Genomic DNA, 141,885 nt, shown 5'->3' on the forward strand with positions numbered 1-141,885 from the left:
ATTTTAGGATGCCTGAGGGGTGCTGTGAGGCTGCGGTGGCCCTTCTCTCTGTGGGTTATGTGGCAGGATCCTCTAAGGATGTTGTGTAGAGGGTGGGGTGACCCCTTGGTGCTGTGGGGTTCCATGAGGGGCCTCCATGAGGCTGAGGTGCTCCCTGTTCCCATGGGGGGTTGTGGCAGGATTTTGAAGTCCCCTAAGGATGCTTTGAGGCCCTGGTGACCCCTCGGTGCTGTGTGATATGGGGCAGGCTTGTAGGGCCTCCTCTGCCTTGTGGGCACCAGCCAAACACCATGTTGTGATATGGGTCTGGATTGCCTTGTGCAATGGTTTTATTCCGTATTTATTTAAAAAATGAAAGAATCCTTTATTGATGATTGCTTACATAACATCAGCAAGTGGCCAGAAAGGCCTTAAAATGTGAAGGAACAGTTTTGTCTGTCAAATCACTCCATGTACTGCCCTGCATATCCCCTTTGTTTTCAGGTGTCTGTCTGCCAGTGCTGCAAGGTGCAGTTAAGGTTGCTCTCCTTGCAGTATGCTCAGGAACGCTTTACTGCTATCAGCTTGGGCAAGTCACACATTTGTTTAATGCCTGCTTCAGGCTGATACCCGCTGTCTTGGCCAAACAGTTCGGTGATTGAGGTCTTGAGGGAATAGGTTTTCTTATTGGTTTCCTTTCTGTTATAGTTTGCCTGGTGGACACAAGGACAGATGGTGCAGTGGTGTGGTGCAGAGCAGTGGGGAGAAATTTGGTGTCACAGATGAGCAGGTCTACTAGAGACTCGCCTCCAAAATGCTGATTAATTGAGAAAAAAAACCCATGTTTTGAGGTCTGGCTCTTGGGCAGAGCTTTTCTTCTGTCCTGTGTCAGATGTGTAGTCTGCTTTCTTCCTTGCACCTTTTCTCTTCATCTCACCCTTTGCAGTTAACCCAGGAGAAATCTGTGGGTTTTTAATAGCTTTGGTTTGGGATGCTGTCAATGTCAATTAACAGCTGAACTGCCTGTTCCCTCCAGCTTGCATGTGGGATAGCAACAGCTCTCACAAGGGTGAGCAGGCAGCAGCATCTGCTTTGCGTGTGACATTGAAGCTATTGTGATCCTTGTCTGTATAAACAAGGACTAGTAGGTAGGAGAGTGGAGGTGTGTGATATCTCTAGGTATAACAAGTGAATCTAATAGTGGGACATGGATGCTGTTCTGTTGTCAGCATTTTTAAAAGGTGCTTGAACCTGAGAATGGGGAGAGGAAGCTCCTGTGACTACTTCTGGCCTGAAACCATCTCCTGCAGTGTAATTTGGAGCTTAATCTCTTTTATTAGACTCATGTGACTGGATTTGTGTGTGTATGCTTTTACAGAGAAATGAATGGCTTTCCTGAGGTAGGAGAGAGGCAAAATCTTTAATCTTCTAGTAATATTTTAAATAATTTAGACACTTCACAATCCAGCTCTCACCAATTGCTTGCTGCTGTTTCAGGTGGATTCCTCTGCTCCCTTAATTTGCTCAGTGGCAAGGAAGAGACAGTGGGTAATAGTGATTGAAGCTTATAGGAAAAGTAGTTAATGGGGATTAGAAATAATGGTAGTTTCTGTAATAATTTATTCTGTGTCTCTCTCTGCATGGGAATCTTGAGGCATACAGAGCCCTAGGTCTTGCTCAGACATCAGCCAGCATCTGCTCCAGAAGCAGGAATGGGCTGAAGCTGCCTGCCTGTGTCCTGATCCCTTGGACCAAGACTGGCCCTCTGGAAGTTAACTGATGCTGTCTGTAGCTAATTGAGTTGAACATCATTAGGAATTAGTTCTCAAAGAGATGTAGAAAGGCCAGATGATTTCTGTGCCTTGTTCCAGCAGTGTCAAGCTCTTGATCCGGAACAAGCTGTGTCTCTGCTTGTATCATATTGGAGACCTACACAGGGAAATGGTGTAGTAAATAAAGCAGGTCTGTGTGGCTGCAGCTTTACTCTTGCAAGCTACAGGAGGTCTGACTTTCCTCAGAGGACCTCTTGTGTGCTGTTTGTTGGATGTTGATGATTCCCTATCAGAGAGACTGATGTGGTTTTCTTTAAGGAAAATTAGGGTTTTGTAATAGCTGCAACTTGTACAGCAGTTCACGGTGATTAGAAATAATGGCTGTTTTATATGGTACAATATAATTTAAACAAATGGTTTAAAACCTTAATTTTTCTTTATTTGCTCTTTGGGACTTGTGAAGTGGTACTGCCATTAGCCCAGTGATAGGAAATGCTTGCCGGTTTGCTTCTCAGGAAAGATTCCCATCTGTGTTGGGTTGGAAGTGATACTGGTTTCACTCAGGTACTTACGTTGTTTGCCTTGGGGAACTGTGCTGCATCTCCTCCAGAAGAGCCTGTGTCTTGAGCAGAAGATGTACTGTAACATCTGTTGAAATCAACTGTAAAAATTGAGAGTGTAGCAGTAGTGGGAAGGGTAGCGGAGGACAGACTGTACCCCTCGATGTTCCCATGGTGCTTAAGACATCGCTGGACTAACGTGTGCTCTCTTGTACTCCTTGCAGTCAATCCCAGGACAGTTTTAGGTTGGATGGTTTGGTACAAACTTGGAATAATAAGAATTGGATTTTATGGTTGTGGGTTAAGTCTGATTCTGCTGACATACGGAATCAGCCTTCATAGACACAGGCGTCATCAGGCAACCAAAGAAACGTGTGTGAATCAGCTTAGCTTCACAAGCATCACTTGTCTTTTTTTGGTGTTTCCTAATATGTAATATGAAGAAATGGGTGTTCAGCAGCGTTTTAGGGAAATGGGAGAAAACTAAATCCAAATCTCTGTTCCTGAGATCACTTCTGCAAATGTGTATGTGTCTTGTGAAATCATCACGAACAGACTTGTATCCTTGGTCACGGCAGCATTATTTGGAAGGATGGGTTTCAGAGTGTAGTCTCTACCTGATGCAGTCATTCACAAACCTGTCAGGATGCTGGCTCAAATTTGGGAAGTTCTGTGGCAAAGAGCAGATTTTTATTACTAAGTTTCCAGATTGGCTGTCTTCAGGAGGGTTTTTGACCTCCAGGAGAAGATCTGTGAGCATTAAAAATCAGACAAGGAGCACAGTCACTACAGTTAACAGAAATCTTTCAACACAGTATCACATTATGCTGCATTTGAGCCAACTGGTAATAACTGCTGCTTGTTAAACCAAGGCTGAATATATAGTTCTTGAGGCACTCTTGCCCCACTGCTGCCCTGGTCTGCTCTTTCCTGTGTAAGCATGTCAGATACTCAGTTCAGGAAGGTCTGATGTTTGCAGCATAAAAAGATTTAACACATTTCTCTGATCTCCTGGGATGCAATAAAGCAATGACCTTCTATCAAAAAATCTGGAGTAATTTATGCCCTAGAGTTGTGTCAAGTCACATGCTTTTCCTGTAGAAAATACAGAAATACTTGCAAGGTATTGTGTCTTAAACACAAACTGCTTATAACTGTGAAGTGTTTGATACGTTGGTCAGTGTCCTGGAGAGGTTGCAGCCCAGCAGTGGTGGGGTGAGCTGCAAATCTGCAGGGAAAGCAGCATCTCAGGCTTTCACAAGGCAAATTTCAGGTTTAAGGGGATATTTTTAACCTTGCTCTTGTTGCCATTGGGTAATTTTCTAAATAAATGGGAAGAAATTTGCATCTATTAGGTGTTCTCACAGTGAATGTGTCAAAATCCTGCGACTTCCATCCTAGGCTAACGCCTTGGATGTGTCTGTGTGATGTTTCGTTCCTTTTCAGCATTTTAAAAAGAGGTTTAGATGAAACACAACAAGTAGCAATTCCCTGTAATTAAATGGTGGATCATCTTGGCTCATGGCAGAAATGTGAGGCAACAGACGCTCCAAAACTGGATGTGTTCATTACAAACACACATATTCTGGGTCATTAATGCTTAATTGGAAGGTGGAGTTGATGTTCTTGCTAAACTGTCAGGAAACAGCTTCCTGGTTATATGGCACAGCAGCACAGGTACAGATATATCTTCTGAAATCACTTTACTTGATCCTATTATAAAGAACCTGTCTGGAGGATGATGTCTTTGGAGAGAACAACCTGTTTAGATTATAGATGCTATATGATATCAGTAGCTTATAGAAATTCTCCTTCAACACCCTTGTTTCTTCTGCTCTTTTGGATCAGGCAAAACCTTCTGTCTTGGAACTAAACTGTGGTTCTGCTAACATTGCAGAACACTGGCAATAATACAGCCAAATTCCCAAAGCTGTGAGTGTCGTCCTGACTGCACTGGGTAAAACAGTGTTGGAGTTGGGAAGCTGCTGTTGGAAGAGCTGAATTGATTTGGCTGTAAACTTGGGTTGCAGCCAAAGGGTAAGCAGCAGTCACCACCCTAAAAAGCAATACCCTGTAGTTGCTAAGATAATAAAATCCCAGACTGGTTTATGTTGGAAAGGACCTAAAAACTCATCCAGTTCCAACCCCTGCCACGGGCAGGGACACCCCCCACTAGAGCAGCTTGCTCCAAGCCCCTGTGTCCAATCTGGCCTTGAACACTGCCAGGGATGGGGCAGCCACAGCTTCCTTGGAATTTTCACGTGATTTTGGCTGCTGTGTCACTGGCAGCCGGTGTGGTTGTGATGCAGGTGTGTTCATGTGGGGCCCCCTCAGCTGCCTGAACGAGCACAGGGAGGTGATTCATCCCCATGGGAGCATCATGTGTGGGGGGCGTGGGAAGGAGGGTGGCATCTCATCCATGCTTCTTGTCTGGGCTCTGTGTTGAGGCTGTCTCGGCGTCGGCTTGCGTAAAAGCTTTTCCAAAAATCTGAATGTGATCTCTGAGATTTTAGCTTTCCCAATATGTTCCTCTTTCAGGAGAAGGAGAAAATTGGTATTTAGGAGCTTGCTATTGAGAGAGAATGCAGCTCCTTCCTGATGAGAATAAAAGATTCCAGCAGTAAGCTAGAGACCAAATGGAGCTGGTGAAAGGCTGATTCTGAGCAGCCACCCAGGGCTGTTTGTCCCAGGGCTCAGTGGGCGCAGCAGGGTACTCTGTGCGTCTGGAAAGGAGGCCTGTCTTCCCAAGCCTAACGTTATTGTAAGTGTTTGATTTCTTATAGCTGCAGAGCTCTGGAAGTTTTATTTAAGTATTTTTCTGAGATGTCCAGAAAAATCTTCAGCGAACTGGTAACAATTTTAGAAACACAGCATTTAGGCCATCTTGGGTTGCTGAGTCTGGTCCCTGGTATGGGCATCACGTTGTCAGTCCTTTCGTAACTATTACTGAATGCTGCCTCTAAAGGAGTTAGGATTTTGTCTTTACTGTAGGCTATTACAGGTTAGGAACCCATTCTTAGCTGCTAGTCAGTGGCTGTGTTAGCCTTCTTGTGGTTTCACATCCGTTTCTACTGTCCTTTAGTATAGACTTGTTTTTCCTCTCTGTTACTCAGTTCCATGGTGCATGTGTGCATGTAGAAAGTCATCGTAATCCTCCGGCTTTCCTATGCTAGGAGAGATTGATTTGTTGTGTCCTCTGAGGCTACTGCTAACCCAGCTCTGCTACAGCTCATCTTTCTGCATGCTAGTGCTGCTGTTTATCATCTGTGTGCAGTAGGCTCCTGATGTTTTCATGTTCATCAGGGATTCTGTTGCTGCTTGATCCACTGGATCTTTAGATACAGGCTGTATCGGGCAATGGTTCCATCAGGAGCATAGTCCTGGATAACGTGTGGTCTGCAGATCACCACCTCAGTTCCCTGTTTATCTTCAGGTCTCCTTTAATATCACAATTCTTCCTTTCAGTATTCCAACTTCATTTTATTTGCAGACTTCAGTGGTGAATGAGCGTTTGACTTGGAGCATCTGTGAGTCAGCCACACATCTGCTCGCTCCCTAGTAAACAGGGATTAAGCTTTCTTCCCAAGAAAACTGCACAAGCTCTTCATTGCCCAGCAACTGTTACAGCAAAGCTTGGATGCTTTTTGGAGTGGAAATCCCTATTTCTACACAGCTGGCATTGGGCTCTGCAGAGAAAACTTAAACGTCTAGTACCTGGCCTTGTCATGTTCCTAATGCTTGTCTGCCAACATCTGCATGGTAGAAATCATATATATGTACATGTGCATGTACTAAATGCATGTGTATGTCTATATCTTCTACACAAAAGAAAATCTTAAATATGTAACACTTTGACAATATTTGTCTTACACAGACTCTGTAGGAACAGTGCCCAGAACAAACCTACCTTAGCGTTAGAGCTGTTTTATAATCTCTCTGGTAGCATTAGTACATGAAATGAGTTCAGCTCTTTCAGATGAAGAGCATCTCTGCCTTAGCATTTAATGGTTTAGCTCTTCTGTTCAGTAACAACTGACAGGTAGCAGCGCAGTTCTGTTATCTGCCACCATCTTGCATCCTGTGGAATGAGTAATGGGAAACACATTTTTCTTTAGCTTCCTCCATCATCAGCCTTAACAAGTCACAAATATTAACCATATTTTTGTACTATGTGCTCACCCATGCAGCAATGTAGTATAGTGAGAATGAACAGAATGAATGTGAGTATTCATTCTTTTCCCCTGGCATCTTTTAAATCAGCACTGCCTTGCTGTTGCTTTGGATGCTTGTTTTGAAACTCAGAAGGAGAAAAAGTGTGGTTTATAAAAAGCTTGTATAAAAATATTCAAATAACTTGGCATTGCTTTGTGGACTGAGCTCCCCTGATGTGCCAGAACTGGATTTCCTGTTCTTGTAGAGGAAGACTGGACTCGGAGACTGGAAGTCTCTGAAAGGTCAGACGTTATGGAGATTGTTTCTGTTATGAAGCTGTTTGTTTTTTGAAGCTGTTTACTTTTTTTGAGCAACTTCTACTGCATAAAGGTAAACTACATCAGTGGTAATGTGTTTAAACTAAACCAAGGGAAGTTCAGGATAGATCTAAGGGAAGAAGCTCTTCCCTGTGAGGGTGCTGAGGTGCTGGCACAGGGTGCCCAGAGAAGCTGTGGCTGCCCCATCCCTGGCAGTGTTTAAGGCCAGGTTGGACACAGGGGCTTGGAGCAAGCTGCTCGAGTGGAAGGTGTCCCTGTCTGTGGCAGGGGTTGGAACTGGGTGATCTTAAGATCCCTTCCAGTCCAAGCCATTCCATGGTTCTATGATCACTGAACCTCCTGGTGCTGGATTTGCTCCTGCTCAGTAGCAGAGGATTAGAGGCAACATTACTGTTTTGTCATAAATCCAAAGTGAGGTCCTTCACATTTGTCTTTCTGCATGAGATTTATCAGTTCATCATGTGGTCTCATTTTGTTCTTGATTAAACAGCAGGAATATTGGAGAAGAGCTCTGCTTAGACATGGATTTAATAGAGGATGCCACAGGACCAGTGATGGATGCCTCTGGCTGAGGATGCTTTAGAACAAAGGCACTGTCTCTGATGTGAGGTCACCTCCAGGAGCTGTGCTGTCCTTGGAGTCTTCTTACATAAACCAGGACAATAACTGGAGGGAGGGAAGACTTCTTTTGCTACTTTAAGCCCAATGTTGTGGATCTGGGTATAACTGCAACCTGTGAAGATGTATGTGGGTCACCTTCAAGCTAGTACTGACAGCAGTGTAACTGCAGCAGATGGCATTTGCTCTCAGCTGCAAGATCTGCTTTGTTACAGCAGAGCTTTTTGTTGCCTTGCTTAGTTGCTAGCAGTAACCTACTAGTTAGCTTAAAATTAGCTTGTGTAAATATACTTGGAGGTTCCTTAGAAATACTCCTAAGGATTTGCTTCCTCTGTTCGCTGAGGTGTGGTGTGCGATGGCATGCAGTAAGAGTGCTGGGTGGCAGGGAGGTGACCGGGTGCAGGGAAGCTGGAACCTAAAATGCAAGAGCTTAAATTATTCCTTTGACAGTACTACCAGTGGCACTCGACAGTCCTCTAGGCTCCGGTGGCTTGTGATACAGCTCTAGACTGCTGCATTTATACCAGAAAACCTTACTCCAGAGCAGCCAGTGCCTGTGTCTTTACTGCTACAGCTCAGTTGTTCCACAGACAAGAATCCCTGTGAGCAGGGGATATGACCTTTGGGGTGAGGAGAGGTAAGAGGAAGCGCCTGCAATTCACCAAAACGGTGTGTTCCTCCTTCCTGTCTGCTGCTTTAGTTTAAGGTTCATCTCTTGCATCCAGATTTCCTCAAACGGATGCTCATGAAAGCCTGTGTCCATTGAGTCCTTTGCTTGCATGAGCTGTTTAAAACACTTCTGTATATTGTTAATGTATCAAAGTTCTGCAGAATGTTGGCACCTGAGGAGGGCCTGTACTGGAGAGCTGGGAGCTCAGCACAGGTTATAGATGTGCTCTAAGCAGTTGCTCATTGCCAAGGGAGAAATGGACTTCTGCCAAGCACCCCAGGAGGAGAATGAGCCAGGCCATGGGATGGTTAGTGCAGTCTGTGCTGATACTGTTATTTCACTTCTCTGATACCCAAGGCTGTTTTATGACACTTCTGTCATCTTGTGGAGCTTGCAAACAAAGCTCTTGGTGCTTTATTTGAAATGCATTCCTTTATATTTATGCATTTCCATAAAGCAAATCTTGCACATTCCCAAATGGGGAAAGGAGTAACAAAGGAGAATGGCAATTTTAACGGGCACTTGCTGTTTACATGCAGGAAGCACTCGGTCTGGAAGGATTAAAAATGCAGTTGAGGACTGGTGCTGTAAAAAGGTTTAATCCAGGAGCTCTGTGTTCAGTTTTCTCCAGAAATATCCTACCTAATGCGCTTTATCAGGGCATGCCCTGCCCAAAATGATCCCCTTGCAAATGGAAGGAGAAATGATAAAATAGTGAATGCTTTGTTTTGTGTGAAGTGGCCAAAGACAGGGAGTCTGAAGGGGTAGGTTTCAGAAGCCCACTGATGGACATATATTTTTTTTATTACAAGAATATTTGAGTCTCTTATTACACTTCAGTTTCAGGTAGATAAATCTGTTTCAAGGCTGAAAATGGAATCCTTTCCTGTTGTCACATATGTCAAGGCCATTATTCCATAAAAACAATGAATTAGTCCTTTTCTAAAGAGCAAGTACTCTAGAAGAGTTCCATCCCCATGTAAAATGTTGGTTTTGGGCTGGAGGGCAGCCTGGATTCAGGCCACATGGAGATGAATTTGCTGTCCTGGCCCAGAGAAAGGTTGAGCAGGATGTTAACTCCTGGGAAATGATTTAGATGTGTGTGTTAGGATCAGTGTGTTTCTTTCTCTTGTTGCTAGGATTTAAAGGTGTCATAAGAGAAAATCCCTTCTGAGTTGCTTTTAGCAATAGGTTAACACTGACAAATAGTTTCTGTTGCATTGTCTGCAGATTTGTGTCTGAGAAAGAAAGTAGTTGTGTTTTGATTCTAAAAATTACATCTGGGGCTCAAGTGCAGCTTGTCTCCAAATTCAGCCTTTCAGTCTGTAGCTAACAATGGAAGCGTCTTTCCTTTTCCATCCTTTTCTCTACTTCTAGAGGCATTTTGAGCCCCAAATTCTTGTTTTGTGGAATACTTCTGTAGAAGCAAATGGGGTTCGGGGTGTAGGATGGGCTGAGGTTCCTTTGCCATGTTCTTTCTGTAATGCTACGTGCTGCCTCAGCGTGGGGATGCCGTAGCTTGGGCTAAGAGTGGTAGTGGTTAGTTATTTTAGTGGCTGATTCCTGAGTACTAGTGAAGGGGAAAAAAATGAGCAGATACTCTTGCAATTGGATTGCTGTTTGGGCTTCTGGGGGGAAAAAAAGAGTGGTGGAGAACACCCCATAAAGTTTGTAGTAGTTATTTGAATAGTAATGGACTGGAACTGACTATTGAACTGAATTTTCTCCTGTTTGTTACTGATCTGTGATGTTTTCCTATAGAGTAGGAAATACTATTTTCATCATGATACTTCTTTTGAGAAGGTTTCTAGAGATGCTGTGGGGCTGGATAGCAGCTTGGGGAGAATTACATCTTCCTGTTGGACTCTCAGTGCTGCCATTGTACTGTGCTGTTTGGAGTATGAATATCCAGAGCGGATGTGCTCAAGTTTCACTTTTCTGAGTAAAGTCAGGGAAGAAGAAAGGCAACATCTTTATTCCACGCTCTTTTTCCTAGGTAATTTGAAAGTATTTTCCATAGATATGCTAGGAAATACAAGGTACAGCATCCTCACAAAATGCAGAGCTTTTTAGGTACAAATACCCATAACACATAGAAACATTTGGAGAAACCTTGAAGAGGAGCTTGTCACTGCCACTGGACTGTGCTCTCAGGATATGTCAGCGCTCATGAGACCTGTTTTGTTGATTTACAGAAGCTTTGAGGCTTGGCTTATTAAAGGAAACCAGAATTGTATTTGACAGCTTTTTCTTCTCTTTCTTTCTCGTAGTCTATGCAAGCAGCAAGGTGTCCCACTGATGAACTGTCATTAACCAACTGTGTGGTGGTGAATGAGAAGGACTTCCAGTCTGGGCAGTAAGTGTGCACTGTTGCTCTTTCAGCTTTGAACCAAAAAGGAATTGTTTTCAGACTTTGGGTGGGGGTGGAATGAAATATCAGCTTTGGGAAGGTGAATACAGGAGGTTAATTAACAAAACCTCTGTGTGTTTAGAGACCAAAGCTCTCTATATGCCTCTTTCTCAGAACTGAAGATAGCGAAGTGGTAAATTTTCCTCTGAAGCTTTTCTTCCTTGGGATCTGGATCTGCTCAACTAATTATAATCAGTATTTTAATGAAGGGCTTCAGGTCTTGATGTGTTTTTTTGGTTTGGTTTTAGTTTTGCTGCTGTTCCTGTTACATAGCTAGAATATTTGAAGTATTTCATGTAGACTTTTATCATTTAATTGTGTTACTAGGGGCATCCTCTCACTTTCACATCATGTTGGAGTGCTGAACAGTCAGTAGAAACTCTTGTTTTTTAGGGTTTTCATGCACAAGAACAAAAGGGGAAGGCAGCCAGAGTGTGGGCACAACAGTTTGGATTCTTTAATTACAGTTTTGGGGTGACTGATAGACGCTGACTCTGGGTTTTACTTCTGTGAGAGAAGTAGAAAACACCTCATTTTTTCAGCTCAGCCCACACAGAAGTGCTTTGTATTAAAAGAAGCCAATTCAAATTAGTTTCCTTGCTTCCCTGCAGCTGTACAGTGCCTCTCTTAAAGGTTTCAATATGTGGATTGTAGACAGAATGAACTAATTGCAGGAGGGTTTACAAAGTGCAGAAAACAAGTTCAAAAAGGTACTGAATGATACACTTAGGCCCTTAGCATAAAATACCCGGCCCATGTGAATTCTGCTGAGGTTGGAGACTAGTGGTTCTGAACTGCGGGGATGGGGGGAGAGATGTGCTTAAAGACTTGCCTCTTTTTGTGCTACCAGTCTGCTGTGCTGCTACCCTGGAGAGCTGTCCCAGCCTTTTAGTGATTAACTGTGGATTCACAAGCCCAACTTGAGTATAAAAGGCCAAACAGAAACAAAACCACCTCCCCTAAAAGATCTAAATGAGCACAACTTGTAGAGTCAGTAGCAGGCAAAAGGATGTGCTTGGACAGGTAATGGCCTGGTCTCTTTAAGTGATGGCACTAGGTGGAGTTTTTTTTCCAAAGTAATTGGCTTACAAGAATACCTGCACTGAACATTGTACCTCATGCATTATACAAATGTTAATTTCCTCAACTCTGAACATCCTGGAGCTGCCAGAGCTGCAGCACCCTCCTGCATTCCTTTTGCTTGAAGAGCCCTCATTCATGTTCGTGGAAGCAAGCAGGAAGTAACATCCCAAGGCTTGCCTGGTGAGCAGGCTGGCCATGGTTCAGTCTGTGCTGATTCTCCCTAAAAGAGCTGCCTGTTTCTAGAAATTGGGGCTCATAAAGAAAGCAGCATATGTTTGGTTGTGAGCAGATGCTATAAATTGCTTTGTAAAGCGTAAGCCTGGAGTACAGAGAAACATCACGATATTCAGCTACTACTGAGGAATGTAGTCATTCTGCTGCATTGCAGATACACTGAGCAGGACCATCCCTAGGATCTGCTGCAGTAAGGTGCACACAGTCAGCAGATTTGGTTTGTAGCATCCTAACCATGACTGGCTGCACAGAATGTTTTTTGGTAATGCTTCCATTTGGGGCTCACAGTGTAGACCTGGGAGTTTGACCTTGGATCATCGAGGTGGTTTATCCCCATGATGCCATTGTAGATCTTTTCAGGCTTCATTTTCTGCATCCTCAAAGTTGGCCAAGTGTGAGTCATCACTTTGTGACGTGTGAGTTCATGGCATACAATGCATCAGAGTAGTGCTGTGGTGTTTGATAACTTGCACCATCTGAAGTTCCTGTGACATATTTCTTGAGGACTCCTGGTGTATTTTGGAGAGGGAAGCAAGTGCTGAGAACACCCAGGCAGTGAAGGAAGGCAAGGGCACGTTATCTCAATGACAGTATTTTTAATGTTGAGAACTGATTAATTATTCTTACCTGTTATGCCTGCCTTTTACATGGGAAGACCACCCCTCTTATTTCATGCCAGTTTAGTTACCTGAAGAGCCCTGAGGAGCCTAGCTGAATAATTTACATGGGTTTCCAAACATCCATGAGAGAAATATCTGCCCGTATTGTTCAACTGCTTCCTGGCATCTTTGCATAGATATGGAGGTTGTCCTCTCCCTTACAGAAGCTATGCTCTGTCTTTACTAATACAAAACCTAATGGATGCACAGGGTCGTTTTATTGTTGGTTTGCTCAGCAAACTTACCACCAGTTTCCTGGGTCTGGTTTGAAGTGCTTCTTAAGAACTGACATCACAGCCATGGTTTGGTTCTAATAATTTCAGGCAAGGCTTTACACGTGAATTGGAGCAGCAGTTTCATCTCTTCAAGCTATTGGGAGCTATCTGGCCCTGGTGACTCACTGTTCCTTTTGTTCGTTTTGAAGCAGAGGCAGTTCCTGAGGTTGAAATGTCCCTGCTCCCCAGGCTCTCCACGCTCTTTCCTGGTGAACATCAGCGTAGGAAAATGCATTCACTTTTTCCTGCTATTGCCTTATTTTCAACATTCTTAATACTTAGGTTGCTTACAGCCTGTTGGAAAATGCTTCTGCTGCTTGGAGAAGAACCGTGGTTGTTCTTGTGCCTTTTGCAGAGTTTTCTCTAAAGAACCTGTCAGGATTTGATGAGATTTTCTCACTTGGCTGGAGGTTTTTTTTTTCAGAAAGCTGATATATTTTCGTTTTATTTCTTTTCCTTTTTTTCTTTCCTGGCTTCTCTTTGCCTGCTGTCAGGCTCTGCTGTCTTTCTGGTTCGCTGGAAATGGTTTCAGTGAATAGTATGCTCCAATATAGTTAGATCAGTTTATATCAAATCTTTGTGGCTACCCCAGCCCAGCAGTATTTTCACCAAGTATCCTCATTTTCTTGCATTTTTCTTTTTTGAAGTAAAACCCAGCGATGGTGGAGTTTGTTTCTTCCTGCAGAGATGCTGAATCTATGCACGTTAAACTCACTGTTGTGTTTTGAGCCAAACTCAGTGCGCTGCTCAGGATCCATCCCAGTCTTAAGAAGCTTTAATCCTGGGTCATTTGAACTATCTGATGAGCTGCTTCTAATAGGATGTTATTTGTCATCAGGTGTTATTTCTTGATGAGGTGTTCGAGTAGCATAGCTGGAACTTGTATTTTGCCTACAGGCATGCTTACCAATACTCTGCACCTTGCTTTCCAGGTGCCTACGTATTGATCAGGCTTATACATTCTGTGCTGAAAATCTGATTCCAGTCCTGGCTTCCTGGACAGCTTCTCTATTTTATCTACTACTCAATTGAAAATGAAACAGTCCTTGGAGCAGCAAGGATCATCTTTTGTGCCTTGGTGGCAACACTCTTCTTAATGCAGCCAGAGATGATGTTGGCCATCTTTTCTGCAAGGGTGTGTTGCTGGCTTATGTTCAGCTTGTCCACCAGGATCCCAAGTCTTTGTCTGCAAAGCCACTTCCCAGCCATTTGCCCTACAGCCTGTACTGGTGCCCAGGATTACTGCTCCCCCGATGGAGGACTTTGCGTTTTCCAGTGTTCAACTTGAATGGGATTTGTGTGAGCCCATGTCTCCACCCTGTTAAAGTCCCTCTTCATGGAAGCACAATCGGCAGGTGTGTCATCTGCACTCTGTCCCACCATCCTGGTCATTAGTGGGGAGTTTAAGTAGTTGTGGCTCCTATGGGTGCCTGTAGCTGAGCTTGGTGCCCTCTGAGCGTAGTGGTTCAGGTGGTTTTGAAACCACCACGCTGCCCTCTTAGCCAGTTGTATTTCATCAGTTTATCTGTGAGGATTGTAAAAAGCATTGCAAACATTGAGGTAAACAATACCCACAGCTCTCCCTTCATCCTTAAAGCTCACCATTTCCTCCTAGAAAGCTATCATACTGGTCAGGCCTGGTTTTCCTTCATAAATCTGTGCTGACTACTCCCAGTCACTTTCTTGTTCTTTAATACGTTTGGCTTACAGGAGTAGTTCCACTACTTTCCTAGGCTTGCATCCTCCTTGAAGATAGGAGGGACGCTTGCTTTCTCCCAATCCCCAGTACTTCCCTGATCACCACAAAGCACCAGTAAAGGTCTTGCTCTGCCTCTGTAAGATTTCCAGGGAACCATACTGCTTGTAACAGGTTTCTGGATTTATGCCTAGGACAGGAGGAGATGGAGAAGGAAGGGTGTCCATCCCTGCAGCTCTAACAGGTGATTTAGGGCCACAATGAGTGAAGAATCACTGGTCCACCTGCCAGAGGATGTATGCATTGCTCTGATGTGTTTAAAATGCTTTCTTATCCTGCTGTGCCATTAAGAGCTAGCAGTTCCTGGCAAGGCTTGCAAGCTTCCCTGCCTGTTTGGGCTAAAGCTGGTGTTGTCTAGTGGTTTTAGCTATCCAGGCCACGCATTTCCTCTAGTCTCAAAGAGCCTTATGTTCCTTCCCACCATGTGGCTGAAGCTGTTATGCACACACGATGTAGCCAGTGATCTGCTTTTGGATGGTGCTGGGTTTGCTGTGCATATGCAAATAGGAATGTATGGAGCATATGTGTATGTAATGTATTCACTGCCAACGAGGGGGGATGGCCAGGAGCGTGGGCCTTGCCTGTTGGCATAGTTCATCTGGCCTTTAGTTTCTGACTATGGATAAGAGAGGAACACCACATGAGTTGGTGGCTTCACATATCCTGTGGGTAGACAAAAGTGCAGGCAGATGTGAAGATGAGGTGAAACCTGATTCAACCATCAACCTTGCCACCAGTGCCCACAAATCCCATCTTCCTTTTGGTTTGCTTTCTTATGCCAAAAAGAAGTCTGCCTATCAGATGATAACACCTATCAGGCATAGTCTGAGGATAACTATAAGCAGCTTTTGAGTATCTTTGTTCCTGACAGCTTAGATTCTGAGAGTGAGAGACAGACACATGCAATGGCTGCTGCTCTGTCTGCTCCTGACTGTTTGTATTGTTCTGTTTTTATAACAGCATTCCTGGTCTTCAAATGCTGTCTCAGTCTGAGGTTTGTTGGTCGCTATCAAACAGGAGGAACAGCCTCAGCAGCCATGTGATTTTACTTTTTGTACAGAAATTCCTTCCATTTTTTCTGCAGTCAAACTTCAAACAATATATGAAGATCCTTGAATAGGCTTTGCATCTGTTTACTGTTGAAATCACAGCTGACGAGTACTGCTTGTATTGGGGTAAAATGTTCATAGAATCCTAGAATGATTTGGATTGAAGGGACCTTACAGCTCATCCAGCTCCAACCCCTGCCACGGGCAGGGACCCCTTCCACTAGATCAGCTTGCTCCAAGCCCTGTCCAGCCTGGCCTTGAACACTGCCAGGGATGGGGCACCCACAAACCCATTTTGCTTGTAGGTAGTCCAGAAAGCAACACTAATACAAGTGTTTGTGATACTGTTTTGCTGCTGTTATTTCTGGAGGAGTTTGGCCTGTGAGAGTGTATTTCTCACCTTTCCAAGGCAGTTTATCCCCAGATCACTGCTTTGCCAAGGCACGATGAAATCCCTGGCTGCCTCCTTCCCCTGTGCGTGGAGATCTGTCAGTTTAACACATAGGTGTTTAATTCCAGACTACTGAGTGACCTGATAGTGATACTTTGGTGTTAGATACATGAGATGTGAAACCAGTGTTGATTTTTAGATACATCAGCCTTGGTCTTTGTGGTTATAGCTTGATTCTCTTACATTTGTATGGGACAGTTCCTGAAGTAAAGGGCTACTTGGGGGGGGGGGGGGGAATATAAATAGTAGTTATTAGTACCATGTCTTGCAGTTGGGCTTAGAGATCATGTTATATCACTAAGGGTGATGGACTCCTGTGAAAGACTGCTGTGTAGACCTGCATCATGGTATAGGCCTGAAGCTTTTGTTTTCTCCTTTATAGGACCAGAAATAAGCTGGCTGGTTTCTTTTGAGTTCTCAAAAGAGCTCAATGAATGCAAAGTCTTCCTGGCTGTATAGAACAATAGAATAGTTTTGGTTGGAAAGGACCATATGGTGTATATATAATATACTTCCAATATAGTGAAGTAAAATACTGTTCTCTCTTCTAGACATGTTGTTGTGAAGACTTCTCCCAACCACAAATACATTTTCACACTGAGAACCCACCCCTCGGTTGTTCCTGGCAGCATCGCATTCAGCTTGCCCCAGGTACTATATAGTTTGATTTACCACTTTGCTACAGAACGGATCTCTTTTGAGATTAGGATTGAAGATAACTTGTAATTGGAGGGAGATGTCTGCCTAAATGTGTGCTGCAAATTTGATATCTGACAGCAGGAGTTCAAGAAGACTTTTACTGTAACTGATGAAAACTCGCTTGTATTACATTGATCTACTTTTAGTGCATGGTGGGCTAAAGATACTGGAAAAGGTGTAATTTAACCTTTTAAAAACCCACCAGAAACAAGCTATTTCCAAAAGAAAAGCCTAAACAATAGCTGCTATTCCTTGTGATTTTTTTTATTGTTCTGGTTTCCCCTGACTTTAAGGGATTTCTTTTGTGGTATTGCTCTTTTAAGGATCTGCTGGAAGTTTTTTGGCTATATTCAGTCATTGTTAGTATTTTCAGATGAAAAGTGCAGTGAAATGTGTAAAATAGATTTAACTTGCCTCCTTTCTTAATTAAGTTATCACATGTTAAATGATGGTTAGAGTAAATAATCAATACTATCCACTTCCAAATAGAAAATGAATCTTGTAGCTTGTAACTGGCTCACACAGTGAGTCACATAACACAAAAGTACAGCAATGATGGTCACTGATTTAGTGCTTTCTTAGCAGTCACTGCTAGTAACTGGTTTAGAAGCTGAGTCCATGCTGCAAACACAAGATTTCTTTTCCTCAACATATGTCTTGGCATATGCCCCAAAAGGACTTTCTGTTTTTTGACGTGTTGTTCAAACTCAGATTTGTCCGGATGAGTGGGTGAAGAGGATGTTGTGTTGACCATATGTCTAGCTATGATTTGTGATGCCCAAACTGAAAAGCAGATATCAGTAGAAGATGTTTGTATCACAGGGTTAAAGTAGATGCACTCATGGTCTAGGATTGACTTTTGTAGATTCCAGTCACTGTTGTAGAACCAGGAGAGCTCCTCTGCTAAGGAGTGAGGTAGGTTGGTTACCTCTAAAAAGTGACTATGGTTGTGTTACAGCTACTGGTAGATGAATGTTTTAGTTGGGTACTCCTAATGCTGGGTTTAATTTCCAGTATTTCCTAAAGCCTTGGAACCAGTGTTACACAAAATGTGTGCTTACCTTATGTATTCATGGATGGTCGTGTAGTAGACACAGGCTCTGTGATCTCCAAAAGTCTGTTTGCTGTGCATTCATTATGCACGTAAAGTTCTTAACCACCTTTACTCTATAATAATGTTAATTCCTAGGGTTAAAAACCAAAAGCTGTGAAAAACTTTGTATACTGCAGAGCCCCAGAGATGAAGAGCTGTGCATTTTGCAATTAGCAAGCTGGAACTGTTGGCACAGTAAAGCTTGTAGGCTGTTGTACTACATAATTATCGAACCATTTCCCACCTGACATGCAGTTCTGTACTGCACATATCTTTTACAAGGAATCTGAAGAGACCTAGAGGATTTGAACAGTTCCATTCTTACTAGTTCTCCAAACAAGTGTTTTAGGTAGTATCGTTCCTTAAAGCACATTACAGCCATTTCCTGCAACTAATGTATACAGGTAAGCTTTTAAAATGATCATGGAGCCTGTAACACCTTTCTTGCCTCTTGCACTACTGATTGTGTGAGCAGCACCTGAGCCTTGGTAGGAAATGAGCAGAATGACAAAAGCCCTATCCAGGATGTTATCTTCTGCCTTTGAGACAAGGGGTGACCAATAATATGAAGGAGGTTGAACTGAATAAATTCCTAAGGTCAGAAAATAGAATTATTAATAGAAATGATTCCATGTTTTTGACTTTTCTCTTAAATTGGAGGTTGTTTTTAAGATCCCATTCTGCCCTTTTTTGCTGCTTCTTAAGGCTCTCATGGAGGAGCTGCTTTTCTGAGTAAGGATGCTGTCTCTGAGGGGGTGTTTGTTCTACCCGATGTCAGGATTTGTGAAGTTGTTGTCTTGTTTTGACAGAGAAAATGGGCTGGACTCGCCATCGGGCAAGAGATAGATGGTAAGTCAGTCAGCAGCATGATGGTGACCTACCTTTATAAAAGCTGAATTCTCTGTTTCCATACTGAAGCGAAACTGAATTGGAAACATCTCAGATCTTCAGCCTTTCTTCAGGTAATATGAGGCCTTTGTTAGTGAAAGGGAGTCGCTTTTGTGTTTGCAGGCTTTCTGCCTCTCCATGTTTTCCAGACCTGGAGGGCTGTTTTGACTGATTTTGTCAGACATTTGCCAGTAGGGGAATCTCACTCCTTGGCTATTTTCCCAGCTCCTTTGGGTTCAGTAAGCCCATGAGCATGGATCTTGAACTTAGTCTGATGTCTTTGTCTAGAGTGGATCTCTTTGCCCTTCTACACAATCTTGCCTCACACATCTTGCTTAGAAGCCAATTCTTTTTGCTAGCTGATTTGGTTTGTTTTTTTTATACTGAGGAATAACATATAATGAAGGGGGGAGATCCATAAATGTATTTGTTTTTCACCCTTGTTTGTTTACTGGTCAGTAATGTGCCAGCTGCCTTACAGATAAGTGCTGTCTAGTACTGAAGTTATTTGAGGAAGGAAACACTAGTATTCAGCACCATTAGCTGAATACTAAGAGCATTTTAGTGATTGTACTTGTACCAGATCTTGCTATAAACTTACCAACTGTGTGGGAACATGTATTCAGAAAAATAATGCAGTAATGTTATGCAGTGACTAAATGTCATATGACTCCCTGCTGAGTGTAAAGGATTTGTAAAGTTATTCTACAGGTAGGGAGGAGTATTCATAAAAGTAGTGATTTACCAGGGCTCTTTCTTTGTCTCGTTCCCTTAATAATGGGAAAACTATGTTTTAAATGTCAGTTTTAAGTGGAGTCCAGTGCTTAGTGGTACAGTGAAGCTGAGTCCCCTTGAGCCTCTAATAACATGGTAAAGGTTTTCCAGGTGAGTGGATATTGTTAGTTTGCCTTTGTGGAAAGGTTGAGTGCCTGGAGTGGATGTTGTTGTCTTGCCCTGGGGGTGGTTCAGCTTCATCAGGTCCCGTGTTGCAGTTAGAGATGTGCATCTGGAGAAGGGTGCTGACTGCTTCAGCTGCATTCTCCATGCTGGGAGGTCACTGGTACCTCCTCAGCATGCCCTTCTGTTTCTAGGATGTTACAGGTTTTTGGGGCTGGTGCTGTCTATTGCTTTCTGTTCTGCATCCCCAGTGGTGCATCACTGCTCTCCTCTGTACCAGACACCCTCAGCATTCAGTGCTTGATGTCAGGACTACTCGTATTCAGTTGGCACTTCAGTTCTGTTGATGTGGCCAGATTCAAGCAAGAGACAGGCTCTCCCTGTTCTCTTACTTTGAATGAAACATGTATCATAGCATGGTGGATGCTTGTTTTGACATCACATCTTCCCAGGCATCTGCAGGTTTGTTCTGGAACCATTTTACTGCCAAGAGGCTTGATAGGGAATATTAATTTCCCTTATTCACTTCATACTGCTTACACTTAGCTGCGACTTCTGCATCAGATCAGACTTTAGACTCAAAGCAAATCTCCTATAATGTGCCTTAACCTTCTGGAGAAGCATCCCTGTCTGTCCTTAGCTGCAGCAACAGCCCTAAGTGGCCTCTTGTTTTGACTGATGTAACTGGTCACCTCTGTGGTTTAGGTACAGTTGGCAATGTCTTCCATGCCACTTTGCTTTCTATCCCCTTTCAAGGGCTGTTCAGTTGATTCTGCATTACTGAAGGAAACCTGGGGCACAATAGGATAGGCCCAAGTGCACCTCTGGGCTAGGGGTTGTTTCCTCTGTGTCAGAGACGAGGGGTTAACTGATGCTTTGTTCTGGGCTGTAGAAGCTTGATAGATTATATTACTGCACTCCTCTGGAGAAGAGCTGGTCAGTGTTGTTACAGAAAGCCAGTTATGACCTCTTGTCATTGATTTTTTGACAAGACAACTCTTAACACTTGCTTTTAAGCTTTCTAAAGACAGGTACATACAGCTTAGATGTAGATACTGTAGATACTGTGGTACTACAGCACGTGTGAGTTGGCTTTCATTGTCCTCATCCCCCAAAGCTTGTGTGGTGTTCGAGCTGTTTTAAAGCAAACTATTAGAGTTTTTAAAGAAATGCAGGGATTTTCAGTGGAGATACCTTGCTGTATTTTTGATCTAATAACAGAACATGAATGTAAGAGGAATAAGGGTCAGAAATAATCAGTTTTATTAAGTGCTCATTCTGAGTAGAAAAATGTGTACTGCCCAACTTAAGAGTATATTTAATATATTGTAAGGGGGCTGTCCTGTTCTGAAATGTGCTGTTTCTTCTTTCTTTGACAGTTTCCTTATACACTTTTGACAAGACTAAGCAGTGTATTGGCACAATGACCATTGAGATCGATTTCCTGCAGAAGAAGAACATTGACTCCAACCCCTATGACACAGACAAGATGGCTGCTGAATTCATACAGCAGTTCAACAGCCAGGCCTTCTCTGTAGGGCAGCAGGTAGGGGGTTGCCTTTGCTTTGGAAGTCTGACATGGTCTTCAGTAACATGCACATGCTTTCGTGCTACAGTGATGGAAGATACTGGAGAGTGCCTGGGTACCATCTCTGTGCTGCAGAGGACAGCTCATAGGCAGAGGTGGTTTGTTGTGAGAGTGGTTTCTTTGTAGGAAGTTGAACCAGCATGACTTTCACTGAGAGCTAAAGAAATCCTGTCTTTGTGAGGAAGATTCCCAAGGTTTGAGCCAGCTGGATTCTCTCTGGTGTGGCCTGGTTGGATAGAACCTTGGCAGCTCCTGGAATCTTCCTTGGAAGGAGAATTTTTGTTTGAATTTTTCCTATTGACTTGATCTTCTGCTACTTTTGGTCTGTTACTCTTAAGTATAGGACATGAATAGCACATGTTCAGTACACCAGAGCTTTACAGGGTAAAATCTATATGGAATTTATTGGGTGGTAAACTTAGTCTTTAGGCTTGTTTCTCTTCAAAAATCCTTTATGTTTTTTTCTCTTGTCAAAATCCTTTTTAGCTTTTGAATGAATGAAATTCCCCTTCTGTTTTTTCTTTCCACAGCTTGTGTTCAGCTTTAATGACAAACTGTTTGGCATGGTGGTAAAGGACATGGAAGCTATGGACCCCAGCATTCTCAAAGGAGAGTCTGGAGCAAGCAAAAAGCAAAAGGTAGGCTTACTGGAATTCGTGCTCATTCCCTGGGGACTGCAGAGATCCAAGTACTGATCAGGTGTTGCTACCAGGAGGAATTTGGGTTACTTGCGTTTGGAGAAGTTGCACATCTGTTTCATCTGGCTGTGCCATTTGCCTTAGAGAAGACAAGGAGCTTCCTCTCTCAGTGATGTTATTTTAGAGAAGGTGGTGTTGGTATTTCACATTCTTCCCAGTGGCTTTTGTAGTGGGAGCCTTTGCTGCTGTTTCTTGCCTTCTGAGATGTGCTTGGAGGTATCTAAGGAGCAATCAGAAATTGAGTCTAGTAATTTAATATAATTATTTGTTTCCCCCCCTTTGGCAGATTGAGGTTGGTTTGATTCTTGGGAACAGTCAAGTTGCCTTTGAAAAAGCTGAGAACTCCTCTCTCAATCTGATTGGTAAGTGCCACTCTAAATATTGCTTGTAAAATTGCTTGAAAATTGCTGCTTTTCAGGCCTCAGAGACTTGTATGCCTCAAAGTTTGTTTTTCCAGTTATAGCAGTTGACCAAATCCATTGAAAACTGCATCTCCAAATGTCTCCCAAGTGTCTGTATGAACTAGCAGACCATAAATCATAGAATGGTTAGGAAGATGGCTGGATTTGATCCTGTAGGAACTGGTCACACTTTTAGAAAGCAGTTTGTAGGTGCTCAGGATTCTCTTGAAAGCCACTGCACTGCGGAGACGCCACCCCTGCAGCAGACTCTGATGCTTCGAAACAGGGGCTTGATAAATGTCATTGTCCTCCCAGTACAAAGCTCCACAAGTGACCAACATACTGGAGCAGTTCCACATGTATCACCAGGGGGTATCTAAAATAGAGACAGAGATAGGAGGAGAAATGGTGAGTGTGACTTTAAGAGGTCCCAACAGTACCAAATTGAGTTGAGTGTGTAGAGAAGTTAACCTGCACTCCTAGGCCTAGATTAGAAGGGCACAATGGACCAGTAGGTCCAGCAAAAGACAGCAGCTAGTTGAAATAGTTTAACTCTTTAAACATCTGAGAATGCTGTTTCTCAGGGACACCAACAAACCAGTACTGCTCTCATTGCATTTAATTAAACCAGCAGGGAAACAGGAAATGAAGAACTTGTTTGGATGTGTAGCCCAAATTTCAGAGTGAGTGCAAACCTTCTGCAGTTGCCATCTCTAATGAGATCTCCTCTTCAAGGCAAGGGGCAGCTTCTGAAGAGCTCTTGGCTTTTCTTCACTTCTGAAAGTGCTGCTCTTCAGAAGCTGGTGGCAGCTGCAAAACACGGCGCAGTGGGTTCATGGGGTGTTTAACTGTCCGTGCAGCAGGATTATGGACAAACCTGAACTTGTTCTAAAGAGACAGTTTCTAAAGCCTCAGCAAAGCAAACCATGTACCATTTCAGACTTCACTAGCAAAGAAATGGTGGAATAATTGCTGAGTCCTCCAAACATTCAATTAGAAGCTGGTGTAGGGCTAGGGAGGGATCTGGTTTGTTCCCAGAGTCACCAGCTTTGGTGATGGGGACGTGGGCCACAGAGTGGGCAGTGGGGGCCCCTTCCCTGGAGCTGGCTTTGTGTGTGGCTGGTAGCTGTCCTGAAGGACTGGTGGCTGCCCAGCCAGACTAAATGCTCTGTTAGTCTGGCAGTTCCTATCAGTGTTGAAAAGGAGGCTAGTAACCAAGCCTACAGTTGCAAATACCTCCCTTGCTGGTAATATGGCTTTAGGGATTCTTTTCTGGGTGTGATTCAAGTCCTGTACCTGAATCACACTCTTTTTCTTTTTTATGTTGCTTATTTTCCTTTCCTGTTTTGTTCCCTCTGTCTGTAATCCTTGAGCTAAGAAACTTCTTTTGCTGCTGCTCTTCCACGGATAAGAAGTGGTAGGTGAAGGTTGCTGGGAATAGGGGTTCAGGGAACCTGGTCAGCTCAAGTGAGCACTCAGTTGAGTTTCAATGCTCATTATTTTTGTAGTGAGCTTCAAAGCACAGCTCTGCTAGACTATACTGTGTTGCTAGAAATTAAACATATGAGGGTATCAGCCACTGAGGAAAGCAGAATTCAACTCATCCAGCATTGCAGGAGCTTGTGGCAGAGGCTGAGTTTTGATGCTGCCCTGAGGTCCATAGGTTGCATTGTAGATGACTATAATTAAGCATATTAACTGGCAGGGACACCTTCCACTAGAGCAGCTTGCTCCAAGCCCCTGTGTCCAACCTGGCCTTGAGCACTGCCAGGGATGGGGCAGCCACAGCTTCTCTGGGCACCCTGTGCCAGCGCCTCAGCACCCTCACAGGGAAGAGCTTCTGCCTGAGAGCTCATCTCAGTCTCCCCTCTGGCAGGTTCAAGCCATTCCCCTTGGCCTGTCCCTACAGGCCCTTGTCCCAAGCCCCTCTCCAGGTTTCCTGTAGCCCCCTTAGGAACTGGAGCTGCTCTAAGGTCTCCCCTTCAGGAGCCTTCTCTTGTCCAGGCTGCCCCAGCCCAGCTCTCTCAACCTGGCTCCAGAGCAGAGCTGCTCCAGCCCTTGCAGCATCTCCATGGCCTCCTCTGGACTCACTCCAGCAGCTCCACATATTTTACTTGGTTGATATTCCAAGGCATATAATGACCTGTGATGTTCCTCCTAGCATGTATAGGTGTGAAGAGTGGTCCTGTGGGAGAGCTGAAAGATTGGAAATAGGAATCCTTCTTGGTGATTCAATTTCAATATCTGCAGACAAGACAAGAGTTTCTTATGCCTCAATTTACTTCTGTCAGTTTGGTACTTTATTTAATCTTCTCATTGATCTGAGGCAGGGGCACTTAATGTGCTTTGTTAGTCTCTAGAGAATTGTAAAGCTCTGAATAATTAAATTCTGAGAGAGGAGATAAAAGTCAAGTAAGTGTCATGGAGCACTGCCTTCAATAAAGGGCTTTTCTTTTTTTTTCAGTAGAAACGAATTGTAACAATTAAAAGCAAGCCAATTCTATTTCTCCTACTTAGCATGAAATGATGTGTTCTAAACCCAATGGCAGATGTTTGAATTCAGTCTGCAAGAACTTCATTGTGAACAGATGCAGCCAGAAGGGGGGAGTGTAGGCTAAGCTCCATGGGAAGAGGAACATCCCTGGCCCAGTGGTCTGATCTAAAAGCTGTAGTGGAGCAATGAGGTAATAAATACACAGTAATCAGTGAATTGAATGCTCACTGCTGCCCTGCACAGTGCTGTGTATAGGTGCTGTATGTTATATGTACTACAAAGTTGTCCCTAAGCTGTTAGTAAAAGGCATGTTCTTGTTTGATTTGCTGCACTTGAAATTGAAATACTGGTTCCAGGTGTGTTCAGTCTGAGATTAACAGCAGTGTAATGCAGCTAAACCCAAACTTTGGCTTAGTGTACTTACTGGACTAACTCATGCTAAATCATGATCTGGCTTGACCTGAAGTATTTGTAGATGAGATTATGGAACAAATCAGCAAAATGCACAGTTGTAGTTTGCCCCCACTGGCTTTTTAGGGGAGGTAATGTCCATTTTCAAAGTGGTGGTCACAGAGCTACAGATCTTTGAGCCTGAAATCTGTACTGAAGGAATCAATAGAAACTGTAATAAAGAATTTAACTTGTGAATACCTGTCTGAAGGTGCTACACTGAGAAGGTCAGCCCTGCTTCATGGTCTCACCAGAGTTCATTATGGAAATCAGAAGGCCCGGGCATAAGGGTTGGCATAGGCTGCTTGTTTTGCAAGGCTGTTCCAGCACAGTTCTTTATCAAAGTTTCTTTAAAAAGAATCTGAACAAAGATCTGTAAGAGAGAAGGTCCTGGCATGAGTAGATGAGTGATGAAAGGGTAGAAGTAAATAGCCAGGGCCAGTGGAGTTCAGCATGAATCTGTGCTGGGGCCTTTGCTTTTCCTTATAATTATTGAATAAACTGGAAAAGAGAGTGAGTAATGAGGTGACAAAGCTTGCTCTTATGGATCTTGGTGACTAAGAAATCAGATGGCAGAGGGAATTCAATATAAATAAATATAAAGGGATGTGTGGGAGGAAAAACACTCGTAACCTCGGTCAAAAATGATTGCTGTTTTGGGCCAAGATCCCAGGTCTGATAGTTTCAAGGAGATGCTGGACCCATGCTCAGTAGCAGCCTGAGCCCTGTTGTCAAGAATTATTACTCATGATTAATAAAAGAACATGAACAAAGCAGAATATAGTTTTGTACTTGCATTTAATTTACAATAAGCCCAGTGCATGCAGTTCCTGTCTGTCAAAGAATGTAGTAGAAATAGAGGAGACTGAAAGGGGAGCAAGGGTGTGCAAGTGTGGAGCAGCTGCTGCATAGGGAAGGAAGAACAAGTGAGGACTGCTCTGCCTGCAAAAGGCATGACAGAGGAGGACACAGGACAAAGCTGGTATCATCCCAGGTAGCCTGAAAGAGAGTGGAGGCTGATACTATTTAGAGAAATTGTGGCTGCCCCATCCCTGGCAGTGTTCAAGGCCAGGTTGGACACAGGGGTTTGGAGCAAGCTGATCTGGTGGAAGGTGTCCCTGCCCATGGCAGGGGTTGGGACTGGATGAGCTTTAAGGTCCCTTCAACCCAAACCATTCTAGAATTAGTTACTGCCTTTTCAGATACAGGACTTGGGAGACATGAAATGAATCTGGTAGGAGCTGGTTCAGAAACATGAAAGGAGGTGTTTGGTTATGCAGACAGTGGCAGGCATGGTGAGATGCTGTAAGGCACTCTGGGTTCCAAGTTTACATGGCTCCAAGGGCACCTAGGTGAATTTGTGGCAGAGAAACTTACCATGGATCCTTAAATATAGAGGAGCAACACCTGGCTTGTGAAAGCCCTGAAGTGGACAGTTGGAAGGCTGGGAAAATAGTTGACTGACTAAGCAGGAGTCTCTGGTGTACTGCCCTTGCATCTTTGTCGTAGTGCATCCTCCTGGCTAACATCTGCTAGGACCAGACTTCAAGTTAGCTGGACGTGGGTCCGACCTGGTAGAACTGTTTTTGTGTTTGTACTTCTGTTTGCTTTATTCTGCTGTGCTCTGGGTTTGGACTGATTTCTTGGTTTTGCAGGTAAATCAAAGACCAAGGAGAACCGCCAGTCTATCATCAACCCTGACTGGAACTTTGAGAAAATGGGCATTGGGGGCCTGGACAAAGAATTCTCCGATATTTTCCGGCGAGCTTTTGCTTCTCGAGTTTTTCCACCTGAAATTGTGGAGCAAATGGGTGAGTGTAATCCAGAGAAATATGGCTGGGTTACAGGATACAGCCTACTTCTGGTTTGTAAAGACTGGGTATCAACTAACAGCTTTATGATGCTATAACATAGCAGTTTCTTAGGGATCTAGTAGACTGACAATGCCTGTTCTTCCCCTCTTGCTGCTGAATGTGTTTCTTGTTGCTTGGCTAGAGAAGGGGACAAAGAAACAACATGAATACTCAACACTGAATGAATGAGATACATGGTTTAAGGGAATACTTTCCTGTTGGAACTGAAATTCTTTTGGATGCTGCATTTATTTGTAGCAGTGAGACTGAATGCTCCTATTCCTGACCTACTGAGCTGTCTATATAGGTCAAAGGAGATTCTGTCTTACTGATGCTGCTCTATATATTAAGTATCTGTTGTCCTGGATTATGTGTCCAGTTGCGTTGTAAACCTGTGTCCTTCTCACCCGGGAAATAGAGCATCTTGTGTGACCTATGCTTGGTCAGATTTGAAGTGCTGGAGAGGATGCACAAGCTGTGGCATGCCTTGGGGTTTGTGAAATAAAAGCTCAGGTTCTAAATATAACTTTTTGAGGGGGAGGGCTGGGGGAAGGAAAGGCAGTCCCATGACTTTGTAAACATGTGCTGGCAGGTGCCTAAATGGTGCTGGTTTTGATATGTAGTAAGCAGTATGCAGCTGCAGGTGTCTTATTTTGTCCCATAAAGTGGCTGGGGCTGTTATAGCTGGTCCTTGTTCTCTGAATATAATCTCTGTGGGTTCATATTTAAACTTGGAACCTGTAGCTGTGTAATTCCTGTGTATGTTTATGTTTCTTGATCCCCCTTCCCTCTCCCCACAAATGAAGCAATTGAGCTTTTGATTACAAAGCTGATTTTCATCAGAAGATGGGTCCTGTTTGTGTGTGGCTGTCTCCAGTGCTCGTGGAAGCGATGTTAAACTTCCCTGTGAAGTGAATTAGATCTTTTCTTGGTGATTTGAACACCTGAGGAGAAACCCTGGAGAAACCCTGCAGGCCAAGCCCAACTGGTGCACAATTCTCTCCTGCCTCTTCACTTCACATCCATCTGATAGCAAAGGTTTTCTGGGGTCTGATCTTGGGTTACTGGGTTTTTGCAGCTGTGAGCAAGTCATAACTTCTTTCTGCTTGACAGTATCAAATACTTAAATTTGTTAAATATATATGCAGAGAGAGGAAATGAGAGAAATGGTGTTGGCTGTGGAAAGAAAAGCTTTTACCTAGATATTCTGTTGTGCCCAGTACAGAAATGCTGCTGACAGCTGGCCTTTGGAAAGAGCAGCATCCCTGACTTGAAATATTCTTACCTTTTGAAGCAGTTATCGTGTATATTCATGGCTGCAGTACAGAGTTCTTAGGTGTGACCATATGTTAAGGTAAAAGATGTACACTTTGGTAATTCTCATCAGTGTCAGTGGGCTGTGATGAGGAAATGTGAGTAGATTAGAGACAATTAGAGCTTGTTTTCATTTTCCGTAGCAGGGTTGGAATTAGGTGATCTCTAAGGTCACTTCCAACCCAAACCGTTCGGTGGTTCTCTGATTTGGTGGTAGCTTCTCCTGTTCAGCTTCCCTGGCTGTGTGCAGTCTGGCAGTACAATAAGCAGTCATGTGTCAGACTACGATTGCGTTCCCTTGGTATTATCATTAGCTGAACTAACCTGTCAGCTGGGTGCTCCTTGGGGGTGATGTGCAGCGGCTGCCTTTGCCATGGAGGACCTACATCTCCACCAGGTACCTCTGGAGAAGGTTGGAATCCTTGCTGACTGCAGGTTGTGGAGCTGCTTTGCAGGGTGTGCTGCTCAGATGGTTCCTCCTCTTAATTGGTGTTGCTTAATACAGGAAGACAAAGATTCTCTGAAGGACCACTTGTATTTTGATTACCCTGGGCAATGAATTAAAGGTGTGCCATAGTATTTATATAAATACGCAGACCCTTACGTGTGCGTGTTTACACACATACTCCACAAAGCAGCATTTTTCTGGTAAGAAGGTAGGCTCCCAGCAGAGCTCTCAGCTCTGTGATGAACCCCAGGGCTAAAGAGCTTATCTGAAATGCGAAAAAACAAAGCTTTCTGACATTCATTTGCTTTGCCTTAGTTATAACTTGCTCTCAACTATATTTCAGATCTGAAATGTCAGTGTGACAGCTGTTCACCTTTGTGTGTAATTTATTGGGAAAGGAAAAGAAGGAATTTGCTTGCTATCTGGTGCTCTAGTGCTCACCCAGAGCTGGGTTTTGCCCAGTGCTCACAGACTGCAACTCCCATGCCAAATGCAATAAATATTTCTGTCCCGTAACTACATAGAGGCTCTATAGACCCCTCAGAGATTACTTACAATTTGTGTGTGGTGTATTTGACTTCCAAGGAATGTGCTGGGTTTGGAGCATATAAAGCAACAGTAGTTAACCGTATCATCCAAGGGTGTAAATGCTACTCTGATGCTACAATCTTTGGTTTATCCAAGAAAAGAAGCCTTAGCTCAGCTTCAGCTGGTCATTAAACCTTGCCATAGCTCCCTGCTGCCTAAGGGGCAATTTACTTTTCCATACCCACGCTTTTCCCAGCAAAAATGGAAATAAATAAATCTGGATGAGGATTGAGGAAGGTGTCTTGAAACAAAAGGGGCTCTTCTGTCTTAGTGCCCTCTGAGGCCTCCCCAGCAGTGATACTTTGACGGAAGGAACTTTACACTTGCAGGGCACTTTCAGCTGGGAAGTGATTTTCCTGATTTGTGGCACATTAATTGTTGTAAAGGCCACTGAAAAAGCAGATTCTGGATGTACATGTTGTTACAGTTCATTAACAGGTATAGAAATCTTTGGTGATACAGTCCTCTTAAAAGACTGAAATAGAACCAGAAAGAGCCCAAATTCCCCACCCTCTCCTGTTACCATCGCTAAGTAGGTTAAGTCAGACTTCTCCAAGGTGATTTCTGTTTCCTCATAGCCTTTGTAACATGTCCTCTGACCTCTTGGGATCAGTTGGTTTCAGAGCTCTGTATTTTTGAGTACAGATCACTGTATAAAAATGAAGTATAGACAAAACACAAGATGAGCATTCACATTAGCAGGTAGTCAGGTATTATTTTCTTCCTTGGATTCTGCCTGTGAGGTGGAGGCTTGTCTTTTAAGCTGCCTTAAAAATGGATACATTAATGTTCTTGAAGTACTCGGATATTATAAGAGAGGAATAATAATGGAAAGGATCTCATGCAGCCTGTTCTTAAAATAGGATCATTTTAATGAAAGAATGGGTGTCAGACATGTCTAACCTGTAACTGGGGTGACAGGAATGGCAGAGCGTCCCAAGGAGGCCTATTGCACTGCTTCCAGCATCTTCACCATCAGCAGTTTTCAGGTGCCTGTTCTCAGCCTTGCAGCAGTTCATGCATTGCTTATTTCTGTTATGCTTTTGGAGGAGGCTTTTATGTACTTGCCTGTTGGTGTTTCTCTTCATTATTCTCAAGGCTGAGATCTGAGATTCTTAAACCATTCTCATAACCTCTGGATCACCAGTCGTTGTTGCTTCTGTTCCCTTGGTCATTTCTTCACTGCTTAGAAGTGTGATGACCAAAACAGGGCACAGTAGTTGAAGTGCTCACCAGTTCCAGCTCAGTTGGTGGCTTTTGCCTGTGCCTCAGTATATATGCCTCTTTATAACCCTCAGGAGGGTGATTTTTCAGTTTTGCAACATGCATGTAATTATTCCTACCCCAATTTAGAAACTGGTGCATCAAGTTACATCGGTTTTAAGTGAATTTAATCCTGCCCATCAGTTTATTTGTAGATCTTGGTTTTGTAATGTGCAAATGCAATAAGTGTATTCTCTTCCGTCTTCCAGGCTATTAGTAAAAGCACTGCATACCAGTAAATTTGGGCTGGATCCTTTCTTGTTGTACTTTAAAGTTTGTAGGGTTTTTTTCCGTTAACTTTGTGTTTTTCATTCAGCTTACGTGTTTCCTACATGCTTATGAAGATTTATAAGACCTGTTTATATCTTTATGAAAGTCTAAATCTCCTTCTATTGCTTTGTTTCCTCATAGGATCATAGAATGGTTAGGGTTGGAAAGGACCTGAAGATCATCTAGTTTCAACCCCTCTGTGTGTAACCTCCTACCCTTTCCTAGAGGGAAGTTGTCTCAGGCTGATCTAAGAAATTCCTTTTGGCTGTTTCTTGTATCCTTGTTTTTTTCTACCTGTTTTAAGAGATATTGTGCCAGAATTTTCCAGTAATTAAGGTAGTGATAAGACCAGATCACACAATCAATAAATAGTTCAGACTGAAAGGGATCTCTCAAGATTTAGTCCAAGCCCCTGCCTCCCTTCCTTTTCCCTTTATAACATTATGGATGACATTCACTTTCTTCCCCCCAGTGTTTCCCCCACCCTGTCCAAGTCTCAGTGACTTTGAGATGATTTCACCTACTCTTGAGTGCTCTTGGGTGAAGTTCATGTCCAGGTAATCTGCAGATATCTAATATGCTTGAGGGCTGGGTCTTGTTCTTTTCCTGCTCCTATTTCCTATTCCTGCCCTTTTGTTAGTGATCTTCATAATAGCTGCCGCATAACACATGAAGTCTTCATAGAACCAGAGAATAGTTCGGGTTGGAAAGGACCTTAAGATCATCCAGTTCCATCCCCCCTGCCATGGGCAGGGACACCTCACACTAAACCATGGCACCCAAGGCTCTGTCCAACCTGGCCTTGAACACTGCCAGGGATGGAGCATTCACAACCTCCCTGGGCAACCCATTCCAGTGCCTCACCACCCTCACAGGGAAGAATTTCCTTCTTATATCCAATCTAAACTTCCCCTGTTTCAGTTTTAACCCGTTACCCCTTGTCCTGTCACTACAGTCCCTAATGAAGAGTCCCTTCCCAGCATCCCTGTAGGCCCCCTTCAGACACTGGAAGCTGCTCTGAGGTCTCCACGCAGCTTCTCTTCTCCAGGCTGAACAGCCCCAACTTCCTCAGCCTGTCTTCATACAGGAGCTGCTCCAGCCCCTGATCATCCTCGTGGCCTCCTCTGGACTTGTACAGTTCCATGTCCTCTTTATGTTGAGGACCCCAGAACTGCACACAGTGCTCCAGGTGAGGTCTCACAAGAGCAGGGTAGTCTGAAGTTAGTGTTTTCTTTTGTTAGCTTTTCTTAATTGAGAGGTGTATCAATGCTTCCTCCTGAGGTGGTGATAAAATGAAGTGCTTTACTCACACTGAAGCACATGGTTCCCTGTGGCCAGTGAGGCTGAATCTGGTCACTTAACTCTTCCTCCACGTATCTAAAGACCTCTGTGTGTACTTTCTTTGTGGAGGACTGCTGGGCTCACTGTGTAAATCTGTAATCTGTTCACATACTGAATTGCTGAATGCAGTCTTGGCCTTTGTATCAGAAAGGATGCAGTAAAACTGGAAGCACTTTGGAGGAAGTCATCATGGTGGTTGGACCAGAAAAGCTGTGGATTGGCTTGAAGATCTTCAACCTTGGGAAGAGACCGGTGTGAGAGATAAGAGAGAGAGGACTTCAAAACTGTGCATGGCCAGGAAAGAACAATGTTTGCTCTTTTGACACAGGAAGTTGGAAATGTGGAGGTCTCAGATGGCAGGCTTGGGAGGAAGGGAAGGGGCTTCACACCAAGTGTGCTGCAAGGAATTTCTGTGTTGGTGGCCGTAGTCAGATACTGAGAAGACTTTTGCTCTTACTTCACCTGGCTGCAGTTGTGGTGTTAGTTAGCAGGCAACATCACCACTTGGCAACCACAGTTTTAGTCCAGCTGGAAAACCAGGCTTTGAGACATCCCAGTCACCTTGTTATGTTGATACTTGTTTATGCTGTAATGCTCTGTGGGTAAGTGTTCCATAAGGCATTTACAAATTACACCGTGTGGACTTTCTAAGTAGACAGAAGTGATCCAGCTTTATTCCAAAAAGGAGAAAAGGCTGGTGAGATTTATGGCTATTAACATCCAGGTGGGAAATGCCTGTAAACATCAGCTGCTGTGTTCAGCAATCCATTCAACAGCTCTGCATAATCTTCATCTTAAAGTAGCTGTGTTCTTGTAGCTTCTCTATTAAGAGGCAGAGGCATTTACTCTTCTGCTACAGTGATGGCTTCTTTTAAAGATGATTTTTTTTGGTAGATGCTCTTATCAGAATCCCCTTTTCTGCGAGTCCTGATTTTGTTTGTGTAGCCAAAGGCATTCCGTTGGGAGCTTCTCTAAAGCTGATTTATTTTCATTTTTATCAAATTCCATCAGAAATTGATAAATGTCCTGCCATTGTCATAAATCTAGTTATTATCTCCTTATATATGCGTGCATTAAACTTCTCACAGCTAAACCAAGTATGCTGAGAAAGCTATAGGAAGACCTTCCTGACTTGGTTGTCTTCTCTTTGCAGTGACAAACGATTTGATAGATCAAGAAACTGGCTATTGAGAGTCCTTTTAAAATAAACCCTTCTGGTTTAGGTGTAGCCTTTGCCCTGTCTCAGCTTTGAATTAAAAACACAAACAAGTTACTTGAGTCTTGCTACTTGTCAGTAGTACATAAATCCAACAGGAAGATTAACTGGAGGCTGGAGTAGTTCTGGGTTTACAGGATGAGAGGAGGGGAAAATCCCAATCAGCTATATTTTGGGGGAAATTTTGCCTGTGTGGCAGGTGAAGTCTGGGAACCCTGATCTGACTCAAACCTGCTTGAAGATGAATGTGCAGAGATAAGCATCTCTCCCTGATGTGTGCAGGATCGGTACTTCACATCCCTGCAGTTTCCCCAATAGGTTCATCTCAATGATACAATCACACCAGAATGCTTTGATTTTAATTAAAAGGGGAATTACACTCCCAAGGAGAAAACCCCTGTTACACTAAAACATTCTTCTGATCTCTCCAAAGAAGTGACTAGTGAGAGCTGAACAAATAAACTTGATCTTGTCTTTGGGTAAGTGACGTTCTGGTTCAAAATAGCATTTGACTTCTCTTGGTAACACAAGTAACTTTCCCATTCTTACCAGGTTTTATGATTTTTTCCCTAATGTTTTGTGCAGAATGTTTCCCATGTTGGTGTATTTTAGTTCCTGTTAACATACTTATTCAGCCTCTAACGGTACGTCATTAAATTTCATCATTAAGTATCACATTACAGGAATGACCTTTGATTTGGAGGCCTAAAGGTAAGCTGAAGGAGTTGGAGATGTCTGCACTGCTAATCATTTGTGTTTAGAAGATTCTCATAATAGTATTGACATTTGGGCTGCATTGGTGAAAACAGCAAAAGGGAGATAAACTTAATCAAAATTCCTTTGTGGTGCCCAGGATCCCACTGTGATCTGAGACATCACATTTGTAGTTTGTCATCACCTGCCTATTTTAACAAAGTCCTGCTTGTGTTTAGAACTTACTTAGGCAGGTAAAGGCAGCTCTGCAGGGAAATCTCTGCTGTAGTGCCTAGTGGCAATTTTATTGGAAGAGGAACTAATTGCCTTGGTTTCAGGAATGTTCTGCCACCCGGCTAAGACCCAGCTCTCAGTGTTGCTCATTCAGTGGCAACCAAGTCGTGGAGCAGATGGTCAGTAATGTCCTTGATGTTCAGATGTGGGGGAACTAAAGCCTGCGTGTGAAATACCCAGCATTGGCTGAGCTTATCAGGGTATGATTTGGTACATGTTGAGTTGTCTCTGGGTACCTGCTGGGCCCCAGAGCTGGTATTTGTGCTCTGGAGGGGTGAATAGCAAATGGCATTAGAGTACAGCTGAGGGCTTGGGCAGGCAGCTGAAGCAGAAGCCAGCCTTTGACCAGCTTGCTTTCTTTTTTCTTCCTCCAACAGCTTCTGTCCTTTATTAGGTAAGAGATGATGCTCTCTCATGGTAAGCAAATTTGAATAGGAAGAGGGTAAACATCCTAAGAAGCTTTCTAAGCAAGTTTATCCGAAGGCCAGGGTGCTCCTGCTGGAACTGCTGCTTTGCCTTTTACTTTCTATACGCTCCCAATGTGGGGCACGAGACAGCCATAGCCCTTTGCGAAAGCTATGTTAGCTCAGGTAGAGGAAGGGAATATTGGAGCTTTTCAAGAAGCTCAGGTTTTGGGGGCTGTAAAAGAGAAACTTCTAGTGGCTATAACTAGGTTGTACGTCCTTCTAGAAGAGAGAGTGTGGATTGTAGGAGAACTAGGGAAAAAAAAGTAGAACCAGACTGTGCTTTGTGTTTCTTCTTTGAAAGCATACTAGAGAAAACTAATCCTCTACGGCACAATTTCCCTGCCTCTCTCTGGATGCTCCCAGGCCTGTTTGCATACATGTGCCCTGACTTGCCAGTAGCCTTTTGATAGCCTCTCTGGTTGAGCTCAGCAGAGCTGTCTGAGCATCAGTTTGCTTGGGATTTCCCTTCAAAGCATCACTCATCATCGAAATCCTGCTTTGTGCTGTTTGGCTACAGAGGTGATCATGTTCCCTCACGAAACACGTTAACAATACCTTTCGTGACATTGATTTGACAGGAAGAGCTTTTAATTTATCTACGCCTCAGTCGTTCCTGTGCGAAATTCATCTTTACTGACAGTCCATGGTGTTTATGTACTTGACTCGTAGATGCCTGAACGTTGACTAAGGAATTCTTCTTAGCTGAAGCTCTTGAATTTTATCTTTTGTAGTAAATTTTTTATCTGCAGAGAAGCCCAGAAAAACCCTTCAGCTTTATTCCTGTGCTCATTCAATGCAGCACTAGTGCTCTGTGGGACTTTGCCCTCCTCATAGCAATGTTCTCATGAATCTTCATGCCAGTGTACAGACAGCCTGAAAGAGAAAGCGAGCAGCGCATATGGGTAATAGAAGTTGTTGCGTGTTGAGCAGTTATTTAGATTGAAGTTAATTCTTTATTGCTGTAATATTCAGGAGTAAATGAAATCACAGTTGAGTATTGGTAAGTTAATACAGGATTAAAGTACTTTAAAGGCAAAAGGTTGCTGTGAGGTGTGTGTAGTTGTGAGGATTCTTGTGTGGGGTGAACTTACCACATAGCTGAGACAAGCCAGAAACCAGAAAGGAAGTCGTTCTATGTGGTGACAAATAACTCCCTGTGCCCAAGCTCGCTGAACTTTTGATGATGGTAGAAACTGAACTTGCTTCCTCTAAGGCTGAGCTCTGTGCCTTCACTCTGCTACTTTGTTGGGCTTTGCTTTTAATGTGTGTCTTAAGCACTGCAGGACTCTTGTTGGGTGGTTTGCAACCTTAACAAAGGCTGCAAGAATATGGTGTAAAATGAATGCATTGTGAATGTCATCTACAGCATGAAACAGTTTCTACTGATGAAGGTCTTGCTTTCTACCTCAGACAATTAACACCTCGAGATTTCTAAGGTTTAGGTAAATTTTCTTGAAACAAAATAGGTGGGGTTTTATCTTCAGATAGGTTCCTCTGTTTCCCTAGAGAAGAGAATTTAAATGCCAGTGCTCCTGCACAGTGTTCAAAGTCCTGTTATTTGCATGAATGCTTCAGGTCTTCCCGGTTACAGGTCAGGCTTTTGGGGCTGATGGTTCTAGTGATTCTTAGAAGCCTTTTTGTTTTCTCAGTATTTCTCCTATGAACTTGCAATTATAACTAGGTGTATTGAAGGGAACTCATCAAAGCCCAATACAGGGGTAAGAAGTTAGGCCATTATTAGATGATACTTCTTGTTTTCTCTTTCAAGAGTCAGATTAATGTTTTTGATCCATGTCTACACTGGGAGCTCCCAGTCTGTTGAGTAACTGTGAGGGTCTCATGCTTTGTTTTCCTTATGGATATGAAAATTAAACTCAGTTGAAGCTCTTCTGTGAAGAAAGGCTTCCTTTGTAGGCACTTCTTCCTCTGGAAGAGAGAAACCAACCAGGTGCAGTGTATGCCTTTCCTAAATTGCTGGTACATCTTGGCTTGGTATTCAGGGCATATGGTGATATAAAAGAAGTGTCTGCAGCCCCTCAGCATCCCTAGAGTTGGGTTTTGTTGAACTGAAAAGTTATTCACATGTTTACCAAGTGGTCTTTATTGCTTTGGATTCCTAACCAGAAGTTATAATTCAGGCTTTCAGTCCTTAGCTGTTAACTTTGTGTGCTTAATGCATGCAAGAGCATTTGTGCTCTTCTGCAAGGTATTTTTCCTGGCCCTTGCCACATCATTGGAATGATTCTGACCCAACTTGGCAATTCTGTTTGAATTTCACTGATAAAGGCAGTGAACCTGAGTAGGGTTAAGACTAATGTACGTTGCAGCCTGATCCCTGTAATAGCACTACTGTAAGCAGCAATTCCCTCTTCCCTATACTGCTCTTTCCATCATAAGCCTGCTTTCTAAACATGTTCTCTCTTGTTCTAGGCTGCAAGCATGTGAAAGGCATCCTCTTGTATGGACCTCCAGGCTGTGGTAAAACACTTATGGCGAGACAGATTGGCAAGATGCTGAATGCCAGAGAACCAAAGGTGGTCAATGGTCCAGAAATCCTCAATAAATATGTGGGCGAGTCCGAGGCCAACATCCGCAAGCTGTTTGCTGATGCAGAAGAAGAACAAAGAAGGGTAATGCAAACATAGATAAATGGCATGGTCAGGATGAATGTGCCTAAAGAATGGCCGGAAAAGAGGTTTATAATCAGAAAATTACTGCTTGCATTAAAAGCCTGAGTCACTCCTTAGATTATAGTTATTCCCTGCAAGTCAGGGAATATTAGTGTTCTACAGATGGACACACTGGCTGTTGGAAAAGCAATCTCGGAACCTAACAAGGTAGCTGTGCTGGGGATGGACAGTTAGCTTCAATTCCATGCAGGGTTATTTTCAAGTAATACAGTAGGGCCCATCATGCTGTGCTTTGTATTATGGGGTGTCACCTGCTCAAAAAGTGCTGAAAATTGGGATTGCACAAATTTTGCTCTTTTCTCTTTGTTTTGGTGGAGGAGACATGATTTAGTTGGACTTTTTGCTACTAAATTCAGGTGGCACATATCATAGGCTGAATTTCAAATAAGCTTTCACGGTTCAAGTTTTTGGTTTACAGCCTTATGGGTATATTGTAAGCCTTAAAGTGCTGTATCTGATACGTCGTTACTTTTCCTCAGCAGGGCGCTAATGGATGGGATAGTGTCTCAAAACCAGAGAGGTCTTTTAAATTGGAAGTGGAGATGATTCTGTTTTCCCTAAGCTTGTTTTTTTTCTTATCCATTACTTCAGTCGGCTGTCAAAAGCCCCATCTTTAGTTTAAGGGTGTAAATACTTATTTCATGTGTGCTATAGTAATTTTTCTGCTGTGGATCACTTCATCTTGACAGATCTTTCTGATAAAGAAAGTACAATGTCAGGCAAGCCACAGCTGAATACAGGGAGGGCTTTTCAGAAGACATTAGCAAAGGACATTGTATCCCTTAATTTTATTTGCACCTAAGAAGGCTGCAGGTTTTGACAGTGGCTTGAAATAACTTCATTTTCTTCTGCAGAAGATCTATTAATCAGTAAGTCAGCTTTGCATGGTAACCCATCCAAATGGAAACAGTCTCCTTCTCTCTGCTTATTGCAGTCTAACTGAAAGCTGTGAGCTGCTTTTCCTTTGCAATAACACACCTGTTAAAATAGGCTTTATAATGGCTGGAGGGAATGGTCTTGATGACAAGTTGCAAGATTAAAAAGGTCTCGAAAAGGTTGGTATTGTAATGACTTGTGTCTGGGGCAGATTGCCAGGGACAGCACATTTACTCAGCATTAATATGGCCTCCACTGGCCACAAAAGATGTTTGAGAGGTGGAATTTGAAGGGAAGAAGCTTCATAATACAGTCACAAAAAGTATCCTGTTCTCTTACCAGCTGCAACTGCTTCACCTTTGAGTGAACCTGGAAATAAGCAGTTTTGTTCCTGATTGGCACCGAACAAATGGGCTCCTTAAAAATGTTCAGAACAAAGCTACTCTGGCAAAGCCTGTATTTACTAACTTCAGTGCAACCAGGAGTATTTCCCACACTGGGTGCTTGCCTCTACAGACCTGCTTCGTTCTCCATCTCCCTTTTGGATGGCTTTCCCAGATAGTCAGTACTGTGACCCTGTGTCTGAGCTGTGTGTTCCAGCTTTGGGCTTGTGCTTTTCCCCTTCAGCCTAGTCCTCTTCCTTGGATGTCAGCTGTGAAGCTGTATGTTTGGGCAAAGCCTACCATCCCATTTTGGAGGATGGCAAGATGTCATTCTGGGAAGGGGTCACACATAACGTGATACTAAAAGCCCTTAGAGTTATCAATGTTCTGTATCTGTGGGGCTGAGCTTGTTGAGAAGTTACTGTTTTGTTTGGATGGCTTTCAGTGATGACATGTGGCATTCCTGACATGTTTTTCTCTCCACTAGCTTGGAGCAAACAGCGGTGTGCATATCATCATTTTTGATGAGATTGATGCAATCTGCAAGCAGAGAGGAAGCATGGCGGGGAGCACTGGAGTTCATGATACTGTTGTAAACCAGTTGCTGTCTAAAATTGATGGTGTAGAGCAGCTCAATAACATCCTGGTGATTGGTATGATGGTGCTTACTTTTCTCTGTTACAGTATTCTGGTTGAAAACTGCTGATACTTTCCTCATTGCAGGTCAACTAAGTTATCATTAGTGGTATTAGATCTGTTTGGGCTAATCCAGACTGAATGTCTGCTATTTGCCAAGCATCAGGAGCAGATTTAAAGGGAGATAGCACTCAAATTGGCTGATATTGCTGCTTTCAAAAACTTCCTTCTTTTGCTTTTGATAACAAGTGATTCATAGTCTAAGAAAACTTGCAAGGAATGATATGTATTGGCATATGAAGGACTGGGGCTTCTCTAGCTGTGTTGTCTAGTTGACCTGGTGCCAGGAGCCCTGCAGATACAGTCACAAGTACAGGCTTGATTACTATCGACTCTACTTCAGGGCATGACTTTTCCTGTGTTTCTGAAGATGGGGATGTTTTGCCTGTTTACTTGAGATTCTTTGGGGTATCTTCTTAACTCTGTGGGCTGTGTTCAGGAGTTGGAGACCCACTTAGTAGGCTCAAATAATGCTGATTTTGGTTTTTAACTTTGAATTTAGGAATGACCAACAGACCTGACCTGATTGATGAGGCTCTGCTGAGACCAGGGAGGCTGGAGGTGAAAATGGAGATTGGTAAGCAAGTTGGTATAGTGCAGTGCATAAGCTCACATGTGCTTAATAATAAAGCAAATATTTATCATAATGTGAACAGTTAACCGGGATGGCAGAGGGGCTAAATTTCATGCAGCTCCCTCTATAACATTACAGGTTTAGTACCTGCATCTTCAGTTGGCAAAACTAAGCAGGGCATTAGGATAAATGATGAGTTGGTAAGGACTGACCACTGCTGGGGACCATGGGCATTTTAAAATGTCTTTTCACATACTCTCAGCACAAATAGTATTCAGTGCAAATTATGAGACCATTGGACCCAACAAGATGCATCCCGGGATGATGTAGTCACTGAGCTGCTCTCCACTGTATTTGAAAGGTCATAGCAGGAAGGCAAGAGAAAAGGGAATGTCACACCTGCTTGATAAAAGAGGAGTAAGGTGCCTCCTAGAAACTCCTGACCAGGTAGCCTCACCTCAGTGCCCACCAGGATCATAAAGCATCCTCCTGGAAGGTATGCTGAAACACATGGAGGACAGGGAGGTGATTAGAGACTGCAGACATGGCTTTACAAAGGGCAAATTGTGCCTGGCTAGTTTAGTGGCCTTTTACAGTGGAGTAACTGCATTGGTGGATAAATGATGAGCTACAGATGTAGTTTACCTTACATCCATAGGGCCTTTGATAAGGTCCCTCACAGCATTATTGCCCCTGAATGGGAGAAATTGGAGTTTGATGGATGAAGCCTTAGATGAGGAATCGGCTGGATGTTGTGTCCAAAGAGTTGTAGTCAACGGCTCAATGGCAGGGCAGTTCCCACCATGAGGACAGCCTGGAGCGTAGATGGATAGATTGATGGCAGCCCTGTGGAGAAACATTTTGGGATACTGGGGGTTGAAAAATTGGACTCGAAGCAGCACTGTGCACTTACAGTTCAGAAAGCCAGTTGTACCCAGGGCTGCATCCAAAGCAGTGTGGCCAGCAGGTCGAGGGAGGTGATTCTGCAATTAGTGTAATTGAATGTTCTCAAACAAAAAGCACTGTCAAATACTCTGCTTGTAAGAATGAATTGCTCGTGGCGAGAAAGAGCCTCTGGAAGCCAGCCTGTTGAGGAGCAGGAAGGGCTTTGCTGCAGTTGCTGTACTGAGGTGCTGATTGGCATGTGTTGTCTTTAAAATCTCAGGCTTGCCGGATGAGAAGGGTCGATTTCAGATTCTTCATATCCACACGGTTCGGATGCGGGAGCACCAGCTGCTGGCTGAAGACGTGGACATTGCAGAACTGGCAGTGGAGACTAAAAACTTCAGTGGTGCTGAATTGGAAGGGTTAGTTCGAGCTGCTCAGTCTACTGCTATGAACAGACACATTAAGGTCAGTCCGGTCATCTCTCACTGGGGCAGAAAAGGAGAAAATAATTATGGTTGGAATCTTTTCTTGAGTGTTTACTTCAAAATGGTGTATCAGCCTACCTTAGGAGAGGGAATTCATACAGACACTAGCATTTCATTGTGCTTTTACGTGGTTCTGAATTACCTCTTTCATCTAAGCACCTTTCATGGAGCCACTTGACCTCGAAGAAGCTCTTGCATAGCTCAGTGGGGATGGAAGGTGATTGTCAATGTATTTTGATAAAAACTGAAAGTAAAGGCTTGAGCTCAGTGATATGGATTGGACCCAGGAGTCAAGAGGTGGGAGTGAGAACAGCCAGTCATATAGGAAAGATCTCTGCTGGAACCTGTCTTCCATTTCAAATGAGTATTCACTTGATGATCAGCCATAGGAGACATACAATATTCATGGTTCCTTCCATTCCAGAGGAACATTGCTTTGCTTCCCCGTGCTTGCTGATTATCTGAGGTCAGTGTATCTTTAACTAGAAAGCAGTTAAGGACCATGAAATGTCAGGTTATATTAATCCAGATGCAAACCGCAGTATTTGCTGGTGTTGAAATATGAGATGATTAGTTTGTGAAGAAGGCGGCTGAAGGGCACAGCCCCTTTGCTCTAGTGGCCAAGAACTGGGGTTACTGCAGAGAAAAACCTTTGACAGCAATTCCACAGCACTGGTCTAGGATTTTTAACTGAAAAGTCTGTCCAAACCTGAATGTGAGGAAAACACAACATGCTTTTATTTAAGTGAGAGAAATCGTTTGGTTACTTAGACTTTTGTGTCTCTTGGGAGCATTCTCTAAAGGAAAAGTGGTTCTTTCTGCTCATTTTTCTTGTATAGCCGTAATACTTGCAAAGTTACAAAGTACCAAAGCCCCACAAACACCAACAGTTTCTCATTTTCTTGTGTTCTGTCTCAAAACAAAAATAAAAACCAGCCCTTCTCAGGCAAAACATTTTCCTGAATAAATTATTTTTACTTATAGCTGCTGTTTTTTTCAAGTGCTTGAATTTTGTGTGGCTTTGGGGACCGTAAGTGTTTTTGATATATTCCCTGTTGTACCAGAATGTGACAGGGGAAGCAGAGAAAATGGCAACGCATAAATGTAAGAGTGCAGTCCCCTCCTTTAGGTTGGTATGTGATTGACATCTTTACATATGTGGGTATGTTCCAAATGGGAAGTGGCCACACTTTGGTTTTCTTTTCAAACACTTGGATATAGTATTTTTGGCTAATCTGATTGTTTGTTCTGAAGCTGTCTTCAGGCAGATGATCCACTAAAAAGCCAGAAATACACTAAAGTGTTTTATTCTCTCCTACAAGTACTGCAAAATTTCAAATCTCCATCAAAGGCCTGACCTAGTTTTCAGAAGCAAGAGCACAAATTGAAAATCAAGGGGTATTCTTCTTCTAAATCATTTAAACTCTGCTGATAATCTCTCAAAGTATGTGTGTCTCTAACTCATTTAAGGCTAGGAAAGGAAGACACCAAACACCCCCATCCTCACCCCTCTGTTTATTAAGTGTACAAACAACTTCAAGAATATATTAATAGTGTTTCAAGTACCTTGACTTCTATCTGCAAAGTAGACTAGTGATCAACCTGTACTAAAGATCCACTGGGTTGGTATGTGTTGCTGCATGGTGGGTGCTTTTGGGAGAAGGGACTCTCATTTCAGCCATCCTTTGGTTACAGTTACTTCTTTGGCACAGTGTTACTGTCCAGTGTGGGTTCCTGAGGTTGCTGTCTGGAGGCTGCATTTGCTACTCTACAAGACAAGCATAATGTGATTATTTTTATTCCTTTTTTTTTCCTTCCTTGTTCTTGTAGAGCATAGAATCGTAGAATAGTTTGGGTTGGAAAGGACCTTTAAGATCATCCAGTTCCAACCCCCTGCCATGAGCAGGGGTGCCTCACACTAGACCATGTTGCCCAAGATTATGTCCAGCCTGGCTTTGAGCACTGCCAGGGATGGAACATTTAGAGGATGTCTCTGAGACATATCTGTAAGGGCTAAAGTTACTTTACTCATCCTTCACCTTGGTCTTAGGCAAAGGTGATAGAGGTTGCTTCCAAGAAACCCCTTGAAATCCCCTATTTCTGAGCTGTCAGATCATGTAGGGCCGTTCAGTTCTCAGGTAGAAGCAGGTGGTGTTCTACAGGCTCATGTAACTTTCATTGAAAATCATACTTGCTTTGGAATGTAGAGCAATTAGTTATGGTGGAACATCTGCTATGGTACCCAGTAACACATCTCCAACTGGCTTTAAAGGCTGCAGGCATCAGAATAAAGTTTTCAGCTTTAAAGGCTGCTCACAAGTTGTTTTCAAGAATTAAAACCCCCTTCTGGCTCCAGTGTGAGCAGCTTTCGGTCACTCCTAGTCGGTACCTTTAGTTGAGAAATGGTTGACAAGAGAAGGTCACGGTGGTGCTGTCTCTACTCTGTGTGTTTGCTTCCAGTCTTTAGCTTTTAAATGTTGCTGGATGGTTTGGGAATGGAAGAAGGGGAAAAAGGTGATGCTTTTCATATAGAAAGGAGTTCAGTGTGAGCCAAGTTAACTGCAGCCTATTTATTCCAAGTCGTACTCATAGCACTGTCTTGGGAAGATTCATGGCTTTGGTCAAACTGAAGCAAATAAAGGCAAAGCAGAAAGAAATCTAATATTTACCAATCCCCTTAAAAACTTTCTTGTGTGGAGAGGAAAGTACATGGCTTGAATAGAGAATGCAAACCTCCTGAAATAGATGTGTGTGAAGAATACTTATTTTTGGCTTAGTTGCCAAAGATGGGGTGGGTAGATTGAGACTTGGGTTAAACCAAACTGTGTCTTTCTGAGAAAAATCACACAGTGGAGGAGGCTTCATCCCTTCTAATCCAGCAGCCAGGAAGCATAATGAAGAGTTTTTTCTACAGCTTCTAAATGGAATGGTTAGTTCCCTACTTTGCAGGGTCATGGCCATACTCTTCACTTCAGCTTTCCACCCAGTGGAGTGGAACAGCTACTACTTAATGACTTTGTGAGGCTGGAATATGGGTGTAGCTGTGTGAAGATGATGATGGCTCCACTGGTGTTCAGCATATGTCCAACGAATGTCCTGTTAAGAAGCATTTTTCTTATTGACATAGACCAACTACAGGATTGGATCCATGGATGGAAGTTGATAAGGGTTTGTGTGTGGTACTGCTGTACTTCAGTGTCTTTTATTGCCTTTATTAGGCCAGCAACAAAGTGGAGGTGGATATGGAGAAGGCAGAGAGCTTGCGTGTGACAAGAGGAGACTTCTTTGCATCGTTGGAGAACGACATCAAACCAGTAAGTAGGCAACGAGTAACTCCTGTAATAGTCACCCAGTGCAGTTAATGACGTGAGGTAACAACTTCCTTCTGGGATCAGACAGACAGTGGTGCACCATGGGCTGACATATTGTGTCGTGTGTTGTCAGAATGAAATTAGGGAGCCCCTTTCTGCTATAGCTGTTTTGCACCATTTGTTTGCGTGCAAGAATCGTACAAAGGGATAGAAGAAATAAAGAGAGCAGTTTGGAGTTTCTTCTTGCTGTATGTACGCTCCCTATTTTTGGCTGCTTCAGTCAATGGATACCAACTTCACTGTGGTCTGTAGTGGGAGGTTTAAGCCTCATTTTTGAGAATTGCCTTTAAAGGGTGTGCATTCAGAACCCACTCACAACTTGCACTGATTGGAATTTGTTTTGAGGGTGTGTGAAAAATATGTTTCTACATGTGCACGGTCTCCACCAGTGTTCAGTCCCTTGAACTGGAATGTTGTGTGTCACCAATGGGTCTTGCAGTACTGACTCTCTCACTTAAGCATCTTCCAGAGTCTTGGTTCGGGTCACTTTGGTGATGTGTTTCTTGTTTTTCTGATGTGATGCAAAATTGCTCACTAAATAAATGTTCCTTCTTTTAATACAGGCATTTGGAACCAACCAGGAAGACTATGCAAGCTACATCATGAATGGTATTATTAAGTGGGGTGATCCAGTAACGAGGGTATTGGATGATGGGGAGCTGCTTGTTCAACAGACTAAGAACAGTGATCGCACTCCTTTGGTCAGCGTTCTTCTGGAAGGTAAATTTAAGGAAAAAAGCCCAAAACAATCCCAGAACCGTCGAGTGAATTCTGCAGACTATTCCTATCAGTTGCCCAAGTGGTCGTCTGGTACATCCTGCAACTGGACATAAAAGAAACACGTGAGAGGAAAAACAGAACTGTAAAAAACTGAGAAAAAGAATTAGGTGGCCATGTGTATGCAATCCTTTCTGCCTCTCCATAACTGAATTGTATTGGATGTATAGACAAAGATGTGGCTTTGGTCTCTGAATTGGTCTGGTGTGAGTTCAGGCAAATAAGAAGCTACCTTTGTCAGTATTTACTTGGTATTCGTGGTATTGACATGCTATTTGCCACACTACCTGCAGAAATCATATTTAGAAGAGGCATACATATATTTCAAGAAGTGTCTCCAAATACAAGCACAGTGGTGGCTTTGGTGCCAGTCCGACAAAATGTGAGACGTCCTCTTTTGTGTTGGTTTTGTGGCAAATTAGTCTGCATGTTCTCAAACAGCTGCATCCATTTCCTTCATCTGGGGGACTGCACTGTACTAGGAGTTAGTGTGTTCCTTCTGCAAGTAGAAGAAGAGGTCATTTGGGGATGCAGGGATCTCTGAATGATAGTCTAAACACACTGAAGAGATCCATGCTGAGCCTTACCAAAGCTGTTTTCTCCCTTGCTTTTTCATGACGTTCGTCCTGTATTTCAGGTCCACCCCACAGTGGGAAGACTGCTTTAGCAGCAAAAATAGCAGAAGAATCCAGCTTTCCCTTTATCAAGATCTGTTCTCCTGATAAGATGATTGGATTTTCTGAAACTGCCAAGTGCCAAGCTATGAAGAAGGTACTCATGTGCCCTACTCCTTTGCTTGATTAAAGTCCAATTCTATGTTCTCTGGTGGACAGAAAAAGGAATTATCCTTGTGATTGTGTTTTCTGCTCTCTGCAGGTCCTAAATTCCTGTGCATATATTTATTTATGAAGCTCAGTGAATGTTTTTGTGGTACTGACACTAAGTGACTTGGAGAATTTCAGGGTTCTGTCCAAATTGGGTGTGATACGTAATCATGACTGACACTGGAACAAAACCCCTGATCTGTGGTGAGCTAGAGCTCTGCCTGCAAAGATGAAGGCAGGAAGGGCTTAGGGTTGCACTGAGAATAGATTCTGACTGAATGAGACTAAGAGCAGTTTGGAGGTGGCAATGTTAAGAGTTTTAACAACTTGGGAAGCTGGGGGAATGCAAATACGTTGTACAGCTTAAATCATTTCAAGTAGCCAGGTGGAAGGAAGGAAGGAAGATTTCATTTGCTGAAGCAAGCCAGCACTTACTCTTCTAGCTGAATGATACTGAATGAAGCATTTAAGTGGAACATTGCTCTAAGGTCAGTTTGTTGCAGGATTGGATAGTTTCTAAGAGAAGCAGTGTGCTGATAGCTGAAAGCCCAGTTTGTAACTGAGATTCAAATAGGAGCTATTTGGACTTCACTTGAATCAGTGGATGCTGGAGGCAGGCCTGCAGCACCGCTGGTGTCCTTAGTGCTACTTTGCAGGACACTGGTTTGCTGCTCTAAAGGGTGATGTGGAGGCTTAATGCGTACCTGAGCAGGTCTGTTCTCCCTGCAGTGTGCTCTAAGGAAAAGTAACCAATATCCAGCTTGGGTAGGAATCTTCATAATTGCATTGCAGTTGTGGGGGATTTGTGTAGTTTTATATGATCAGTATTGTTCCAGCTCCATAAAACAGGAAATGTGCTCAATTTTGTCCATTCTTACAATGAAACACAGAGCAACTAGCTTTTTTATGTATGGGGTAAGAAAGGAAAACTGAGCTCTGAATTAAATGAAGGTAGTAGAGTCTAGTCTTTTGGTCCTTGGCTTTTCCATTCTTTGTTTATTCCTCTGCATACTGTTGTGTTTGGCTACAAACAGGTCATCGGCTCCTGTCATGACTCTTCTAGTTTTGGTGCTGAGAGGTAACAATGGGTCATTTTGCTGCTTTTTAGATCTTTGATGATGCGTACAAGTCCCAGCTCAGCTGCGTTGTTGTGGATGACATTGAGAGGCTGCTGGGTGAGTTCAAATAACAGAAATGCTGAAATATGTCAAACTGGGAATGATCAGGAACCATTTCCTTTGAGAGCCTTGAACTGGCTCACACATTGACGTGGCTTAAGTGTGCATCTGCTTAGTGAGCATTAAAATGCATTTTTCCTTTCAGATTATGTCCCAATTGGACCACGGTTCTCTAATCTGGTGTTGCAAGCCCTTCTTGTGCTGCTAAAGAAGCCCCCCCCTCAGGTAAGACAGTAATTGAGGGGCGAGATGCCCTATTCCTGTAATAATTTTGACAGTGGAGAGCTTTGTGTCTTGCTGATAGCTGCTGTGCTGCCAGTGGTATTAGTGCTATTGTCTCTTGATTCAGTCAAGTTAATCCTAGCCTGCTGCTGCTCATTCAGCGAGACATTTCTAGGATAACCTCAAAGGATTCAACTTCAATTACCTAATTACTTAAGGCTGAATCTTCTGCAGTTAGCCCCAGGAATACTGACTAAGGAAACAAGTTTAACCTTCACCATGTAAAACTTAAAACATGCAAGCTGTCTGCTTGCTGATTAACTGAGGAACTGCTCAGTCCAAATCAATCCCTGGCTCAACCACGTGCTCCCTTCTTGTGGGTGTCAAGGTTTTAATTTGTTCTTAACTTGAAATTATCAGGTGTTAATTACAATGGGTAAGGGAAGCTTAAGATCTTGCATCTCATGCTGATCCTGTCTGTTTGCACTTTCTGGCTTGATGAGATTTAAGACCATCACAAGTGATAACGTTTCTGAAGCTTGCACTGAAAAAGGCAGGCAGGGACCCTTCTCTTTTCCTGTTTGCCATTTTTCCTGTCGTTCACTGGAATTCTGGTGCGTGTGTGAAAGTATCTGCATGAATAAATAACATACCAAGAGGAAAACCTTGAAAGGTGGTGTCAGGAAAAGGCACAGAAGCACAGCCTGGATGAACTCGATTTGTTGTCATTTTTAAGATGCTGGAAACAATGATGTATGCGTGAGTGTTGTTTTCATTAGAGAGTTTGGTGAAAAGACCTTTCAAATACAGAACTTCCAGCTAAACTCTAATGCCACAGGCCCTGAAGTTCCTCTCGTGACTGTCAACCTGGGAGAACAAAGATTTTCCCCACTGAGCTTTTTAGGACACGTGAAGTCACTAATGTAAAACTGGGATTCTGTTATCACATACATCGAGTCAGAAAGGCTTGCAACAGTACAACCAGTTTTGATCATCATATTCTCACGTAATCATTGACCTATTGCTGGGTATTTCCACAGCACCAGGACATGTTTATTACCATAAATCAATAGGGCAAAATAGACCATGATTTGGTTCAGTTGTCAAAGGAACTCAAAATACTAAATTCTGCAGTTTATCATTGCATCCTCTGAATGTGTTTTGCTGTGTAAATGCACTTTTGTTGGCATCTGAGTCTCCCAGAAAACAGGATGCAGGGCTTGAAGCTCTCAGATACTTGCCAAGTTTATGCATGTTACTGGAGATTTGTACTTTGCAATGTTTGAAATGCCCTTGAGGCTGGAAGACTTTGGGTTGACAGCCAATATTATGGTGACTTAAGCCATAAATTGTTGGAGGGTAGAGAGAGTGTTTTCTGAGGAAATGTCACCATTTGATTGATGATGTGTGTGTGGTTTTTTGTTTTCTTAGTGTCCACTATTGGCTACTGTGGAAATCAGGACACTGGGTTAGATGGACCCTTTGGGCTGTGACCTACTTTGGCTGTTCTGATGATACGGTTCTTCAGAGTGTTTTTTTTTTTTCCTTGTGAGTTCCCCGTGATAGTCATGGCATATGGGGATTTTTATCATTAAAAAAAGCAAAACAGTGTATAAGAGGTTGTGTTATGCAGGAAGAGGCCTTTTCTGCTGTGTTTACTGTGAAAAGGATTGAATTTGGGCTTGGAGACTCTTGGGGTTTTTCAGCTCAAGTGAGAAACCCACAAGGGAGATAATAACACCAGTTAATCCACACCCTTCCAATTTCCCTCTGAGATGACTAGTTCCCTTGGGGGGCAATTTATTTGGAACTAATGGCTGGTTTCAGGGGGTTGTTGTAATTTGAGATGCAGATACATGCTTTAAATGTTCATGAGTAGCATCAGTGGTACTAACCTGCTTCATGAGGTCAAACCGGAATGAATGTCAATGGGATTAGGATCATGGGTTTGGGTTCATTCCTTGTAAAAGTGGAGTGTTCTGGGACATGCCAGGCATATCCTTGTGCTGAGAGAAATCATTGACAAGATGCTGGGGTGGCAGTATCTGTTACTGCTCTCAGATAGGCTCTTTATTGTGCCACGAGTCAGAGGGGCCCAAAATACAGAGCTGATTTGAAAAGCTTCCAACCAAGAACATTGAAGCAGTTGAAACTGCAGGCAAGGAATGAGTGGGAAGCACATTTCAGCAGCACAGCTCTGCTGCTCCCATCTCTGTGGCCCAGATTATGTATTCACACGGTGTTGTCACATCACTTGCAGGGAGTATACTTAATGTGCAAGCAGCTTCCTACAATTACTGTAGGCTATGTGTGCAAGAGGAGCATTTCTGGGATGAAATCTTATTAATTATGCATTGAGGTATATGTCTCTGTTGAACTGGCTTATGAAAGCTGCCTCCCAGACTCCCCTCTTCTTATTGAGGCTGTGTTATTTTAACATGGTGTGGGAAGGACAAATCCTTCAAGCTTCTCGTTTTGTGGGCTTCCTGGCTCCTTTTGTCCCTTCCAGAAGTTTTGAGGGTAAACACGTTAGACTTTAAAGAAACTAGAAACATCCCTGAGTTTGCTTTAAATTCCTGCTCACAGCCCATGCTTGCTTGTTCCACTCAGCAATGCTTAAATAGTGGTATCTATTTCTACCAGTTCAAGACGACTCAGAACCATGGCGTTTCCTTTAGCATCTTTTTTTTTTTTAGCCAATTAAAAATCCTTTCTAAAATGGATTGAAGAGAAGAAAATGAACCATGTTCTCTTGGGTCTTTATTTCAGTCGAGTTTCCCTGTGTTGTGCAGGAGAGGAGACTGGGGAGGGGCAGGGGGGGGATAGAAAGACTGAAAAGGGCTGTCGCAGCAGGGAGCCAAGCGGGAGAAAAGGACTTCTCTGAGAACTAAGCAGCAGCAGCTCCGAAAGCCGAAGCTGCTTCATCTACATGCAGAGTCACACAAGGCATGGAGAGACTCACCAGCCCCACAGAGGTTTCACATGTGCTTCCCCGCTGGTTCCTGTGAAAAGCTAACAATTGGCTCAAAGGGTGAAAGACCATTGCAGCATCCCTGCGCTAAGCTGGACGTACAATCTGTGCAGTGTTAGGAAATGGCTGGCTTAGCAAGATGCTCTCCACCACTCTTGTGGATGCCCTTCCACTGCTCCCAGAGGCCCCCAACCCCTTTCCTCTCCAGGACACTGGACGGGAAGAAAAGGGGGAATAATCTCCTTGTTTGATACAATCCCAGATGCATTCCTGATTCCATGGCACTTGGTGTGAATTGGAGCTCCAGTCAACAGTGAGGTTACTTTTGTACTTGCAAACCTGGGGTATTATGTTTTGTCCCGTTATAGGTGATGAATTGTTGATTTCCCAAAACCAGATAGAGGGTCCAAAGTTGAGTGAAGAGCTGGTGGGTGAACCGACAGAGGCACCTCAGTATCCATCAGTACTTTGTTATAGCAAACCTTGAGTTCCCTTCAGCTCCCCTTGCCTAGGGCTGGCTAGATTTGCTGACATTTGAGACTCCCCTGACGTGATGAGACTCCATTTGCTTGTAGCAGAGTCCATGTGATTCTTTCCTGTTCTAGTTTGTCTTGAGCAGTCAATGCAGTAATATGGTGCCCCTTAGGAAGTGAATAATGGGGTAGAAAAATCAATCTCATAATGCTTGAAAATATGATTGTTTAAAACTGCTTCTCATTTGATCTTTGGGTCCCAGCGCTCTCTGCATGATGATATCCTTTATTCAGGTGATATCCCCCAGGGAGGTGAAGTCTGGGATTATCCCACTTCTAGCAGGCACTGGGGCAAGACATGCACCTCTGTTGGGTATCTTCCCATCAGCATAGAGGGACCTTGGGCTCCAACGGGGGCACTTTTATTGCCTAAAAATGGGCAAGGTGCGTCTAGACTTCAGTGACGTGCCTGTATCTTATCCCTTTTGATGGAAGAATGGCCCTGGTAATGAGTCTGACACCAAATGGTCGTAAGCTGTTGAAAATCCAAGTTCCTGCTTACTTGATGCTTACTTGTTGTGCCTGATTTTTGGAAGTTCAGCTTGAACCCTGCTCAATATGTGGCGCGTTGCTTTTGCAAGGGTTGCTGTGGAAATTAAGGATCAAAAATGTGAGTATTTCTGAAAATGGGGGCTATGAGCAGTACATTTCCCAGTAGCAGGAATAAACCCAGTGATGTCCTGTGGTGGGTGTCACTGTGGAGTAGTTGGATGAGGGCAGCTTTTCCAGTTTGGCTTTTGATGGCTTTTGATGCTTTTGTGGTAAAGCCTGGGGCAAACCATTTCTGACTCTGGAGGTTTTCCCCTTGTTTGCTGAGCAAGTTGCCTGAAACTTTGAGAAGTACAAGGGACTCCTGACAGTTCATTCTCTTTTAGTAACTGATCCAGCAGAGATGATGCTTGTTCTAAGGAAGCGGGTTTTCCAGTGGGTCAGGTTTAAAGGGAGCAAGCTTAGGCACATAGCTTCTTTTGAAGAAAGCAGGGAAAGAATCAGAATGTTTTAAGAGGGAGCTGTGAAAATGTTTTAAACAGTGTTTTGCAGCATAGCCATCTATTCTTAGGAGGTTTCAACCCTTCAGGGTCCTGACCATGGGTCCTAACAGAGATAGCTAAAAGCTGCTGATGGATCTGACCTCTATTAACTTTTCCTATTGCTTTGAGCCTTGTTAAGCTTTTGCCAGTCGTAATGTGGTGCTTGCTTGAGTTCAGCTGAGCTGTCTGGTGAAAGCAAACACCCTTTTGTTCGTTTAAAACTGATACTGATCATTTCAGGGCGTGCTCTCTAGCATTTCTTTTGAAAAACAGCTTTCCCCCTCATCTCCTCTACTAACAGACCATGAATCTATTTTGGAACAGATTCATGTGTCCTCACCCCCCAGTAGACCATGAATCTATTTTGGGAAGTCATTTCATATATCTGACCATCCCCAGTGCTTTCCTCTGATTTCTCCAACTCTGCTGGGTTTGAAATGGTGTTTGGAATGGCTGGGGTTGCCTACTGAGAGCACCCTGGGTTCATCCTTTAGGATAATGACTCTTGTTGTACTCTTTTCCCACTCTAAAAATGCCTGAGTGTTTGCATTTTGGGTGAGGTTTAGCATGGAGCTGGTGTTCTCACAGAAGTAGCCACAATGACCCATTCCAGTGGCTTTCCTAAATGGCAGCAAGTCCCTGAGAGTCATTTTTGTGTGTGTAGTAATTGTCCGCTGGCCTGATTTACAGCAAGTTTGGGATTCATCTGACTAAATGTGGCTGTCAGCCCTTTGGTTTTCTACAACTGAACTAGCTGTTTAGAAAATAGTTTGCTGGCTGAGGCCGCAGTGTAGGCAGCTTCTCTGGGAGGAGGTTTGTGTCAGCTGGGCTCCATTAGCAAAGGAGGAAGTGAAGGGAATGAGACCATCCGTGGACACCTGAAGTTGCAGGAGGTAAAACTCACCTCACTCATTCCATTTCTGTGCCGCTTACATCCTGTCCTGGTGAGACCTTTTAGTCTGGGCTGAAATCCCAAACGAGACTGCATTTTTATTGCAATCAGGCGTGGACTTCACCCATGTGGAGGTTGCTCAGGTGGCATCCTTCAAGGCTGTAGGTTGTTATTCCCTTGATGGATGTCTTCGCTGCTGGGCCAGACACTGTATACATGCTGTTAGGTGTATTTTGGGAACACATCCTGCCTTGTCAGCTGCATTTGAGTGGGGTTTTTTCCCCTAAAGTGCTCATAATTCGTAGGGAAATGTCATTATCCCAACCCCTTACCCAAGGTGGTCTGGATTCTGAGTGTTACGTACAGTAACAATGAACAGTTTAAAAGAATTGCTATAGCTTGTGAAGCACATCAGGCTTGGTGGTGTGGCATGGCATGGATTTGTGCTTGCAGGAGGGCTGGTTTGGAGGGCTCAGTCCTGTTCAAGAGTCTTTGGCTTCCCTTGTACCCTAGCACCTTACCTGTGTAACGAGAAAACACTTTGAAGGGGCCTAACAGCATGTACCTGACTTGTTCAAATGTTGTGAATAAGGCAGCAGAAGTTCTTAAAGGGCTTATACTTTTTCCTGAGTTAGAGCATATATAACATCAGGTACATCAGTGTTACTATTGAATTGAACAAAAGGCCACTGAGGACAGTGTGTTGAGGAAATAGCAGCTATGAAAGCGAAGTGAATCAGAATCCAGATGAAATTTTCTCAATCAGATCTGCTTATAATCCCTGTCTCTGCCTTCTGAAGGCTTTGAGCACGCATCAGCTCTGCTCTCACGTGTGCTGTTATCCTAGCTTTATCTTGGCAAGTCAGAGGCACCTTTTAACCTTGTCCTTGGGTGGTAACTTCAGAGCAGAGGTGTTTGTACCAGACTTCTGTGGCTCACGAGCAGGTGATGGGTCAAGTGTTCTTGGGGAACTCATTTCACACAGCTTGCAAGCCTGCGTTAAAGTCTGTTTTACCACCCCCTCCCAAAGATGAAGACCACTGAAAGTTTGTCTTTATGCAGGCAGAAAGCTTTTGTGTTGCTGAGCATCATTGGGTTTTCTTGGTCTATGAAGTGCTTTAGCTGAAAATGAGCACCTGAGGGAGCTTTCTGAATTCCTTGTAGGCGTGAGGATCAAATGCTCTTCACTTTCTCCACATGCATTGGTTTTTCCTCTTTACCTGCAAGATCTTACTGAATTGTTCAGATTTAGCTCAGACTCATAAAATGAGAGACTTTCCTGGCCTTGCTACACAGTGACCTGATGATCAGAAAGGAAACGAATAACGTGCAGTGGGCATGCAGAACACAGTGGAAGCAGCAGCCTACGTAATAGTTGTATTTAGGTGGACAGTGCATGCCCTTCTCAGGGCTACTAAAGACATTTTTAGACACTCAGACCTTTTTCAGCTTGCTGGGGGCTGCCAGTAAGTGAGTTTTGTCTAGGAATAAAGCATTCTCACTCCCTCTGCAGTGCTAAACCTGGCATTTCTGTCATCAGTTTGGGAATTGGCTGCTTCCCATGAAATTGTCTGCTAGGTTTCTGGTGATTTGCCCCTCTAAAGAGGTGACTGAGATGCTGAGTGTAGTGCCTCCTGAGGTGCAGGCAGTGGTGAATACACAGGAAGGTCAGCACAGTGTTGCCTTTGGATGAAGCTCATGACCTGGGGCATGTTCTGGTTCCAGCCTGCTAGGCACCACCTCCTTGTGCTGTTTTAGGCTAAAACCAAACCTGAAGTGAACACTTGAGTCTGTTATACCAGTTCTGGTGCTTTTTCATTGTCCATCACCCAAAGCAGGAGCATGATCTGTTCAAACACAGGCTGTTGAGGAATATGATGGCACTTGGGAAATGGAAACAAATACTGTGAAGATGCAGAATCTCCATCAAAGACTTACTAAGTTTAAATAAGTTTTCATCCTTTGTCAGAGGAATGCAAAGCACTTCAATGAATTCTGGCTGCTCTGGGAATAGGTTTTAGTTTGTTTGGTCGTCATTATTAAAGAAACAAGCCAAGTTTAGTTTCACAAAGTTGAAGTTTAGAACGTTACTCTTTGTCTCTGAGCATCAGCTAAACTTCTGTACAGCAAATGAGGAGGGCACAGAAGCCAGGCTTCTGGTCAACCCGTGGCCTCCTTGTCCCTTGCATTGAAAAAGGGGGTTTTACCCAAGAGCTCTTTTGATGGAGCCACCAGCCAGCATTGATGAGTGTCTGAACACTGCACAGTGACATACAACTAGCACTGAAATAGCATTTGCAACATGAACCAAACCCTGATTGTTATTGGCAGTTGGTGTTTTCCATTCATTGCTCTGTTATTTACAAACCCTGCTGTTGCTCAGGTCAGCTCGGAATTGGTGTGTGCACTGTTGGTTTGAACTCAGAGACTGCCAGATGTGGTACTGTCCTTGTACACAACCACACTGACAATGGGAACTCTTAGAGACTTACAGGAACCTCTGCTCTTCAAATGTGACCCATAAAACCATTGCAACTGTCTGCACAGTGGCAGAGTAGTCTCTAGATGACTTCAATTACTGGCAGGTTGAATCCTACTAGTTCTATTTTAAGTGGTGTTTTTACATGGCCATTTCCCATTTTTCATATGTAGATAGCTAAAACTTCCCAAAGCTGGTTCCTCTCTTGTTTTGCCTTTCTTGACACTTACTCCATTGTGTGCACAGGGTCGCAAGCTTCTCATCATTGGAACCACCAGTCGCAAAGATGTCCTGCAGGAAATGGAAATGCTGAATGCTTTCAGCACCACAATTCACGTGCCCAACATTGCAACAGGGGAGCAGCTGATGGAGGCTTTGGAGGTAAGAAAAGATTCAATGATGACAAACAAGCTCAAAATGTGTTGGAAAGGAGTAATTTTGCAGTAGGTCTGTGTTTGGGAACACTGTTCCACTTAACATTATGTCATATGCTAACAGTTCTAAGGCTCCTTTGAATTACTTTTTCATACACTAAATTAAGGGAGAGTGAGGGAATAGTAGGTTTAGGGGAAAAGTTTGTGGAGTGGATTGAAAGATTCCAAGGGCATGGAAGTGGGTAATGAATATAGCTGGGACACTTAAAATTGATGTTCCTTGAGGGTGCCAGGCTCTAGGAACAACATTGGGTGAAGGTGTTTGGTGCTGAAGAGATTATAGGTTCTGTATAAATTCATGCACTTAATGGCTTCTTATTCTATGTCATAGTGGAAATTGTAGTGAATATTGAAAGCTGTTAAAATAAACTGCAGAGAGATCTTTCATGCCAACTTGCAGAATTGTCACAGTGATGATAGAATCATAGAATCCCAGACCGATTTGGGTTGGAAAGGGCCTTAAGATCATCCAGTTCCAACCCCCCTGCCATGGGCAGGGATGTCTCACACTAGACCATGTTGCCCAAGGCTCTGACCAACCTGGCCTGGAACACGGCCAGGACTGGAGCATTTACCACTTCTTTGGGCAACCTATGCCAGCACCTCACCACCCTCACAGGGAAGAGCTTCTTCCTTGTATCTAACCTGAACTTCCCCTGGTTTACTTTAAACCCATTACCCTTTGTCCTATCGCTAGAGTCCCTCTCCAGCACCCTTTTTAGGCCCCCTTCAGATAATAGCATCAAAGCCTGAAGGACACAGATGATCTAGCAGCTGTTTTGAAAACTCACTTTAGCTTGAGCCATTGTGTTCCTTCTACAGTCTAATCTGGAGAAAAACTGGAATGCATCATAAAAGAGACTGACTGTTTGATTAGAGATGTTATGGGAAGAGCTGTTATCAAATAAAATGTGTTTTGCCTTGTCTAGGCAAAATTGCAACAAATTTTCTTTCCAAGCTAGAAAATGCTTTCTAGCTTCTCATTCTCTTTTTTCCTGAGTCAGGTAGGATGCATTATTCCTACTGACAATCTCCTCTTGCTGATTATTTGTTTTATTGTATTTTATTCCCCCCTCCCAGCTCCTGGGTAACTTCAAAGACAAGGAACGCAGCACTATTGCACAGAATGTCAAAGGAAAGCCTGTTTGGATTGGTATCAAGAAGCTGCTGATGCTGATAGAAATGTCATTACAAGTAAGAATGTTTCTGGTCCAGGAAGGACCTGGGGTAAATGGGAGCAGTCTTAGAGGTTCTCACTTCTCTGCCGACTCCTGCTTTAGCTATGTGTGGGGAGCCTTTGAATTGGTTTGAGAAAAGAGCTACAGTGAGAAGAAATGTTCTGAACAAAGAAAGCACCGGGTCTTGGTCCATGGAGAGGTCTTTAAAACCCGCAGTGCCTATAGGCTGTTTAGAGCTGCACTTCAGAGAAGAGTATCTGGCAACTGGTGGGATTGGATTAACTTACCTTTCATGGAATGCCTTCTCTACACCCAGCACGTTAAGATTGCAGATAGCAATCACTTAGGATCCTTCTGTTTTTCTTTTCAAGACGAAGGTGCCCGTGCAGGTGTATGCGCTCTCTCCCTGAAGAAGATAAATCTGTCAGGCTGTTCAGCTGCTCTTCTCTTGATTTTCCACTTTCAGCACTTTAAAGAAAATAATTGCAGAGGGTAGAAATATGTAGCTCTTAACCCTCCCCCGCAGCCATCATCCATGCCTGCGAGCAGCCATCAAGCTTGTGCTCGACAGTGTATGCACGCTAAAAATGAGAGGGTGTAACATGCAGCCCTAATCCTCCACGCTGACATCCCAGCGCCCTTCGGAGTCCTTCCCCCCTTCACACACACACTCTCTTTTCACATCAAATGGATTTAGTGCAGCTGAGTGAACTGTCCTTAGATCTTCCTAGGAGAGGCTGAGCATAAGCTAAGAGGCATGTAGTTTAGCAGCATATAAGTCATGTATCCCTCCGTTCACTATTCACAATTCTGTTAAAACTTGCACAGCACTAAGGATATGCTCTGACTGGATGTCACCTCAGGGAATAAAGTCATTTATCTAGATTACTTTTTCCTCTTCTTCCTTGGCTTTTAATTCCATACCTACAGGCAAGTCAGTAAGTCATTGCTCACATGTATTAAATGTATTTAAAGGGTGCAGGCCTTCAGGGACTGCCTGGCTCTGTTGCAGTCCATTTCACTCAGTCTTGACAATGGATTCCTTCTTCTGACACAGGACGTTTTCTTTTTCTGCTTTGACCTTCAGCATTGGTTCTTTTCAAACCTGAAGGCAAAGGTTATGTAAATCATGGGCAGTTCTGAATCTGGAGGTGGGTGGAAATGCTCACCCCAGCCTTGTTCACAGCATCGCCCCGTGGCTGCACACCTATGATGCTGTAGACGGGGGGGGCTTCATGCTGCCCTAAACTGTGCAGACACGTAAACTTGTGTGTTGTTTTGTTGGGGTTTTTTAAACAGAACACGGGGGAGAGGCAGGACTGATCTTTAGGGGGATGTTCCTGGTGGATGGAGCCAAACCACAAGCTGGTACTGCTGGTTCTGGAAGCCTTGTGCTGGGATTCGGCTTTCCCTTATGTGCTAACCCACCACGTGCAGCTCCTCTCCTGTGCTACTGGAGCTGTACGGGAGGTAAGGAAGACAGAGGATGTATGAGGACATACTTAGGCTGATCTCTGGCCAGGGCAATGTATGGGCAAAGCAAACACACATCTCCAGCTGTCTTTGTGGCTTCATTTTCCTCCTGTAAGATTGCATCATGTTAATGGAGATCTGTTTTGTTTGATGTTTAGATGGATCCTGAGTACCGGGTGAAAAAGTTCTTGGCTCTTCTGAGAGAAGAAGGAACGTAAGTACTTTTATTTTAAAGCATTGCTTAAAATCCTCTTCTCTGCTCAGAAACAAGCATCTCCTTGAGGGGAAGCTGCAGTGCAGTGTAGCTGATCTCAGTGGTGGCCTCTCCTCTGTTTATAGAGCTCTATACCAGCTCAGTTCTCCGTGCAGCTATAAGCCAGTTGATTTGGGAGGGGGGAGGTCCTGACAACTTTTTGAGAACCTGCATGCCTGAGTTCTCTGCTTTTCTTAATTTACCTGTGCCTTTAAATGAGATGTTGGACCACGATTTAGCGTTCTTGAGCTAAAGTAAATCAGAGGAGGCTCTGCTAGAGTTAAAATCCAGCTGTTTGTCTAAAATCTGGAACTTTGATTTGTTGTGTTTCTCCTGTCTGAGAGAAGGATGTCATACTCTTTCCCCTGTAGGTATCACAGGGAATAGTTGAGCCCAGTCTTGACAGTGGCATCTTCTAGAAAATGACTAATACCTGTAGGGCAGTACCTGTGCTGGGGAAACACACCAGTATCTATCCTGGCTCCATGTGAGTGGGTTCCAGTGTGTGCTTGATGCTTTCATACATGTGCATGCTTTCTTGACGGGTTTGGCTTCTTTTGCAAGAGTTCCTTGCCTAGACTGAAGGTGGACCAAGTGCAAGATCAGCAGCTGGAAAAGTGACCAACCTGGAGAATACACACTGGGCTCTTTACTCTTCTGTGTTGCACATACTGGACAAACTGAAATGCTCCCCTGTTTCCAAGAACCCAATGTGGAATCTGCATGTTTAGTGCAATACAGTATCTTTATTCTTTGTCTTTAATATCCTCATATCATGTGGAAGTGTCTCCTAGAACACTGTGCTTCTGTCTCTGTGCAGGCAAGGCTGCATTCTCATTTGGTTTGAGCATGAGGGAATTGCCCTGTAAGTTTTGAAGCTAATGCTCACTTGTGTCCAGCATCCAGTTGCTCCTATAGGAAAAACTCTTGACCTCTAATAAAACCTGACAGTCTGTGGTGAAGACTCTATCCTGATCTGATGTTATGTCATACTATGCCTCATTGAACACTGAGCCAGGCTGATTACCTAAAAACAGTGCCCATAGTAATTCAATTCCAGAATTGCCTAAACGCTGATACCTGCTTTCTTTTATATTTGGGTATTTTGTGGCCCTATGAGAGAGACTGGCTAGTGGCATTAGGGACTGGAAAAAGGCAGGGAAGTATGTTGATCAGAGTAGAAGAAACTTCCAGATCCAGTATTGAAGGCATCAAAGCTCGTTGTTAATTTGACAGCTTCAGAGATGCTGATTCCGGCCTGACAGCTCTTCATGAGTGCAGTGTAGATGGCAGCTTTGGTATTAGCCAGCCTCATTATGTCTCATTTTCTGGCCATGCTACCAAAGCTGCAATTCCTCCTTAGAGGCAGAGAGGAAGCTAAGCCCTGCAGATGCACGAGATAACGTATTGCCATGATTTTGCACTGAAATTAAGGAATGTATCAAACTTTGCTACGTGGTCCTTCCCCAGTAGTCATCTCACGTCAATGGGATGCTGTTGATGATGACTGTATGAGGCTACTCCCCTCTGGTTCTTTGGCTCCACATGTTTAATAAGGTTTATGGAACATACCTCAATTTGGTGGGGCATGAAATCAAAGCCATTTATGGGATCTTAGTCATTGTAGCTTCCTAAACTTGACCAGACACGCTGCTAAGGGTTAGCAGCTTGTACCCAAAGTGGTGTTCCCAGGGAAAGAGGGTGCTTCACGTTCTTTCAGCCCCAAAGGTGAAGGTACTGTAGTCCTTAGTGCACACTTACAGCAGCTGGAGTATTTTAGTCACTCCACTCTGCTTTCTTTTCCTTTGGCAGTGCTGTTGTATTGTGATGACATGGCGAGTCCCAGTGGTTATTATTCCCTTTCATTTTGTGTATGATCTTGTGAATTTATTTGTTCCTTTCTTTCCTCTGCTAGTCCTAGTGACAGCAGCACACATTAACTTATATTTCAGAGAAAATGATGTAAACCTTATTGTGTCTTTGTCCAGAACTATATTGATGAATAAATATCTGGTTTAATTGCACATTCAGTGGATTCAATAAAAAGCACAACAACTTGTGATGATCTAGGAGACATCTGTGTCTTTGGTGCTCGTTGAACAGAGGTGTATATATGGAATGCTCATGTATGGCTTGAAGACAGCAAAACTATTCTCAGGCTGCTGATAGCCAGAGGGATGCTCAGTTTGTACCTAAGCATGGGTGGATTGAATAGATATTCCCAGCCTGGACAGCTTGACCACAGGTAGTCTTAAAGGAATTGGCTGAGAAGACCTGTGGTCCAACCCATCCTAGAGTTTTCTGGGCCTTGCAGTGATGAAGAAGCCCCAGAGATTCATGCATGTGTGAGCAGGGGTATCACACTTGAAGAAGGCCGTGTTGAAAAAACAGGGCAAAATGCTGGGTGTGGCATTCCACCTATTCCAGCCTATTCTGAGATCTCCATCCAAAGTGTTTCCTGCAGGTGGCAGAAGAGAATGTCTCCTGGCAGCATTTTTCCACCACATTTTCTCTACTACCTGGGCAAGAGTGGTTTTATGGTGAGAACTGTATTGCTTTAAACAGTAATGGCCAATTTCTTCCCCTTCTTTTCCCTGTTACTGCCTTTTCCTGAACTTTCCAGAAATGTAACTGTCTCTGAGTTAGCTTTGTTAACCAAAGGCAAATGTATTTCAAAGTGTTGGGATGGGATTTGGGGCGTAGTGTGGTGGAGAATAGCTTGGGATGGTGGACAGACATACAGATAGCTTGCAATCACAGTGCTGTTAAGCTCAAAACACTCCATGAGGCTGCACTTTTTGGTTGTCTGGTTTGTTGGTGACACGTTGGTGGTGTTTGTGTAGCTTTGAAGGCATTGCTGCTGCCACCCAGCAGGAGATGGCCCAGGTAGAAGCATGTGGCTGCCCCATCCCTGGCAGTGTTCAAGGCCAGGTTGGACACAGGGGCTTGGAGCAAGCTGCTCTAGTGGAAGGTGTCCCTGCCTGTGGCAGGGGGTTGGAACTGAATGGGCTTTAAGCTCCCTTCCAACACAAACCAGTCTGTTTCCAATGCTGTATGTGATGTGACACAGTCAAACAGAGCTGGGGCATCATTCACACACAAAGCAGCACCATGTTTCAGGCAGCACTCTGCCAGAAGGCAGATGTAATTGTGTATAAATTTGGGATCGGTGCAGGAAAAGAGAACAATTTTGTTATTTTTCTGTCCTTTGGATAGGTATATTTGAGGCCAGATCTGTGTAAAATTGTGTGCACTTAATGGCATCGTTAATGTATGGGAGGTGTTGCAGAAACCCCCACAGACTTATTCATGAACAGGAGAAAACTTGGATCTTCAATGGTCCAAACCATCAAAAGGTGATTCAGTGACAGCTTGAAAGAGCATTGATGGGGGTGAGTATGGAGTCTGAAGTCTGTTTTAATCCAGTAATCTCATGTTTTAGGCACACTTAGAGGAGATTTTACAGCTGAACACTATTTGCTATATTTTACCATCATTGGCTTGCATTCATATGGCTGTGCATAAGAGGCTAGATGAAGAACCACCGTTCCCATAGCTGTTCTTCAGCAGGACTTAAAGGACCTTCAGAGGCAAACCACACAAGCTGGCAAGTGCATGTTTTTGGTTTTTTACCTTCTCTTTAATGACGTAGCACAAAAAAAAAAAAGCAAGTTGAAATAGATTTTTCTCCAAATATATATATTTATATAATATATAATCTTAGTTAACTCAAGTATATACATTGTATAATAAATAATGCTTATAAAAAGAGACATTTTCTGAATATAAAATAAAAAAAATCGACCTCTACAACTTTATACAAAACTTTGGATACAGCAAATTGATGGAAAAAAGGTCTTCCATTCAGTGCTAGAATACCTGGCTACAGTAAAATCATTACAAGGCAATAAATGTTCTATTTAATATTAAATACCTTTTCTTGATTAAAAAAAAACCAAACAACCAAAGAAGGGATTTTCTTTAAAGTCAGGTACTTGGAGTCTTTCCAGACACAGGGTTCCATATTGGAAGAGGGCTTATTTCTGAACTGGGAGGTGCCTTAGAGCTCTCCTGGGATCTGTAAGTTTAGAAAGCTGATGCTTTTCCTGCTGGGTGGATCCAGGAGCTCCTCATCATGCTCTACAGAGGGTGGACTGAGAATTGTGCTCTCGTTCTCTCCAGCCACAGGTTTGAGTGCCAAGGCCATGGAGGGTTCTTGGCACTCCAGGTGAGAGGGGTCTTCCACCCGTTTTATTGCTCTGTGCAGTACTGCATACTGCTGTTCCCCATGGATGAAGAAGAGAGTGGAGTAGAAAACACAGCTTTCATGGTTGGGACATATCTCTGTGTTAAATCACTGATGCTTGAGAAATGGCGTTGGAACACGGTTATTGGTCCTCATTGGCTGCAGAGGAGCCCACCAGGACACAGATAATATGTATTTTTTTAATTTCTAGGGTCAATATACCATGAAAACAAGCCCAAAATGAAGGGGCGTGTGGTCAAGAAGGGGGGATAGGGCCTGGGGAGCAGGTGGAGGGACAAATGCTGATTCCTCTGCACTGAGATGGGTCATGGGATGTGTGTGGCCACTCTTGGGGCCCAAATCCCTGCTAGTGGTAACGTAACATCTGCGCTTGGTGAGGACCCCTCATGATTTGCTGATAACTCCCAAACCGCTATGGGAAGGAAAGGTCCTGCCTGGGGTTGTGCTGTTGAGTAAATGTCGACTTTTCCATCTGCCTTTACCTCTCTTTGCTGGATGAAATGGTTTGAACCGGTTTGCCTGGTGGGGGAAGGCTGAGGAAAAGGCTTGGACAGCACTTTCTTGCCATAGCTTCTGTCTCCCCATCATTACTGATGTTCAGAGCTGGCGTAGCAGCTCACCCTGTGCCTGGGGAGATGCTCTGAGCTTGCTCTGGGGTATAAAGTCATATTAGGGAATGCTTAGTAAAGGGGTGTGGCATCTGGGTGGATCTGCCTGGCTGCTTCACAGCCTCCCTTGGGCAGCTGCATGGCAAGGAGGCTGTTGGAGTAGTGATGTGCACTCTGCTCTTACCCTGCCCACGTGCCAGAGGATCAGCTCTGGGCTCTGCTTTCCTGCTGTCCTCCTCGGGGGGATTATAGGACATGATCTGGGGCTGTGGGAATTAGTAAGGGCAAAGGCGAGGTGAAAGGAGAGGCTGGCTGTAAGGCTCAGACAGGTTTCTCTGACATCATCTCCTTGGAGCAGGAAGGAAGGAGCCTGCCTGCTGCGGGGAATTGGCTCCTTTCCTCCTCCTTACCGCATCTGCTGAGACCAGGATGGCCATGCCAGCGGGCAGGGGAGCCTTGAGTTGTTCAACTCTCCCTGTGTGAAACTCATTTCCACCTGAACTCCTTGGATTAGCATCTATGTGGGCCTGACCTCCGGAGGAGGACAGAGCTGGAAGCTCTGCATGCTGTGTCAGCAGCACGCTGGCTAGTGTGGCTGTGCCTCACTTCAGCTTTCGCTGTCCCTGCTTCTCCCCGGTTAGTCCATCATGCCAAACAGCACACGAGAAGGCAGCGGATCAGTGACGGAGCTCATCTGCGGCACCAGGTCTTACTTTGGGCTGCCTTGTGTGGGTGAGATGCTGAGAGCCCCCTCTGCAGCGCTGGTGCTGGCTGTGTGAGGGTGCCTGCCCCGGCCCAGGGCATTAGGGTTTGTTAATGCCATCCTCTGAAGCATGAGGCCAGCACATGGGGGCTGCTCACAGGGTTGACGGACCCCATGGCCCTGCTCTGGAGCAACCTCCCATCAGCTGGAGACCTACCTATGTTTACTTGCAGGTGTGGACATCATAGACACGTATGCACTCCTGGCAGCTCACGTAGCAGCACCAGTGGAAGATGCAGTGACACTTCTCCTTCCGTTTCTCAGTTCTGGTGTTGTGGCCGCGACCGCAGCACAGCAGGTCGCAGCCGTCGATGCCGTGGGAGGTGACGTTGCATGTTCTGTCCCTTGTCCCAAAGGAGCCCGTCTCGGGGTTGGGCTCACAGAAATTGGGGGAGTTCTCATAGTAGACCAGATCCCGCTCTGTCGGTGGCTTGAAAAGAGCGTACTTGGCCCTCAGAGTTTCGACCCAGCCCCGAGACTCGCGGTGCTTTTCCACCACCATCTCGGAGGCGCTGTCGTATTTGTCCTTCAGGTAGTCCCCGATAGCCCGGAAATCAGGCTGGGCCCACCAGCACGTCTTCACCTCGCAGCTTCCCGAGAGACCGTGGCACTTGCACTTGAGGTGCATGTGGTCCAGGATGGTCTGTCCAGGGGAGACACAACAAGGTGGTCAGCAGCAGGTCGGGATGCCCAGGGTGTGATCACCTGCCTTTGCTACCAGGGTTTAAACGCCTGATCTGAGCTTGGTCTGGAAAGCATGGGCTGATTGTGAATGTGGGGAGCTCGGGGGGGGGGTGGCAGAAACATCCCACTGGAGAAGCACAGCTGATTCGGGCAGCTGCTCTGATCCTCTGTCCAACCCAGTCTAATCCCAAGGTCCAGTTGTAGCATCCCAGCCTGGTTTGGGTTGGAAGGGAGCTTGAAGCTCATCCAGCTCCAACCCCTGCCATGGGCAGGGACCCCTTCCACTGGAGCAGCTTGCTCCAAGCCTCTGTGTCCAACCTGGCCTTGAACACTGCCAGGGATGGGGCAGCCACAGCTTCTCTGGGCACCCTGTGCCAGCACCTCAGCACCCTCATTTTAACTCTTAACCCATGGCTGCCTGTTTGGGGAGAGTGGAAATGCTGTGCCCTGGAAAATAACCCTGGAGTTATGGGACCCTGTGGTCCCATTACACCAAGGGGAGTCACACATGGGGCGTGCTGCGAGCTCTGGACCCGTTGAGCACTCACCGTCCTGCCGGCCTCGTTGTTGTGCCTGTTCATGGCCGAGCGTGCGTCCGGCCGGTTCTCTCTGGCGTCAGCGAATTCCCGGGACACCAGCACGCCGAAGTCGGCATCCTCGCTGCATCCCCCCCATTTCCAGCCGTCTCCTGGAGGTCCTTTGTGATGGGAGTCACAGCCGCAGATGGTGGACGTGCCCTCAGCGCAGGAGCGGGTCACGGCGAAGGCCACCCCTGCCGATGCGATGGCGTGGACAAAGGCAGACTCGCGCGTAGCTGGGAATGAACAGAGCCCATGGGATTACCGGTCAGTGTCACACTTGTGTTTTCCTTCCTAACCTCCTTCAGCATCACAGAACCCCAGGATCCCAGCCTGGTTTGTGTTGGAAGGGACCTTAAAGCTCATTCAGCTCCAGCCCCTGCCACGGGCAGGGACCCATTCCACTGGAGCAGCTTGCTCCAAGCCCCTGTGTCCAACCTGGCCTTGAACACTGCCAGGGATGGGGCACCCTGTGCCAGGGCCTTACCCAAATCTCATCTAGATTTCTTTAAAAAGTGAAAATCTATTTTATTACTCTTTAAAAGACGTGGGTCAGGTGCTGCTGGTGACACCTGAAGCGCACAGGCAGCAGCAGGTAGAAGTGTGACTCCGGGTCTGCTGCAGTGACCTGGCTCTTCAGCTACAGAGCTCTGCTTGGGTGTTCTTAAAGCCTCTTGGGGTGTTTTACAGTGTTGTACTATTTCTCCTCAGTTGGAAATCAACCAGAGCTCGACCGTTGACTTCACGAAGGCTGCAGTAGATAGAGGCACTCCCAAGCACAGCCAAAGTAGTGTCTCAGTCTCAGCTTTCTCCTTGAGGACATCTTTTGGTTGACATGTCTCATGTTTGGCACAGGCTTCTTAAGTGCAGCACCCTTGTGGATGACACTAGAGTGCTTTGACCCTGTGTGCCACCTTATGAAGATGGAGACCTGAGGTCTCTACATCCAGGGTAGATGTCAGAGTCAATCCAAGCCCATCCCCGATGTGCAGGAGAGCAGGAGGGTGCTGAAGGCAGGTGTCTGGGGACCATTGGTGGTGGATGGTGCCCCTGGGTGCTCTGCAGATGTTTCCAGCTGCCTCATGGGTGTAGCTTGACCAAATGATCAAGACAGCCCTCAGCGGATGCGGGAGGAAGTCAGGGCTTTCTGCTGGCTCAGACCAGCGATGACCTTGGAGCCCATCTCCTGCTTCCAGAGCAGGAGCCAGGAACTGTCCCTCAGCCACCCCATGCATCCCTCAGCTGCTCCTGCCTCGTGCCCTGGGGAGGTCTTTGCTGCACCAGGTCTTGCTCTGGGCTGCAGAGGTGGGGTAGAGCTCCTGACAGGCAGGCAGCTCAGACTTGGCTGATTTCAGCCTGTGCAGGTGGTCCGAAGGGGCAGCTCGTGGCTATGTGCCAGCTGTGGAATGCACATCTCTGCAGCAGCGTGGAGAGCTCGGATCCAGGTGCCAAACGTGATCCTAAACCAGGGCTGCTCAATCCCGTAAGACCATGTTATGGGTTTCACTTTAATTCACTCTTCCCTTCCTTGCCCTTCCCACCTCTGATAACACCAGCAGAGATCCAGCCTCTACCTCCTGCAGTTTTCCTTACATACCTTTCACCAGCTGCGTATACTGGGACCACTGGGTCCTATGGGTTGAAGATCCCTGCTTCAACTAGAGTGGTTCAGCCTGACAAAGGCTATTTGGGTGGCCTGTGATCTACAGCAGATCAGATTAGAGGAGCTAGCGAGCCCTTCTGGCCTCAGACCAGGACAGCTCGGGGGCAGAGGGGGAGAACACGAGCCGCCCTCCCTGCTCATGTGCCTTTGCTTCCCACCCCGGGGAGGGAGATGAGAAAAGGATGGGAATGGGATGGAGAGGCACCGTGTGCCTGTGCATCCGCATGGATGCCGGGATGGGGGCCGAGCTGGGGCCGCTGCTGCCGTGGCCAGGCAGCGGTGGGATGCAACCCACCCCCTGTGGCCCACGCGTGGGGCGGGGCGGGGAGGACGGAGCTGCAAACACGAGCGCTTTGCCTTGAAATCCAGCCCCGGGTCCGGGCGAGGAGCTGGGAGAGTTTCCCAGAGATGAAATGCGGGAAGAGCGTTCCCAGAACCAGGGGAGGGGTTGGCCAGAGAGGATTAGAGCCGCCTTGACAGTGCACGGCTGCGACTGTCTCCCAGCCGGGCCCGTTACCTGCTGGGACACTCAATTTGCCATTGTTCCCGCGGTGTCACACTGTATTACCAGCATAATGCAGAATGTTTCCGCCGGGCCAGCGTACCCACGGCACAGAGCGCTGGCATTCCCCAGGAGCACCTCGTAGCAACGGGGCAATGTTCCCCCTGTCCTGCCGTCACCCTCCAATCCCGCCGGCCCGGCTGGGAAATCCCTATTGATGGCGCTCCCCAGCCCCCCGCCACCGGATCAGAATGGCTAAAGGGCGTGTGAATGCTGCAGTGATTTGAAACGACTGCAGCGCGGGGATGGTATCGCTCGCCCGGCCTCACAGTAGGGGAGGAAGCTTAGCTCTTTCTCATCGCTATAAGCTTATTTTTCTCTCTCCCTCTTCTCCTTTTCCCTCCCCCCTTTCCCTTTAAGCTGCTGAGTTTATATCAAGACGGCCCCTGATCCCACACACCCCTTGTTTAGATGCAAATGACTGCAAGTGTCATGGCTGAGAAAAGCCATGGGTTATCTCAGCGCGGGGCTGGCTTTTCACAGCTCGTGGCAGGGGCTTAGATGAGCACACAAGGACCCCCAAAGGCAGCCCAGGCCCAGCTGCCTTCTCTGCACCTGGCTCCTTTGCACCGCGAGGCGCTGCCCTGGCCGGTGCCAATGGCAAGAGGATTGAGCCCGACCATGGCTGGGGAGGAGAGGACCCTTCTGGAGCACCAGTGGCATCTTCCTGGACAAGGAGAGCACACAAAGGGCAGCTGTGGTGCGAGGAGGCAGGGGAAGAGCCATTCCCCCGTTGCAGGGGGTGATGCAGGAGTTTGCTCCTGCCAAGCTCCCTCCTGCAGACCCAGTCCTGCCTGCGGCTCAGAGACCTCTCCTCCGTCCCAGGAGCTGCTCTCCAGATGCCTCTGGGGCCTTCCTGCCTCCTGCCCTCACAACCAGCCCATCCCAGGCACGGGGCTTTAACCAACATCATGTCCTTTATCACCTCCTTGCTGCTCGCCCTCCCAGAGCAGCAGGAAGTCACCCGGCTTTGGGGCAGGGCTTGGCTGGAGGAGACCTTGTCCTTTAATAAGAGCTGACCTTATTTTAAGTAGAAAAGGGAGGGAGAAGAGAGGGGAGGGAAAAGCAGGTTTCTCTTCCCTCCTTGTCCCAGACTGCACACCTGCAGTATAAATCATCTCGGGGAATTTGCTTGTAAAAACACGATCTTACCCCGCGTCCTGGGGTTGGGTTGGGTTTTGGTGGTTGGGTTTTTTTAATCAGAGCCCAGGTTAGAAAAAACAACGTGCAGAAAAAAAAAAAGAAGAAGAAGAAGAAAAACTTGCAGGGAAATGATCGGCGTGGCCCTGGGGAACCAACCGGCTGCGAAGGGGGAATGGTGAAGCTGAGGAGCGAAGCGCGATGGAGATGGGGTGGGACTGTGGGTTGATCTGGTGACTGGAGCCTGCTACACTCCCACACTGACACAGCACTCGAAGCCTGGACGATGAGCCCAGAAGGAGCAACCAAGAATGGCTTGAACATGTGGGCTGCAGAGGGTCCATGCAGCCCAAGCACTGCAAGCTTTCCCCACACTGCCTTGCTCCTCAGACTAAGCTCTCCGTGAATGGACCCAACCCTGATTAACATTTTTGCAGCTCCTTTAAACTGAAATTATCCTCAATTTCTTTTTTAGGCTGTATTAGAAGTGATTTTCTATGCTATTGTAATGAAAAAGGCACCTTTGAAGTTTTTTCTGTAATAGCTTCAATCTACTTAAGGGAGTAGTAGATGAGATTAACCTAAATATTGCTCTTTGATACTTAGAGGTGATTTCATCCAGGTAGTTATCATAGCTTAAATGCTGGCTATTTTGGGCTTAGTATTTAATGCCTATTGGCCTAATGCACAGCCCAAGCTGCAGTAGTGATTGTTGTCTGGTTTGAGCCTTGGTTTGTGGGGTTACACCCCTCTGGGGTCCTGGAAGTCAACAGGGAGCACAGCAATAGCAGTCACAGATGCTCAGGGCCAGATATGAAACCCAGCTGGCAACAACTGCAGGTCTCAGTTCCAGGTTATGGGCTCAGAACTCTTGGTTTCTGTTGGTGCTGCACCTAAGGAAAGTGGGACAGGAGCCTGGGAGAAGGTGATGCTGTGAAGGCAACAGATGTGTCCAGCAACACTATCCACAGTGCCGCTGGCAGTGATGAGCAGCGTTGGTTCCTGGATTCATCACTGCTAATGAGGTCTATCAGGGCAGGACAAAAGCCTTTTTATTGCCAATGTTGTCTCTTCCTTCAGCTGAGGAAGCAGTGGCTGGAAACGTGTTTGTGTAGAGCCATAGGATCCCAGCCTGGTTTGTCTGGGAAGGGACCTTAAAGCCCATCCAGCTCCAACCCCTGCCACGGGCAGGGACCCCTTCCACTGGAGCAGCTTGCTCCAAGCCCCTGTGTCCAACCTGGCCTTGAACACTGCCAGGGATGGGGCAGCCACAGCTTCTCTGGGCACCCTGTGCCAGCGCCTCAGCACCCTCACAGGGAAGAGCTTCTGCCTAAGAGCTCATCTCAGTCTCCCCTCAGGCAGGTTCAAGCCATTCCCTTGGCCTGTCCCTACGGTTCAAGAGTGGCACTACTGACATTGCAGACATCATCACTACATGGGTGAAATGAGCCCCATCCCCTCTCCTCCCACTGACTTTCAAGGCAGCAGTGAGAAGACATCAGCACAGTTAAAGATGTCACTAAGCACCCCAGCCAAGCGGGCTGGCCTTTGATATACCGTTATCCGCAGATGCTGCTGTCTGTTTTTAACCGTTCTCCTTACAGGTTGGTGAGACACCAGGATAACCACACACTGCAAGCTCAGAGCCTGGCCGTGCTCTCTCGATGCATCAGGGTTTGACTGGGGAGAGCTGCATAACGAGGGTGCTCAATAATTCTTCCCCATCTGTCAGAGGCGTTTCAGAGCTAGGGGTGATGTTTGGCTGTGTCAGCTGGGAGCGCAGGGGGGTGTTGGGGCATGTCCACGCAGGAGGTTCTGCTCGAGTCCCTGCAGCCCAAAGAATCCTTGCATATTCTTCATGAATTCAAAGTTCACTTTGCTGATTAGGGGGAGGACGGGTCAGACCTGACTTTCAAGCGCTTTCCTGCTGACAGCAATGGTGGTGGGAGATTTGCAGCACCTGAATGCTGTAATAGCTCTTTTCTAATGTGTTTCAAGTGTTTATGATGGGGTTTTTTAATGGCAGTTTTTAAGAACCTTCAAACTTCCTGCTCTTGTAAGAGCTGAAGTTCAGGCCGTGCTTTTATCAGGCCCCAAGCTATAGCGTGGCAAGCCTCGATGACAAGTGACTTGATAGGAGATACAGCAGCTACCCCAAAATACATCCTGGCAAACGAGGAGGGGATTGAACCTCAAGGCTCCTCTTAGCGAGGAATCACACTTTAACCCAGCGAGTTCCTTCCGCTGGCACAAGCTGCTGCTGTGCCAGGAAGCTGTGCCAAGGCTGACAAAGAATGGCATCAAGTGTTTATGTGTGGAATGTTGGAGCTTTGTAGGGAAGATTGTGAGACCTCACCTGGAGCATTGTGTGCAGTTCTGGTGTCTTCAACATAAAAAGGACATGGAACTGTTGGAACAAGTCCAGAGGAGGCCACGAGGATGATCAGGGGCTGGAGCAGCTCCTGTATGAAGACAGGCTGAGGAAGTTGGGGCTGTTCAGCCTGGAGAAGAGAAGCTGCATGGAGACCTCAGAGCAGCTTCCAGTGTCTGAAGGGGGCCTATAGGGATGCTGGGGAGGGACTCTTCGTTAGGGACTGGAGTGACAGGACAAGGGGTAACGGGTTAAAACTGAAACAGGGGAAGTTTAGATTGGATCTAAGGAGGAAATTCTTTCCTGTGAGGGTAGTGAGGCACTGGAATGGGTTGCCCAGGGAGGTTGTGAATGCTCCATCCCTGGCAGTGTTCAAGACCAGGTTGGACAGAGCCTTGGGTGCCATGGTTTAGTGTGAGGTGTCCCTGCCCATGGCAGGGGGGTTGGAACTGGATGACCTTAAGGTCTTTTCCAACCCGAACTATTCTGTGGTTCTGTGATTCTAAGATTCCCCAGGAGATTGGCACGCTCCAGGGACTGTTGGGGAATAGCCTCGTGTTCTGCTTTCAACCCAGGTTTCTCCAGTTTCCTCAAGGCCACAGCATAAGATTCCCATTTCCAAAGACTAATTCACTTTCATTAAATAACCATTGGGCTACAGAGGCTTGGTGCATGGCATCACCATTCCCTAGTGGAACCCCCATTGTTGGAACTGGATGATCTTCAGGTCCTTTCCAACCCAAACCAGTCTGGGATTCTAAGATACCAGTGAAGCTTCGGGAATGGCTTTAGTTACATACACGGAGCTGTGGAACCAAGGCATGTCTGAACTCAGCGTGGAGTCAACAAAATCCACGGGATGGGTTGGAGAGAAGGGGAGGTTTTTATCCACCATTTGGTTCAGTTTCATGGCAATGCTTTTTGACCTAAGGTCTTGGATATTGCTAACTGGAGATGGGACAGATTATCTGTCACCAAAGTCCTCCAGCACCCTCCTATGAGGCTGGATTTGGCTGCAGGGCAGAGGTGCAGGTCCCCATCTGTCTTGGGGACCAGCATCTCAGGTTTCCCAGGGTAATGCCCAGGTTGTGACCTCATTGGGAATCTGGACTTCATTGTGCCTTATCAATGAGATTCCAATGTGCCAGATCCACATCAGTGGGTCTAGAAAGCTGGTCTTTCAAGAGGAAGCGATGAAGGGGAGCAAGAGCAAGTGTTTGGGGACAGGAGAGGGAAAATACATTTCCTCTCCCTCTTCTTCTTCCCAGCCCTGACCATTTTGGTTGAAATCCCAACTAAGCCTTATCAGGACCTTGGTTTTCCACCATGGTTTCTCACCGGCCGCCTGGGGTAGACAATGCTTCAAAGGGCCTGCCTTGACCCCAACCCTCTTCCTTGGCTTTTTCCCTGTTGTTTGGAAGCACTGCATGCCCTGGGCAGGGAGGATGGAGCCCATGATCCTGAAACGTGTGTGCATGTTTGGTGCAAGGCCTTCCCCTGCCTGTACTTCGTCTGCTGATTGCTCCTGGGAGGGGAACGGGCCCTTCCCTTGTGACCCCTTTTGCTGTAGCATCCCAAAAGAAAACTGGGAAAAAGAAACTGGAGAACTGAAGGCTGGGATGACTCTTCCCAGAACGTGCTCCCCGTGGGACATCCTTGGTGCATCCAAAGCCAAAGGGAGATGTGACATCTCCCCCCCCCCCCACCTAAACCTATTTGCCCACAGCCCCCCGGCTCTGCTGGTTACCTTTGTCCAGGACTGGCCCGAAGATGGCCAGGCTGTCATCGATGGTGGTGCAGTTCCAGCGCCGGCCCCGGAACTGGTGCTGGCATTCCTGGATGCCCAACTTCACCCCCTCGGCCACACTGGGCATGATCTCAATGTAGTTGCGGCAGAAGCGGAGCTGCTTGGGGACGAGGCCGGGGATGGAGCCGCAGAGGATAGGCTGGGACCCCAGCGAGCTGTACTGCTGACCTAGTGCAAGGGACCTGCAGGGACAGAGGACAGCGTAGGGTTGGGAAAGCAACTGGCACCGCTCTGCTGCCCACAGCTTTACCCGCAGAAGGGGACAGACGCGTTTCCCCAGCATCAACTCGCAACGCAGGCGTTCACACTCAAGGGCAGGAGCACAAAAGCCCCGCTGGGCTGGGAGGCTCCCGTTCATCACTGGCTGTACAAGTGTGAGCAGATGGATGTGCACATAAAGGAGGGGTTTGTGTGTGTGTGTGTGAGCGCAGTGCACAACACGAGGAGCTTGAGTGCCTATGGCAAACGCAGGGGAATCTGTTTCTCTGCTTAATCCCTTAAATCCCCCAGGAGTCCTGACACTGTCAGGCCAGTGGCTCCTTTTCTTCCCATCTGATAGTGCTAGACATAGAAAAGCTGTGGATCCAGCAGTTTTGAGTTGACTCTGTGTGATTCCCCTTGGTCTGGGATGGACTAAGCTGCGGGAATAAATGCTCTTGTGCAGATCCTCTTACTGCAATTTCTGGTGGGCACATCCTTGCATCCTTGAAGAGGTTGGAATTATCTCCTCATTGCCACAGCAGGGGAGACACTGTGCCCACCCTCTCAATTTCATCCTTCCTACAGAGATGGCCAGTGAACCCATCTTCTCTTTGGGCCCCTGGTTGGGAAGACACATGGTATCCAGAGAAACTAGACCTAGTAGTATTTGAAAGTGGCAGAGTTTGGCCAGATTAGGTATATGGAAAGGAGATATATGGATAGATACGTGTCCAAGGTACATGAAAATTTTTAGGGTGAACTAAAAGAAGGTTCCTGCCAGTGAAGGCAAAAGCTGCTGGGACATTTCTTCTTTCCCCTCTGCCTACAGAACACGTAGGTTTGGAAGTACCAGACTTCCTTTGGCTCTGAGTCTTGGGCAATGTGGTCTAGTGTGAAGTGTCCTTGCCCATGGCAGGGAGTTGGAACTGGTTGATCTTAAGGTCATTTCCAACCCAAACCATTGTGTGATTCTATTACTCTTTGTGAGTGCTGGGGAGCCTCAACGCTGTCATCTTCTCCCTTGGTCTCAGCATCAACTCAGTACAGCTCCTCTTGCCAACACCTCGAGAGCCGCGGCCAGCAGCGCAACTTGAGGGCTCCAAGGACCTGGTAGAAATGAGACCCTTGAACCACACCATTTCCCCCCTGCACCTCAGGTCCCTGCTTCATCGTGTTACAGGGCAAACATCCTTCCTGCCTGGGCCCTCGAACGCCTTGGCAATGCCCCGTCTCGATCCCTGCAACTCTCATAGCGCACTGGGAGAACTCGGGATCAGCAGGAGAAAGCCAGGTCCCAGCTGAGCTCTCGTTTGCCACCCGTTGTCCTGGAGGAAAACTTCCTCTGCCCGCAGGTTTCTCTTTGTGCTCTTTTTAGGCATATTTGGCATTTTCCAGTTCTGGGCCATGTTCTGTTTTAAAGGGACGATTGTAGAGGCTGGGACCCCCCCTGGTTTGCAGCGCTGGGAGGCCAAAGGGTGATGCATTGAAACGCACATTGGGATCCAGGAGTTTTCCTGCTGGCTCCTTCTCTCCATTTAGTGCTGTATGAGCCCTTCCCAGCTCGCACCAGTTTTGCCCTTTTCCCCTTCCTAGCAGAGGCCTCCTCACAAGCTTGCGTTACAGGTAACTAAAGGCTTGTGCAAAATCAGTGCAAGCAGAGGTGTGGGGTCCACACAAGCCTTTCAGGAGAGCCAGACCCTGTTGGTTTTGTCTTGGTGCACTGGGGCTGTCTACCTCAGCCTGATGCAGTGCTCAAGGGGTCTTTACCAAGTGGCAGACGTTCACTTTAAGCTCAGAGATCGTGAATTCACCCCAGCTTTGATGCAGAGAAGTACCTGCAGTTGCTGACTCCGACCTGTGAAGGGGGGGTTATAGCTGGTGTAATATTCATATCTTTTAATTCTTACAATTTGCTGACAGCAGCCCTTTGTGAACAGGGCAAGACACAAATTCTTGGGTTTGCCTGAAGATCAAGAGAAGCAAGAGGGAAGCTGTTGCAAGTCAAAGCATGCAATACATATGCACATAGGAGCTTGAGAAATGCCAGGTCTTGACGGAATACGGAGAACAAAAGGATGGCAGAGTTCAAATAAGGAACGTCGCAGCTGAGTCGGGAACCGGGGAGCTTTAATGAATCCCAAGCCTTTGCTCATAAATCACCCACTGTTGAATCTCTACTGAATGTGTCTTGAGTTTCGAGCTTCTCTGTGGAATAGGCACTTGTGTCCCCATTGTGAGATGCCACCAATGCCATAAACTCCCCACCAGACTTTGCAATCCTAAGAAAACAGGTAGGAAATTCATTCTTTTCATAAGAACAGATGAACGTGCCAAAGCATCAAAGGCCGATCCCTTGGGCACGGGTGAGTCCCATGGCCATCAGCCTGGATGTAGGGATGTATTTCTCTGTTACTGCCCTGGAAAGTGTAGACTTTACACCCCGGTGTGATGTGGCCTCCTGAACAGAGGAAGCTGTTTTTCCTTTCCCAGCTGGTGTGTTTGAAAACCACCTCCTGGTGTGTGTGTGAATGCCGTGATCTGCCCAAAATTCAGCAGCCCACAGGGCCAGGTTCTCCCCAGTTAAGATTCTCCCTTAAGGGCTAGAAACCTTCCTAAAACCTTCCCAAAGGCCAAAGTCCATCTGGGAATCACTCCCAGACCTGTGGCTGCCTTGAACTAGGTTAAGCATCCTTCTGAGAGCTCTCCCAGAGGGACAGCTCAGGGTAGTTCAGTGCCTCTAGGTCCTGGGTGACTTATTTATTGGCCACAATTGGCCCCTCAGTGCCAGTGCTGGGGAGCAGTTGGATTGGATGAGCTTAGCTTTCCAACCCAGCTGATTCTGTGATTCATGCAACCCAGTGGTGCCTCCATCCACGAGCTGTGTCCTACCTACAGCCCTCTACCAGCAACCTCTGCTAGGAGGGCTTAATCCCTCCTCCAAGCACTGCAGGACACCAGCATCTTCCCAGAGGTGGGCAGTGCCCCAGGAGAGGATCTTGGAAAGACCAAGGATGATCAACCCGTGTTGTTCCGGAGCACATGGCACTGGCGGGTTGGGAACTTGGCACCCTGCTCCGATTGTGGAGGAATGTTGGCTGTTTCCAGAAGGAACCAAGGAGAAAGCACTTAATGAAATGATCCTTTGAGGAGTGCTCTGAGGGGTGGACACCGTGTACCCTGCCTGTAATCCCAGATGAAGGGAGAGGTGCTCTTATTGCATGTGCTTTTGAGAGATGAGACCGATGATTTCTCAGGTATAGCTGAAAAATGAATGCTACAAAGGGATGCTGAGGAGCTGCTTAGGGGCTGAGGAACGACAGGGAGGTGCTGGTGTTTTTATTTTAGCCTCCAATCCACACTGATGCTGAAGTAGCTACTGAAACACATCCCAGGCTACATCTGCATTAAGTCAAATGAAAAGCCCCATTATCTTGAGCTTGTTCAGCCTGGAGAAGAGAAGGCTCCTGAAGGGGAGACCTTAGAGCAGCTCCAGTGCCTGAAGGGGCTGCAGGAAACTTGGAGAGGGGCTTGGGACAAGGGATGTAGGGACAGGCCAAGGGGAATGGCTTTAACCTGCCAGAGGGGAGACTGAGATGAGCTCTTAGGCAGAAGCTCTTCCCTGGGAGGGTGCTGAGGCACTGGCACAGGCCAGCCTTTAGGAGCAGAGAGACCAATTTCTTCTGAGGTCCCTGAGATGGGACCTGAGCCACTTTCCTAGGGGCTCAACAAGCCCTGTCCCACGTCGTTTCTAACTGGGCACTGAAGGAGGGTAGGGAGCCTGGCAGAGACACTGCAGCAGGAAAAGGAAGTGCTAGTGAGTAGATGGATGGCAGAGAAGGCAAGAAGAAGCTTGCCCTGTAGACAGACTGGCAGAGGATGGATTACTCTAAGCTCTGAGCATTTAATCCCAGGGAGACATGAATGGGAAGGAGGTTAATGGGTGCAGTGATACAGCAAAAAGGGAAAGCCAGAGAAGGAAGAAGCCAGGATGAGGCTCAAGGAAGCGTGCTGGGTAAGTGTTGGAAGGAGGTGGCTGAGGAGGAGGTTGTCCTGCTCAGGGTGGGCTCTGTGGGTGTTTACACTGGGGAATATGAGGCATCACTTTATGTATTTCTCATTCTGCAATTCCAACCATTTGAAAGATTGCCAAAACAGAGCATCCCTCCTGCGAAGGAGCAGCCTGTTTGTCTTTTCCCCCACTCTAAAGCCAGAAGTCACTGCTGTCAGTGGGATGTGGCTTCTCTCTTTCCTGTGCACCCTGAGTCCACGTAGAGTCACTGCAGAGGAGCGGAACCGCACTGCAGGGAAGCTCCCGTGACCCCACAGGGAGTTAGGGAGGGACTTCTCAAGTTAGGTCAGTTGAACCTGCCCTCCACTCCCAGGCAATGCCATGCACAGCGGCTTCACTGCCTGAAGGCTGCCTGCAGAGAAGGGCAGAGCACCTCCAGGATCTGAGCAAGGGCAGAAGGTTTGTGATGAGACTTCTGCTGCATGAACTGAATTCAGTCTTGGTTTATTCCACCTTGTTTTTCCTTATCTCCTTTGCTCCTGTAGGCCTGACACGAGCTGCAGCCCCGTGTATGGACCTGCACCCATCACCCGCATCCCTGCATCTGCTCGGCCACTGTTTTGCACTGTTTTTACAGTGAGAGAATGTGAGAGAATGAAATCAAATGTCTCAGCTGCCCTGCCCCAGTGTTCCCCTGACACTGACTCTGGTTTGGGTTTTGCTGAGTTGGGGTTCTGACAATTTAGCAAGTCCCATTGGATTTGGCTTTGATCAAAAGAGATGCCCGACCAGACACAAGTGAATAGGGGTGAGTGCTTGGCAGGGAGAATAAGGTGCTGGCAAAGGGAAGAGAGATGGAGCGTTTGGTCTGCTCTCTTCTTTTGGTCTGCTCTCTTCTGAGAGGGGTAAACTGTTGCACTGATTTTGCTTTATCAGGTGCCTTTTCCCTAGGTGGAAATGAGCTGAGTTTGGTTGAAGAAATGTAAATCCCCTAGAGGACACCTAAAGCATTTGTCTCTTAGGCGCTGCAGTTGTAGTTTGGAATGGGGAGCACAGGAATGCCTATTGAAAATGAACGTAGAGGATGCCAAAGGATAAAGTTCTTCAAGAATGACCATCCTGGTGCTCACCTGGGCAGCCAAAGCCAAAGCTTTCTGTGGCACTTTCCCCTTGCCCTGACAATACCTCTTTTCCCTTAGTGCCACAGCAGGAGGTGGGATGAGCTGAAATAGGAAGTGCCCAGCTCCAAGATGAGTCACGAGCCAGAAACAGGCTCTAAAGCACCATCATGAGCAAACCCACAGGCAGCAGCTCTGCTGGGACCGCTGGTGCCTGGCTTGCAGCATTCACCAAAGGACACCCTCTCTGCTATGCCTGATGGTCCAGGAGCATCTCCTCAAGCCTGCAGTGTACAGGTACTGCTGGGGCACGTGAAAGCCTGATCACAGATGTGACCTCTCTAACAGCAGCCACACAGTGCTTTAATGAAGCTTGCGAGTCGTAGCCACCTACAATGGTATCTCCATGAGAATGCAACCATCCCCTTTGACATTCAGCAAAGTTAAATAAGACATCCAAGGGGAAAGAGGGCAGAGCCATGTTTATGAAATTGGATTACCCAGCTCCCAGGCTCTGAGGGCTGCCTACACCTTTTCTCCCGGACACATTAAGGATAGCTTTGTCCCCCTGTTGCCTTCATTGAGCTCTGGCCAAGTGTGTGCTCTCTTGTCCAGTCAAGAGCACATGATGCTGCAAGCTGTTACTGCAGAAAGTGGAGTGGTTTAACCCTCCTCCTTGTTGTAAATAGGCTGTTAAACATGGAAAGGGGACAAAAGAGCAATAGCAGTGAGCTGAGGCACTGGCTTATGTTGACAGTTTGATTAGTCTATTGGAAAGACTTCTGAGAGATTATTTAGTTACAGTGAGAAGAAGGGGAAGATTAAGACTTTGTGTCCAGCAGAAGAGGGCAGGACAATGGCTGGGGAGTGGGAATTCAGACCAGCAAAATGCAAAGACACAAGTTTCAAAGGAAAAGACAACGCTTGCTGCAGGTTCTCTGACACTGTCTTCAAATGCAGCCTGTGCTTGTCTGAAAGAGCCATTTGAGCCACTACAAATGAATTCCTCACCCTTAGGGTAAAAGGATCAAATCCAGTGATTGCAGTGCACAGCCCTGCCTGGCTTTGCAAGGAGAATTCTTTTTTCCCCTGTCCTCTGGGTTTTGAAGAGGGAGAGCCCATATGGCCTGTGTCCTGCTGTGATTTCTGCCATAGTCCTTTGCACCTATCGATAGTGGCTGCCCTGACAGAGGCAGCAAAAGGAGGTGGATATGCTTGGGCAGCACTGGAGGAGCTTGGATCCAGCTGTAGTGTACGGGGGGCTGCTGGGAAATCCATATTATTCCTTATTTCTTCTCTAAACAAAGGCTAACTCCTCCATCAGGTTTCAGTATCAGGTGATACACATGGAAGGACATGGGGGTACTGTATGGAACAAGTTTAAGCCAATTGAAATAACATTAGAAGTGCAGCCCACGAATGAATCCAAGTCCCTAGTGCAGGGGATGGAGGAAGGATACCGGGTTCCCCAAATGGCTGCGCTGGTTACCCCCCCAGTGCGGTAGCCTGTGATGCTGAAATAGTGCCCTCGAGCTCAAAGAGCACTGAGGAAAGTTCCTCTGTCCCCTGCAGATTATTTCTGGGCCTGAACCTGCTCTGTTCCTTTGTGATCCAAACGAGCTTTGTGAAGGGATCAGCTTTAAACAGTTTTCAAGTGCTCTGCCTGCAACTCATCCACGGTCTGCAAATGCCAATGGAACCTGGGAGCTGCTCCCACCACCCCCAGCAGCCGGCGAGTTCCCCCCATGCCCTGCAGTGTCTGCCTTCTGAGCACCTCTTTCATAGCCTCAGCTGGGGTTTGAGTCCTTATGGTTCAAGAGCAGACACAAGTTCTGCTACCCGGAGCAGTCCTGCACGTCAAGCTGCGGCAGTAGCTCCTTTGGCAGCGCTAAGTGTAGTGTCCCTGGACCAAACCTGGATCAGTTTAATGGTCTAGCACAGGCTTCCTGCATACCCTTTGCTTCTCTCCGTCCCCCATCCTTTCCAGAGATCATATACCCTGGAGACAGCATCCTTGTCAGGCATTCCCAAAGCTGTATGTTTGCTACCAGCATGGATCCTGCCCTGCACACCTGACCTGCACAGCAAAAGCTCTGCGTTGGAGATTGATGTCTTTTAGGTCAGGACTTGGGTTGCCTCCTCTTAGCTCATGTGGACCATGGTGGAGCACGGAGCCAGAAGTGCATGGCTGTGAGTTGCCTTGGCTCTCGTGTGAGCAGTCCAGGCATCTGTATGTGCTGGAACAGCAGCCCATCACTGATGTTGGTGGAGATGTGAGGAAGAGCCATGCTGGTTTTGGATCTCCTGTCAGAGAAGCAGACTTTCCTTTCTCACAAGAGGACGGAGAGCACCAGGCATCACGACTGAGAAAGGATTAAGGTAAAATTATGCTCTGGGCTCCCTAGGGCAGGCAGCCCCATGGACATACAGCCTCTTGTTCCCAGCTTGGGCCTGGATTTCTCTCCTGAGTTATTTGATGTGCTTCATCCTCAGTGTCCTGCCCACACCCTTGATGGGACAGCCTGGCCCCGTGCCCTGTGCCAGTATCCACTCTCTTTGCAGTCCCTATGTCAGCTTTAGGGTTGAACCTGCTGGTGACACAAGCGATTGCTATGGAGGGATCCAGGACCTGGATGCTCCTCAGATCAGAGGTGGTGTGATGCACGGTCCAGCCTTGGCCCTCTCCCAGCCCAGGCAACGAAGGGAACTTGGTCAGGTCCCTCTTGCACCATCTGTGGGATTGAGAGCGGGGTCAGACCTGAGCCATTCACCTGCACTGGAGCCAGTTCCCTCCAGTGTCACAGGCCCTTTTCCTGAGGAGTCCTCACAACAGCAAAGGGCTTCGTACCAGAGCAAGCAGATGCCTCTGGGTTACTCCAATTTCCCCTTGTCTGAGCATGAGCAAACGAATCTGCTGTTGCATCCCTTCCATTATCCCTCTGCCCACTGGCGTGTGGATTAGTGTTGCTGCAGCAACAGCACTTTTGTGAGATGAGCCCATTCTGGGAGAGCTGCTCCAGTTTGGGTGACTCAGGGCTCTGTCATGGGCCTGAAAGTGATTTGGCATCTGCTTCCCCCCCTTTGTCTTGGCATCTCACACGGTTTGGCTCTGACTTATTTGACAGCAAATGCTGGAAGGATGGGAATGGGGGTGGGCAGGGCTTGGGAGCTGGAATCTGCTTCTCTTCCTAATGAATGCAGCCTGAATAAAGTTGGTGACAAGGGTTTGTGTCCAGGAACTGGGCTGCTTTATTGTCTTGTGCATCAGATATAAATGTTATGTTCAGTAATGCCTGGTCAAAGCAATGTCACTCTCAGTTTAGAAAACACAATCAAGTGATTTGCCATGGGAGAGAATCTATTCTGCAGGGACTGTGATAATATTCTCCCCCAAATTTACATAATTGCATATGATTTGCATATGCAAATGAAGGCTTCCAGGCTGCGACTGCAATAAACACAGCAAGGCTTTCAGCACTGCAAGCCCTTGCCTCCAAAGAGAGCCGCTGAAATTCGCTTGGAGACCTGCTCGCTCCAAATCATCGAGTGCTGGCAGGGCTGCGGATCTGCCTGTGCCCAGTGTGTGACCACAGCCTCCACGTCTGTCCGTGCTGCTGCCCCATGCCACTGCCAGTCCTGCCCGCGAGGCGTTCCCAGCAGAGCAATAGCCCACTGCTTGAATTCACCTCCCTTTCCCACCTCCTTCCCCAGCGCTGGCACTGATGGAGGGGCATTTCCTGCTAGGGAGGGAATGGGAGTGATGGGACGCTCCATCCAGACACAAAGGGAAGGAAGAGGCACCTCTCCACTCAGACCAATGGACATACTGGTCATTCCCTGTTGGTCAGTCCATGGGCCTCCAGTTTGGGGTGTTGCCTTGAGAGGCTTTGGTGGTAGCTGACCTCAGTAGTGGTCAGTGTCAGCTGTCTGGAAATCACCACTGTGAGCCACCAGCTTTGGCATTGAAAAGCGTCTGTTCAGTTCTCAGATACTATGGGAGCATCCAGTTGAACACCTTGGATGAGAATTGCTACATGCACCCCACTACCCCATAATCTGGCGTGTGATCTATGATGCCTGTCTTTGGAGAGCCTTTCATTGTGCCCTGAAATCAGGACTGAAGATACCAGGGGTGATTCTGCTCCTATAAACAGCCGGAGGGTACCCCAAAAAGGATGTGTTTTGCCCAAGAGGAGAGAGTGGATGCTATGGTCTTGTACGGAGCGTGGCTCTGGCCACTCTGGGCAGTGTAGCTGAGACTAAGGCACCCGGTTCTGCTGCAGCTGAATGAACTGGATCTTAAAGTGCTTTCTGTCAGATACAGCATGAAAAAGCTGAGTTGGATCTTCTGTAAACCAGATCTAGAGTTATTTCGGATGGTTTATGGTGGTGAAGAATTGCACCTCTGCTACCCTGTTTCCATGGAGCAGCATTCAGAGTGGTGGGGTGCTGGGCTCTAGAAGGATGTGGGGGATAAACTACCATGGACATTGCAGATAATGTTGAACTGGCTAATGCACTGGGGCTGCTCCAAAGGTCAACGTGGCCGCTGTTGTAGCTCCTTCACAAGTAATCTCGGTTATGTAGGTGTCATGGTTGAAACCCAGCCACCAACTAAATACCAAGGGAAACACCATGAGAAATAGGGCAAGGATAAAAGGTGGCTTTGCCCAGTCTATGCAGGTTCCAGTAGTTAGCCAGGCCTCCTGCACTGGGCTAAGCAAGTTATTGCAGTGTGGGTGGGTGGAGTAGCATTAGTGGTATGGTGGGGAGATGCCACCATGGCAATGCATGTCTGCCTCAGCTCTGGAAACAGCTGTGCTGAATGGAATGCCATCATTCCTGAACATCTGGGAAGCCTCATCTGTGACCTCTGGGGTAAAAAGCTGGTTTTCAAGCCTCAGACTGTTTAGCCTGTGTAGATGACGGCGCTATCACCAGTGTCTCCCTATTGTCTGGCTGTTCCTAATTCTCCTTGTAGTGCCTTTGTGCAAGCTCATTTATCTGATCAAAGGTTGAGTAAAGGTTGCCCCCAAGGTACAAGACCACTATTCATAATAAGGCTGTGAAGACTGCAGACAAGGCCCCAGCAGACATGGGTTAAGACTCCTTCGGGGGGTTTGGTAGAGCTTAATTCCCTAAAACTATGATCCTGACCATTGTACCACTGTTGCCTTAGTTAGAGGCAAAGGCTCCCTTTTTGTAAGGTCTTATGTCAGCTCCCAGGCTCTTTCAGCTTTCTCAAGCAAACAGAAGCAACAGGCCATGCCCCACGGAAGCCACAAAGGAGATTTCCATTTGTTGAGGTCTTATTTTCAGGAGATTTACGGGAAAAAATGAGCAAACTGAAAAGAACAGTGAAAATGCACAGGTAACCACAACTGGGTGTAACCACGTGAAACAGAAACCAGGTGGATTTCATCGAAAACTCATTAAAGGTGAGTTTAAGGTAATGAGGCCAGAGCACATACAATGCAATAGTTAATTCTAAAAGGCAATTGAAAGTCTTTTGCACCAAGGAAGAAACCCAAACCAAGCATTGTTCTGAGAGCATCAGCAGTATCAGGAGATCAGGTGAAAACTGAATCAGTGAGGAGGGAATCGCCCAGCTGAGGCATGGGATAGCTGTGCTATTCCCAGGCTGGGATCTGGGCTGGAGGCTGAAGTGGTAAGCCCTACAAGACAAGAAATCATTTTGTGAGGCTTGCAGATAAGCCTGGACGTGTCTGTGTTGTACATGCAGCTCATGGGAGTCATCTGATGGGCTGCAGATGTTTCAGCTGAGGCCATTGTCCTGCTCTGCCACATAGGGCTCTGCACGTAAACCCCAATCCGCTAATGTAAGGCAGTAGCTAAGATGAAGCTACCTGCGCTGCATCTACCCAGTGGGTGGAGAGGAGCAAGGAGTAGGGGTTTGAGTAGCACTTGTTAGGACTCCTCTGGAGCTGTGAAAAGCCCCGGTGACATTTATCAAGGATCTTACTTACAATTCTTCACTATTTCTAGAAAATCACTGCAGGAAAAGCGGGTGAGTGTGAGACGCAGAAACGGGGTTAGAATAAAGAAGCAAACTGAGATTTTTATCACCTAACACGACCCCCTTCCGTTCCAAACTTGGAGGGTCAATCTGTTGAAAAGGTGGAGGAAGATCTCTGAGGCAGTGCAGTGCTAGGAGGGCTCAGGAAAAGTGTTTCTCATTCACAAGTGCAAGATGCAAGCACTGGGAAAGGTGCCAGTTGAACCTGATTGCATTTGTCAGGTTAATTAAAACCCCACGGGTTCAGAGAATGGTGAAAAAGACGAATTAGCAAATCAGGAAACCCATCTTTAGCAAAGGAGTTCGAAAGCTTTTTTATCAGAGCAGATTTCCTTATCAAAACACGCTCCTTTCATGCTCTCAGAGGTGGGAAAGCAGCTACCCTGATGGTCCTGGGGCTCACGTTTTTGTGGTTCCACTTCTCAAGCTTGTGCAATAGAAGCCCTTTCAGCCAAGGGTCTCTCACAGTTTCTTTCTTAGGTGCCAGTGGAGGTTTCCTTCACTAACCTGCATCAGCACTAGCCTGTCTCTCTACTTCGTGCGCTGCATGCGTGATCTGGAAACAGGTAGGGTAATGCGTTAGACAAGGGAGGTGAGGTACACGTGTAAAGGATCATTGCCTGACCCAGTGGTTTGCAAATGCCTTCTGGTTTGGGGGTTGTTTGGCACTTCTAAGGAGACCTGACTATACTCCTAGTCAGAGTAAATGATAAACCAAGGGTTCCTGGGCTGGAAGAGGTGGGGACTCTCAAGGTACTCCTAGTCCTAAGCTTTCTTTTCATAGGTATTATCATAGGAAAAACTGGAAATCATATACAGTCGATGCACAGACAGTGTGAAAAAAGCTCTAAGTGTTAATCCAACACAGTGTTTCTCAGCCTATGCCCCACCAGATACAGCCTTTATCCTGAAAACTTCAACTGAACAACCTTAAGTAATACAGCCTGATATCAGAAGCTTTCCATTACAGCCAGTATTGCTCTAATTTTACCTGCAAACTGGAGGGATATTAAATCACTTCAGTTTGTAGAGACAAAATGGACTTCAGATCAAGTCAGCAAAAAGAAGATTGCATCTGCCACCAGAATTAAAATTAAACTTGGATTAATTTAAGGAGCATGAGCTATAATTGTCTGTCCATGTCCTATGTAAATTATACAGCCAAGTTCCTGATGACTCCTTCCCATTGCAGAGCCTTTAGGAAAATCATTGATGCATTGAGAGTATTGGGAACTGAGGAGTGAGATTATAGATATAAGCACGAGCTGGTGAGCATCAAATTTGTCTCATTCCAGCAACAGCCAGTGGAAAATAGGTGTCCTGTCTGCAGTCATGAGGTGGCTCTGGCTACCAACAGAGGGAAGACACCGGGTCATCAGACCTACAATAGACTTTGTGGAGGTCTACCTTAGAGACAGGTAGCAGCAGAGCATGCTTTGGGGATTTGCATGTAGGAGGATCCTGCCTTTCTGGGGTGGAATTCCCATTGCAATCCTCTTGCTATAAATTAGGATATTTAGACGTAGTTTAATAACATTTCAGAGCTATGCTTTTAGGTTGAGCACAGTTTCCATTACAAGCCTCATACAGAGTCATTGCCTTTAGGACACTGAGAGTACGAGTGTGCTCAAATAGAGATAGAATGCCAGCCTCCTGGGGTTTTATTTCCAGGTCTGACTGTGTCTCCCAAGACATGATGTCCACAAGATACCATACCCATTTGAACACAAATAACAGCCACAAATCCACCTTCAAAAAGCCTTTGGTATGAGCAGTATAATGTTGAAAAAGTGGTAATAGCTACTCAGAAGCATTTCTTGAGCAGACGAAGGCCTTGACTTTCACCAGGGACTCTGGATGTGTCCGCATGGCTGAATGGCTGGACTCTGAATCCAGAATTCCTTCTGCTTTAATGCTCAGGAATGCTCCCCGTTTGAGATGCTGTCACGTATTAAACCCAGCCAAACATGGGTCAGTGGGAAGACAACAACTCATAGCTGCTAAGGCTCCTGCTAAACCTGGCCCGGATGTTTTGTTCAGGCCTGGCAAAACCTCCAAAAGAGGCTCCAGTTGAGCCAAATTGCCATAGATACCACTATGGCTCAACCCAAGTCATGCAACTCAGTCCTACAATGCTGAAAGTGTTTACAGTGAGGCTGACCTAAACAAGCACCGTTGCTAACCCAGCCAGCTATGATATCTCTACATTACGCATCCCCTGATTGAAGCAGCTTGGTTCTCCCGCTGCAGGAGGGAACCACACTCTTGCTCACACGGGGGTTTCTGGTCCACAGAGCATCAGCTACATGGTGAATGTGTAATTTCAGAGTTAGAAGTGATTTAGGGATCTTAGAGCCTCCGAGGGCTCAGACTGCCCAGGTCTGTGCTGTGCCTGCAGGGATGGAGGAAGGGCTGGAGGCATTCGTACAGCTCTCCTTGGCTCACACACCCAGTAGAGCAGTGACTGCACTACAGGACCTGGAGACCAACAGAGCCAAGACAGAAGCAGCAAGAAAGCATTAACTGTGAGACCTGTCGTGACCTAGTTGGAGTGGCAATGGCTCATTTCTAGGCACAGAAGACATGTAGACATAGCAGGGGTGATGAGTGACCATCAAGGTTCTCCTTGGCATGGGTGTTAGGCTGTATGTTGCCATTGTAAGCCTTGGGCTGTCACATGGATGAGAGCTGCTTGATTGCTAGGTCTTTGTGCAGTGGAGGTCTGCAAAGGTCCAAGGACAGCAGCTCCTCACCTCCATGAGAACCTGGCTTAGGGCACACCACCCTGAGCAAGGAGGGTGCAATCCTGCAATAAGGAAGTCCCAGCTTGTGGCAATTGTCCCTTTTTCTATTGTTTGGCACTACAGAACAAAGATTGGCTCTATCACATTTGTAAGAGCCTTTCAAGAAGCCACAGGCTGCTGTTGAATTGCCCTCAGCATCCTCTTGGCCAGTTTAAATAAGGCCAGGTCCCACCACCTTTCCTGCTGAGCCATGTACCCCAAATCCTTTACCGCCTTGGAAGCACCCACTGGCCTCTCTCCAGTTTCTCTGCATCCCTCTTGAGCTAATGCAGGGCACTCCTCAACGCAGTATTGCAGGTGCCCCAAATGCCAAGCAGGCAATGACAGCTGCCCTCAACCCTCCTCCCAGTGCAGCCCAGCACACAGCTCAGTGTGCCAGAGATGAGCCCAGCTGTGAGTTCACGTTCCTGTGGGTAACCACCGTCACCAGCTCTCTGCCTGCGCACACACACGGCTGTACCAGTGGGGTGTGAGGTTTCTACCTGACCCCATCAAGGTGAGTGTTGCTGTGTAGCTGGGAAACAGGTGAATCCCCTGGCTGGCAGCCTCCAGCATCCCCAGCACCCCACAACCAAGAGTAAGGGGTGGCCAGAAGTGCCCCCTGAATTCCCAATGCTCTTACATGGGGTGCTTCACTTTATCAAGTGTTGCTTTTAATGAAAGCTTCAAATGAAAAGCAACCAGTTCACAATTAAACTGTCCCTTAAAAGCTCTTTGGGACCACTTGCATTTACTTCTGAGTTTAGTTACAAGAATGGTAACTGCTCTAGTGGAAGGTGTCCCTGCCTGTGAGAGGGGATTTAGAACTGGATGAGCTTTAAGGTCCCTTCCAGCCCAAACCAGGCTGGGATTCTGTGATTTCTGGCTTAAGGGCAGAAACACTTTTAAGTCTTTACGTGAGTCAGAGCCCTTCTCCCTGTGTTCATCTGCCTCCGGGATTGTGTTGGCACTGCAGGACGGAGTGGATCGCTGGGGCTGGGGCACTCCTGGGTTAGGTTCTGAGGGAACAACACTTCCTGATACTTAGGGGAACGCACACATTTCTCATTGCTCTGTGCTGTTGTTTCCTGGGATCATTTTGAAGCTGTTACTGAGCTCAGGACTCCACCACACTGCACTCTGCCATGGAGGGGAGAGTGAAAACTAAGAGATGCTACCTGAGCATGCTAACACTGCCAAGACCCGGCTTCACAAGGAGAGGTGAGGGTTCACAATGCTGAGGTTCACAAGGCTGTGTGGCTTCAAAAGCTCTCCTCTGGCAGCAACTGGGGCTGCCCATACGTGTGTGCTGTGCAGTACATGCAGCATGAATCTGACTTCCAGACTGTAATGTTCTCTTTCACGGCATGGAATAACCACGTATTCCCCCTGGCCACGCCTAGCTATGGGAAAATCATAGCATCCCAGCCTGGTTTGGGTTGGAAGGGAACTTAAAGCTCCTCCAGCTCCAACCCCTGCCACGGGCAGGGACACCTTCCACTGGAGCAGCTTGCTCCAAGCCCCTGTGTCCAACCTGGCCTTGAACACTGCCAGGGATGGGGCAGCCACAGCTTCTCTGGGCACCCTGTGCCAGCGCCTCAGCACCCTCACAGGGAAGAGCTCCTGCCTTAGATCCAACCTCAGCCTTTAAACCCACAGGAATGCCGGTGGCCGTTACTTATTGACAGCTCTGTTCGGGAGCCGCGCATCACCCCAGCATCTCTCCTCATCACCGCCGGCCTCACCGCAGCTCCCGGGTACCTTCAGGCAGGCTTTGGCACATGCAGACTACAGCCGCCGGCGGGTGTGAACACCCCTCAGCAGCGTCAGCAGGAGAGGACGGGGGGGTTGTGTGTCAGCCTTTCCAGGTCGGAGGTTCGTGTGCCAGGACAGGCTGCTGGTGGAGCCAAACCAGGAGCCAGAGCAGCACCTCTGGGCTTGCGTGGCAAGCGCTGGCATCTCTGTCCCTGACAAACCCCACCACTGTCTTAGTCATTTTTCCCTAGAACTGAACGCATTTTAAGCTGCAGGAAGTTTATACAAGGGGTCTTTTCCCTCCTTTGTGGTGTTACAGCAGCTGGATTTGCATCAGGAAACCCACTCTCATGTTCTGATGCTATTTTGCTCCTTTTGAATAAAGCGTTAAGGGCCACATGCCTATAGCAAAACACAGCTCCAGGATATAGATGTTTTGAACCTTCAGAGAACGAAAAAACCCCAAGACTGCCAAGAGAATGAAGGCTCCCATTCATCCCAGCAAGGTGAGATGCTGAAAGCTAAAGCAGACAAGTTACATGTCACCTCAGACTACATCTGCATGCAAATGGTTTTCACTTACAGGGTTTTCTTAATGAGGAAGCAACTCTGGGGCCAGTGAGAACATGTTTATAAGTTTCTATCTGCCTCTTCCTAGGGGCCCAAGGCCACTGGGATCCGCAGCCAGCTGCCATAGCCTTCAGCTTCCCCTGAAAGGATTTCTGAGGGATAGAAATAAGATTTAATAACATGACAGCCAAAGCCATCCATTCTTTCAAGTCATCTGCTTAGAGGCTACTGAATGCTGGATGGGAAGATGCACTTGATGAGGGTCACAGTTATAGGCAGTGACCTGTTATTACTCTGTCTTGAGGAACCAGGAGAGGAGTAGGGCTGATTTTTTACTCCCTGTTTACACCAATGACTCCCAGTCTGGCTCCTTTCTCCAGGTGAGGGACACACCGGAGGGTTTCAAGACTTCTTGTTGAACGATGCTCATGGAAGAGGGAAGCATTTGGTGTTTTCTCTCAGTCCATGGGTGGAGTTTTCTCCCTCATTGTCTTTTTTAGCCCCTGCCCATGTATTGGCATCCTGGGAGTGGTTTCGAGTTGTTTCTTGGGCCATAGTATCTCTGTTAGCCTGCACTGGTGTCAGGGTCTGGCCATGGGCTATATTTTCATCTGAATTCTCTCAGGACGTTACCAGAAAGCTCTGGCTCCATCCATCAGTCCATCTAAATGCTGGACCTCCAATGGCTCAGACATGTTCTGTTGTCCATGCTGCCACTGGAGTACTTGGGACTGAAAACATGACTGCAAGTGTGATTACTGTCACTACCATCCCTTCTGCTGGCATCTAGCAAGGCTTTTGACATGACCCATGGTTGTGATACTAACCACTGCCCCCCTGCCCACTTTGGTTCCATCCGTGCCATTCCTGAAGGATCAGGAAGAGCAGCAGTTCCCTTCTCCATGGCCTCACTACATCTCTCCATCTCTTCCTTCCTTGCCTCTCTTTTAGCAGCAGCAACCCAGACCAAGTGTGTTGGACACAGATCAGAGAAAGCTTTTGTTGGCTTCAGCTCCTCTTGTCAGCACTCTCACAGGCAGCATTTAGGTGACCTTTTCCCACCTGTGCCCCATTTGTTCCTTTTCACTGCTGTAATAGGATGAAAGCACATGAAGAAGGGTTGGACCTGTGGCAAAATACCACCCCTGCTCACGGAAGGTTACATCTACACTCCATGATACCCCTGGACCTTGCTCAGGTGTTGACCAGGGAAACGCCAGTTGGTTGGGGACAGGATGGCAGGGAGTTGTTAGCAATCCATCAGGCTGGACTGATGGGCTTTGCAGCCCAGTGGCTCCACCTTCCTGCTGGCACCAGCCTGGACACTGCACATCTGTATTCGCACCACAAAGTTCTTCCCTTTTCATGCCACCCATCCTGCCTCCTCCCTGTGCCAAAAGCCTCGCTGCCTTGCACGTAATGTTTCACCACTGAGGCCAATGGCCTCATGACAGTGTCAAGCTGGAGGGCTGCTGTTGGGTTGTGCTCTAGATAACACAACCAGATGTGCAGCATCCTTCCATGGCTCCTCAATAAAAACACAACTCAGAGCAAAGCCTCAGCAGCACCATCTTTGTGCTTTTATCCCTTCCACCATACTGTCACTGGTGTCGTGCTTCCTGGCATTGTCTGACTGCACTATGAAGCAGCTGGATTATTTCAGCTGCCCCTAAACCCATTTACAAGGTGATGAGGCTTCATTCTCACTTCATTCTCTTTTCCTTGTGCACATTCAGATGCTTCCTCATCTCTGAAGTTTTTCCCAGTTGTCCCAAAGCAGGAATGAGCTGTTTTGATTTTGCTGCCAAAATATTTCCTATACAATAGAAAAATACCCAGGAAGGTTGCACCAGCAGGACCAAGCACTATCTGTCAGCAGTCTTGGGTCCTGCAAGACGAGCAGTCTTCCTGAAGGTCCTGTGTTCAGCAGAGATGGGTTTAGCTGAGGATAAGGAAGCACTGATGAGCTCTAGTCCAGTCTGGCCTGGAGGGGTGCAGGAGCCCAGTGCAGGGGACTGGGCTGATGCTCTGCCTTGTCTTTGCTTCCTTCCTCCTGTTTTGGGGCATATTGAACCCTGCAAGTGGGATTCATCCCCCAAAGTCAGTTCCATGCCTGCCTATAGATCAGAGGATCAGCAAGGCAACGGGAAAAGGATGCTTTCTGAAAGAGTGTTTATCATGCTAGAGCACAGTGCACGTAAGACCCCGGACCCACAGAGCTGTAATTCAAAGCGTACAGTAGGACTGAAGGAGATATTTAATTCTGTGTGCTATGGGAAGCATTGTCTCTGCCTGAGCAGTCGGGGAGCCCTGGCCCAGATATTTCTGCTCTTCAGCTCCCTCAGCATTCAAAGCCCTTCTAAAACCCTATGAAAGGCCCTCAACCCTAGTGGGGCATCTCGACACATCTTTTCAGTGCTGCAGAGACTCTCTGGCACTTTGGTATTGCCAGAATCTCCGAAACCCATGCACGATGCAGATCTATTGAATGGAATTCTGCAGACAGCTTGTTCGACTCCCTCCTTTCCCATGGATACTGCTTGCCGTGCCCCCGGTCTTTCTGTCTTACATGTCCTCTGTATTGTTCATTTGGGCTGAACTTGGAGGGATTTTGGAGAAGGCCAGGACATGGGGCAGGCACCTGCCTGCAGCATCTTCTCCTCAAAACAGGGAGAGACATTTTGTTCATGGGGATGTTTTTGCTTCATGGGGAAAAACCCAAATCTTTTCGTCAAGAAGATTTCGGTTCCTCACCCTATGAGTCAAACCCCTCCTTGATTCAGGCGTTAAATCCTGTTTTATATCAAAGCCTGAGGCAGGGCAGGAGCTGGTGAGACCCTGGGAGAGCTGATGTCACAGCAAGGTATCATTGCCCCATGCAGATTCTTGCCTTTAGATCCAGCCATGCAATTTTGACCTGGTCTACAACCCACCGCGAGCCCCCGCTCAGCCATGCCGGTCCCCAGATGAAGGGGAAAAGGAATGGAAGGAATCAAAGTGATGCTGCCTCTGTTTCAGTAGGCTCCCCTGCCCCAGGCTTAGGTCCTGAAGTTAGGCAGCCACACTTAGAGCGAGGAAATCATTTAATTCTTCAGGAAAACCTGCTGTGATTTAGCCATTTCATGAACCTGCGTAGCTTTTAAACGCTTCCTGAGCATGGACTTCTCATTGTATTCCCAGTCTTTCCCTACTGGAAATGCACATTTTCATGCTCAAAATCCACGGTAATAAGTAGATTATTAAGAAAAAAAATCAGCTTTTCCCTTTTTGCTTTCTAAATATTCCCAGACATGGCAGTCCATTCCCAAGTTCACTCCCACCTACTTCTTGCCATCTCCATGTTGGCACTGAAAGGATCTAATTCGGTGGTAATCCAGTGATAATAGAAAAGACTTTTCTGGAAAGGTGAAAACAGCCCAAGAATCTTAGTTCCCAAATTCCAGCATCTCCCTCTTTGCCATAATAGATCATTAGGCTACAGCCCCTACCTGGCACATACAGCAACTTAATGAGATATATTCCAATGAGAAATCCCACATGAGAAAGAGAGAAATTAACTGAAATCTTCTGTTATGCAACTCGCTGTCTGCTGTGTTTCAATGACCTGAAATATTTGATTCTGGATTTTTTTTGTTCCGATTACATTTTGTTCATATATTTATGCATCGAGTGTCATCTTCATTTGCAAAATAACTAACTCAGGTTACTTATCAAGCCCATTATAAGATAGAGCCAATTGTTTTAAAGATGATTTTTATTGTTGGTGCAAGGAGCGAAGTGACAATTCCATCATTCAAAGGAACAAAATCCATCTTGGAGGAATTTTACTAAGGAATATTTTCTTCAGGTGCCATTTGCGTTCTCAGCTTATTTGCCGGACTAAATTCACATGACAGAATACAACAAAAGAAGAAAAAGAAGTCCAAAAACTGTAGCAGCCAAAAAGAATATAGAATTAATGGGGTATTTTTTTAAGGATTGATCGCAATTTAAGGGAATTAAGAAAATCCCTGCTACGCAGTCATACGACAGCCAAAATTCCTATTGCACGAGAAAATAAAACCGCATTCTTTTACATCCGAAACAAATGTCTATGGCTACAGGGACGAAAATGGAGAAATTAAAGAGTGGTGGGGAAGACTCCATTTGTGCAAAGGGAAAGCTAAACCTTGCCCTTTCGAAATAACCCCCAAACTTTCCATTCTTTACCAAATTGGAAGAAATTATGCTTAGAATCAAACATGCAGTTGTGGCCAGCTCAGCAGGGCAAAGGGTGGGAAGGAAGGAACACGCATCCACACAGATCCCATCACTAATAATTCATTAATTCATTAATCAAAGAGGGAAAGGGGGGGGGGGGGGGAGGGAAGAAATCTTACCACCAAATTGGGTAACCGGCTAAGACCTTTGTGCCATTGAAGAGAAAAGACAAAATTAGTCCAAGCAGGTGGTAATCCATTAGTCCAGGCTGGTGCAAGGGGTGAATCTCAGCGAAGTTTTCAGAAAAACATGAAGTGTGAAAATGAAGAATCCCCCTCCTCCCAGGAAAAAAAAACAAACCCAATAGAAATCAATTCAAAACACAAGAGTTAAAGCAAGTCCCTGGTAGTGCGGGTGACTTTCTGCCTTGTCAGAAACACACCTCTCCAAGCCTTTTCCCTGTAGATCATCCAAAAGCGTCTATTAAAAAGTGCAGGGCTTGGGGATGTCAGCAGGCAGCCAATCAGACCGCATGGCCCAAGGTAAGGGATGAGTCTCAGCTCAGGGCTGTCAATCACGCTCTCCTCCCCCTCCACCCCACAACTTTGTTCCTTGCTTCCACAGACAAACCCTCTTTGCAAGAGACTTTTCTGGGGCACTGAGATTTTGGGTGTTGGGTTGGGTTGTTTTGGGTTTTTATTGTTGCTCTTTTATATTTATTTTTTTTTTTAATTTCTGGTTTTAATTTCACTTTGAAACCCTATTTTTTTTGCTTTTAATTTCACTTAGAAACTCAGGATGCACCGACTTTGCTTGTGGTTTGGCGTGCCAAGGCTTTGCAAGGTAAGGACGAAGGGTGACTGCGATTACACTTAATCTCATGGTGGGGGTGAGATAGACAACTTGTTCTTTAGATGGAAAGGGAGGTGAACATTAACCCTTGCAGGAGTCAGAGCTAATGGGAGCACTGAAGAGGCAGAATAACCCCCTGGAAGCGTTGATGTGATCAAATCTGGTCGTAAATGTAAATGAAATGTGCACCGCTCAGGTTTATGTGAGTGTGCGGGTGGGATGGATGGAGGGGAAGCTGTGGCAGCCTGGATTTCTATCAATAAGAAGTGCCAGTTCATGGCAAGAGTGGAGCAGGCAGATGGGAAGATGTCCCGTTGATGAATTTCTTGTGAAGTACATCTCTGGATGCAGAAAGATGAAAACATGATCCAAACCCCACCTGTGTAATTAAAAAGGCAATCACGAGCAGTATCACCTTTCTAAAGAGGTTGTGTGTTGCAGGTAGACCCAACAGAGATTGTCCTTGAAAATCCTTGTTATGGCATAGAGACGCTGTTTTTACAGGAGCTGGTATGTCAGAGTAGCGGATCAAGGGGATCACTCAACAGAATGGGACAAAGAAATGGGAGAAGTCAAGGAAGTTGCTTTTGCTCCTAAAGCATCCTCAGCAATCACAGCTGCATTGCCTGAAGTGGAGCTGCCCAGTTTGTAAGATGGAGATTAGGAGCTTTAGGAGTAGCCAACAAAGAAATTTATTGTGGAGGAATGGCTATAACAGAAGTCCAAGGTCCTATCTTGGGCAGCCCAATATAGCTCCTGATATTAAGGCTCTGGGTATAAATGCACTCCTTGATGCTATTTAATCACCAGGGTGCACCTGCCTCATGTCTTTTTTGATTCCCAGTTCTTATGGATTTTAATGTATTTGCACACTGAATTAGTGGAGAGCTGCTCTCATAAGTGGTAATTTGTTCCCTGGCCATCATACATCCAAGAGAGGACATCCACCAGACATCCGCTCTGCCCTTTACCTCTTCATCAGACCCTGAATCTGCTGCAAGGACTATAAGGCCAAGCTTCTCCAGGCTTAATCTGATGGGTTTTCCAGCTGCTTATGACCCATCATAGATGTTAAATATGGCTTGTTCCTCTCGTGTGACTTCAGATCCCAAAGGGTATATTGGGTGTAGTCTATCCTGGCAAATCTCTCACCTGGCCTCCAGCTATGTTTTATTGAATGCAATCACTTGGGTTTAAGAATGCAATGATTTTCAAATGAGAATTGGAGATGAATGGATTTAATAAGATCCACTAAATTAAACACTGCCTGAGAATCTTCCCCAGATCCTGAACTATATTGTGTGTGGTTTTAGCTATGAAACATGGAGCCTGGCATGGGCCTGATGTTGCCAACCTGCAAAGCCTTGAAGAGATTTGAGTCACAATTTGGGATGAGTGTGGAACAGGAACTATTCCAAACAGCCCCTTCAGATGTGACCTATCTCTTCTGGGGCTTAAATGAGTTTAGCAGGATGGATTAAGGTGGTCCTGTGTCCCAGTCTCTCTGGTTCCAGTGCCAGGGAATGGTCACGGGCACTTTTTACTTACTGGTTATAAAGTAAGCCACAGAGCACCCGAATTGCCACTAAACAACCTGTAAGTCTAAATAGCAAAAGCAGACCTGAAATTCTTATACAGGTTTGTACCTCTATTGGGGGATGTTTTGGAGCCACACAACCTTAAGAAGGATTAAACGTGCAGAGCAAGATTCGGTCGTTAAAATGGCAAACTATTAAAGAAGCAGCAAAAGGAGAGGCTGAAGTGAGATATCTCAGGTGATGTTACAGGTGACTGACATCCCATGGAAGAGGCTTAAAAATCCTGACCACTGCAGAAATCCAACTGGGGACAGCTTTTGAAATCTGAATTGAATGATTTGTTGGAGACCATCCCCAAGGTCTGGGTGGCTGAGATGTTCCTGTCCATCAGACACTGGGGAGCAATACCTGGTGCTCTTATATTGTGCTGCTTGATGCTAGGATTGATAAATCAAGCCAATAACAAAATGCTTCATTTCCTGAGAACCAAGTGGGCAAAAGTGACCTAAGACCCAAATCCCAGAGACTTTGCTGGTGTGTGTTGGGCAGAGATCTCAGTGTTGTGCTGAGGCTGCATTGCAAAAGCAGTAGAGATGCTAAAGCACCCATCCACACCCCAGTAACTGCCCAACATCACCTTGGTGAGGCCACAGACAGGTTTTGAAAGATGTTAAAGATTTGATCCCAGCACACTAAAATCAAGGGAAAGCTCTCTATAAACTCTGACAGATTTCTGATGAAGTTTTTCAGGTCCTTTGTCCTCTCATATCTTTAAATTTGTTCCATCCATTGCTACCTTCAATCAGTCTGCTCTGATCATGGACTGTCCCAGCATCAGGAGGAACTCATGTTCCCCTTTGGGAACTGTGTTTCAAGCACGTCTGCAGTTGCTTTGGCTTGGAGATCCTGTGAGATCGTGCGAGTAGAAGGTCCTCACTGCCCCAACCCTGTTCACATGTGATTCCTGCCTCCAAGTTTCTCCCACTGGAATGACTGATATAGAGCAATGGCAGGTTTCAGTAGTGCCTTTGGTTGTACCAGCCTGGATCCCCAGGCCCTTGGAAAGGCAGGCACATCTCACCAAGGAGTATGGCCTGTCTCACAGGGCAGAAGACTATGTTGTCTGTGAACTGAACAGACTCACTCTCAGCCTTCTCTGCTGTGAAATGAAAATCTGATGCTTACACACTAAAATTATCCTGGGGATATTTCATGCTGCCCTGGACAAATATTTATAAGTTCTACAGCAAACATTAATTTTAAATGTAATTTCTAAAAGCAAATGAGAGTTATCCAAAAGAGTACAATTTCAAATTTTCTCTTATAGATACCTCCTTGTGCTGCTGACTGACAGTTTTATTGACTGAGAGTCTTTGCAATTCTATCGGCCTCTCTGCTTTGGCAATATTGACTCGTGGTGACCAGTTTCAGTGTGTCCAGAAATGAAAAAGTGGAAGAATCTGGAGGTTTGGCTGCTCAAGAAATGCCATGTTGCCTTTACAATGTCACTACAAAGGTCCTTCTGTATAGGGCTAACATCGGGGTACTGCAAACCCAACCACTGTAGGTGCCAAGGCATCTAAAAGGATCCTTGGGTTTATTCTAACAGCATTCCAGGAAAGGAGCATTGCAATCACATGGAAAACATGCCTCTCCCTCCCTTTGGTGCTCTGACTCTTGCAGCTTCTCCTTCTTTTAGCTTTTCTTCCTTTCTCTAACAGAATGTACCAGCAAGAAGAAACCAAGTGCCTGGGCAAGGTGACAGACCATGGAGTCTCCTGGGTTTGTTCTCAGCACGTGTTTCAGCAGACCAAGACACTGACGAGTGAGACACCGGGAACTCAACCCTTCCTGGTGCTGATCAGCTGCCCTAGGTGGAATTATCCCATGGTCAGTGTGAGAGGAAGAGGATGACTCAAAAGGCACAGGGAAGGGCAAGAAATGGGTGAGCTGGGATGACCTGACAGAGGCGGTTCAGAGGCCTGATTTGGTGTGTTGCAGAAGGCAAGGAACGTACAAGACCTGTGATCCATGGTGCAGCACTGAGGGATGGCATCAGCATGCTCCATTTGTCGGTCGGCTCTAGTTCAGTGGCCGAGGGTGGCTTAGCTGGGTGCCACATGTTGAAGTGCACATCTGGGCACTCCTGGGCATAGCCAGAAACAGAAACTGAGAAGGTGGGTCCCTCAGGACCATGATCCTTTAAGGGGTTTCAAGTTTTAGAAGCAAATGAGTTGTTTTGAAGACCTTGATTTAGGTCTTAGTATGCAAAGTGGAGCTAACACAGCAAATTACTTCTTTGATGGTTCTCTCCATCACTCCTAAAGTAAGTAATTACTAAAAAGTCCGTAAAGAGAAATCCTTTCAAAGCATGGATGAGCTGACTGAGTCCCTTCCATCCTCAGCTACTGGAATTCTGTGTGTTCTGAGCACTGTTTGCTGCTAACCTGTGATTGGTAACTTAACATCCCTACACTTACCTGTTCCTCAGTTTTCTTGGCCAAATCTGCTCTCTCCTAGATCCTATGTTCCCTCTGGCTCTAACAGACTGTCCTTTGCTGTTTCTTCTTCATATCTCTGTTCATGTCAGCTGGGCACCCCAAGGGAGTCATTACCTGGAAACAGCAATCCTGTATTAACACCTGACCAGAGTGATTTAAAGAAGAACCTCAATGGTTATTACATCAGTTCTAATCTTTGGACAGGAACATCTTTAATATTTCCATGCATCTTCTGGATGTGCTCTACTGCCAGTGATACTGAGTGATACTGTGATGCTCAGTGATACTGAGGGGTGCACTCCAGCATGTTGACATCGCATTGGCTGACCTAGCACATCCCTCACTCCTGTCAGGTGCCTCACCTCCATGTTCACTCCAGGAAAGCATTAATGGTACCTCCAAGTAATCCCATAGTTTATGTGGGGTCGCAGAGTTGCCTTTCATGTTTGCCTGCCTGTTACGTCCACTGAGGCACTGCCTGCAGCTGATGTACAAAGCTGCGAGGTGCTTGCAGGTGAGTTAGCCACAGGGGAAATGCATCTGCTGCTTCAGGAAAATGGATCTTCACATGCTCAGATGAGCACCATGATGTTGTTTCTACCTGATAGTTTTTTGGAAACTTCCCTTTGCTGAAGACACAGGTATGAAGCAGAGGGAAGCTGGGATTTAGCTGCTGAGATGATGGTAATAGCTCAGAGTTAAGCAAAACCCTTTCACCATTGTTTTTAGTGTTTTAGGAATAACCTTATGGCTTACAAACAGCCTTACCTCACTCCATTCTTTTACAACCTATTCTGAGTTCATGGTATGGAAATCTTGCACCTATTTGTCTTCCAGTGATGGTAGAAACAAGTTTGAACCCAGCTTCTGCTGCAATATCACAGCTCTGGTTGGATTTTCAGACCTTTCCTCTATCGTGCCATGGAGAAGTTCAGACAAAAAGTGACCTAATGAAGCCCTAAGACACATGAGCTTTTAGTGACTATGACAACTTGGGGCAAAGAGGGCTGGCAATGAAGCCCATCTCAAACTGCAGTAAACACAAGGACATAAATACCATCTTTGATCGGCACAGTCTTGCCTGGAATTATGTTGGCCCACATTGCATCATGTGGGGCCACTGCTTCAGCAATGGGTTTAGGAAGGGGCAGTATGTGTGATGGTGCTTTAAAGTCTTCTGATCTATCCAGGTCATCCCTCCTCCAAGTCATCCCAAGTGAAGGTAGATCTGAGTCTGGTAGAGTAGGACACTTGTCCCATCAGCTATCAGTTGTTAGGGAGAAAACTATTTCCAGGTAGCATTTAGGGTTCTGCTCAGTCTTATGTGAGCCACGTTGGGCAGGCCAATGCCCAGCACAAAAGGCCTCGGAGAGATTTCTTGCACAATGATGTGATTTTGAAGCAGTAGCTCTGGATACAGAAGAGAGACTACCAGGATGGCCGAGCATGTGTAGAGCTCTGATTGCAGAAGTGTAGGTTTATGGTCTTCTCATAGGTTAACGTGAGCAAGCATGGACGGCTGAGAGTGGCTGAGCGTGTGTAGATCAGTGGTTACAGGCACATAACGCCTTGCTTCGGGGGAAGCAGTGTCAAAGCAAGTCCTGGAGATTTCTGGGGAACACATCTGAAGGGGGCCTATAAGGATGCTGGAGGGGGGGGAGGAACAACTCTTCATTAGGGTCTGTAGTGGTGGGACAAGGGGTAATGGGTTAAAACTGAAACAGGGGAAGTTTAGATTGGATCTAAGGAGGAAATTCTTTACCGTAAGGGTGGTGAGGCACTGGAATGGGTTGCCCAGGGAGGTTGTGAATGCTCCATCCCTGGCAGTGTTCAAGGCCAGGTTGGACAGAGCCTTGGGTGCCATGGTTTAGTGTGAGGTGTCCCTGCCCATGGCAGGGGGTTGGAACTGGATGATCTTAAGCTCCTTTACAACCCGAACTATTCTATGGTTCTATAAAAGGCTCTGTAAGGCAAGTGCATGTTGTTTCTGAAGCTGTCTAGAGAGGGGCAGTTCTACACCTTGTGTGTCTGAGGACAGCCTTGTTCCCTGGGAGAGGCTGAGCTGCCTTTCACAGCTGCAGTAAATCTGACTAATTGCACTAGATGAGCAGATGAAGAAACTGTGCCCCAGGTCTTGGGCTTGTTTGAAGACAGCTCTGTCTACCTTGACATCTGGAGGAATGCATCCCAGGGATGGGGGGAAGGGAGGGCAAGGGGGGCAGAGTCATTCCTCACCCTTCCTTCCTTCCTTCCTTCCTTCCTCAGGAGTCCAGCCTAGCAATATCCCGGAGGCTGGAGAATAGCCGGTAAAACTGAAACCAGCTCTTTCCTTGCTGCAGGCTGTGACTTTGCATTCTGTTGTAGTTGGAAAACATGGGGCTTACATGAGGTGTAAGAAGATGAAATACTGGGAAGGGATGAGGGAGCTGGGTTGGGGGGAGAAGGGAGCGGGACAAATATCCCGATTGGGCTGGAGCTGAGTTTGGACTGGGTTTTGCTGGCCCAGCAATGGGAAAAGGCAAGGGCAGCTGGGCTGGAGGCAGGCAGGAGCTCTGGAGCGGATTCAATCCGGGAAGTTTTAATGCCACAACAACAACAACAACAAAAGAGGAAAGGGGGGAAAGGAAGAAAAGGCTCCTGCGGGGCTGGTTGCCACGGAGACCCCGAGGAAGTTTGAACCAGTCCTGCTCTTTTCACAGCCGCCTTTGAGCCAAGGAGGGAATTATGGCTGGCGATAAAAGGGGACATGTGGCCCTTTGCTCACAGGGACCGGCCTCTGCAGTTACGAGTCTTCGGCTCATTTTCTCCCTTGTCCCCTCCTGCAATTGTACATTCGGAGCCCAGGGAAAAGAAATCTAGGACAAGTCGCGTACCCTTTGCCCTGGGGACCCGTTCCTGCGGGGCAGACCCCTGCCTCTTTCAGCCCATTATTCCTCCCGTGATGTGCCACCCCGTTTCCTCCGTACTTGGGGAATTCAGAGCTGAGAAGCAGCTCATGCCGGCTGTCATCACACCAGCGCCTGCACTGAGACAGCCTCCACGAGGAAGAGAGGCTCAAGATAGCATCATAGAATAGTTAGGGCTGGAAAGGACCTGAAGATCATTCAGTTCCAGCCTCCCTGCAAGATCTTTCCCAATGGAGCTGGAGACAGTTTTCCTCCTTGGTTTTGGGTGTTTCTTTGGAGGGATCTGGCTGAGCAAATGACAGGAATTACAGTGAAAGGGGGAAATTCAGCTCTGTGTTGCCTTACCCTGATTTCTCCGGTGACACTTGCGTAACGCAAGGCCCAAAGTTGTGTTGTAGCGTTCAGGTTTCTTCTCATTGTGGGGTTAGAGCTGGATAGTTGATACTTCCAGTGTGATGTGCTGCAAAAAGTCCTCCTCAGACCTATATGATGTTGTACACAAGGGACAAAATGCCAAAGTGAAAGGCAGAGGTGCCAGCAAAAGAAGTGAGTCTTCTACAGGCGTAGAACAGCACTGGGAGCAAAGCATACCTTAGGATCAGATAATAGTTCGGGTTGGAAGGGGCCTTAAAGATCCCATGGGCAGGGATATCTCAGCTTGCAGCTCACACCTCCTGGCCAGCTGGGTTAACAGAGCCCAGTTCCTTTTTTCAGGGGTATTCAGGTCTTCTTGGACCTTTGGTGCTGAGGGTGTCACGGTGAGCTATGAAAGAGCAGGTATGGCTGGGGACATGGGGTAGTGACCGAGGCTGGGATCTGCTCTCCCTCCCAGCCCTCAGAACACTACTCCAGAGCCCATTTCCTTTCTTGTGCTGGGCTGTGTGGTGCAGACTTCAGTTTGTTTCCATCAGCTTCTTGGGTTTCTTTTTAAAGCCAGAACTGTGTTTGAAGAGCTCTCCCTACCTGTAGAGGCTGTAGGATATCCATCCTTGGAGGCTCTGGAGATTCAGGAAGACAAAACCATAGGAAACCTTACGGCATTAAGTCTTGCTTTCTGCAGGAGGTTGGATTAGAGACCTCCAGAGGTTCCTTCCCACCGGTACTTCTATGGGTTGATGATGATGCTCTATTGCTTTACAAGTTAATTAACTATATAGTCTTGGTTTTGTGCATGAGAATAACATAAAACACTTAAATAGTCCGGAACACCTTCGCAGGAGCCATCCAAATGATGGGTTACAAAGCCAAGGTCCATGCAGCAGGCAAAGCATGTGGCTGGCCAGCTAAACATTATGCATGGTGCAAGCAGAATCATGTCCCCTGGAAGCTGTCCTGAAAGTGGGCACAGTCCTGGGATCACAATAGATCATTCAGACATGGAACCTGCCTGCTCACCAGAAGCTGGATGATGTCTGCTCACTCACCCCATTCCCATTGATGAACCTCTCTGCTCAGGAGGAACCTACCTTTACTGAAGGGATGTTAATTATTAAATGAAGAGCAGCTCCAGCCATTGAGAACTGCTTGGACAAGTGTCTGTAGCTGTGCCTTTGCCAAATTTTACTGTTCTGGCTAGCTCTGTCTTCCATTCCCACTGCTGCTCCCTGAACACAACCCCATGAACCTCATCCTCCTAACACCCAATTCTCAGCTCCTACCATGGTCCTGCTTTGCAGAGCAGATAACAATTTCCAGGCTCTGTGCTTAGGACCTCTGCAGTGCCTGAGGACACTCTTGCCTTCTGTACTCAGGGGAAAATAAAAGGATCGGCACCCATCAGAGTGTGTGAGCAGCATCTTTCCTGTCGGGCAGCTTGGCAAGTGGGCCAGCCTTGGAGGTCTTATTGCTAGGGGAAGCTGGAGCTGAAAAGTTACTGGAGCTTCACTTTTGATCCCTGTACATCGACTTCTGTTCCACAGCAAGGCAAGAAGGCCATATGGAGCATCCCTCAGCTGGTGCGGTCCTCTCTGTACCCACCCCACAGTGCTCCCTGTGCAGATAAAGGGATGAAGGCTCCTCTGGTTCTCTCTGGGGACTCCTCTGCCTTCAATTTGTCTATTGCAGTGTGGCCACAGCCACATGTTCCCCTCCTGGGATTACCCCCTCAGTTATCCAGGTATCCTGTTTGTGGGGCTGAATGGTGAATCACAGCTGAGCTGCTTTACAAATAGCCATTGGTGTGTGTGTGTGTGTGTGTGTGTGGAATAACCTTTATTTACATCAGTGTCACCTTCATACAGTTTTCCTTTCGTTACCCCGTTTTTGATGGAAGATGCACACAGGAATGTGTAGATTTTCTGTGTGTTGGAGCGGATTCCTGTTTCTATGACCATGAGATTGTATTTTTGTAGATCAGGACCGCAATGTTCGGCGCACTGTGTCCTGCTCCTACTTTTGCAACCAGCGGGTATCTCTCAGTTTCTCAAAGACCATCTTTAAAGGAAGACGGTTCTAAAACGCAATGTAGGTGCTGATGACCCCACAGACCGGCTGCATCACACCTGTGCTCTGTGATCCCGGGAATAAGCATGATAGGATGGGGGTCACTTGCCGGGAGAGCTTGGGAGCGCGGTGCACAGTGCCATCCAGTGGTCCTGCCACGGCTGACCATGCAGCGGTAGGAGGTAACGTCCTTTCGTGATGTAGTTTGAGGCGCTCAGCTGTATACGATGCTTTCCCAGTCCCATTCAGACAAACCTGGGCTGTTCAGCAAAGCCCAGGGAGCAGATTATACCCCTGAAAACGTCTTCCCCAAGGCCTTGAGTACCTGGCAGTGTCCATCTGGTGTCCCAGCTAAGAGGATGCGGAACCACACATCAGGACTAGCCCTTGCCATCTCATCTCCCCCAGCTCTCGGGGATGGAAGTGGTCCAGGTGATGGAGGGGAAGCAAAATCCAAGTTAACACTCACTAATGTGGTTAATGCCACTGAGGAGTGATAGGAGCATCCCCTGCAAGCAAACCCCCATGCGCTCCTCATGCCTCATCTCAGGAGCACAGGGCAAGTGTTTGAGGCAGAAGAAGGCTACAAGAGGAGCCTAGGGTGAGCAGGTAGGGCAGAGAAACGCAGCGAACACCTTTGCCAATTGTTTGGAACAAGATTGCTCCTGGAAAAGCCTTGCTCCTTGCGCGATCCTTGGGGGCACAGTACCACCTGCTGGCAATGAGGCGGCAGCAGAGCGAGGGATGGGACACAGGGAGAAAACCCAGCCCTGGCAGCTCGCTGCTCTCTAGGATTAGAGCAGGACTCAGGCTTGCTCTTCATTGAGTCCGGTTTTAAATAGTTAGGTTGCAAATTTAACCTTTACATCCTTGGAGGGAGAGATGTCCCCCTCGGACAGTCAGAACCACTCATGTTCATGCTGCCAGGTTTTTCCACCTGCAAAGGGAAGGCAATGGAAATCCCAGAGCAGAGCCCAGTTTACCAAATCTGGGTAAAGGGTTGTTTTCTTATTAAGCTGTAGCTTAAATAGTAATGTTTTCAACCCTCTTCTTCCCTGGGCTGTGCATTACCTCAACACTTCCTACCCAAATTTTGAACCATAGAATAGTTCGGGTTGGAAAGGACCTTAAGATCATCCAGTTGCAACCCCCCAGCCATGGGCAGGGACACCTCACACTAAACCATGGCACCCAAGGCTCTGTCCAACCTGGTCTTGAACACTGCCAGGGATGGAGCATTCACAACCTCCCTGGGCAACCCATTCCAGTGCCTCAGCACCCTAACAGGAAAGAATTTCCTCCTTATATCCAATCTAAACTTCCCCTGTTTCAGTTTTAACCCATTACCCCTTGTCCTGTCACTCCAGTCCCTAATGAAGAGTCCTTCCCCAGCATCCCTATAGGCCCCCTTCAGACACTGGAAGGCTGCTCTGAGGTCTCCACGCAGCTTCTCTTCTCCAGGCTGAACTTTGTTCTGTTTTCCCTATTCATCTCAGCACAGTGTTTAGCCTCCAAGTCTCCCAGGCTCTACCCCACTTTAATTTATGTGCCTAAGAAATAGCAGATGATTGATTTGAGGCTGCCAATAATTCATTCCTGCTCTCAGAACCCTCAGGTCCAGCAGCCACATTTGCTCTTTCTTCCCTCTTCATGGTTTTCTTGCTCCTGTGCGTTGCTCTTTGTCTTCCTTGGTTGTTTCACTGAGCAGTTTCTGGAGTGCGCAGCAAAAGGAAGCTCTGTGCGCTTAGCTCCTATCCCACACAATCTGGCCAGGAAGCTGTGGTTTAAAGCAAACCCAGAGGATTCAAAACACAACTCCTGAAAGCATCTGTTAAGCTACATGGGTACAAATATGACCTAGGACTTGAAATGTGGTCCCACCGGCTGAGGATGGGTAAGGAGCAGAATTTGGTTGTCCTAAACCTGACTCATCTATCAGAATGCACCTGACTGATGGTTTGTGCGTTAAGGTCTTTGGAAATAACTGGTTTTTCATACCTGCAGGATGATCAGCTTGTCCCATTGCAGCACCAGGAGCTGCAGGCACACCAGGTAACTAGGCAACAGACCAAACTGGAGATTTTGGAGTTGAACTCAAGGCACTTTGGGTAAGGTTCAGCTCACCCAAGCTGAGATGCTGACAGTGCAGGGCTCAGTCCAAGCAGGGGTCTAACACCTAGTTCATGCTGTGGCTGAAGAGTTTGCCTACCAGGCCACATGTGGGTCTGAGACAATCTGGAACCAGCTTGGTGCCCACAGAGCTCTCCATGGACTGATTCAGCTCATTGATTATGCAGAGTATGTCAAAAAAGAGCTTGTGTAAAAGGGTGCTCAGGTCTGCTGCTGGGAGCGGAGAGGGGACAAGAAAGAAGGGGAGAGTGATTCCTCTTCAGGCAGCACCAAGCTGTTCGACTGATTCAGTTTGTCTTGTTGGCATCCTCAGATTCCCCTGTTAGAGCCCAGCAACTCTTCATAGACTGCTTGAATATGAATTCTGATCATATTCTTTCCATCCATCCAAGACACCTCTTTGGAGGCCCCTCTGAGCTGTTGGCCTTTTCCTAGGACCTTAGCAAGACTGACTGGGTTGGTGTGAGCAGGGATGGGTGAGCTCCACTGGGTCCTCCAGGGTACAGGAACTACTTTGACCCTGCTCTTGTCTCTTACCTTGAACAATCATAGAATCGTTTGGGTTGGAAGGGAACTTTAAAGGTTCCCTTTAAACATAGTCCAACCCCCTTGCAATGAGCAGGGACATCTTCAACTAGATCAGGTTGCTCAGATCCACATCCAACCTGACCTTGCAGGGATGGAGCATCTACCACCTCTATGGACAACCTGTGCCAGCGCTCCATCACCCTCATTGTAAAGGTGTCTTCTTTATACCTAGTCTGAATCTCCCCTCTTTAAGTTTAAAACCATCACCCATTGTCCTCCTGCTGTGCAGGCTGTGCTGGCCCTTCATTTTGACTCTGAATGCTTCATCACTGGACTTCAGTCTCACCAGCCTTCCTGGGTGGCCCAACACACCATTTTATCTGGATGAGTAACGCCAAGAGGGCTCACTTCAACCCGGGCCTGAAGAACATCTGATCATTCCATCTCCTTCTCTTGGACTGCTGCACAGACTTAGAGTGCTGGGGCCTTTTACTAGCAAAGGAAGTGGAAATCCAGGATTTCAGTTTATATCAGGTCCAGACTGGGGTCTAGGTTGGAAAATCCACCATAGCATGGTGAAGGTGGCTGTGCTCACACTGCAGTTCAAAGCACCCCTCACAAAGCTGTTGCGGTGACAGACAGGCCCTGATGTCTTGTAGTTCAAGACTGCAAGATGTCCTTCAGGTCCTCTAGAGACTCCTGCTGATGTTTCTCACTTTTACCTCTACCCATCTCACATGAGGGCCCACAGGGCCACTGGATTCCTCAGCAGTGTCACCCTGCTCAGGCCAAGCTTCTGTCCATTGTGCAAGGGGGTAGATGTAGCTGCTACCTACCACTAGAGGCGATTGTGGACCCAGCTACTAGACCTTGATCCTATTGTCTCTCCAGGTAAGACTATGCTAGGGAGCCATCACCAGCTACTTGGATCCCATCAGGGAGCAGTGAACATTTCCAAAGGAGTTTCATCAGGTTCCTTTCTGCCTTTTTTCTTCCCAGTTTTGCATATTTCTGATGCTTTGATATGTCCCTTGCTTTCATTTCTGCCATCTCTGTAATTTGAGTTTTCTTTTGATCCATTTCCCAATTTTCCCATTTTTCTGTTTAGATTTTCCAGTTTGGCTCATGCCCAGCAGCGATGCTGTGCAAAGGCAGATTCCTTGGGCAAAGCACAAGAACAGAATGTGCACGTAGAGGCTCTCCTCCTGAAAAACGTCCCAGACACCAAGAATCTGCAGCTTAGGGACTTCCCCAGCCCAAGGTGGTGTTGATGGGTTTAGTAACACTGAGGGGTTTTTCTTCTCCCATAAATCTACTTGATTTCTCCTTAAATTGCATGCAAACATCTGGCTGCTGCGACATGGTGTATCCTGCAGTCCCAGAGCTCCTGGTGAGAGCATCTTGGCTGTGTGAAGAGTGCCATCCAGGGCATTTTGGGGTTGGTTTTGTTATTTTTAAAGCCACCAGCTGGCTTGGTTTAATGCCCCAATAGCTGTAAGTTCTTGTCCACCCTCTATCAGCCACTTGGTCTGGAAGATCCCTATTGTATCCCCATCATCGGTCTCTTTTCTAAAGTGAAGTACCCCAGCTCACTCAGTAGCTCCTTCTACAGATGCCCTTCTCTGTCCTCGGTCAGTATTGCTGTAATTCTCCAACCCTTTCCTAGTTCTGTTGTACTCCTACCTGAGATGGGAGGAGGACTGGATCTCAGCTTAAAGTTCCATGAAATCACACTGCTTATAGACAACAGTTGCTGTTTCTTGCCATTCCTGCTGGCATAAGCTAAGGAAGAACATAAATCTTCCATAAGAGACCAGCTGAGTGTTAGTAAAGCAATGCTTGGGTTAAGATCAGAAGCAGTCGGTGCTCCAGAATATTACCTGTGGTGAGCTGAGGATTTATTTACTCCTTACCTTAAAGCTGATGGGAAAACCACTATTTTCCCTGGATATTACAACCCAATGGGGCATGGGAGGAGAGATCTGTGTCATGATAGGAGGTTGTCTACAGTGTAACTGTCTATATCTGAGCTAATTTCCCACTTTCTCTTTACGGACAATGAGTTTCCAATAGACAATAAGCATTTAATTGAGTACAGCCTTCTACAGAAATATCATCTCAAATCTGCACGGTCACAGTGGAGAGCAGGACATCAGGAATCACTGCAAGAGATCAAGACAGGAAACATATCTGGTATAGGTGCTATTCTGCTCTCCTCATTGACAATGAAGGAGAATCAGAGCAGGGAAATGTGATGAAGATAACCAAAGGTGGTGAATGATGGCATTACTAAAGGAGGGCTACAGCTCTTCAGGTAGAAGTTCTGGGCTCTGTCAAAGGGATGAATGCAATTCTTACTCGGGCAGTTGCCAAGCTGCCCATGGCTGTGATTCCTAACCACAGGCAGGGATCACTCACTACTCGAGCAGTCCAGGCACACTGAACACATGCCATGGGCTGGAGTTAGGATGTTTGGTGCGGTCCAGGTAAGCCCACTGACACTGCTGTGAGAGAGGAGTTCTTTGGTTCTCTTGAATCTCTTAAAATACCTTTCCTCCAAAATCTTGCAATATACGGCTTTTTCTTGTGAATCAAATAAAGTTGGGTGCAATTCAGTGAAAAGCTCCTTGAAATGCCATAGATAAAGACTATGTAAACTATGGGTGTGAAATAATGTAGATACTTGCCCAAATGGCTATAGGAGAGTGAACAGAGCAAAAAGCAGTTGACCCAGAAAACTATTTGGTTTAGCAGAAATATGGCCATTGTGGCAAATGCCCCTAAAAGTGTTTTCAAAACAGCAAAGATCAAATCAGCTCTGAAATAAATGAATGTAACTAGAGCGAGACCTACAACGTCAAGTCCTGAAGCATCCCTACCAGGAACTGGGATAACGCAACGTGCCAGGACAGAAAACAATTCTTCTTTTTCCAGGTTTTTATGGGTTTCATTGGCTTATGAACTCCATGGCAAAGCCTAATCCTGGGCCTTGCACTGTGCAGTGGAGCAAGCAGAGCTGTTAAACACTCTTCTCACCATACAGGTCTCAAGTGCCCTTGCTGCCCTCCTACTTTCATCTACTTTCCCTTTCACTGATGTATTAAGCTCTGCTCCTTCAAGGTCCTCAACAGATCTGAGCCTCAGCCCTGCCTCTGGCAAAGCATTTCCCACTCCTGCTGTCAGCACGAAGCATTACTTGACCCATGTGCTAAGGCACCCATATCCCTGCTTCATGGCTTGTTTCATGCCCACCTCTACAACCAACTTGTCTTGGTCAGCATCTCTCCTGACACCTTCCTCTTTGCTTCAGACACCAGGGAAAAGGCCCTGCTACAGTGGCTCCCCAATAAGCCAAGAAGGAAGAGAGGTCTGGGGTCAAGATGACCGCTCCTGTTGTCCCCTGTGCTGAAGGCTTAATGCCCTTGTAGCAGGGTTGTGCAGGCAGGAGGTGGGACAGCTCAGCTCCACCATCCAGGCAGGTTATAGAGATGCCCTACCCTGGGAAAATGCCATGGGTAGGCAAATAAGAAGCAGCAGCCCAAGCACACCCTGGAGACCAACACTGGTGTTGGTAACAGAGAACAGGTCTCAGTGTTCCCTCCCCATGATGAGACATTTGAGGATGCAGCTGCAGGGATGGGAGCCCTTACAGGTCCAGTTGGAGTTCCCTAAGTGTGACTGGGAAGTGCTGCGTTTCACAACCTTGCACACACCTCTACACTGTTTGCAAGGAAACTTTATGAAGGAGGGTGTGAAAGGCAGCAGTGCACCACCAGCTCAGCAAAACTGCCATTCTCACTTACTGCTTGGGCGGATTGGCTTCATTGGCTACCTGCCTATCTGGAGCCCTACCACGTACGTGTCTCCATAGTCCTCTGATTTTATGGGAGTATTTTCAGAACACGGGGATTAAACCTCCCTAACATTTGTCTCAATCTGGTTATTTGTTGCTGAGTTCCTCTGTGAAAGTGTGTAATTGCATTTGAGAGGATCAGGCTCGGCATTAAACAGTGCCTACCCTGCAGGGTCGTGCATCCATAAGACAAATGCCCAGAAAGGTGTGGACATCTGCATCCTTGGAGGTCTTGCAGGACAAAGACACAACCATCCTTACCTAGGTTTGACAGCAACTGCCTAGGGACAGGAGGATTGTCTAGAGACCTCCAGAGGGTCCTTCCCACCGACTTTTCTATGAGATGTCTGCTTGTGCAATGCATGTTTGGTTATATATGTCTGTGAGAGCATGCTCTGAGCATGGGATCTCCCTGGTATGTCCATGAACATTAGAGCAGTGAGCCTAGGCAGAAGCAGAAATAGGTCAGGTGTGTGCTGGGGGCCCAGGCACCGCAGGTGCCTCCTTAGTTTTTTTCCTTAACCCACCAGTTTAGCTGTATAACCGGGTGCCCGCAGCTGTCAAAGGCGGCAGTAAACTTTGGCAGCAGGATATTCCCTATATACTGTTCCATATGGCACCGTCGAGCATCCCGAAGCTGCCACGGGGACTGCCAGTGCTTGTCCCCCGCGCCCCGCAAGGATGGAGGGACCTGGTGGGACGCGACCCAGCACGGAGACCCTGAGGGCTCTGGGGGCCAGCGGGTCCTCAGGGAGCCCCGGGGGTGCCCGGCGGCTGTGGGACGAGACGGGACGGGAGGAGGGGGCCGCCCCGCCTCCCGCTTAAAGAGCCGCGGCGCCGGGCGGCCGCGCAGTGAGCTGCGGAACGGCACCGCCCGGCACCATGCCCTGCGCCTTCGGCCGCATCCTCATCATCAGCATCATCCTCCTCCTTCCCATCCTCCTCCTCCTGCCACCCACCGCCGCCTACTTCGGGTCAGCACCGCCCGCGGGGATCGGCCCCTGGCGCCGCCTCCGCGCAGGGACCCGGGGAGAGAGCGCGGAGGGTCCGCGGGACAGGGCAGGGATGGGAGGGGGGGAACGCGGAGGGTCCGCGGGACAGTGCAGAGATGGGGGGGGGGGGGGGGGGGGACGCGGGGGGTCCGCGGGACAGTGCAGGGATGGGGGGGGAGAGCGGAGGGTCGGGGGATGCTGTGCTGCTCCGCGGCTGCTGCGCCCTTGCGCGGGTGCCTGTGAGCGGTGTCCGGTGGGGAGCTGTGGAGTTTGAAAGGGCTGGGAGAAAGGGTGCTGGGTGTGAGCACCGCGGAGAAACGGGACAAGGAAAGGCCAACGTGTGGGCAGCGGAACGCAGGGACGGGCTGGAAGATGCTGGGAGCAACCGGGATCAAAACTTGCTTGCTTGAAGCGCGCTCCGTTTCTGTTCAGGATGCGAATTAGCCCCGGCTGGTTGCAGGCTGTGACACCCCGCTCCAGGCTGCTTCCCTGGAGCGAAGAAGGTGGGAGGAGGGAGGCCGGGCTCAGCAGAGAGGTCTGGGTGACATGTGGGTGCTGCGGGGCTCAAAGCCAGCCCAGGGCCAGAGGGTGCGCTGGGGCGCAGGGAGGCAGAACTGATGCTTCAGCCGGGATAGGGTGCAGGATAAACCTGGGCACGACCGCTCCTGGGTGCGTGTCCTCCCCTCACATTTCAGGTTGTTTGGGTTAAAGGCAAAGGTGGGGTTTTAATAGGTTGGGTCAATGCAGAACTTCCCGTGGAGACGGGTTTTGGTTTGTTTTCTCAGTCAGCTGCTTCTCAGGGAGGTTTTTCAGACTCTCTTGTGCTAAGTAGGGCTGTTAATGCTCATCTCCCAGGGAGTGTAGGGGAGCTGCAAATACGCATGCATTCAGACACTGCTGTGAGTGATGGTAACACCCAAGACAGATCTGAAGGGTCTTGGTCCCTCCCTACTGATCCTCCCATCAGGTGCCAGACACCTCTTACATTTGCTGGCAAGTATCTGTAGGCTTACATAGGGCAATGATTGGTATTTCATTTCTGCTGCAAAGCTTCCTTAAACCAGATGGATTTTAAGTTAATTAATTGCATTGTTTAGCCTAACTCGTATCTAAGCACCTGCTGCCAGGGGAGGACCCTACCTTTCTTGGTCATTCATGGTGTGTATGTACACATGCTCTACAAAGGAGCTGGCTTGTGGTGAGTGTTTGGCTTTCCAGCTACAGGGACACGTGCGCAGGGTTGTAGTTAGTGGAAGTGAATGTCTCTGTGCCCTCCTCTCAGATAACTAACACAAAGTGGTCCCTGACTATTGCTCAAGCTCTTAAAGCAACCTGACTGATTCTTCATCTTGTGACAAGGATGTGTTTGATAGGAGCTGCTTCCTGGGCGTGAAATCTGGCTCTGCTGCCTCTTGATGGTGCCTAGCTCAGGATCTGAGGCTGCAGTTCCACTTCTGAAAGGTGTTTTCCTTGAGGGGTTTGTCACAGGGCTGCCCTGCGTATTCTCACCTCTCCACTGAAAAATCACAAGAAGGAAACCAAAGTCTAAGAACTCATTGGGTGCTTGGTGGTGATGAATAATGTGATCCATGGGTGCTTACTTTGAGCCCATAGACATAGAGGAACTCCAGTATCCAGAAGTCCTGATGTGAATGCCTGATACAGCTTAGTTTGGAAGTATCTTGCATCTAAATTACTACTGAATTAGAGGGGACCTTAGGCCCTGGTGCAGCAGTCCACCTCTAAGTTCTGCCGAATAGGAGAGACTTATGCACAGGAGCCAGATCTTTGCTTTCCAAACATTTAATTGAGGAAACCTCTGAAGATCTAATAAAAGGTGCAGGAGGCTTTTGGGTGCCAATCTGCAAAGAGAGGACCTGAGCCCTTTCTGTTGCGTACAGTGGCTTTGGCAAAGGTGAGATACTGCTCTTTGAAAGTAGTGAAAATGCCAAGTTCGATTCCATCAGGACCAAGGTAAGGCAAGGAGTGCCCAGGGTAGTCCAGCAGAAATGGTCCAAGGGCCAAGCAAAGATGAAGATGATCTATAAATATACAGAATTAAGCCTTGCCATACTTAACACAGCCTTACACTGGTGGCAGCTGTGGGCAGACCTTGGAAGAGCACATTCCCATCACCTGGGGTTGTTAGCTATCTGATGTCAGTGCACTGGCTACGCTTGAGCAGACCTTGAACTGCCAATGCTGGCTCCACAGAGGGGTACATTGGAGCCTACAGGAGAGGGGGAGAAAATAAGCTTTGCATGAAGTGTGGTCCGGCTGTTGTTCAGGTGATGTTGGGCTTGCCTGGCTTGTTAGATGCAGGACCCCAGGGGTGGCTGTCTCCCTGGTACACAGGCAGTGTACCCCTCTTGACTTCCTTTGTGCTTGCTTTGTTTCCACCTTTGCTTCAATCTCCCCCATGCTGCAGCCCCTCTAAGGTATTCCCTCCTCATCCTAGCAGTGCTTTTGCTTTCAGGATCCTTGCGTGGGAATCTCTCTACACCTCACTGAAAGCTCTCAGCCTCCTGTTGTCTTCTTAGGGGCTGGGTTTCACGAAGTGGAAAGTAGTTTAGGCTGTGCTGGAGGGCAAAGAGCTCCTCAGAGGGTGTAAGAGGATCTCTTCCCAGAGTTCAGAAGAGACCCAGCTCAGGTGGGATGTTGTTGGATGGGCGGGAGCCACAGGCTTGGTTAAAGCCTTCTCCTGGAGAGACCTCCATGGAGCAGGCTGCAACATGTCTCATTCATGGGCCAGTCTGGCCTGTGCAATGTGGGCAGCCAGGTCTGCTGGAGCCTTCCTTTGTAACTCATCATTGAGTACCTGTGGTAGGTACAGAGGCACCAGGCTTCCAGGTGCTGTCTGCCTTCACAGCTCCTCTTAATTCAGCCTACCTGTGTCCTCTGGAGCTAGTTCTGCTCCGTGAAATTCAGTGACACAACTGTTGCTCATTTCATGATGGAAGGGGCCCTTAGAGAGTAAAAACAACACATGGTTTGCAGGTCTATTGAAGCTTAGTTCTGAAAAGAGCGTAATATGTTAAATGACATCTTAATGTAAATAAGGGTACCTTCAAAAATGCTGTCCTCACCTGTATGCCCCTGGTATACAAGATAGAAGGATATCCTTGCATCCTTCTGTCCACCCCCTGTATCCCCTAGAGGGATACCCCTGTATCCTTCTAGAGATGTTGAGTAAGCTTTGGGTTTCATCGTTAGCCCAGTTACCTACATTCCTATGTTTGCTTTGGTAGCTGTTATTGAAGCATGTCCCTGATGAACCTACTACCAATAGGGACTCTGCTGTCCAGTTCTGATCCTGGAAAGATTTCTGAAGATGTTTCTGATAAAACAAGTACTTGTATTACTTCCAGGCTGAATAATCCTTCCTCAAAGTACAGTATATCAGGAGGGTTTGTTACAGCATCTTCCTTTGCATTCTCAGAGACACACAATACTGGGATGTTTAAAGAGTGTATTAGCAGAAAGAGAGCAGAAATGGAGAAGGAAGGCAGCTTTCAGAGGAGACTTGAAAAGACAGAGTCTGTAGTGATTGTCACAGCAGAGCCAATGTGTGGCTACAGATGCATTGAATAGGTAAAGGCTTTTCACAGATGCTTTTTGCTTATCTTCCATTCCCAGATCCTCTTTAGTCACTGTATCAGGGTATCAGGCTTCCTATAAAATCGTCCCATTGAATGTGGAGTGTTTCATGTAAGGAGCGTGGCCAGCCCAGAGTTAGACTGAGTTAGATCTCCCATGTAATGATCAACCAGACTGCTGTCCTGCTCTGGCTGTGCAGCAGCAGGGAAGGCACTGCCCTGAAATCAGGAGCTACATGGAGATGGTTCAGTGACTGAGGCAAGAGGGGGAAGGATATAAACCAAGGATGTCCAGTCTGTGGGGGCACAGAGCAGGTAAGGGTGAAGAACCCAGTGCAGTTAGTGTGAACGGGTGCATAGGCACTGATTGCAGTAGTTCCCAGCTAAATCCTCGTGCCATACCTCTCGTCCCGAACCAGCCATCTCTTCCGATGGAAGAATTTTATATGCTGTTCCCTGTGGAGTTTAAGGAGAATTGGTATTTTTAAAAGGAGGCTATATCTGGATACATCATCTGCTGCTGTTCTCAAAAAGGGTTCACAGCAAGCAGAAAAGCTCCTTGCAAAGGATTCCAACTCGTAACCTCGTGTAAACCTCACCTGAGATTTTAATTCAAGCCATTTTTCTTTGTGAGGAGCAGAAAGCTTGACAGCAAACTTGGAGGGTCGCAGGTATAAAGAGGGTCTGGAATGACAACTCTGATGGAGAAAGGTAAAACACCTTTGAGAGCAATAGTTTATCCCAAGATGCTTCTTTGGGGATTTCTGCCACCTTCTCTGCAGACAGCGAGTGGTACAAAGCATGGAAGATCATTCCCTACAGTCAAGGCACTACACCACTGCTGCTGGCCATCCATTTGTCCAGGGATGAATATTGAGGATGAAATAACGTTGCTTCTGAAAGGATTAAAACTCTATTCCACTGAGTTGCCAGGGAGAAAGGAGAGCCGAGGACCTATTGTGCACTGCAGTGGCCTTGATTTGATCTGTCATTGTCCCATATTCTCTTTCACCTCTCCTGAATGCTTGTTGCAGTTATCTGTGGGGTGTAGATATTTCTGTGGAACATGAAAGGCCCATGAAATCAGATATGGAGGACTGTTGTGGCTCCCTTTGATTTTTCTCCTGACTTGGGAGAGGTAGAAAAGGCATATTTTTAGGGATTTTTAAGATCTTTCAGATCCAGAGGACACTGGGCATTGCACAGGAACAGGCTCTCATTAAAAGTTTCTTAAGCAGCTGGAATGTGGCTGGAAGGAGATTAAAGGAAATAGATGAATTTAGCAAAGTGCTTAGGCAGAAAAGGAGGGAGAAATAAAAGTTGGAGATCCTTATTGTTCTTTCAGATTGCTAGCAGGTGTGCATTAATTCAAAGAGTTTATTTTCTTTTTTTTGCCATACGATCTGTAGATAATAAACCCTAAATCATCTAAAATCAATGCGCAGTTTGCCTAACTGCAAATATCTGCATATTTTCTATTTAATCTCGTAAGAATGTTCTCATACTGTGATGCTGATCTGATCCCATGGTAGTTTTACCATAACAAAACACAGTTACAGTCGGAGTTTGCAAGGGTTTGCTTTTATGGGTAATCTTAGCTGTGCTTGTTGGGACTTAGAGAGTGGCTTCTGCTCCCAGCTTTGCCACTGGACCTTACAATCATAGAATAGTTCGGGTTGGAAAGGACCTTAAGATCATCCAGTTCCAACCCCCCTGCCATGGGCAGGGACACCTCACACTAAGCCATGTCACCCAAGGCTCGATACAACCTGGCCACCCACTGCCAGGAATGGAGCATTCACAGCCTCCCTGGGCAACCCATTCCAGTGCCTCAGCACCCTTACAGTAAGGAACTTCCTCCTTATGTCCAATCCAAACTTCCCCTGTTTAAGCAACCTTGGGCAACTCCTTTTATTTCTCTGCCTCCTGATCTAAATTGAAAGTTACCTGAGCCACTGGTTTTGAGAGCAGTGTCTGTGCGCTGATCTGATGGAATGAATCCCGATCTCTGTAGGAACTTGTTCCTAATTACGGAGGTGTGAGTGCATCTGGGGGTTGTAGGCTACTGCGAGAGTGAAGGCAGAAGCGTTGTGAGGTTAGATCAGCTGAATTGTGCTATAATCCCCATGCCTGGGTAGACTGGATGGACTACAGAGAGATCTAGACATCTAACTCGGAAATAGATGTTTAAAATATCAAGTATGTGGAGGACTAAAATTGCTTGCACTATGAAAGAGCCATGCTTTTACAAGGAACCCGATAATGGTGCAGAGGTGAGGAATCTCACTTCCTACACTGCCTTGGGGAACTGCTTGTTTGGCATCGTACCAGCTTGCTACCTCATGTCCATCTCCAGCTGGCTGGGTTTGCTCAAGCACTGAAGGTGATGGGGAGTCGCTGCACCGCTGGTGGGGATGCCACAGCCAGGTGGTCTTTGTGGATGTGCTTCAGAGACTGCTCCTGCTTGCATCCCTCCCTATCCACCCTTCCTGCTCTGACTCCCACAGTCACTTTGAGGAGCAGCATAGCCCAGTTTGCCTGACTCAGAGAGAGGAGCAAGAAGGACTTGGCTCATCCGTTTGTCCACGTTGAAGTGCTTGTGGACTTGCAAAGAAAACAGCAGGGCTGGGAGGAGGGAAGGCGTAGTCTGAAAATGCTCATATTGGGGGTGAGATGGGTCCAAAAGTAGATTTTTTAGGATGTTTCCATTTCTCTGTTTATTTTCTGGGCGGGGGTTGAGGCACTCTCCAATTCTTACCTGTTTGGTAATAAGGAGAGGCACTCCTGATCAGTGTTGTGCAAATGCAGGACTGTTCCCAGGTTGTTTGCATCAGAGTAAATTAATTTCTCTGTGTTTTCAAGCAGCCCAAAGATATTAAGGGAGATAAATTTTGCAAGGGACGGACTCTTCACTCTTGCTGTGAAGAGTGAAACCATTCGTCTCAAGTTTGTGACATTTTTCAGCTGAATTACATATAAATACATACACGTGCATTGCTGTGGCATTTGGAAACACATTTTTAGTTGAGCTTTCCTTTATTTTTTTCAGTACAAAAATGTTTCCCAGCAAAAGATGTGTTTGCCCTAGAAAGGTGGTCATTGATCATGTCTCCTTCTTGGCCTTAGAATCATAGGGTTGGAAAGGACCTTAAGATCATCCAGTTCCAGCCCCCCTGCCATGGGCAGGGACACTTCACACTAAACCATGGCACCCAAGGCTCTGTCCAACCTGGTCTTGAATGCTGCCAGGGATGGAGCATTCACAACCTCCCTGGGAAACCCATTCCAGTGCCTCAGCACTCTCAGAGTAACTTCTTCCTTATATCTAACCTAAACTTCCCCTGTTTAAGTTTGAACCCATTACTCCTTGTCCTATCACTACAGTCCCTACTGAAGTCTTCTGTAGCTGTGTCTAGTAGCATGGTACTGGTGCCCACCAAACCCTGGAAGGACGTGGTTCATGCTTTAAGGAGTTAGCACAGAGGTGTAGCACTACTGAATAAACCAAATCTCTGTATGAGACAGTGAATGTACTGAGAAGGGAGCAAAGCTGCAGGGTGTGAACGTGTCCTCTTCATGGAGTCAAGGAAACTTCCCACCAGAGGTTGCTGGTGACAACACAAGTGCATTTTCTCTTTCTCCCCACAGTGTTAATCTTTGGCTTGGTGTGTGGTGGAGACGGGATAGTAGATCTAGTCAATCTGTATTGGTTAATCTTCTGGTAAAGAACCCTGAACATCAGCTTTCTGAATATCCTTCCCTCCCATCACCTTTTTCCTTCTAGGACTGCCGTCCTCCATCACTCACTGCCTTTTCTGCTTCCTTTCAGCTTGACCGGGAAAGAAGCTCTGACCCACTTCCCATCCCTGGGACCCTCCACAAACGCTGCCCAGGGGAAGGTGCACATGAAGCAGTGTGACTTGCTGAAGCTGTCCCGCAAGCAGAAGAGGCTGTGCCGGAGGGAGCCTGGCTTGGCAGAGACCTTGCGGGATGCCATCCGGCTCGGAGTCATGGAGTGCCAGTACCAGTTCCGCAGTGAGCGCTGGAACTGCAGCCTGGAGGGACGGACCAGCCTGCTGAAGCGAGGTACAAGGTAGTCTTTTGTTTGCAGTATAAAATCCCACTTGGTTCTGTAGCCCCTGGAATATACATACTGCTGAGCCTGGAGAAGAGAAGGTTCCTTAAGGGGAGACCTCAGAGCAGCTCCAGTGCCTCAAGGGGCTGCAGGAAAGCTGGAGAGGGGCTTGGGACAAGGGATGTAGGGACAGGTCAAGGGGAATGGCTTTAACCTGCCAGAGGGGAGACTGAGATGAGCTCTTAGGCAGAAGCTCTTCCCTGTGAGGGTGCTGAGGCGCTGGCACAGGGTGCCCAGAGAAGCTGTGGCTGCCCCATCCCTGGCAGTGCTCAAGGCCAGGTTGGACACAGGGGCTTGGAGCAAGCTGCTCTATGGAAGGGGTCCCTGCCCTGGCAGGGGTTGGAGCTGGAGGAGCTTTAAGGTCCCTTCCAACCCAAAGGAGGCTGGGATCCTATGATCTCAAATTAAGCAAAGTGGGGCAGAAACCAGGGAGTGCAGAGCATCGGTTTTTCCTAAGAATGGCAGCTGTACAGTTTGGGCCTTTTGGTAACAAAATAGGTCTTATCCTCATCTTTCCTGCACAGTTTATCACAGATTGAAAAGTAAAAGGAAATTCACAGCCTTGGCTTGTGGATTTTGTTCCGAGGGCAGAGTTTCCTAGACTTGCCATCTTCCTGGGTTGTCAAATGTGGATGAAACTGAAAAAATAAGGGTTCATGCTTTACGTCAAGGGTCATTTTAAGAGAAGACTCTTTTTAGCTCTTAGGATATCACTGTGTGTAAATCTTTGCTGTTCTCAGATACAGAATTTAATCCTAATTTTCTGTTAGAAAAAGCTGTTTACCAGCATTGAGGCATTTCAGTGCATGTTGACAAATATCTCCTAAGACTCTTTCACACTGATTTGGAGTTTGTGCAGAAGTTCAGCCAGACCGGGCAGAAAATACACTGCCTTCTCTTCACCAAATGCTTTAGAGGATGAAAATGTCCTATAAATTCTCTATTTGAGGTAGGAGGGAGCATAATAAATCCTTCAAATTGCAAGAACTTGAGAAAAATGGAATGAAGACAGACCCCGAAATTTCCTGATACAAGCTCCCAGAGCATGCAGATGCACTTTGTTAAACCTGTCTACAGCCAAGCAGCGCCTGGCTGCCTGTTACCGTTTCTGCTCTTCATTAATGCTTAGTAGCATTTACTGTTACAGTCTTCAGTATTAATGGAGTTTCAGACCTTTGATAATGTTTAGCAGCTTAGGTTTTTCAAAAAGGGGCTGAATAAGCCACTGTTAACTTTGCTGAAATGAAAACGTTAATTTTAATTAGCTTTGGGATTGCAACTTTTTAACATCTCCATTTAAAATTATCAGATTTTCTTAAATTCTACATTTATATTTTAGTAAACCAGCGCATACAACATCAAATTTACCTCATTGCAGGGCTCTATTGTGGCTTTTTTAGTGCACTGTGGAAGAAGCAGTTCACGATCATGTTGAGTGTCTTTCTGACATCTGTACCTTCATCAACCTCAAAGAACTTGAAAATGACAATTGAATAATCCTCATCTTCAAATAGCTGGAAAACATTTCATTATCTCCTGGTGGCATGCCTTAACATTTCCAGGGACTCCTGACTGACAAAATAAAATATCACCTGTAATTTAAAACCTGTTTTGGCAGATGAGGAGAAGGGTTTGAAAACTTTTATTACACAATCTTAAGGATCAAATGATGATTTAATACAGAAAAGTATGCTGTGTGCATTTCCTATATGAGAGGGCAGTTGGCTGGAAGCAATTATTAGCTCTCGTTTTCCATTACCTTGCAAACAGGCTGGTTTCACAAAGAACATGAACGCTTTCAGCTAACACTTTTGATCTGGTCCTCACGTATTCCTACTGCTGTCTTGCTGCTGCCTTGGAAATTGTTGGTCGGACAATGGGCTATGCTCCTTTCGCACAAAGAGTGATGGGGAGTTTTAAAAATGATTAAATCATGCAATATTGCCATGGTGTTGGAGAAACCGTGAGGAAAACCACACACTTTTTAAGTGTCTTTGGTTCTATGAGGGCAAGAGGGGAAAAAATCATGCTCAGTGAGATGGTTCATTTTTGTAGTAGGTGAAAACTTAACTTGCAGTCACAGCTGAAGCACTAGCATATCTGATTCGGATCACAAATGCTTTTCCTGCTTCTAGAGATGCCACCATCTTTTTTTCTCCTATTTAAATATTTCTAGTAAGAAACTAAGAAAAAAAGCCAGACTTTCTGGGTTTTGAAATGCCAGCTTTGTTATTTTCACATTTCTTGTTTTATACTGACACTCCTCTAGATACAATTGGAAACTCCTTTTCCATAACCTACAATCCTTCTGTGACCGAAGGATATTACTCTTCACTGATTCATGCAAAATTGCCCCGTGCTCCTTCTCCACTGCTTTAAAAATCCATGGAAATAGTTAGATTTAAATGTATTGTGGAGACACATTTCATCTTGTTGCACAGTGGTGGCTGGTGTCTTTATAAAAAGCAATGGTGAATTTTTGTTTCCAAGGTGTATCAGAAAGGCAGTCGATTGCTGCTAGAGTCAGGTAAGAAGTATTTCATCTCAAACAACATGGACATTTGGGAGAAATAAATACCTATAATAAAGACAGCTCAAATCCAGCCACTCAGAAAAAGTCTTTCTGGAGAGATGAGCAATCTTTCCATGCATTAATCCATTTCTTCCCTTCACGTTGGTTATTCTTTGACCTTCAAGCAGTGATTTCTTTGATGTGATGAAGAATCTAGGAGTGGTACAAAGCAGGGTCACTGACACAGAGATGGAGAACTTCCAGTCGTGGAGATTTTGAGAACTCAGCTGGACACAGCCCTGAGCAACTTTGGCATTGGAGTTAGCCCTGCTTTGAGCAGGAGGTGGTACCAAAGACCTTGAGAAGGCCTTTGGGCTCCCCTGTTTTGGTTGGTTTGGTTTGGATTTTTGTTTCTATTTCTCTTCTTTTTTTTCTTCTTTTTTTTTTTCTTCCCCAGAGATGTCTCTTCCACTTGGTCTGAAATGCTCACACAGTCTTTAGTGTAGCATTGTAAAATCTTTGCCCTTGAACATCTTTCCTTTGGCAGAACCACCATATGGCTAAGCTCCTTCTATTCTAGTTTTCCTTGTGGTCTAGATCACACCACACCACAGAACAGTGTCTTGCCATTGCAGCAAACATCCTTCTGTATTTATAGGCAGCTGAGCTAAGAAATAATTCCAGAGAGCTCAGGGGAAGAGTTGGACATGTGCAAGGTCCTACCAGAGGGAGCTGGTTTGCTTCAGCATCTTGAAATTCAACTCTGATGGACGTTTGCGACCAAAGTGCCCAGGAAAGTCATCTGCATTTGGATGCTCTCCCCTTGCACTGAGTGTTTAGGATTTCATTTGGTCACTATCAACACAGTCAATGGGGTCAGGAGAGTGACTCATCCCTAAAACAGACCCTGAGAGCCTGGGAATCCACTCCAGGCTCCACTGGCTGTGGTGGCAAGATCTCCACTGACATAGTGGGTGGATAGATACGCAGGACTCATGGAGAAACCTCTATTTAGATCCTCTCAAACCATGCTTGTTGAAGCTGATTGCTGCTCATTTGTGCTACGTCCCACTAAAAATCCAGCTTCAATAGCTGCTCTGCTGCTCACTGTTACCCCACAAGGACCGTTCAGTGTTTCCTTTACTCATGTGGTTTGTGAATTAAAAAATTAAATGGTGACCAATCCCTTATGAAAAAGTAGAAGGAATCATCTTAGACTTTTCAGACAAGCATTTGGCAGCCTGGTGACATTGACCCTTTGCCATAAAAGGAGGTTTGGTGGGAGGAGAAGAAGGAGACGATTTGGAAGTATGCTTGTTATCTTCAGTTACTGCTGTCTGCAGTGGCCTGACCACAAGCAGTGGTCTCTGATTTCAAGTGGGTTGAAACCTGACCAGCAATTACATGGAGTGCCACAGGAGAAACCAAACCATCACTGCTCAGAAATAGCAGAAGCAGTGTGGTATTCCACAAAGTCAGATTTAGCAGGGTATGTGGAGCTGACTGGTACTGCTAGCTTTATATGGTATGGGAAAGAGCTTCCAAAATGCTCTCCTCTCTTTTGGTATGACTTAGTGACATTTTTTCATTATTCCTCCAGTACCCCAGGAGATCTTATAGGGAATCATCAGCCAGAGAGCTTAGTTGCAAGTTACTTGCCCCAGTGACACAGCAACTAAAATGGTGAGGCAGGAAGCAGTTGTATTGATCTCCTTGACCGCCTCCTTGACTCTCATCCACATCCATACTGTTGCTAGATCTTTCCTCTAAAACTCTGCAGTTCCAAAGAGCTCCTGTGAAGTCTATTTTGAAGTTCCTAATGCAGCCTCTCCATCGTGTTCATGGTTAGTCAATTTTTCATTCTTCTTACTGATAGCTATCAGAACTCTTTGTCCTGTTCTCTGCTCAGATTTATGGTGACCTCACTCAGATCTCAGCAGTCAGTGGTCTCATCTATTATTACAGCTGGATGGGAATTCTTTGAGGGAACAGAATGATGGAAAGATTTGATGTTGGACTGGATGAATTCTAGACGTGCCTTCCAACCTCTGCTCAGAGGGCTAACTCAAGACTAGATCAGATCTCTGTGGTTTCCCATGTGGAATTTTCCAATGTGGAATGTTCTTTCGCTTCAATGTGTTTTCTTCCCTGCAACATACATGCAGGAGAGTTGTCCTTCTTGCCCATGATATCCTTCAACATGGAACCTTTCCAGTCAAACTACAAGTGCTTTTTCCATACAAAATGCTACTGTGCTAGCACAGTCTCAATTACAAATATTTTAAATAACAGGTCAGATTTTTAACGTATTTTTCAGTATCTTCTAAATATTTCCTGATTTTAAGCCCCAGCATGGTTTCAGTGCCTGTCTTCCCACCTATCAGCTCTGTGGTGAGCATGAGGACAAATGGAGTTTCATGACTGCTGCTTTTTGCAGTTGAATGTTCCCCCAAGACTATGTGGCTGTTGCCACCCATCCCTTCATTCATGGGTGGTCTCCTGTCATCATACTGAATCAGTCACAGCCACCAGGTGAGGCTACATCAGCTACTTCAAACATGATGTTCAGTTTCTCTGCTAGGCATGGTGTGCAGTTAACGAAAGAGTTTTGTCCCTTTGTGTTTCTAAGTCTTGTGCTTGATTTTAGCTCACAGACTAAGGAGGGCCGGTGGGCTGGATGAACACTTTATTTTGCCTTTTCTGCTCCTACCTTCTCCTAATGCTTCTCCTGTGCAGGTTTTAAGGAGACTGCCTTCCTCTACGCCGTATCCTCTGCTGCTCTCACCCACTCCTTGGCCAGAGCGTGCAGTGCTGGGCGCATGGAGCGCTGCACCTGCGATGACTCCCCAGACCTGGAGAATCGCAAGGCCTGGCAATGGGGAGTCTGTGGAGACAACCTCAAATACAGCACCAAGTTCCTGAAGAAGTTCTTGGGGCAGAAGAGGATTGGCAAAGACCTGCGGGCCAAGGTGGACATCCACAACACCAACGTTGGCATCAAGGTGAGGAGCTGCACTAGCAGGGCTAGAATGAAGCTAGGACTTGGTGCAAGTCTTCTAAGCCATCATCAGCTAAGGCTGTTTGTGAGAGGGCTATTCATGGCCCCTACTCACAAATTGGACCTGTCTACCTCTGTGTCATGGACCTTACAACACTGAGAGCTTCCTGGAAAGACTTCTGTACTCTGGGGTGAGGAGTTGCATGTTGAGTGGTAGAGTAGCATCCTGTATCCTCTAGTGGCATCAGGGGCTGAGTGACAGCAATGCACAGCACGGTAACAGCTGTAAAACTCAATGGCTGAGTTAATTCATGGACATAGGGAGTTTTGGGAACAGCTAAAGCTTCGGAGATGGTGAAGTTGACACTCTTGAGATCAGGTCTGAGTTTAGTTTTTCCTCCATAAAATGGGAATAATAATAAATACTGAATAATACCAATAAAACTGAGGTACTTCCAGTCTGTCTGCAATCGGAGGTGTTGCCTCTACCCAGAACTAGGCTTATGGTCCTGGCAGATAATGACTACCCTTTCCATTCCTCATCAGGCTGTGAAAAATGGTCTCAAAACCACATGCAAGTGCCACGGTGTCTCTGGCTCATGTGCTGTCCGGACATGCTGGAAGCAGCTTTCTCCTTTCCATGAGATTGGACGACTGCTGAAGCTGCGCTACGATGATGCCGTCAAGGTCTTCAGCACCACCAACGATGCTGTGGGACACTCGGAGCTGGCTGGCCCCCAGAGACACAGCCATTCGCCCAAGCACCCTGCTTCACCCCGCTCTACTGACCTGGTGTATGTGGAAGATTCCCCTAGTTTCTGTCGTCCCAGCAAATACTCCTTGGGAACTGCTGGGAGGACCTGCTCTCGGGAAGGCAACTGTGACAGCATGTGCTGTGGACGAGGCTATAACACCCAGAGCCGGCTGGTTACCTTCTCTTGCCACTGTCAAGTGCAGTGGTGTTGCTATGTTGAATGCCAGCAGTGCATGCAGGAAGAGGTTGTCTACAGCTGCAAGCAGTAAAGACAGTGCTAGAGGGTCAAGGCAAGTCCTAGAGCACAAGGAAGCAGTAGGGAGGGAGAGATGTGATTCTCTGCTGTGGGGTGAGGGCAAAGGCAAGCACCAAAAATGTCTAGTGCTCCTGTTATCTCAATGTTGAGATCCTCCAGTCTGGGGAGGACTCCTGTATGAGGGGTGAAAACCAGAGGTTTTGTGAGCTATGAGATCAGGAAGCAGGGTCAGAGAGTGGGGGTAACGTGGGGACAGCAGAAACACTGACGCAGTCAAAAATATCTCTCTTGAGCTAAAACTTGTACTCTGGTCTGCAGGAACATCCCCTCCTCCATCTCTAACTTGTGCTTATGTAAATGCATTGGGGTGGTGAAACTGAAATTCTGAGGGCTTGAATTATGGGGCCAGGGAAGGAACTAACCAGAGACTGGATCCTGATGTAGCAGAGCCAGCTGCGTTCCTGCACCAAGGCAAAATGACTCTGGCAGCAGAGATCTGCAGTGCTGTTCTCTGGCTGCTGGTTGAACCCTTTCTGCTTTGAACTCAAAGACTTGCTGTTGAGTACTCTCATCTCGATGCAAGAATTATGCCTCAGAAATGCCAGTTTACAAACAAACGGAGCTCATGTCCATCATCTCCCAGGTCGAAGTTTGGATGTGAGACTCCAAGTGCGTGTTAACCACGTTTTAATCTTGCTGTACACAGGAGACCTGGAATTGCCTCTGTTACAGTGTATGTACTGCCGGAACTCAGACGAGGTCTGGGAAGTGACCCCTCTGACGCATGCTGCCCCACAGGGAGTTATTTATGGTGGTGGATCCAGGGTGACGGTGCCAATTCTGCATCTTTCCCCCTCCCTCCCTTGGCTTGTCCCAGCCAAACCTTTTTGTCTCATCACCTTTTTGTCTCGTGGGTACCACTCTGCCTGGTGCCCAAGGTGCATCCCATCCCACAGTTCTGCTCTGTGCTAATGACAGGGAACATTTCTGAAAGGGAATAAGGAACCACAGGAACTGGGACAGCTTATAAATTGCAAGTCACGAGTGAGAATCTCTGCACAGGGGAGTTAGATATATCGAGATAATGCAGGCACCTGGCAGGAGAGAAGGTGACCTGGGGGGAAAGAACACAGTCCATTACACAGATGTGATGCCCTGGCTTTGGGCTGTATTTACCTAGTTCACTTTCAACTGAACACAACATAAGCAACCTGTTTTGTTTCTTTTGGCTGTGTCTTGTGAATGGCATTCACTGCCCAGCCACCAGGTACACACAGATATGTGCAGCACAAACTGGGTGTTGAACTCTATTACAGTGCTTGGCAATGTATTTGCCTGCTCCAGAGCTTGTCCTGGTTAATCCTATAGCAGCAGTCAGAGTGCTTTTATTGTGAATAGCTCTGGAGTGCCTCTGAGATAAAAAAGCTGCTGTATTTACTCGATGCTGGTAATGGCTATAAACCAGCGAGCAGGATGCCTGTGTGGAGATGGGCTGGTGCTGGAAAGAATACTTAGATCCTTAAACTCAGACCAAAATTCATTGGCAATGTCATGGATGAAGATGCTGGTGTGGGTTGCTTAGATGGACTCATCCATAGGCTGAATTGGACAAGTTTTCAAGGTGATCAAGTTCTCCTAACGAGAGGTCAGATCTCGACTCCAGCTCTTGAGTGTGGATCTCCATTCATTTACTGTGCTTTGGACAATGACATTGCAGTGAGGAGTGTGAATTTATACTCTCTTTGTCTTCACCTTGTTGTCCTTTTGGGGTTTTTTTACAACTATTTTTGATTTCTGCTTCATAAAAGGATGGAGAAGAACTGTCTCAGAGCAGATCTAGCCATTAACTGGCTCTTCAGAGGCCACTACGACCTTCCCTTTGGCTACCTACAGGTCTTTTAATGGGCTTATTCCTTTTTATCCCGTTTCTGGCTCAAGTTAACTTGAACTGGATTAAAGTGCTTATGACAGGCATAGTACTGCAAATAGGGCTAATTGGCCTGATTTTTGTTCTACCTCCTAAATACCTAAGAACTTAATATTGAACAGACCGTTATTTACATGTTGGCTTTAATCCTTTTAGAGTTGAAATCTTCCCATGAGTCTCAATGTTGAGCACTCAATGAAAAAGCATCCAAGTAAGTTAAAATTGGCATCACTGGTGACGTGACAAAGGAACTAGCTCTGCTCTACGCTTTTGATCCCAAGCCATATGGCTACTGCCTTGTTCCATCAGAGAGGATGGAAATAGCACACCATGGGAGGGATATCTGGGAATCCCATGCCATCGCACAGGGCATTCTCTTTTAATGAGGGACTGGGACTCAGTGGAAGGAGGGGGGAAGCACAGTGGATCCTCCAGTGGAGGAGACACCTCTCTGTCCTCTTGCTTTTCTCAAAGCTGCACGCGTCAGTTGTCCACTGGCCAGTAATTCCTGGGCATGCACAATCCGTTCTCCACACCCAGATGTTACAATCTGAGGGCAACTACAATGAATGCTCCTAGATGGTGGAAATTTCTCTTGATGGTCTCACATTTCAAAGTGAAGCTTTTCGGCTTGCTCTGACTCACTCTTCTGCACTAGTCCTGTAAAAAGCAGAGGAGAAAAGCACACAAGAACAGGCACGTTAGGGAAGTCTTTTAGTCTTCTCCAATGACCTGGTCCTGCACTGAGCATGGAAGGAAATATATGTTGCTAACAGCTTTCATTTTCCTAGGAAGAGCATTTCAAATCTGTAGGCTAGTTCTCCAATCCACATGGCAAGAAGTATTATTCTAATAATACCCTTTATCTGGCTCCAAATGCTGCAGTGCTTAGAGCAGTAGGTAAATGCATGTCAGAGGCATGTTTTGTACAACAGACTCAAAACCAAGACCAGAAGGATGGTGAGATGATTATTTAGGCAGTGAGGAATATGGTCACACTAGTGGAACTTGCAGCTTTGGTTGTGTCTTTTGCAGCTGAAACAGTGATGCCAGTGGGAACTGAAGGACAGGTTTGTGGCAAGGGGACCAGACATCTTTATTTAGGCAGCTCAACGAAGCCCTTCCACTGTGGTTAATTTGGACTAAACTGATCCTTTGGCACTCTTTCAGGCAAAGAAGGCACATTTAAAGCAGGATTAGGTACTGCTTTGCAGCACTTGAAAACGATCTTGGGTTATTTTGTGTGTAGCCCATGTCATATGGACTTTGAGGCAGCATCCCCAAGTCCCTTACCACTGGTGTCTGTGAAATGTGAAGGGATCACCTCTAGTTAATGTTTCCTTGAGGAATCAAGACCAAGCATCCTCTTGAGCAAAGCTCTTCTGCCACCTCCTGGAAATATGGGATGTGAGGACCTGGACCTCCATTTGGTCTGTGTGTGAGCTGCATACTTACAAATCCAGTAGATGTGCTGCCTCTTGGTGCAAAGAAGTTACTGGAATGAGAGGCTGGAGATATAAAGGGATCCCCCTTAAGCCTTTACATGGGAATCTTTCCAGCAGCAAAGGTGAAAGCTTCTGCCCTGGCTATAAAAGAATCCTTTCCCAAGTGCAAATGTATCTCAATGTGCCCAACAATGGTAAAAATCTGAGCTGCATATGCTTTCCTGTATAGTTTTCTGATTCAGGATGAATCCAGTCCTATGACGTACCTAAGATCCAAGTAATCTGAGAACAGTGACAGCTCTAATACTCCTAAACTGGCTGGGACCCTCACTATCCACACCAAGGCTACTCTGCAGACACAGGTTAGCCCCTGGCCTTGTGCGTACTTCCTAGGCTACTTTTTATTGCCTCTCCTGGTGTGTTGTGGTGCTGGGCTTGGTAGCAGTGGATCCAGGATGCTTATTGCAAGAGGGAAATGGCAATCCATCAGGAAAGCTTTATAGAAGTGTATGAAGTGCTGGTATGGAGGGGCCCCATCATCCCCAAATAAAGAGCTGAACTTGCTTGGGAAGGAATCACATATCTGGAGGCTGCTGGGTGAAATGGTTCTACACCAGTATTCCTTGTGGTGTAAGCAGGGATCCACACAGCACTTATTTGCTGTGATGGAAGGGCAGTGCAATGCTGGTGTCAGGAGTGTTTTATTAGATCAACAGATATGGCCATGGAAGCCGAGAAACACTAATGAGCAGAGTAACAAACCCCACTTCGACACCTTGTGTAAGACTGGAAAGATGGTTTGTGACAACAGAATATGTCACTTGAAATCAAAATAAGGCTGGGCTTTAAGGGAAACAAAACATTTGTCTACCTCAAGATGTACAACTTTTGTGACAAGAAATATGGATGTTATTTATATATTTTTATATACCCTCTAGAGAGAAAATGGTGCTATGGGGTTTAAGTTGCATTACAGTCCTGCTTGTATGTTCTCCTCATTTTTATATAATCCTCTTGATTATAACGTGTATCTGTGTAGCTGGCTGTGTTGTCCAGTATTGCACTAGTGTCTGCACTGCTGGTGTTCTTGTCAGTCAATAAATACATAAAAAGTTGTCTTCTAAGAATGTAATTTCTGCCTTTCAAGGAACACCCCCTGGAAATAGCTTGGAATAACTCTACTCCTCCATTGCCACATTGACATTATTCCTCTAGTTCTGCCTTACCTGCACCCTCTCCAGAAGACAAGGAGAAATGTCCATTTCTGCCCACCCAGCAATAGGGGTTGAGCTCAGGTATGTCTGTGTTAAGGAGATGTGACACTAAGGGAGCCAAATCTCACAGAATCATAGAATAGTCAGGGTTGGAAAGGACCTTAAGATATCCAGTTCCAACCCTCTGCTATGGGCAGGGACACCCAGCCTGTAGCTGTGCCTGGGATTGCTCCCACCCAGGTGTAGGACCTTGCACTTGGCATGGTTAAACCTCATGAGGTTGGCATCAGCCCACCTCACAAGCGTGTCAAGGTCCCTCTGGATGGCATTCCTTCCCTCCAGGGTATCAACTAAACCACACAGCTTGGTGTCATCAGCAGACTTGCTGAGGGCGCACTCAATCCCACTGTCCATGGCAGTGGTGAAGATGTTGAACAAGACCTGCATGACTCTTACTTCCAGCACATTGCCCCAAGGCTTTGATTAGGAACCTGAGTTGGCAGTGTTGGATGGTATCATCTCTGTCAGCTCCAAGTCAAAGCTACCCATTCCTATTGGCATCCCATGTTAAACAGTACATTTTAAATATTAATGTCTACAGCTAAGATATTTTGGCAACTATAGCAGGTAGAAACTGCCCATCAAAATAGAAATTTAGGAAACTTTTGTATCCCTTTTGTTTGTGTATTGAGATATCCCATAGTTTTCTGTACTTACGGATACTCCTCATTTCCAATCAAGGTGTGTATTTTCCCCCTGAACTTACATTTCTCTGCTGTTGTTTAACCCAGTGTCACAAATGATTCCCAGAGCATTTTGGAGATTCTTCTTCTCCTGGTTAGTGGAATTGGAGGTCTGCCACCATGCCTTGGATCTATCAGATGTTGATGATATTGTCAGCATCTGGTGGGAAAACATTTTGGATGCAGAAATAAGTCCCAAGACTACACGGGAAAGGTCCCTTACAAAAGGCATGTTAAAACTGCTCAGCTGCTAGCTCTGTTTTAACAGCCTTGCAGAACCAAGGTATAGTACCTACAGGGATGATTTTAACAGAATGGACAAGAGGGCACTTAGATTTTGTCACCTTTGCTCTATCTGCTGCCAGCTGCTTTCCTGTATCATTGCAGGCAGCAGGGAATTGATATTTAGATGTCAGATCATGCGTTGAACTATAAGACATTTGCTTTAGTGCCAGGTGCAGTATCATCTGTAGAGGCATGTGTGTTCTCACATTTCAGCTGCTTCGCACCTTAATAGACCCCTGCTTATGTAGAGCAATTGTAGATGTCTGTGCAAAACCCTGCTCAACAGCTTTTTGCATCCTCCTCTCCCCCCCACTCCCTGAAACACCTCCCCAGATCCCAGCTATAACACTGCTCCAGGTGTTTGCTCCTGGGAGCTCTGCGGGTCTCCTCTCTGACACTGATCAGTGTCGAGTTATCAGTTATCAGGCTGATGACCCAACTCCGTGTATGGGCAGGATGAAGAAGCTGACTAAGATAAGACTTTGGGCTGCTGAAACATCCCCAGAAGGAGGTCTTCCTGGATTCAGGTCCTACTTATTAAATCAGTGACCTTCTGAGTCACCTGCTGGCCCTTGGAAGGGCTCTGCTGTGAATTTAAGCTTGCCTGATCCTGTTATAGGTACAAATCCATACTTTCTAGTTGCTTCGACACCACCTTCTTGCCTGCTGCCTTACCCGATGTGCTGGCTTTCCTCCAATGTCCCTTACCTCACTTTGCTTTTGATTCACTTGCTTTTCCCTCTCCCATCCTTGATACAACCCAGATTCTTTCTCCTTCCCTCCGTGCTGCTCTTGCCAAATCCTACGTGGCTCTTCCATTTCTCCATCCCCTCTCGTTTTTAGGAGGAAAGTTATTCATGGCATTGCACTGCCCCAGGCAAGCTCCAGTGCAAAAATACCTCGGGAGCATGGGGGCATGGCTGGGGTTAGCAGGGTAAGCAGGGCCAAATCCAGCCAAAGAGGCTGCACAACCATGCTGGTAAAGTACATTATATGTGGAAAGGGAGCACAGTTGTTGGTCCTCCAGCTCCCTGTGTGGCTACAGCTGTGGTTCATACCTACCTGTAGGGCATAGTCCCAGCTTTTGGAACTAGTGTTTGTCCTGAGAAGAGCTGTCAACAGGGTGTGAGTGGGAGTTCTCATACAATCACTCCAATTCCCATCAGAAAGTCACCTGGTCTGTAAGAACTGGGAGATGCCAACACGTCCTTGTCCCCTTGAGTGTATCCCAGTTACAGCCCAAAATCAGGGGTCGTTTTGATTTTCCTCTCTTTTAATTCTGGGGCAATTTCTCCTGGTGTTTGATCATGTCACCTCTTCCTGACATATGCAGGTCTAGTAATGGAGGAAAGGAAAAAAGAGCAGCAACAAGCTCTTCCCTGTGAGGGTGCTGAGGCGCTGGCACAGGGTGCCCAGAGAAGCTGTGGCTGCCCCATCCCTGGCAGTGCTCAAGGCCAGGTTGGACACAGGGGCTTGGAGCAAGCTGCTCCAGTGGAAGGGGTCCCTGCCCATGGCAGGGGTTGGAGCTGGATGGGCTTTAAGGTCTTTTCCAACACAAACCGCTCTGTGATTCTAAGAACATGACTAAGACCTGCAGCATCACCCAGCTTGAGCACAAGTGACCCGCAGGGAGAGCAGAAGCCAGGAGACAAGTGTAGATGAGGTGGGAAACCCTTTCCCAACCATGTTGGCCAGCAGATGCTTGCCTGTTTGCCTGACAAGCCCAGCACCATGTAAGCCAGGGATCCTGCACTGATCCAGGTTGTGATTGTTGTGTTGCTGACTTGGGAGAGGGGAAGAATGATGCCCTCCCTGCTATTCACACCACACCAACCCCCCCGAGGTCACCTGAAGCCACCTACTTATATCAAAAACCTAAAATCTCCTTAAACGTGTTTCCCCCCCCCCCCCCCCCGCTGAGCCGCTCTCTGCTTACCCTGTGCGCCCAGAGGCTCTGGGAGCCACAGCCATGCAGGTGCTGTGGAGGATGGAGGGCTCCTCTCCTACCCTGGCTTTGGGAATGATGGGGGAATTGCTGAAGGGGGAGGGTGACACACATCAGGAGCCAGAGCTGCCAGCATTCCGTCTCACGTTTCCCCCAGCTCGGGCTGTAGAAGGAGCTGGGTCAGGTCTGAACAGGAGCCTTAGTCTGGGGCTCATAGCCCAAGGTCAAATGAGATTTCTGCAAGACAGCAGCGTGTCGTATTAGGCTTCCTCAGCCCCCAGCATCCAAGAAAGGTTCTAAGGGGAACAGAGCAGCATGGCCATCTTCTGATGCATGACTCCAGCATCATCTTCCTAGCTCTGTTGTCGATGTGTCTGCGACTGTGGGCAGCTCCCCCATGCCCTCAATTAGTCTATTTGGGCAGCACATTATAAAGATGCCCGGGCTGATACTAGGCCTCCAGGCTTCCAGAGTGACTGAAGAGATTTCTATTGGGAAATGTCCTCCGTTGCGCTGGGAGAGAGTTAATTTTCTTCCTAGTGGCTGCTGCAATGAGGGGACTGATGTGTTTTCCTCTAGGCCAGAGGCTCTGCAACCCATCCACGGTGCCCAGAACTACCTGGGAGCCCCCTTCCAACACGATGCCATCTCTTAGATCTCTGAACAATCTGCTCTGCACAGCCTCTTCTTCACTGATTATTAATGTTGCTGTCAGTTTGGATTACAGCCCTCTACTTTCTTTGTCTCAGCTTAAAATACTTGTGGTTTCGTATTCTGTCAGAAGAGATATACAAGAGAAGAGCTTTGCTCAAAGTGCAGATGATGATGGAAAAGGAATGTGCTGTGACATATTCCTGCAGAAGTTTCTAAACGATTCCTTAGGATTTACTGGATTCATGTTTGGAAGGAACAGTCAGATACAGGAGGAGCTATCCAGCTATCTTCTAAGCTCCCTAATCTCTTGATTTTCTTTCTGCTTTCTTCTTCCACAGTTAGGTTTTCATTGTCCCCAAATGCTCCTTTTATTCATTAGTCAGAGTGAAGTTCCCTTATTTCATGTGTTGGCCTTAAATTCTGTTTCTTTTGCTATTTTCTATTGCCTTTTCTGGTCTGAGTTCCACCACTGTTGTCGGCAATGCCACCTTTCTGTCGTATATGAGGATGCTTGACCTTAGATCTTGGGTTGCTCCAGCTTTGGAAAAGTTCCTCTATGGTAGGGGCCAGATCTCCCAATCCTTTTCCCTTCCTGTGTGCATTTCCATTCTAGCAGTGTCTTTCATCAAAATTAAGCATAGCTGTTGGAGGTGGGTGCAGTGAAATGCAGTTGTCTCCAGCTCTGCAACTGGAATTTCTGGGGTTTTGTGTTAGTGCCTGGGAAGACACCAGGGGTTGTAGACAGGCTGTAGATAGGAAAGTTGTCTTGTTAGTGAAGAGCTGTTTTTTTTATGGCACAGGACGGGTATCACAGGAAGAAAAAGACCAAGGCAAGCACCAAAGGAGCTATGGACAGGGTACACTTGTTCATCCCTCCCCCATTCATTATTACATTAGGTATCTCAGGGTGGTGAGGCACTGGAATGGGTTGCCCAGGGAGGTTGTGAATGCTCCATCCCTGGCAGTGTTCAAGGCCAGGTTGGATGAAGCCTTGGGTGAGATGGTTTAGTGTGAGGTGTCCCTGCCCATGGCAGGGGGGTTGGAACTGGATGATCTTAAGGTCCTTTCCAACCCTAACTTTCTATGATTCTGTGATCTAAGAATAGCCAAACTGAGGGTCAGGGGAGCAAGAACAGGTAGGACAGGTCTGCTGTGCCTGTGGCTTTTTCATGTGCCTACAGCCAGCAGAACGAGGCATTGCATGCCCCTCCATCGTAAGCTGCTGCTAATGATTCCTTCTGCCTGGAGGACACAGTCGGGATCGATGGAGGGTCAGCCGTTAGACACACATTTCCCAATGCCCAACATAGCACGCAGGGTCAGGGAGCTAATCATCACTCCTATCTCACCTGCCAGGCTGCGGTGTCCAGCCTAGGGCAATTGGAGGTGCATTAAAGATTAAACAAGAGGTGGGGGGTCTAGTGAGTGTGTTGGAGTAATTCCAGGGTGGGTGGGCAGTGCTTGGCCCAAGCAAGTGGATTTTTGCTGCAGCGGCCCCTACTTTAGATCTTTCAGCCGAACAAACCGGCGGCATCTCTGTTGAGACAAAAAACTGCCTCTAGCTAAAATTCCACTATCTGACCTCAGAAGGGCTCCAGCTGTTTCTGCCACCAACATAGCAGCTAGAAGAAGAGTTTCAAAGAGGTTGGCCATGCTGAAAGAGAACCACACGTCTTCAGAGAGCCCGCAGGACAGAGCCGTCCTCTTCCTCACTCACCCCTTTCAGCGTAAGTGCAACCACAGGGTGGCCTGAGTGTTGGCTGTTCTCAGGCTGCCTGTCACTTGCCAGCATCATGCCATGGAGATTTACTGGAATCATAGAATCATAGAATGGTTTGGGTTGGAAAGGACCTTAAAATCATCCAGTTCCAAACCCCTGCCATGGGCAGGGACACCTCACACAAGGCTCCGTCCAACCTGGCCTTGAGCACCATCAGGGATGGAGCATTCACATCTATTGCCCTTGGGCAACCCATTCCAGTGCCTCACCACCCTCACAGTAAAGAACTTCTTCCTTATATCCAGTCTAAACTTCTGCTGTTTCAGTTTTAACCCCTTACCCCTTGTCCTATCACTACAGTCCCTAATGAAGAGTCCCTCTGAGCCACCTTATAGGCTCCCTTCAGATACTGGAAGATACTGGAAGATACTGGAAGATACTGGAAGAATCTTAGAAGACACCTCTTCTAAGGCAGGAAGACCAGACAATTGCCTTGCCTTGCCATTCCTAATGCCTCCAACCTCTAAAATCAGTAGAGTGCAACTCCCATCCCTACTGAAATAAGAATATTTTCATGAGATTAGGAAAGCACCTTCTATTTGAGGTGTGCTTATAGTGGCACAGGGGCTCATCCCATAGATCTGCATATATCAGTGTCAGCCTTGGAGATGACTTAGGCAGGCAGTTCACACACCTTCGTCCTTTGCAGGGACGTGTGTTAATATCTAGTGTTAACATGTCTTTTCTGGCTCCTGTGGTCATGGGACTGCGTTCATATCTGCTTGGGTGCCTATGAGATGTCCCCAGTAGCTGTGACTCTTGAGGATGACTATAAATCTCCGGAGGCAGGAGAATGGTATGTGCGGCACATAGCTATGCTCTCTGGAGCTGTGCCATCCTGCAGCCCCTCAGATTCACAGCCATCATTGTGTGATTCACCAGAGATAAGCAGAGGACTCTTACTAATGCAGAGTAACGTGCTAAGCCAGAGTTACAGCCATGAGGCAAAGGTGGGACTCCCCATTCCTCCTGGGAAGCATTAAAACTTTTCGCTTCGAGGACATTCATTTTCAACACTCGTCACCGATCCTTCCTAAGGCATCTTGACATGGTGAGGGCTGTCAGAGCTTCCTCTGTTAATAACTCGATGTCCCAACCTCAACTAGTTACTCTGTGCTCCCTTACGACCAGTGGAAGAATCAAGCCCTTAAACGATTGATGCTAAGGGCCAGATGAATTGCACTGAGCCTTTTTTCTTCACTAAGAATGAGCAGAGCCCGAGGTGACTGGTTTGTACTTGATGTCTCAGTGTCCAGCTCCACAATGGAGATGAATCCCATTCCGTGCAGTCTCAAGCCCTGGACAATCACCTCCGTGCTCCTCTTGCTGCTTGTGGGTAACATTTTCAATGGCATTAATGCCATTAATCAAAGCATTTTTCAGTTGTGCTGATCATCTGGGCTTGCCTTTGACCATGGGGCTTCATGCTCTTCAGCTAGACTGGTTGTAAAGCTTCTTCTCCACAGGCTCCCACCCAGCTTCGCCATTGCCGGAAGAACACGGCTTGCAGTCACTGTTCTTACAAACTGAGCATTATGTATTTTGTGTGATACAAGGGAATTGTTATTCATTTACTGGAATTATCCTTTTATCAAGTCAGTTTCCTATTGCATTTCACCCTTCACTGCTCTGGCAGTTCATTCTTTTAACAAGGCCGTTTCTATTCTTGGAAGTATATTTAAGAGGTTTTGTAATTTCACCGTGAACTAGAGAGCGTTTCCTTCTCTTTCAAGAAATCTGTTCCAAGCATTCCCAAATTCTGGAGGACTTGGAACAACAATGAACAAACCCATCATGAAATTAAGATATAACAAACTAACAGGGCCTCGAAAGAACATTCCCTAAAATGGTCGTAGAAAATAATGGTGTTGTATTTTAATTTTAAGCACTTTCCACATGTGAGATTTTGTTTTCTGCTTCCTGTTGTAGCCTTTATTCCCCCAGTCCTGACTTGTGCTGGAAATCTGCTCTTGGGTCCTTTTGTAAACTTCTGGTAAGGCTCATGAGAGGGATTCAAGCAGTGGCAACCAAACTGTGCAATGCACAATTCCAGGTATCCGGTCACGCACAACCTGGAGTACAGCATTAGTGAGGACTGGATTACCTACAAAGCAGGATAGCATCGGCAGCTAATCATGACAAGGACCTGTAGGGACAGGCCAAGGGGAATGGCTTTAACCTGCCCGAGGGGAGACTGAGATGAGCTCTTAGGCAGAAGCTCTTCCCTGTGAGGGTGCTGAGGCGCTGGCACAGGGTGCCCAGAGAAGCTGTGGCTGCCCCATCCCTGGCAGTGCTCAAGGCCAGGTTGGACACAGGGGCTTGGAGCAAGCTGCTCCAGTGGAAGGGGTCCCTGCCCGTGGCAGGGGTTGGAGCTGGAGGAGCTTTAAGGTCCCTTCCAACCCAAACCAGGCTGGGGTTCTTTGATTCTATGGAATAGCTGTCTTGTTGCTGAGGCATTGAATGTGAATGGAATTTAAAAATACAGAATCTGTGATGTAGTTCAGCAAACAAAAGCAGGGATCAGATGCAAATTATTCCACTTGGTCTAAGTAAGAGTGAATAGCAAGCTGGCAATGAAAGTGAAAGACAGAGAAGTCCTACTGAATTGTATAAAAAATTAAGAGTTAAAGAGAAAGTAGGTTCTTAGACAGCAAGACAAATTGAAGATTCCGCATCTACATTTCAAAGACTTCGTTGTCCCAAGGCAAGAAAACAAAGTGGTATTTGCATATTCAATGACACTGGAAGAGTATCTGAAGGCATCAGTCAAATGGAAGAAACTGGGAGAAGGGAGGTAAAATTAGCCTACAATGTGCGTCTTCAAATTGAAAAATAAGACGGAAAGAACAGGAGGGGAAGCTCCTAAGAGGGTCCTTTGACGTTAGTTTGTGTGCTGTACATGGGGAAGCTGTGATTTAAAGCTGCCGTTGAGTGATATGCTAAATCTAACTTGAGGGCTTTGAGCGCTCCAGCTTTGCCGCACGACAGCCTCATGACTCAATGTGTTGATCTGGAATAAACTTTTTGTGCCAGCTTAGATTTGTTCCAATAGGGCTGATTGGTTAACTCTGTGCCAGCATATTTCATGTCAGATACACCATCAGTATGCAAGCAGAAGTAGTGTTTTGTGGGACCCCTCTCAGCTTGTCTGTAGGCCTCTTCATCAGTCCTTTCTTACTCTCTTCCAACCCAAGTCAGTTGTCTCCATGCATCACACACCCTCCACATGGAGCTCAGGGCCTTAAGTGTTTCTTTCCACCTTGGACATTCAGCATCTTCATGATACATCGTTATGGAATATGATGTATTCTTTCCTACTCACTGATCCCTAATGAGCCATGAACACATCCCTTTCTGGAGAATATCCTGAAATTCCTAGTAGAAGACACTGGAAGAAAATACTCCTAGTAGAAGATACTGGACAGAAAGCCATAGACACCGCTGTCCTCTCAGTCCTTAAGTCAGACCAGCCACCAGCATAATAAATGGAGACATCATTGCTCCATCTAGACAGTGCATGGCAGTAAGAATGAACACTCATTTTCTAGCAATGGCTTTGCCCCAGGTTATTGGAATGATTTTTGGTAAGCTGAAAGTCTCTTAAATCTTTAAAGAGGGAAGAACCGAAATGTCTGAAATGGAAGAGCAGTGAAGAAAGCACTGAAATACAGCTACTCTGAGTAATATTTTACTTGGGGGCTCCAGAAGTTTGAAAGAAAAACAAACCCCAAACCCAACAAATCCTTCTGTAAATTTCTGCAGGGAATATTGTGAATATTTTCAGGAAATCTGCACGTGTCTATGCTGAACATCCTCAAGTGTGAGATTCTTGGAGGAATTTGTGCCCAGTGGGACATGCTAAGAACATGGAAAGCAAAATGTCTTCATTCACGGCTTCCTCAGGAAGACCAAGACACGATCCAAGTCCTAGACACTTCGTGGCTATCCTATCCTTGCTAGAGCAGATAAAGCTACTGACAATGCCCAGGGCTGAAATAGAGCTGAGTCTTTTGAAAAATCAGGGAAAAAAAAAAACAACAAACATTTTTGGAGGCATCCAAAGTTATTTTTGCATCTTCTCCAACTCAGCAGTGATGCTCTGGACTGCTTTGATAGTTTTACACAACAAGTGCCATCCAAATCCAGGTCTAACCCCCTCGCTACCTGCTCAGTTACCACTTGACAGGCAGCAGAGCTCGCTGGGGGTTAAGCAGCGAGGTTTGACAGTGATTGTTCACTAAAGTGAGCAGCAGAGCCTAATGCGGGGTCATTCATTAGGGACTTTCTGACCGGTCAGCTGCCGTATTAAAGCTGGTCAAAGGTCTCTCCAAACATTTACCATCCATTAAAAGCTAACCTTTCGGTGTGGATGTTTGAGCTTTGAGTTCTTCAATAGCTGCGGGCTATGCATAAGACTCGGTGCTTCTCCGGGGGTCTATTACACTGTCAAACACAGCTCAGCCTTCCTAAACACCCCAGCAGCATTCCTGAAGTGGATTCTCCCTCCCCACCTCCCATCACTCCCCCGGGAGGCTGAAAGCTGTGAACAGCCTGCTGGCAGCTGGACATTCCTTATGGGCACTGTCAAGTTTGCTGGTCTTCTCCCTGCGAAAATAAACAGCAAAACATCTTTGGGATCAGAGCTTAGGAGGAAATGGATTTCTTTCCTTCCCAGGGCGTTTTCAAGGATTTGGAATTTTTCCCATCATGTATTGTGATCAAAGTGAAAACTGCAGTCTCAGGGCAAGCTGGCAGCCTCAGTTTTCAGTGGGGTTAAACAGGATTCTCATTTTGGGAACATTTGAAATGGAATTATGAGAACTTCACTTCCAAACCTCAATATGGGCTGGTTTAGGGACAGTGGCTTTAACAAAGCTTCCAGGCCCTCAGATGACACTTGGCTGTCGATGCTGTGCGCCAGAGCCAAGCAATTCTCCTCCCTTTCTCCAAGTCCAAAGTTTCCTGTGGAAAAGCCAGCAGCCACAGATTCATCTCTCCTCATTCATGTGCTCTGCACTCAGCTTTGCAGTGGTTTAAATCCTGCGCCTACTTTTGCTTCACAAAGACGATGTTTTAAGTCTTTCCCTTTCTTGTTTTCTAGTTCTTCCTCATTTAAGCATCTCTTTCCTACCTCAAGGTTTTGTTGATACTTGTGGCATCATTCATGTGCCTTACTTTGCAGCAGATTTGCATCATGTGGGATTTCAGGGCTTCTGCCTTGGAGCTAGCTTGCATTTGGTGATTCTGGTTTTAAGTGTTGGCATAATGAGCTGGCATTTGCCTGAAAATAGAGTGTAATGTACCTTTAGGAGTGCTTACATGTGAGAAAACGGAGCTATTTCCCAGCATATCCCAGTGCTCAAATTATGGCAAATTATGGGAGGTACCACGGTAGCACGAATAAACACTCTATCTGGTGTGCAGTGATTTTCTTATCTAGATATTCCCCAGACCCTTGAGGAATGGGTTTGGGTCTGAGTCTTGGAGTTGGTTCATTTTTTCCTGGCTTCCATAAACTTTTTGACTTAAAATAAAGAACTTACATCAATGAATAGGTACAGAAACAATGCATGTGAGTTTCAAAGCTGCTGAGTGACTGCTTCTCACACTGCTC

At 46.5% G+C, this 141,885-nt stretch overlaps 3 protein-coding genes across 5 annotated transcripts; 2 read left to right on the forward strand and 1 right to left on the reverse strand.

Moving 5' to 3' along the window:
* The first annotated feature begins 10,336 nt into the window (after positions 1-10,336).
* NSF (N-ethylmaleimide sensitive factor, vesicle fusing ATPase) lies at positions 10,337-61,234 on the forward strand. 2 transcript variants are annotated; one of them, XM_062631813.1, is made up of 20 exons: positions 10,337-10,445; positions 16,558-16,657; positions 18,608-18,647; positions 20,963-21,129; positions 21,702-21,809; positions 22,156-22,231; positions 26,870-27,025; positions 37,392-37,591; positions 39,398-39,563; positions 40,109-40,183; positions 41,346-41,533; positions 44,772-44,867; positions 45,488-45,644; positions 46,339-46,472; positions 47,634-47,700; positions 47,849-47,928; positions 56,078-56,212; positions 57,346-57,459; positions 59,075-59,130; positions 59,541-61,234. In XM_062631813.1, exons 1-20 carry the CDS (start codon positions 10,363-10,365, stop codon positions 59,554-59,556), a joined length of 2,214 nt encoding a protein of 737 aa, XP_062487797.1. In that variant the 5' UTR covers positions 10,337-10,362; the 3' UTR covers positions 59,557-61,234. The 2 variants fall into 2 exon arrangements, with proteins under 2 accessions (XP_062487797.1, XP_062487796.1); XM_062631812.1 differs by having other exon boundaries at positions 59,734-61,234.
* Positions 61,235-64,546: 3,312 nt separating this feature from the next.
* On the reverse strand, positions 64,547-95,290 carry WNT3 (Wnt family member 3). Of its 2 annotated transcripts, XM_062631811.1 has the most exons (4): positions 94,465-95,290; positions 73,553-73,794; positions 66,040-66,305; positions 64,547-65,450 (listed from the first exon to the last, which is right to left on the reverse strand). In XM_062631811.1, the coding sequence occupies exons 1-4, from the start codon at positions 94,542-94,544 to the stop codon at positions 64,971-64,973; spliced, it is 1,068 nt and encodes a 355-aa protein (XP_062487795.1). In that variant the 5' UTR covers positions 94,545-95,290; the 3' UTR covers positions 64,547-64,970. The 2 variants fall into 2 exon arrangements, with proteins under 2 accessions (XP_062487795.1, XP_062487794.1); XM_062631810.1 differs by lacking the exon at positions 94,465-95,290 and having other exon boundaries at positions 73,553-73,919.
* A 16,609-nt stretch (positions 95,291-111,899) lies between these two features.
* On the forward strand, positions 111,900-128,845 carry WNT9B (Wnt family member 9B). The gene is made up of 4 exons (XM_062631814.1): positions 111,900-112,009; positions 119,453-119,709; positions 125,007-125,272; positions 125,815-128,845. The coding sequence occupies exons 1-4, from the start codon at positions 111,918-111,920 to the stop codon at positions 126,289-126,291; spliced, it is 1,092 nt and encodes a 363-aa protein (XP_062487798.1). The 5' UTR covers positions 111,900-111,917; the 3' UTR covers positions 126,292-128,845.
* Positions 128,846-141,885: the final 13,040 nt, after the last annotated feature.

This window comes from Pezoporus occidentalis, unplaced genomic scaffold (assembly GCF_034315485.1).
Source record: "Pezoporus occidentalis ecotype Australia unplaced genomic scaffold, CSIRO_AGI_Poc_V1 ctg375, whole genome shotgun sequence".
Lineage (NCBI taxonomy): Eukaryota > Metazoa > Chordata > Aves > Psittaciformes > Psittacidae > Pezoporus > Pezoporus occidentalis.

Coding starts and splice junctions, on each gene's coding strand:
- NSF (XM_062631812.1), top strand. CDS start 10,363: ATGCAAGCAGCAAGGTGTCCCACTGATGAACTGTCATTAACCAACTGT. Junction 44,868..45,487: donor TGGAGAACGACATCAAACCA/GTAAGTAGGCAA, acceptor CTTTTAATACAG/GCATTTGGAACCAACCAGGA. Junction 45,645..46,338: donor GGTCAGCGTTCTTCTGGAAG/GTAAATTTAAGG, acceptor CCTGTATTTCAG/GTCCACCCCACAGTGGGAAG.
- WNT3 (XM_062631810.1), bottom strand. CDS start 73,895: ATGCTGGGGAAACGCGTCTGTCCCCTTCTGCGGGTAAAGCTGTGGGCA. Junction 66,306..73,552: donor CGGGCCAGTCCTGGACAAAG/GTAACCAGCAGA, acceptor GTTCATTCCCAG/CTACGCGCGAGTCTGCCTTT. Junction 65,451..66,039: donor ACAACGAGGCCGGCAGGACG/GTGAGTGCTCAA, acceptor TCCCCTGGACAG/ACCATCCTGGACCACATGCA.
- WNT9B (XM_062631814.1), top strand. CDS start 111,918: ATGCCCTGCGCCTTCGGCCGCATCCTCATCATCAGCATCATCCTCCTC. Junction 119,710..125,006: donor GACCAGCCTGCTGAAGCGAG/GTACAAGGTAGT, acceptor TCTCCTGTGCAG/GTTTTAAGGAGACTGCCTTC. Junction 125,273..125,814: donor ACACCAACGTTGGCATCAAG/GTGAGGAGCTGC, acceptor ATTCCTCATCAG/GCTGTGAAAAATGGTCTCAA.